This window comes from Mesoplodon densirostris, chromosome 4, assembly GCF_025265405.1.
Source record: "Mesoplodon densirostris isolate mMesDen1 chromosome 4, mMesDen1 primary haplotype, whole genome shotgun sequence".
Lineage (NCBI taxonomy): Eukaryota > Metazoa > Chordata > Mammalia > Artiodactyla > Ziphiidae > Mesoplodon > Mesoplodon densirostris.
In genome coordinates, this window is record NC_082664.1 from 147,404,084 (window position 1) to 147,548,262 (window position 144,179).

General features: G+C 42.5%; 1 protein-coding gene and 1 pseudogene across 6 annotated transcripts; both read right to left on the reverse strand.

Moving 5' to 3' along the window:
- Positions 1–1,366: 1,366 nt before the first annotated feature.
- Positions 1,367–104,084, reverse strand: BLM (BLM RecQ like helicase). 6 transcript variants are annotated; one of them, XM_060097434.1, is made up of 27 exons: positions 104,000–104,084; positions 81,107–81,226; positions 77,456–77,557; positions 75,842–76,542; positions 73,578–73,740; positions 70,374–70,495; positions 66,940–67,072; positions 65,592–66,295; positions 63,408–63,599; positions 61,876–61,994; positions 60,811–60,924; positions 57,330–57,428; positions 56,972–57,120; positions 45,077–45,183; positions 43,311–43,471; positions 35,913–36,108; positions 33,576–33,766; positions 29,669–29,816; positions 21,858–22,057; positions 21,219–21,411; positions 17,983–18,105; positions 15,643–15,844; positions 9,014–11,598; positions 7,687–7,761; positions 6,756–7,145; positions 4,398–4,543; positions 1,367–1,447 (listed from the first exon to the last, which is right to left on the reverse strand). In XM_060097434.1, the coding sequence occupies exons 3-23, from the start codon at positions 77,551–77,553 to the stop codon at positions 11,421–11,423; spliced, it is 4,293 nt and encodes a 1,430-aa protein (XP_059953417.1). In that variant the 5' UTR covers positions 77,554–77,557; positions 81,107–81,226; positions 104,000–104,084; the 3' UTR covers positions 1,367–1,447; positions 4,398–4,543; positions 6,756–7,145; positions 7,687–7,761; positions 9,014–11,420. The 6 variants fall into 6 exon arrangements, with proteins under 6 accessions (XP_059953417.1, XP_059953416.1, XP_059953414.1 ...); XM_060097433.1 differs by lacking the exon at positions 81,107–81,226 and having other exon boundaries at positions 9,128–11,598; XM_060097431.1 differs by lacking the exon at positions 81,107–81,226 and having other exon boundaries at positions 9,020–11,598.
- On the reverse strand, positions 1,913–6,898 carry LOC132488190 (EEF1A lysine methyltransferase 2-like; annotated as a pseudogene).
- Positions 104,085–144,179: the final 40,095 nt, after the last annotated feature.

Sequence of the window (144,179 nt, forward strand, 5' to 3'; positions counted from 1 at the left end):
GTTCAATCCCTGTCAGGGAAGATCCTGCATGCTGTGGGACTTGGTCAAAAAAACAAACAAACAAAAAAAAGGATGGGCCAGGAGCCTCTGGGCAGCTGGGTCGAGCTCTCAGCGTGTCCTGGGTGTTGTCAGCCCCTGGCCTGTTCTCGTCCTGCCCCACCAGCCTGGTGACATCAGGCAGCCTGAGGAGAATCCCGGGCCCAACACCTGCCTGGATTCAGGGCTCAGATGCCTCAGGGACTAGCAGGACCCTCTCACAGGTTGCGGTAAGGGTGGGTTCCTGTAAAGGCATGGGAAGCGCAGGCTCCCTGTAATGGAGCTGCTGAGCTTGGAACAGATCCATTCCACAGGGAAACAAGAAATACTTGATTGGAGTATTTTTGTGAGGAGACAGGAAAAGGAATCTCATCCTTCCCCATAATAAAGCTGTAACTGCTTTTCTCTCTGGGACATTTCTGCTCTTTCCTTGCTAAACGTCCCCTCCTCCTCCTCTCTCATCCCCACCTGGATTCCTCTCTATTGTTCAATCGCAGCCCTCTGTTTGCACAGCTCTTACCAAAACAGGGGGGGATGACAGTAGCCCCCGAGGGTGTCCCGCTGAGCGTGTGAATGAGGACGGTGGCCACGGCTTGCCCAGCACTCGCCATGCTCTGGGAAGTCCAGGAAGCGAGCCTGTGGCAGGACCACCCTGACCCCATTAGACACAGGAGCGCCCAGGGAGGAAGTGCCAACTTGGGATTCAGACTCAGGCCACCCAGGCCCCAGCTGCTGCTGCAGCCGACCTTGAACCCATCACAACATGCACAGGCTTCTTGGCTCTACAGCAAGCCCAGGAGGAGAGAGGGCAGGTATCTACCACCATCCCACCAAATCCCATTTTTCAGATGAGGAAGCGAGGCTAAGGGAAGCTAAGGGCTCACATGGCTGATACGCCCCAGAGCCTGCACTCACCCTGTTCTGCAACTCCTTCGGCTGTTTTAGTCTCAGCTGCACCATGGACTCTGCACACCTCTCCATGCCCGATCCTCCGGCTGTCCCGACCACCCCGCCGAGCACACCATCTGCTTGGTCTGTGATGGGGCAGCTCCCTCCCTCTTCCCCGAGGCTTGTCTCCCCCACCAGATTGCAGGCAGCTGGTCATTATGGCGAACTGTCATCAGACTTTTTTGCCTGGGGTTTACACTTTCTAATTTGTTCTCACCATTTCGTAGTGTTGAGTCCTCTCCTCACTTTGGAGAAGGCTTGGCTCTCAGGCAAGGAGGTGCAGAGCTAGCTCAGTCCTGGGTCTTGGTTTCAGGGAGCCCCTGTGTGTTCCTGGGAGGAGCTGTACTGTCCAGGGAGCCTGCTGAGGCCTTCCTCAGCCTCTGTGAGGCAGGGTCTCTTAACTTTTTAGGGGTGTTGGCCTCTTTGACCATCTGAAGAAAGTCATGGCCCTTCTCCCAGAAATCTGCACAGACATACAAAAAGAGTACATACAATTTAGAGGTTTACACACCCTCTGACATCCATCCCTGGGTCTTCCAGGGGTTCCTAGAGTCTGTATTGAGACCTCCTATGTTAGGAGGTGCTATCTGCCAATTTCCAGAACCCAGAATCTGGTTGCTTATGATGATTAGATAGTTGGACGTGTCCATGCCTGAAGGAGGGTTTTTTTTTTTTTTGCTTTCTGTAAATTCATTTACTGCTTTAAAGTTTTTAACTGTTCGGCAGTTACAGGAATCTTTTTAATCAGAAAGAAAAATATTTACATCTCAAATACAAAAGAAAATTTAAAATTATTCTTGGTTGATCTCTAAAACCCAACCACTTACATGCTCATGATTTTTTTTTACCAACCCACTTTATCTATTCAACATGTGCATCCTGTGTACTTACTAAACATTTACTTGCACTTGCATTTTCTGTGTCAGGTTTATTCTCTCACCCTGGAGAGAGATTTCACATGTTGCTTCCTCTTCTCAATTGCATTGTCAGGATTAAGGCTTATGGCATTCCTTTGTCAATACAAATATGAAATCCAGACAGCTTTGTGGAAGGATTCAAAAAGTCTTCTTTTTTTTATAACTTAAAAAAAAAATTAATTAATTAATTTTTGGTTCATCGGGTCTTCGTTGCTGCACGCGGGCTTTTCTCTAGTTGCGGCGAGCAGGGGCTACTCTTCACTGTGGTGTGCAGGCTTCTCATTGCAGTGGCTTCTCTTGTTGTGGAGCATGGGCTCTAGGTGCACGGGCTTCAGTAGTTGTGGCACGTGGATTCAGTAGTTGTGGCTCTCAGGCTCTAGAGCACAGGCTCAGTAGTTGTGGCACACGGGCTTAGTTGCTCAGCAGCATGTGGGATCTTACTGGACCAGGGCTCGAACCCATGTCTCCTGCATTGGCAGGTAGATTCTTAACCACTGCCCCACCAGGGAAGCCCCCAAAAGTCTTCTACGTTCAACATAATTTTAGATAAACCTTCTTTCTCTGTAATACTTCCAGAAAGCTGTATTGCAGAAGGAGAGTAATCAATTTCAGAAATATTAGAGAAACCAAATTTTGCCTCCTATTCTTTTAGTGATCTCAAGCCATATTCTTCAAGATCTTCATTTTCTCCCAGTTTCCCTCATTTCCTTCTCTATCAGACCAACAAGTTTAGCCAGTAAAACGCCATTCCCGTTCCAGTATCAAGCACTGGATGCATCCAATGGAATCTTGTGTATCTGCCTCCACTTTATAAGTCAAGCCATAACCAGATTTCTCCTGTATCTCCATGATCTTGGAAAGTTTGCAGCTCTCTCTCATAGACAGCATTTCAGTGCTCTCAGGTGCCCAGTGCAGACGGGGTAAAGTCATCCTCTCCAGGACTGCCCTCTCGGGTGGTGGCTTCTTTTTTTGAGAGAGCAATTTCAAAAAAAGGATCAGGTTGAGAATGGCTGAGCTGAGTGAGGACTATATCCAGTTTATTCGCCAGTCAATTTCTGCACAGATATATGCAACAGACAACACAAACATAGGGGGGTCTATGCTACAATAACAAAAGTTCATGTTCAGTGAGTGCCAGGCAGTGGCAACTTGCTGATCACGCATTATATCATTAAACCCTCATAACAATCAATCCCATAGGGTTATGCTATTATGATCACTCTCAGGCACAGAGCAGTTAAGTAACTTACTTAAGGTCACACAATAAATGGATTCAGTTGGCCTTTGACCTCAAGCACTCTGACTCCAGAGCCATTTGATAGTCTTCCTTGCTATGAACTGGTGAAACACAGCCCGCGGGGTGACTGGCCCCATCCTGTTCTGAGGTTTGGCTTTGGATGTTGTAGGGTCGAGGCAAAGGGACCAGGCTCAAGTGGATGCTGAAATGATGGTTTTCTGGAAAGCCTCTGTAGCACATTGGCGCCCCAAGCCCCCTATCTCAAATCCCCAACGGACTGTATCATGAAGTGGCATTTGCCTGGCTTGACAGGGAGACAGAACTCCGCTCTCCAGCAAATTTGGGGGGTCATGTGACTCCATTTGACTCCACAGGCTGGCAAGGACTGGGAAATCTCAACTTACACTCTTTCCACCACTTTTAAGGTTTCCTTTACCTCCAGCGCTCTCTGCAAAGCGCCTGCCGGAAACAGCGTTCCTGCTTCTGCTTCCCTGTTGCCGAGTCTGTTGAAGACGTACTTGGGTGCTGGAGGAGCTTTTCTGTGACACCAGACCCCTTCCTGCAAATAGCTCTCACCAAGCAAGGCTGTTCCACCCGCACATTCCTAAACACCCCCTGGAGGCTTCCGGCCCGCCCTAAAGGCTCGCTGACATTGTGGGGAAACCAAGGATGAAAGAGGTTGCCTTGCCCAAGGCCCAAAGCTAAATTCCCAGCAGCTAAGGTTTGTATTCACCCTGAGGGCTGACCCCTGGTGCCCTTTCCTCTGCCCTAGGCAAGTCTCAAAATGTGGGCCTGGGGACTTGCCCTGGTGGCGCAGTGGTTAAGAATCGGCACGGGTTCGATCCCTGGTCCAGGAAAATCCCACATGCCGAGAAGCAACTAAGCCCGTGTGCCACAGCTACTGAGCCTGCGCTCTAGAGTCCTCGAGCCACAACTACTGAGCCCACGTGCCACAACTACTGAAGCCTGCGTGCTTAGAGCCCGTGCTCCGCAACAAGAGAAGCCACCGCAATGAGAAGCCCGCACACGGCAAGAAGAGCAGCCCCCGCTCGCTGCCAACTAGAAAAAGCCCACGCATAGCAACGAAGACCCAAAGCAGTCAAAAAGAAAAAAAAAGTGTGCCCGGGGTGGCTGGTGGCCTCAGCATCACCAGGGACCACGTTAGAAATGCAGACCCTTAGGCCCCAGCCCAGATCTTCTGATCCAGAAACTGTTTTACCCAGCCCTCTAGAGATGCTGAAGCTTTGAGAACTACTGACCTAGGTTTCTGCCTTCTCAGCTGGGATGAAGCTCTGCACAGGTAGTAATGATTAAAGTTTGAATTCCAAGTCCTCCATGCATCCTGGTCTTCCCCACACGTGAGTGGACTCCAGAAAATCAGTAAATGGGGAAATCGGCCAGCTTTCTGAGAATGAGTAAGACACTAATAATCAAAAGCATCAATGCACACATACAAAAGGAAATCTAAGTGAATACTGAGGCCAACTGGAAGGCAACTTTCACTTGTCTTGGTGAAGCCAACAGAAGCAGTAAGGGGGGAGCCTCCCCACAGGCCTGGCAGTGCCAAGTGGGCAGCGGGATTTTAAGATCCAGCAGGCCCCAGGCCCCTGTCCCCATCCTCCTATCTCATCCTCTCATGGGGAGGGCCGTCTAGGCAGGTGCCTTCATAGTGGCCCCTTCACCCACTCATCCAACAAATGTTATTAGGCACCTGCTGTATGATAGGTCCTTCCAGCCAGAACCCCGGTCTGGGGCAAAGTGCAGACCTCAGCTAAGGACTGCTGAGGGAGTGGCAGGACTTGTAGGGTGGGGGTCCTTGCGGGCCACCTGGGGCCCCCTTCTCCTTTCCCCAGTGCAGCACCCTCTCCTTGAGCTGGAGTTCCTGCTGTGCTCCCCACTGGCACCTAGGCAGGTGACCCAGCACAGGGCACTCGTCCCCTGGAAGTGAGAAGGGTGGCCAGGTGGGGAAGTGTTGTCTTCTGCTCAGGAATGGGCAGGGTGGCCCCAGTGGCAATGGCCAGACCCTGGGCTCCCCAGCCTAGAGGCCACAGGGCCACTCCAGCCTCAGCACCCTGTGCAAGTTCAACTCCACTGACGCCTGCTGGCCTCGCTTGGTCCTGGCCCTGGGAGTGGGTGCTTGCTCCAGGCCCACAGCCTATTCCTAGTCCACTGGGGGCTCTGACCCCACAGCCCTTCTGGAGCAAAGCCAAACCCCAAGGTGGCCGAGTGGCTCTCCCTTGCTTTATTCTGATTATAAAAATGATAGAGTTCTTTTTGTAAAAAGTCAAGCAATTCAGAAAAGTAAAAATCATCTCAATTCCACTACTGTTAATATTTTGGTGAGCAACGCTATCTAAACACACACATACACATACACACACACACACACACACACACAGGTAAAGTGACAAATAAAATCTTTACTAGCCATGTTGTTCTGTAGCCTTTTAAAAAAGTGAGCTGAGCTGTCATTTAAGAGACATACAATGCCGAGTGCTGTGCCTTATGTCATGGCCCTTCCTGCAGCCCACGAGGGACCTGGGGTCCCAGGCTGGGCAGCAGGGCGGCATGGATCTACAGCAAAGGGGTAGGACTCTGTTCGGCTTCTCAAAAACATGCTGTGGATGACTTTCCAGGTCAATAAGCAGAGCATTCATCACATGCTCTTAAATATAAAAAATAAATTAGCACAGAGTTGGCATTTTTTTGTGGGGTGTTGGTGTGGCCTTTGCAGAATTACTTGCCAAGCTCGGAGGAGGCAGCGTGGGCTGGACAGAACCCTCACGTGCACACGCATGCATACCCCACACATTGCAGGAGATCCTGGGCCCCAGGAGGGCTGCACTGGGGCCTGGACCAGAGGCTCCCAAATTGACCCCTCTGGCAACAAAGCGTCCTCCTGCCTGGAAAGGGCCAGGACTGTCAGTCTCCCTGATGTGGGATCGCTATCTCTCGGGGATGCCTTCAAAGCATGTCAACAGCCCCTGTCCCTGCCCCATGTCCCCTCCTTGGCCAGTGGGATCTGTCGACTCCTGTCACCTTGCTACCCCGAGAGCTGCTACTTCTCTTGCTGGGTATGTAAGAGCCTCCTGCCTGTCTGCTGGCGTCCGGCCTCACCCACTCCAATCCTTTTCTGACCCTGGGGTCATTTTTCGAAGGCAAATCGGATCATGTCTCTCAGAGCCCCCCCTGGGGACAGATGCCACTCCTCAGCCAGGACCATCTGGGATGGCTTCTCCACCTCCCTCAGCCCGTCCTTAACCCCGGGGAGGTCCCCTCTCAGGCCAAGCTCCATCACACCTCCAGCCTTTACCCCTGCGGTTCCCTGGGGTGTCCTTCTCGTGTTCTGAATTCCTACTCATTCTCCAAGGCTCAAACTTCATTTCCTGTGCCCTCTGGACTGGACTAGGTCTCCCCTGGGGGCTCCCGCAGCACCCCCATACCCCAATGCTGCTTCTCCTCTCCTTCCCCCGGGGTGAGCGATCGCGTTTCCCTCCCTGACTGTGACCTCGCCGAGTGCCAGGGCCATGCCTGGGTTTCTGTTTGGCCCAACAAACATTTGTGGGACCTCTGACCAGAGGTGCTGGTAACCAGCTCGGGTGGCAGGGCCAGTTTACCGTGCAGATGAGAAGTTGAGGCTCAGAAAGGCCACAGAGCTTGCAAAGATCATCCAGCGAGTGCGAAGGGAGCAGGACCGCTGGGCTGGAAGCTGGCACCGGGCGGTGACAAGTGGATGGCGGTCCCCCGTGGCGGGGCACATGTGGCCTGCACGTGGCAGGCTCGTGGGGCTGGTGTGGGAGGCCTGCTCTCGCAGTAACTGTCAAACCACGGCTGCTGCAGAGGTTGATGCTTCCGTCTTGAGGTTAGCAGGGTTCCCTGCTCCCCAGGTCACGAGAGGCTTGGGGGCCCTCGCTGGGGAGGAGGCTCGGGGGTGCTAGCCTTGAGAGGGACTCCGGCCGCAGGTCTCGTTTCTCAAACACGCCTCCTTCCAGGCTGGGGTTTCAGACCTGTCCCGAGAGCAGTGAAGGTCACCGGGTCTGGACGTCCAGTCACCTGCCCTGCGGTGCCTGGCTCCCGCTCCTGCCCCACAGACGGGGACGCAAGGGCCTGTGCACTCTGCTCCCACACAGAGCTGGGCAGGGGCCAGGGCCCGACCTCTTTGGGAGCTTGAGGCTCCTGGAAGAGGCTGAATATGTGGGAACCAGGACAGGCCGTGTGTGTGGGACCCAGAGGGACAGACAGAGGCCCACTGGAGTGAGCTCCCGCATCCTGAGTAGGCTGAGGGGCCATCCAGGTTACTGATGCTCACCAAACTCTGTGGGATGTTGGAACCACGCAGTCAAGCAGTGATGACACCAAAACCCCATCCCCCACACCTGCAGGCAGTAGGGACACGGCCTCAGGCCCTCCTCCCTGGTTGGGAAATGCCTCCCTTCCTCAGAACCACTTGGTTGTGTGGACTCAAGTTCAGGCTTCCGGCTAGTCTCTTGTCCTATCCTCTGTCCTCTGCCCCGCAACCAGAACAGGGGCCCAGCAGCCCAATCTAACCTCTATGGGATTTTGTTTCCTTCTTCCTTCTTCTCTTGCCAACATGGAACATGGGTCTGGCTGAGGAAAGTCGGCCTGGGGGTGGGGAGAACAGGAGAGTGAGTGTTTTTTGAAAGGCAGGAGCTTTCTAAAGGCCAAGGGTACTTGTCTTAGCAGCTCTGGTGGTGTCTGGCACAACTGTGGGAATTGAGCCCTTGACTCCTAGCAAACAGGGGCTGGGCCCATGGCCTGGAGCACCTAGCAGGGGCCGGTAGAGGCTTGGGTCCCCAGAGCACGTCCCACCAGCCTGCTTCTCCAAATCCTGTCTGTGATGCCACATGGGGGACGCGACTTCTGCCTTGAGTGAGAAGTGACTGCTGGAGCCTCCTGGGGACTCCACCCTGGCTTCCGCTAAAGGCCTTAGGGGCCATTGTCCCTCTGCTCAGGGGCCTCTGTCAGGATGGGGGCCCAGGGTTGGGTGAGATTCACCCCTGCCACCAACCCAGGCTGCTGCTCAGAGCAGGAGAGCCAGGGTGGGGACGCTGGGAGCCTCCCAAGCACAGGGTGGGCCTTAGGGGCTCAGAGCAGCTCCAAGCCATAGGAGGAGAAGCAGTTTCTCAAGAAGAGCAAGAGGGCCTGGACCACAGCCTCCGCTTCCTCTTCTGGATAAAAAACCACAGCTTAGCTGTGCTGGCTGATAATTCTGCAGCTTCTGTCCCTGGGGCCTGCCCCAGGGGCCTGAAGTTTTGAGCAGGCAGCCCCTGGGGCTTTAGCTGGAAAAATGGGGTTGGGAGAGGAGGTTGGATTGTTCAGAGGAAGAGCATAGACCTGGATTCCTTATAATTTATCTTCTAAACTGGAGCACTTTCAAGAATGAAAGGGAGCTGTCTTAATTATTACACCTGGGCAGCAGATGCAAACTGAGACTCTTCAGGGCAAACTGAGATATATGTTACCCTAATTACCACCATTTCCTAGCTGTGTGGATCTGGGCAATTACATAACCTTTCTGAACTCTAGTTTCTGCATAAAAAAAGACTGATATCATGTGCCGTCTCCCAGGGCTGGTGGAAGGATTAAAGGAGTGAATTACTGTGTGTGAAAATGCCTGAACAGCCCTCAGCATAGACTGGGCTTTCCATGTTTGCTCTCTTCCAGTGAGCTAGTGGGTTCCCTGTCCCTGGAGATAAGCAAGGACTTGTCAGCTCTCTGGAGCAAGTTCTCATGGTGGGAGAGGGGCTGGGGAAGGTATGTATATAGCTGGAGAGTCAGATTCTAATCCTTCCTGTGCCCTCGAGAGGGGTGATGGCAAGGGTGGGAGAGCCCGAGCCCCCACCCTCAGGCCTACCTGTACCTGGGGAGGGCGGCCAGTGAAGGGTCCTAGGCTGGAGCTCCTTTGTGGATTTGTCCCCGCCCCTCCTCCCAGGTGGTGGTGATTTCGGCGCTCATGGAGGACCCCTACCAGCACCCAGCCTGGATTGGCTTCACTATCACCACCTGTCTTCAGCTGCCAGAGGTCCCAGTTTTGGTTTAGGGAAAGTCTGTGTACTTCTGTCCTCCTAAGATGGCGCTGTATGGACACGGTTGCATTCTCTGGGAGCCGGAGGCTGAACTGAAGGAGGCTGCTTGCATTTTCTGTGGCTGCTCCTGGGGACTGAGAAATTGAATAGACCCTGCTCCAACCCAACATTTTTTTTTTAATTAATTATTTTTGGGTCTGCATTGGGTCTTTGTTGCTGTGCGTGGGCTTTCTCTAGTTGCAGCGAGCGGGGGCTACTCTTCTGTTGCAGTGCGTGGGCTTCTCATTGCGGTGGCTTCTCTTGTTGTGGAGCACGGGCTCCAAGCACGTGGGCTCAGTAGCTGTGGCTCGCGGGCTCCAGAGCACAGGCTCAGTAGTTGTGGCGCACGGGCTTAGCTGCTCCGCTGCATGTGGGATATTCCCAGACCAGGGTTCGAACCCGTGTCCCCTGCATTGGCAGGCGGATTCTTAGCCACTGCGCCACCAGGGAAGCCCCGCAACCCAACATTTTTAAAGAGGTGGGTGTGGGGCCTGCCTGACCCTGGGCTACCCCAAGGTCTCTAGGCTTCAGGTTCCTGCAGCGAGTTCCTCTTCAGTGCTTGGTGAAAGGCGTAGGTGACAGGGGTGTGGGTGGTGCTGGCCCTGCTCACAGACTCTGCGTTCCACCCAGGGGCTCCCACTGCACTGCCTTCGCCTGTCCTCCCCATTGCTCCGGGAGCCCCTGGAGGCAGAGTGGGCACTGCCGAGGGCACAGCTAGCTCCAGAGTCCAGGCAGAAGAGGGGCTCAGTAAAGGAATGAACGAGTGAGGTCAGAGCCGGGAAGTGACCCGATGTCTGTGGCATCAGCTCTGTGCAGAGGCTACCCTCTCTGTCCCCAGAGCCAGAGCTGCTGAAGGTAGAAGGGTGTGACCTCCTGCCAGACACCCTTGTACACTGCCAGCTCTCCAAGGTGACCTTAGGCCAGCGACATTATCCCAGCAGCCTCGACTACTGGCTACTCTGCCTTCCATTTCCTCTCCTCACCCCAAGGAGGTTCTTCTGGCCACTTGAGTCAGAGCTTGCCGGAAAGATGGTTCCTGAAAATGTCAGCTCTTGAAGGCATCTGGAGGTTAACAGTGCATGACCCTCAGCAGACTCCCTGCGTTAAACGAGGGACCAAGGGCCCAGGTGGAGGTCGAGGAGGCAGGAGGTAGGTGTGCAGCTACAAGGGTGGCCCCTCGGGGTGGGTGCAGGGGCTGCCTCAGCACCGTCTCCAGGCCAAGGCCACAGACTTCCAGCCAACTCCATCTTCCAACACCTTTGGCCCAGGCAAGGTCTCTTCAGCTCTACCTTCTTGACAGAGGTCAAGGAGAGAAGTGGGACACCAAACAGGTGTCACCAAGGTTGCATGACAGCTAAGAAAAGATGTCTCCAAAAATGAGGGACTGGAAGTCCGAAAAGAGGTGCCAAAATCCCACTGTGAGACTTGCTGGCCCATTAGCTGATTCAGGGAGGGGTCTTGAAAAGTAAGGCTTCCCTGATGCTAAAGGACGTCACCAGCATTTAATACATTCTTAACATTTGACCCTGTTCTTGTGGACCCCAGATTCGGAATATCATCTAAGTGCTAACAATCTGCTAGGCAAGAGAATGGCATCTCATTGTTCTAATTGGTACTTTTAATGAGGGAGATGGAGCATTTTTCACATATTTGTGGGCTGTTTGCATTTCCTTTTCTGAGAACAGCCTAGTCACATCCTTTGTTCATTTTTCTACTAGGTTGTCTTTTTTTTCTTAATGATTTATAGATACTCTTTGTATATTATGGATATTAATCCTTTGCCATGTATTATTTTCCCTTTTTCCTCTGTCATTTATGTTTTAATTTTGTTTACGTTGTCTTCTACAAAAAGTTTTACAGTTTCATGCTGTCCCATGCGAGTCTTTTTCTTTGGCTTCTGTGTTTCATGATGTTGTACTTAAAATTTCTCTCACTGAGATGATTCAGCTGCTGCTTCAGATGTTCTGAGAAACGACGGCCACAACACTTGCAGTGGCAGCAAATCATGCATGCGTTTCAAAAGAAAATGTTTATTTTAAAAATAAGAACTGTCACTCCAAGCACTTATTTAAATATTAATAGATATGGATAAAAATTACAAATGGTATAATGAAACTAACAGCTTTATATTCACAGATGGTCAGATGCTGACAAACAACAACTAAGATCTATGTACACTGAGATGAGATTTGGTTGCTATGAAAATGCATACGAAGGCTTAAGAAACGGCCTATTTACAGGCTTTGGTGGAGCCATAATCCCCAATTTTCTACTGACTCCTGATGCCGCTTGAGAGCCATGCAAAGCTGAACTGGGTCCAAATATGCTGGAGGATTTAGTTTTAGAAGGTATCCTTCTGCATGTGCTGGACCCCCTAAAATGCGACAAAGAAAAGAAAATTAAAATGTCAAATAAAACCAAAAGTGAACAGTTTTCTTTCTCTTAACCTGCATGCAGCTATATAATCCATGATTTTCCTTGGTGTTCCATGTCTCTGTGCATTTTCTGCCTATAATGGCCCTGGATGGGGTCAGTTTCCTTTACAATTTAAGGAGTAAAGGACTGTCGCCCTTTACACCAATTTGTCCTACGTTTGTCCTCCTAAAACGTCAAGGATTCTGTGACTTGAGCCCAACCCCATGTGCCTTCTCTCTACCCTTTCACAGACCCCTCCCTCTCCCACGCCTCCCTCCAGGCATCTGAGCTGAGATCCACACTCCCCATCTACTCCGACCACAGAAGGGAAGTGAGAATACCTTGTTTTAAGGCCTCAATGCCCAGACAATAGACACTGTGGAATTACTGTGCTCCCACAGGCCAGAGGAAGGGGGCTTTGTGGGTGGGTGGAAACGGAGTGGAGCGGAGCAGAGCGAGCCTCCTCCTGCAGAGCGGAAGGCTGCAGATGTGGTTCTCTGGGCCTGTGGCAGCTGGGGCCTGGCACATCTCTGTCAGGGCCCCGCTGCCAGGGGCTTGCTCGCTCGTCTACATTCTAAGATCTGCCTGCTCTCACCTCCTACTCGCTGCCTTTAAAAAAGGGTGAGGGCTTCCCTGGTGGCGCAGTGGTTGAGATTCCACCTGCTGATGCAGGGGAAACGGGTTCGTGCCCGGGTCCGGGAGGATCCCACATGCCACGGAGTGGCTGGGCCCGTGAGCCATGGCCGCTGAGCCTGCGCGTCCGGAGCCTGTGCTCCGTAACGGGAGAGGCCACAACAGTGAGAGGCCCATGTACCACAAAATAAATAAATAAATAAATAAATAAAATAAAAAATAAGAAAGGGTGAGACGCCGCTGCCACAGCCTATTACAAAGTCCTTCCAGCACCTCACTTCCCCCACTGATCTGAAGATAACAGCTTTTTCTCTCCCCTGAAAATAAATGGTAAAAAAAAAAAAAAAAAAAATCACACGGTCAGCATGTTAGCCTTTCCCTAAACGAGTGTTTCCCGCCTCATTGTAACCAGGCTGAATTCATGCCTGGTGTTAATTCCCTAGCATCAAGGCACACAAGTGGCATCCGATCTGATCTCTGAATTTAGGGGCCTGGGTATCGGGGCCACCAGTCTGCTAATGACATTTTGGTGGGGCTGAGTGAAGAGTGGTTTTTTAAAAACTCTTGCTCGAGGGCAGTTTTACTGCAGAACTGGCAAAGATGTGCTAAACCAGCAGAGAAGCAGCCTTAAATTTCCCTATGCTGATTTCCTGCTGAGATATTAAGTCCCTAGCAAAAACCTGCTGTTTATGTTGAGTTGCAGAATGAATCTGCCATCAGCAGCCTCTATTTCACCAGAGCCATCCATTTTACTCCCACTCAGAGCCCAGAACACAACCAGTTCATTGCGTGTTCTTCTGAAGATGTGAAACTCTGAGGGTAGGGTGGGGTGTTAAGGGTTCTGGCAAAGAGCCACATTTATTTTGTGGCTGCGTGGATCCTCAGCCAGGTGAGCAGCCTGGACACGTGGGAAGCCACCTTGCAGAGTGGTTCAGTGGAAACGAGGATAACGGGGCACAGATACAAAGAGGCTGCTACAGGGTAAAGTAAATTTACACTACTTCCTGGTTTTAGCCAGTAGGGACTAGAAAATAATCCCACCTTAAACACACAGGCTAATTAAAAACTAGCATCAAAAGTGGTACTGGCTTTTGGACAAATATGAGTTTTACTACTTACTAGCTTAGGTTCTAGGCCATAGGGCAAAGTGCTTCCGTCTTATCTACAAAAGTTGTGAAAACAATAAGGGAGCCAATGGTTTACTATGTTCTAACTAGCAACAATGAGGAGATCACAATGGGTTTTCAGGAATCTCCGTAGACCACGTGCAGCAGTGAAAGTGCTCCAGGCAGGCCTCCTCGAGCCAGTGTCTAGTCCCACCTGTGAGACTGGTACCAGGCTGGGGACAGCTTCACGTAAACCTTCCCCAGGGGAAGCTTCAGGAAGCCTCAGCTTCCTCATGATAAATCCCAGGGAGTTGGATAGAGGCCTTTTAAGGTCTTCTACTCTGTGTGAGTGCCTGAGGAAATTAGTATTTCCCAAAATGGGGGAAATAAATGAAGAAAATAAGAAAATGTCCCTACTGAAGAGCGCCTGCAGGTCACTTGCACACTAAAAACCAAAAAATTATTATTTGGCCGTAAAAATGAATGAAATCCTGTCATTTGTGACAACACTGATGGACCTCGAGGGGACTACGCTAAGTGAAATAAGTCAAGGACAAATACTGTATGACCTTTCTTGAATGTGGAACCTAAATATAGATATATACATATATATAAACCAAGTTCATAGATGCGAGAACATATTGGTGGTTGCAAGGGCTGGAGTGGGGTAGGTGTAGGATAAACAGGTGAAGTTTTTTTTCTTTGCAAAGTTTAAATAGAATTAAAATAAATAAACAAAACACACAAAATTAAACTACTATTTACTAATGCCTATAATTTCTATACCCCAACAGAAGGATTAGCACATACAAGATGTTTGCTTATGGACTTAACAAGGAAATGACAATTTGGTAACATCTTCCTTCCTTTCTTTTCCCCCACTCAATTTTTAGGCTTTATTAGCCAGAAGGAAAAGAGATAGAAAAACTGAAAAAGAAAAACAGAACAGCTTGCACAAGTTTCCTGAGGACTTGTTCCCTTTTCCTGTAAGCATTTCTGTTATAATACATAGATGCCTGGGGCCACATTCTCCAGACTGACGGGGTGGTCACAATCCTACCAGACCTTACCTACAAGGAAAGGGCGGAGCATGTCCTTGCAGAAAACAGGAAAAAGGGGCCGTGAGAAGCAGTGTGATTATGAAGAAATAGGACGCTGCCCGAATCATCACCAGGACCTGACAGTAGTGCTAACTTTGTTCCACCTTGGTGAGCGGAGAGTACCCAGAGCGGGTGCAACCCAGCTCGGGAGCCAGGCAGATGTAGGAAAGGGAAGAAGGTGGGGCTGGACTGACCTCTTGGGGTTCCTGCTGTGGCCTCTTTTCTGCTACCCTGAAAAGCTTGGGAGGCTGGCTCTCCCAGGTGTTACTGAATGGCAGGCAGTGTGCAGAGCCTCCAGGTGGAGGCCCTGCAGATTCTGCAGCAATAGAAGCGGTGTGGCAAGTATTGGCGAAAGCATAAGAGTGATGAGAAAACAAAACCCTTTGTTGGGACTTCCCTGGTAGCACAGTGGTTAAGAATCACCTGCCAAGGCAGGGGACACAGGTTCGATCCCTGGTCCGGGAAGATCCCACATGCAACTAAGCCCATGCGCCACAACTACGGAGCCTGCGCCCTAGAGCCTATGGGCCATAACTACTGAGCCCACGTGCCACAACTACTGAAGCCTGCGTGCTCTAGGGCCCCCATGCCGTAACTCCTGAGCCCGCATGCTGCAATTCCTGAAGCCCGTGTGCCTAGAGCTTGTGCTCCACAACAAGAGAAGCCACTGCAATGAGAAGCCCGCGCACTGCAACAAAGAGTAGCCCCCGCTCGCCGCCAACTACAGAAAGCCCGTGCACAGAAACGAAGACCCAACGCAGCCAAAAATATAAATAAAAAGAAACTTAAAAAAAACAAAAACCAACCAAACAAAAACCCCTTTGTTTATTCAGCTAGTATATGATTTACAGTATTTTAGGTGGAAAATTCACTTAGGAGCAACTGGCAGAAAAAAAAATGTTTTTTCCTAAGGTAATGTCAAAATTGGAGAAGTTTTTGCAAACTAGAAAACTTTAGTGATCATCAACCTAGGAGCAGATATCTTAAAAATCTGAAACAAATGTTTTTGTTTGGGATCAGACCTTAATCCTCACTCCACAAATGGGAGAGGCAACATTTAACAATGGCTTATTTTAATAAATGCTTCAAAGCAAATCAGAGCAGCTGTACTTTTATAATTTTCTCCCTTCTACCCTACATTGCAGAAAAGGTGGCAGAACTTACCCTTTTGTCTTGGAACCACCGAAACCAGTTTTTCTCCTCTTAGACCTTTGGGAGGCTGGCATCCTTTTCCTCTTTCTTTCATTTTTGGTTTTATTTGCAAAGTAGTGAGAAGATATGGGTGTTTCCTCATCCAGCTCCTCAGGGGCATTTCTTCCAGGGCCTCTGCTGCTGGAGGGGCTTCTCCGTGAGGAATCGCCCTCAGCTACAAATGGACAATGCAGACATTTACCGGTGATGCCATGCTGATCCAAGTGTGGTTATAGTCTACGCGGAGATACACAGCACAGGGGTGCAGTTCAGCCAAAGCCCAGCTGCTTTCCTGCAGCATCTTGCCACTTGGATTCAAACACCCCACAAGAACTGAGCACTTCTTTTATTTCACAAAGCCCCAAAGTAGTCAATGGCAATTTATTTTTAAAGAAAGGGGTTCAGAGTTCATTAAGAAAACGTGTGATGCTCTTTAACTTAACCAGTGACGTCAGGTTTTATTAGCTCACATTCTGTAACCCACGTCCCTGTTATTGTTTGGGCAATTAATCCTGTTAAGTTCTTTGAAAAGTATAAAGTGCTAAACAAAAGGCAGTTTTATTTATAGTTTTACAGATGCTGAAAAAATAAGTCCAACATAAGGAAAACATAACTATGTCCTGCACCTCATCTTTGGGCGATAGTTACTTAGTAAATGGCTGTCAGAAAATTCTAGACCACATTTTACTCTTCTTTGCATAACAGTTGTGAACATTTCACATACTATGCAGGAAATGGGTCTGTATGAAAGCACACATTTGCAAAGAAGATGGTAATTTCCATAGGTATTTGCAACCCAAGGCACACCCAAAGCATGAAATCTCCCTCTAGGTTAACAGTGACCAGGTCTTCATTTTCTGAAGATATTTCTTGGCTGGTCTGGTTCACCCTCAGGCTACCCTACCTTACTGCATGGTAGGAAGGGCACACGGGCAGACAGTGCAGCTCGGGTGAAGAGTGCTGTCATCCCAGCTGGGGGACTTTTGAGGAAATGAAAAGGCCTCACCACTTTTCACCTCTAAAATGGGTGCTGGGGAATTCCAGGGAGGTCCAGTGGTTAGGACTGGGCTCTCTCACTGCAGTGGGCCTGGGTTCAATCCCTGGTCAGGGAACTAAGCTCCCGCAAGCCACGTGGCGTGGCCAAAAATAAAATTAAAAATAAATAAATATAAGAAAATAAAAATAAATAAAACAACAAAATAAAATCAGTGTTATAAGGATTGAATGACACAGAATAGGCAAAGCTCTTGGCTCTGTCCTCCCTCAGTAAGTGGGAGTGATCATGACCACACTGGGCTGTTTCCGCAGAGCAGCCCTACCTGACGTGGGCAAAAATCCCTATCCAAACAAGTTACTATACTAAACAAACATTAAGTTCCCACCAAGAGGTTAACGTATTTGAAGTAAGGATTTATGGAATAATTACCATACAGAGGAATTAACGAAAACCTGACTCTTCGGCGTTTTGTCAATGGATAAAACACGACTGTGGAGAGAGAGAACGTGAAATGCATGTTCACTCATGTCTCATCCTGCTACTCTGAGAAGGACCCCTCCCGTGGTCCGTTACAGAAACAGGGAAACATTTCATTTGGCTAGTCTGCATATGGCAATACACTGGAGGAGGGCGCCCAACTCCTGCACCTGTATCTCCCACAATGAAATCTTTCTTTGTTCTCGATTTTCCCTGCGTCCATGCTTTCTATAGCTCAGTGTTGAGCTTCATAATTAGAGGTGCTACATGACAGGCTTCCAGCAACCTTTGGGAACGTCTGCTAATGATGCACTCACTCGGGCAGATTCTTTCAGTGGCTAATAACAATAAGATTCTCCAGTAGTCCAATTACATGTTCATTTTCCCAAAACATTTAAACTCCACTCTTAAACTTTAGACATGCTTGCCAGATAACACTTCCCTTCCTCAGACATAGAAACTGAAAACCAAAGAGGCTATGTGTGGCCTGCCAAGGATTACAGAGTGAGATGGTGGCAGATATGTGATCTGCACCCAGGGCTCCAGATTCCTCAGGCACTTGCCTTAACAGAACGAGCAACTCCTGGGCCCAAAGGTCATCCTCTGGGTCCTGTTAGCAAGTTCAGTAACTGGTCTCCCCTGGGGGACCTGAGCACCGCTGTCCTCTAAGAGGTGCCTGGCACACCACTGGGGTCTGCTCTGAGAACCTGGATGTCAGTGTGACAAGGTGTAGGGACCATTAACACAAGCCAGAAACCACATGATTCTAATCCAGTGAGATGCATCGTTTAACATTAAAAGAGGCTTTCAGAAAACCCATATTTGGTTGTATACTGAACCTGGTAATGTCCACTCAGAATATTTCTGTAATATTGGAATCACTTCTGCACCATATTTTTCCAGTTTGTCTTCAGTAACACCATCAATTTGAAGCAAAACCTCAGGATCAGACGATAAAGATTCTGTGCATGGGCATAAAATTAGAAATTTAAATTACCACCCAGAGAAAACCCACTGAATTTATGCTCATTCACCCATTCAGCACGTTTGTTAAGTGCCAACTAACTGCAGAGCACCGGGTACATGGGTTGATTTTCTAAAAGGCAGTTAAATGCCGACAGAGGCAGCGCACAGGCCCAGAGGGCAGGAGCCCCTGGTCCAATCCCAGCAGCAAAGGTGCGTGGAGTCAGGGCCGAGAATGGGAGGGAGCATAGGACGTGGGGGGAAGCAGAGTGGGGGTTCCTGGGCAGTATGCCCCAGACGTAACTGGACTTTGCTCTTGGCCCACTGTTCTCACAACCAAGACTTGTCTAGCTACAAGTATGGTGATGCTTGTTTGCAGAAAAGGCCCACATCTGTATTTCCAGCTCTGCCTTCTCCCCTGTACTCCACATTTGTATACCCTACTCAGTAAGGCCTTAACTGAATTCTTACTTCCCCCCCAACCCAAACCTGTTCTTCAGGTCTTTCTGCATGTGGGTGAAGCAAGTACTCTGCCTTTAACAAGTAGGCCATTAAGAGTCTTCTGTGTATGGCTTCCCTGGTGGTGCAGTGGTTAAGAATCCGCCTGCCAATGCAGGGGACAAGGGTTCGAGCCCTGGTCCAGGAAGATCCCACATGCTGCGGAGCAACTAAGCCCGTGCCTCACAACTACTGAGCCTGCGCTCTACAGTCCGCGAGCCACAACTACTGAGCCCACATGCTACAACTACTGAAGCCTGTGCACCTAGAGCCCGTGCTCCTCAACAAGAGAAGCCACTGCAATGAGAAGCCCATGCGCAACTGAGTAGCCCCCCTTCGCCACAACTAGAGAAAGCCCATGCACAGAACGAAGACCCAACACAGCCAAAAATAAATAAATTAAATAAATTTTAAAAAAGAGTCTTCTGTGTAGAGAAGGCACAACAGTCTTATAGCTAGACAAGCCTGTTATTTTTAAGATCACTCTGGCTGCTATACATGGGAAATGGATTGTAAGGGAAAGAGGGGAAACCAGAGCCTGGTGGAAGCCACTACAGGTGTGAGAGAGGATGCTGAACTAGCGGGTAGTAGTGGAGACAGAGAAGAAATAGATTCGGACATGTTTTGGAGGCTGGGTCTGTAGGATTTATTGATGCACTGGCTATGGGCAGTGAGGGAGTAATAATTCCCACGTATCTGAGTTGAGCAAAGGGTGGATTTCAAATCTGTGATTGTAACATCATTTCTACGTTTAGAGAAAAAGAACAGACCTGTGGGACAGACCAGGAGGTTTATGGAAAGGGTTACTGTAAGATAAAGTGGGGGAGTCCCAGATCCCTGGGACTTCCCTGGCGGTCCAGTAATTAAGACCGCACGCTTCCACTGCAGGGGGTGTGGGTTCAATCCCTGGTCGGGGAACTAAGATCCTGTATGCTGTGAGGGTGTGGCCAAAAAATATAAATATATAAAATAAAAAGAAATGCAGATTCCTGATAGAATTTGTACTTTATCTGGAGAGCTATTGGAATTTTAGCCAAGTATTTAGAAGATTAAAATGAATATCATGTTCACATCTGGAGATAAGGAGACGAGTTAGGAAACTTCACTAATAGCCTAGGAACAAAATACTACATTTCACTGTTTCTAAGATATACTCTTTTTTTTTTTTTTGCGTTTTGGCATTCCTGAGGTCAAGAGGCGTCTTACAAGTGCTGACGGCCAAATGGCAGCTGTGCTGTCACTGCACGCACATGTGCGAACTCAGTCATAGCTCTCAGTGCTGCCGGCATGCCGACAGCGCCACTGCAGTGCTGGTTCCTCACATGTTGAATTGAACTGCACATGAAATGTGTTAGAAAAGACTAGACTGTGATTAGCACTGAGAAGATGATTGTGCACGCAGAAAAGCTCAGAAACGGAGTAACGGGGGATAAATTTGGCATTAACAAAGCAAATTGTATGTCCTGGAGGAAATGACAATTCCACAGTTTCTTGCAAGCAACAACCAAGTGCTTTACGTGACCTGAAGTAGATGAAGCAGTGTTACATTTGTGTTACTGAGAGACGTGCAGCCTCCCGCGGACACTTTCTGGTATCATCAAGAAAGTGTCACCATCAAATCAGAACGGGTGACAAGGATTTTGATTAAAATTTTGGGGAACAGAGTGGAGCATGCTAAAAAGGCTGTATCACTAACATTCCTGATGACATGAGGGAAAACAAAGACATGGACAACTGACTCAAAAAATAATTCAGAAGAGTCACGTTTTGAATGTGAATTTTTACAAGTACTTAAATCAATCTACTTTGATTGTATGCATTTTCCATATATGAACAGTTATATATGATAAAAATCTAAATAAAGTAAAAACAACTCTTTCAATAAAAGCACTGTGTCACAGTTTAATTAGTAGAATTTTTTCTTTCTCAATAGTCCATAAAATAACAATGTGGCATTTTAGAGTTGATGAAATACTGTAATGACCTATGGTGGCAGGAGTGGGAATGGAAGAGAGAGAAATGATGATTATGAGCTTTTATGAAGGAAGAGGGTGGAAGGAAATGTACACTAGTCAGTCAACCATGTGGCCAACTTATTTTCCAGGGACTCTACTATTAGAATTCTGGGTTGAGCTGTCTGAAGCCATGGAAATAACTCACGTCAGCAAGGATTTATCAAAAAATACTTAGACACAGCAGTGTGCTAGATCTGGATTCAGAGAAGCATAAAACAAAATCTCTTTTCAAAAGGAACTTAGCTCCACATTGCAAAGACGTGTACACACATAGTTAAACATCATAACGCAGGCAAATAATGCATACAAATTCATTAAGTAACATCTGGTGTTAGCGATTAGAATTATCCATATCCTAACATGCAGCATTAGACTGAAGTATAAGATTGAAATTATACCATATGTCTGAATAACAAAGTACTGTGTATATCTTAAAAAATATATTTTATCTCAAGAATGAGTTTAAACTGTTTTTCTGAGCTTTCAATTCAGAGATCAAAAAGACTGAGATATATTAATGCTCTTGATAAGTTCCTTAGCAAGATTAACTTTTAGCCTATTAATTTATGCCATGCAACAGAAGACTCACACACACCAACCTGCAAGCTTCTTGAGAGTGACAGTATTAAAAATATTAAAGTAATGGACACCGAAAACTTTTCCCAGAGATTTGCAGACTTCCGTAAGCTCTCCAAGACATTTCTTAACGATCTCTTCCCTCTGAGATACCTTTGTCACTAAAGCTTTTTGTTTTTTCACACTGCTGGAATTTTCCGTTTCCATAAAGTCTACCTTTGTGAGAGAAAATGAGAGCACAGGAATGAGTGTATTAAAGTGCATAGAGGCTTTATTTAATGCTTAATTACATTTTTTTGGGGGTACTTCTGTTATGCCAAGTAGATAGTAAGTCCCTTGGGAACAGGGCTGTATATTCTCCATCTTTATATTTCCTGTGCCAGCACAGACTAGCTTTCTGATAAATGTTTATTTAATGAATATACGATGATTTAATGATCTGACAACCAACCCATTCAATTCATTTTGACAGGTGTTACATTACTTGGGTTCAATTTTAAGGTCTCTTTCTAAATTAAGAAGAATAGAATATGTTCATATAGGACAGTATATATAAATTCAGTATCCATAAGCTTTGGAAAAGACACTTGAGTTTGCAGTAAAATAGTTCTGTCTACTCACTGTGAGATAATAAAATAAAATAAACATTTAAAATACCATACCTTTAAATGCCCATTTAGTACACGTTGGGCTTTATTTCCAGGCATCACATATGCAATTGGTTGATCATTGGCATTGATATATAAGTCTTCATCCAAAATCCTGTCAAGTATCAGCTTTTTAAAAAGTCTTTCAGCATTGTGTCTTGAATAAGCAGATCCCTTTCCAAATATTCCTGACTGAATTTTTGCACTCTTACTCCCTGGTAAGAAGGTAAGAGAAATTAGATTAGTAAATGTAGGTATATCATAATTCTAACAGAAGAGGCTAAAAAAGCCATTTATGGACAGGTCTGGGTAAATGAGATAGCTAAGCTCTTCTGCAGGAAAAGCCATGGCACAAATAGACACTTATTTTCATGAACTAAGAATATTTGAGTAGAACGCCAAAATAATTGTATGTACTTCTCTTCATCTTTTTATAACGTGCATTGGCCCAAAACGGCAGCAAAATTAAGTTTATCATTTTAGCATGTTGCATGTACAGCTTATAAAATTATATTAGAGCAAACAAATCAAAGACAGTTCATATAAACCTTAATAGCTTCATATCACTGTTGCAGAACACTCCACAAGGCTGTATACTTCCCTCCTCCTCCCACTAAGAGTCCCACCCCCAGCTGGATCCTTGGTTTTGCATCCACGCTGCACTAATGACTAATGTTTTCATCATAAACACAATTTAAAAATTTTTTTTATTTATTTGTTTATTTATTTTTTTGGCTGCATTGGGTCTTTGTTGCTGGGCGTGGGCTTTCTCTAGTTGTAGCAAGTGGGGGCTACTCTTCCTTGTGGTGTGCAGGCTTCTCATTGCAGTGACTTTTCTTGTTGCGGAGCACAGGTTCTAGGTGCGTGGGCTTCAGGAGTTGTGTGGCACGTGGGCTCAGCAGTTGTGGCTCGTGGGCTCTAGAGCGCAGGCTCAGTACTTGTGGAGCACGAGCTTAGCTGCTCCGCGGCATGTGGGATCCTCCTGGACCAGGGCTCGAACCTGTGTCCCCTGCCTTGGCAAGTGTATTCTTAACCACTGTGCCACCAGGGAAGCCTCACAATTTTATTGTAACAATCTACTTAAGAAGGCTTGTGACATTGATTATAATCAGAATTAACTATTACTTTGTAAAGCTTTAGCTCTATTTTAAGAGTTCCAAATAATTACATTATTGTAAATTTCAGATGGCTTCTGGTCATAGATGCTGAATGATTCAAGTTTTTCCTTCTTCAAGTGATTTGTATCCCTGAAATGTCACATTTCTGGGGCAGGACTACTGCTCTGATAACGGGCTGGCTGATGTGGACCAACCCTAGTGCTGAGGATAACTAAGAAATCTGGACGAAACATAAACAATTTTCTTAAAAAACACATAAGAGGGCTTCCCTGGTGGTGCAGTGGTTGAGAGTCCGCCTGCCGATGCAGGGGACACGGGTTTGTGCCTCGGTCCGGGAAGATCCCACGTGCCACAGAGCAGCTAGGCCCGTGAGCCATGGCTGCTGAGCCTGCACGTCCGGAGCCTGTGCTCCGCAACGGGAGAGGCCGCAACAGTGAGAGGCCCGCGTACTGCAAAAAAAAAAAAAAAAAAAAAAAAAAACCATATAAGAGCTAACGAGAAACTGAAGAATGTGTCAGAAAAATGTCTGACTTAGCAATCTACATGAAAGGTACAAACAGAGATGTAGATGAGGGTGTATTTAAAAGGCTATTTATCACATCACTATTTACAATAGAAAAATATGTCCTAAAATAAAACTATTTAAATACATTTCATCAATATGATAAAATAAATTAAAAACTACTTAAGAATAAAAAAATAAGAAAATGCTTATATCCTGTTATATAAAAATGACAGAAACTATACATACAATATGATAAAATATGTGATTATGAGCAAACACATTAAAACATTAGCAGTTTTTTGGGGAGTTATTTGTATTTTTAGGTTTTCTACATATTATAATGTAGAATGATCATGTATCATTCTTATAACAAATTATTTTATCTGCAACCCCTTGTACCCCCAAAAGAGTCCAAACTAGGAGAAGGCAAGAATCCAGAATGGGAAGACCAGCATTAAAAGTTGCTTTGCCCTGAGAAATATGCAGATCCAGGAGACACAGCTGAGAAACTGAACAAACCATCTTCCTACTCCAATCTAGGCTATTAATTTTTTAATTGCTTTATAGATTTTTAATTAAAGTAATACATGTACATAGGAAAAAAAATACAATATAGCACAGGAGGGTTTATAATTAAAAGCAACATTCCTCTGTTCCACTTTTCCCCTCCCTAGTCTCACTCTTCTCCAAGGCAATCACTTTTTTAAAAAATTTAATTTTTTTATTTTTAATTTTTTTTGGCTGCGCCTCGCAGCATGTGGGATCTTAGTTCCCTGATCCCTGGTCGAACCTGCGCCCCCTGCAGTGCAAGCACAGTCTTAACCACTGGATCGCCAGGGAAGTTCCGGCAATCACTTTTTAAATAGCTTGTTTTCAGCTCTTCTGGTGGTTACCTCTGCATGGAACCCATACTCTTGCTGTCATTCCACTGGCCAGAATCACCACCTGACATTTATTTATTGACCCTTCACAATGAAAGATGAGGCTTTATCTCATTTATACCACCCCCTTCACTTTACCCTGCCCTGAATTTTGCTAGTTACATAATACTGGTTCATCTATTGATTTTGGGGGTAACTTTAGAGTGTCTGACCACTCTCCCTCCCCACTATGTAGGAGGCTACCAGCACTCCAAGCTGTCCATATACTCCCTTTTTATTTTTATTTATTTATTTATTTTTGGCTGCATTGGGTCTTCATTGCTGCGCGTGGGCTTTCTCTAGGTGTGGCGAGCAGGGGTTACTCTTTGGTGCAGTGCGCGGGCTTCTCATTGCGGTGGCTTCTCTTGTTGTGGAGCACAGGCTCTAGGCACGTAGGCTTCAGCAGTTGTGGCATGTGGGCTCAGTAGTTGTGGCTCGGAGGCTCTAGAGTGCAGGCTCAGTAGTTGTGGCGCACAGGCTTAGTTGCTCCGCAGCATGTGGGATCTTCCTGGACCAGGGCTTGAACCCGTGTCCCCTGCACTGGCAGGCGGATTCTTAACCACTGTGCCACCAGGGAAGTCCCCCCTTTTATTTTTATTTATTGTACTTTTATTTTTACATCATCAAGATTAACATCTATATCCTGCCCTGTTCTCTAACCATGTTTAAGTCTATACATTGACTCTACTGTAGCTAATCAGCAACATCTATATTACAACAAGTTTCCTTCCCCACTTAGAACTCATGACTCTTGTGCAACTCTAAGGAGGATGTTCACTGTATTCAGACAAATGGATTATTTTTTTGCACATTTTATTAATTACTCAAAATCATGCAGCCATTTCCTTTGTTTTCTATTTGACCTTGCCTCTCTTTTATAATCTTTCCCTCGGAGTTTCTTTTTTTTTTAAAGATTTTTTTTTGCTGTGGGCCATTTTAAAAGTCTTTATTTAATTTGTTACAATATTGCTGCTGTTTTTTATGTTTCCGTTTTTTGGCCCCAAGGCATGTGGGATCTTAGGTCCCCGAACAGGGATTGAACCCGCACCCCCTGCATTGGAAGGCGAAGTCTTAACCACTGGACCACCAGGGAAGTCCCTCCCCAGGAGTTTCTAAGTGTCTTTCTCCTTTTGTTGTTGAGAAGTAGCATTTGTGTTCTTTACTGTCATCAATAAAAAAATTCATTTCTTGTTCTTTCTCTATATTGCTTGGGACTTATTTTTCCCGACTTTCTGTTACGATTTGTACAGACTGCTTACTGGACCTGCTGCATAGCTGTGACTCTGGGATTTCTTCTCACTGGACCCATGGGTCAGTTCCTCTGTTTATGGTATACATCATATCACCTTCTTTGCCTTCTAGTCTCCAGGGCTACTGACATTAATCTGATGTCAGTTTGGTTTTGGCTTGCTTTTTATTTCCAAAGCTTTCTGGAGTATCTCTGAAGGGGTCCAGAACATGCCACAGTGGCATAAAAATTATTTTGAGGGCCTCCCTGGTGGCGCAGTGGTTGAGAGTCCGCCTGCCGATGCAGGGGATACGGGTTCGTGCCCCGGTCTGGGAGGATCCCATATGCCGCGGAGCGGCTGGGCCCGTGAGCCATGGCCGCTGAGCCTGCGCGTCCAGAGCCTGTGCTCCGCAACGGGAGAGGCCACAACAGTGAGAGGCCCGCGTACCGCAAAAAAAAAAAAAAAAAAAAAAAATTATTTTGAGCAGAAGGTACCTGAATTTCTGAAATCCATCTGCCAAACAGCAGAGACTCCCAAAAGAACTCAGTTGTCTTAAATCCCCTCCCCAAGAGCAACCAGAGAAAACTGACTCTTATCATTAGAGATGAGAAGTCTCCACACAACACTTAAACAGACACTGTCACAAAAACTGCCATGTCTCCCTGCTATCTTTCTCCTAAGGGTCCATTTATCTTTCCCTCAAATCATCTGTTTCCTCCTAACCCTTCCCCCGCCTCTACTTCCCCTATTAAAATGGTATATAAGCCTCAAATTCTAACTGCCCCTTTGAGTCACATTTTCTAAGAGCTCCCACACATACGTGATTAAATCTGTCTTTTCTCTTGCTAATGTCCCCAACAACTAAATATAACAGAGTGGAGAAAAAGTTTTTCTTCCCTAACATCACGTTACTCTTGGTATTCTTTTTTTGCGGTACGCGGGCCTCTCACTGTTGTGGCCTCTCCCATTGTGGAGCACAGGCTCCGGACGCGCAGGCTCAGCGGCCATGGCTCACGGGCCCAGCCGCTCCATGGCATGTGGGATCCTCCCGGACCGGGGCATGAACCTGCATCCCCTGCATTAGCAGGCGGACTCTCAACCACTGCGCCACCAGGGAAGCCCTAAGTGGGCTTTTTTTTTTTTTTGCAGTATGTGGGCCTCTCACTGTTGTGGCCTCTCCCATTGTGGAGCACAGGCTCCGGACGCACAGGCCCAGCGGCCATGGCTCACGGGCCCAGCCGCTCCACGGCATGTGGGATCTTCCCAGACCGGGGCACAAACCCGTTTCCCCTGCATCGGCAGGCGGACTCTCAACCACTGCGCCACCAGGGAAGCCCCTAAGTGGGCATTTTTAAGAAAAATTTTGACCACGCCGTGTGGCTTGTGGGATCTCAGCTCCCTGACCAGGGACTGAACCCAGGCCACAGCAGTGAAAACACTGAATCCTAGCCACTAGACTACCACGGAACTCACCAAGTGGGCATTTTTTTTTTTTTTTTTTGGTGGTACGCGGGCCTCTCACTGTTGTGGCCTCTCCCGTTGAGGAGCAACAGGCTCCGGACGTGCAGGCTCAGTGTCCATGGCTCACGGGCCTAGCTGCTGCGCAGCATGCGGGATCTTCCCGGACCGGGGCACGAACCCATATCCCCTGCATCGGCAGGCGGACTCTCAACAACTGCGCCACCAGGGAAGCCCCCAAGTGGGCATTTTAATTAAGGTTTTTTTTTTTCTTTTCCATTCTGGGACATTTTCTTTTATCATTGGTTTGATAATTCCCTCTCTCTACTTTCTAATTCAAAATTTTATTTGTCAGATTTTACATCTCCTAAGAATTGATCTATATTTTGTCTCTCACATTTTCCATAAAGCCTTTTGCTCAGGTCTTAAGAAAATTTTCTTGACTTTATCTTCCAACCTTTCCACTAAATTTACTTGCGTCAATCATTAAACATTTTTAACAGCTCTTTCTCTATTTTCTGTAACATTCTATTATTATTTAAGTCTTTATGAAGATACTAATCAGGAGTTTCCCCTCCCATATCTCCAAAGCTATTGCTTATTTTCTAAATTATCTCTATCCCCAGGGTCAAATACACTACTTATTTGGTCTTTCGCTTTTTTCTTTTTGGCTGCAGCTCGCGGCTCACAGGATCTTAATTCCCAGACCAGGGATCAAACCCTCGCCCCCTGCAGTGGAAGTGCAGAGTCCTAACCACTGGACCGCCAGGGAAGTCCCTTGGTCTTTCTCGTCTTTTTTTAAAAAGATTATTTATTTATTTATTTATGGCCGCGTCAGGTCTTAGTTACAGTGCACGGGCTCTAGGTTCAGAGTATGGGTTTCTCTCTAGTCGTGGCACGTGGGCTCAGTAGTTGTGGTGTGTGGGCTTAGCTGCCCTGCAGCATGTGGGATCTTAGTTCCCTGACCAGGGATCGAACTGGCATCCCCTGCATTGCAAGATGGATTCTTAACCACTGGACCACCAGGGAAGTCCCCTTGATTGGCTATTTATATTTAGTCTTTAGGGACCAGGTTAAACTTTTTAGGTGGATTTCTTGTTATTTTATATCTAGGTCTATTTCCCCCTAAATTCCTCCCCTGAATGGGGATATCTAGTTACCAGGTTTGCTTTAGGGTAGGCCCCCAAATGCCACTTAGGGGAGGCCCCCAAATGCCACTTAGGGGCGCTGGCCCCCAGCTCAGCTGTCTCTCTACTCCTCAAGCAGTTTATCTTTGTTCTAGAATCAACTGCAGGCTGCTATTCCATGCAGTTCTTTTGTGAGCAGACTTTCTTTAACCGTCCCCTCCTATTTTTGGCTCCTCTGCTTTTACTCCCACCCCCCAGGCCTCTGAGCTTCCAAGTCTGAGTCAGCCTGGTGATAATGGGGTTCTACCTGGTTGACAGCCCCTCTGCTATAACTTTCTCTACATTTATTGTGCATTGTGATTTACTGCATTTCATTCCATTTTTCAATATGCTTCCATCCATTTCGTCAAAGATTTTTAAAACCTCTAATCTGATGATGGTCTCTTTCTGGTTTTCTATGCTGTTATGGATTTAATCCTCATTTTATTTCCTTGTTACTATTTTAATGGGGCCTCAAGCGAAAAAAGAAGACAGATACTTATGCTCATGCTGCCATCCGGAACTGGAAGTCAGTCAAGGGGTAATTCTCCAGGGAAGTTATATTCCATTCACTCAGATGAAATGGTATAAACTTTATTATTTTCTTTTTTGTTTGTGGAAACTCATCTTAGTGACTTACATAAATTCTATAAAAATAATTGGTGGGCCTCCCTGGTGGCGCAGTGGTTGAGAGTCCGCCTGCCGGTGCAGGGGATACGGGTTCGTGCCCAGGTCTGGGAGGATCCCATATGCCGCGGAGTGGCTGGGCCCGTGGGCCATGGCCGCTGGGCCTGCGCGTCCGGAGCCTGTGCTCCGCAGCGGGAGAGGCCACAGCAGTGAGAGGCCCGCATACAGCAAAAAGAAAAAAAAATAATAATAATAATTGGTAATAATTCATAAAAACTGATTTTCTTTTGTTACTCAAAAAGGTTTTGGGGCTTCCCTGGTGGCGCAGTGGTTGAGAGTCCGCCTGCCAATGCAGGGGACACGGGTTCGTGCCCCGGTCCGGTAGGATCCCGCATGCCGCCGAGCGGCTGGGCCCGTGAGCCATGGCCGCTGAGCCTGCGCGTCTGGAGCCTGTGCTCCGCAATGGGAGAGGCCGCAACAGTGAGAGGCCCGCGTACCACAAAAAATAAATAAATAAATAAATAAATAAATAAATAAATAAGGTTCTATTCTAAAACTCTTAGCTTCTATAAGAAAATAGAAGAGATTTTTTCTATGTACTTGTAATGAATTCTTTAGAGGTTCAACTTTTTTTTTTTTTTTGGCTGTGCTGTGCAACTTGTGGGATCTTAGTTCCCTGACCAGGGATTGAACCTGCACCCCCAGCAGTGGAAGTGCAGAGTTCTAACCACTGGACCACCAGGGAATTCCCTAGATGTTCCATTTTAATCGATGTAACTCAAACAATAAAACAGATGACTTACCCAAGAAAATGTCGACCAGCATATTCATAGTAAATCTCCCAGAAGGACCTACATGTTTTATATTTCTTGTTCCTTGTGATGAACTGTGTTCTTGAACAAATCTTACAATATGTTTTACATCATCTGTCACATCTCTTGTCTTATAATCCTATGAATAAAAAGAGATTACCTTTTGCTATAATTAAGATACCGATACCTAGATCGCTACGATTTAATACTAACTGTAACAGTCCCACAATAAACCATTTCTAGACTAAAACCAAGACCAAAAACCAAGGAAGTTTCAAATGTTCATTCTTTTCTAAGTTCTTATATTAACCTTGTGTCTAGAATAATTAGCACTCTACTATATCTATTTCATTTCTGTTTCACAGACAGTTACCTGAGAGCACTCTGTGGGTAGAAATATTCTTTTTCTTTCAAAACCCTTCATACGTCTTTTGGTCACTTACTGGATGGTGACCTTTAGGGATGAAAAACATTGTCCAACCATGCAGATGTATGAGTTCTGATCTCTTTTGGGTCTTTGGTGCCATAGTCAATCCTTTTTACCATCTCCGGTCAGTTCCCTTTCTCATTTCCCTCAGTTGTCTCCAAACTCTGCCTACCATTACTATGTGGTCTTTTGCTATCGTCTATCCTAGTTCTCTAACCTAGCAATACTAAGCACCTGCAGTTCTCAAAAGCTACATCGTGCTTTTGTGCCTCTGTATATGCAGTTCCTCTACCTTCTAATCCTTGTTCAACCACCACAGTCCTGGAGACAAATAGGTTTCTTATCCTATACTAACAATTGGTAGTGATTCCGAGGCTCTACCTGGCATCATCACAAAAGAGTGCCCCATCATTCTCTCCAACATGATTCTTGCCTTAATTCTTGGTGACTAGTGTACAGAGATGATCCTCCCACACCTTGGCCTTTGGCAACTTGATCTTCTGTACTCCAGTGATCCTGTCCTCCAGATATGTCAGCCCCTCACTCCCATGCTCACACCCACTACCTAGCCTTACTAGTATCAGCAACCCTTTTGTTCTCTGACCGCTACCTCCTGCCTTTCTAACTCACGCCATCTAGTTTCTGACTCTAGCAATCCACTGGGACAGTCTATCCATTGATCCTCGTCCTCAGATGTTCAGCTTCAATTCCAGATCTGATCATTATAACATAACCTTTCATATACCTTCAACTCCCCTGCCCTTGGGTCATATTGTTTGACAAAACACAAGAGATCCAGTTCTCCACCATTCCATGCCTACACCTGTGTAGCTGAACTTGGCAGGAGAAACACACACAACTATGCCGACTGTTTTCACTTTCAGTACAGGGCCACAAACCTCAAGTGGATCCTTAACGCTGCCAGGTAATCAATGACACATGCTTAGTCTATCTCTCCCCCATTCTCTTAGAATAGGAGTCAGCAAATTATGGCCCATGAGCTGTATACCTGTTTTTGTAAATCAAATTTTATTGGAACACAACTATAGAAAAATCGGTGTATTTATTGTAATTTATGTTTGCTTTTGGGCTAAAATAGCAGAATTGAGTAGTTGTGACAGAGACTGCCCACAAAGCCTGAAATGTTGGGTTGGCCAAAAAGTTCGTTTGGGTTTTTCCATGAGCGTATGGAAACCCGAATGAACTTTTTGGCCAAGCCAATATTTACCACCCTCTGGCCCTTTAAGATAGTTTGCTGACCCCGTCTTAGATGACAATTTCACACTTCCTCCTTTCTCTTCAATCCCCACTCTTGTCCTTTGAGCTGACTACCTTGCTTCCTACTTTGCTGAGGAAACAATCGGAAGAGAGCTTTCAAAACTTCCTTCACTACATCCATCCCCAGCACCTGCCCCGCATTTTCTTCTTTCTTCCTGTTATTATAGACGAACTATCCAAGCTCCTGTCTAAGCCAGTCTTTGTCCTTCTGCACTAGCTCCCAAGCCCCCTTGCTTACTCAGGAACACTGCTTCAGCAATTCTCTCTCCTCACACATCAATTTCCATCCTCCATAGGTACGTTCCTATGAGCACACAAATATATTATTTCTCCTGTCTCTTCTTGACTCCACTTCCCCTGGCAGCTACGGTTTCATTTCTCTGTTCATCCCTGAAGCAACACTTGAAAGAATTCTCCATAAGCACTGCCTCCAATTTTGCCCCTCTGCACTGAAACTGGTCAAGTCCAGGTCCCATATTTCTGCGGTGCTAAACCCAACGGTGACATCTCGGTCCTTATGGTACGTGGCTCAGCAGCAGCAGGCGACTAGGGAGCGCTCCCTCCTCCCTGATGCACTCCTACGCTTAGTTGCCTTGGTCTTCCTCCTACCTCACTTGTTCTCTTTCCTGGTCTCCTTTCCTAGTTCTTCCTCTTCTCCTCAACCTCTTCAAGTCTCAGGGCTCAGTCTTTGGTTTTCTTCTCTTCTGTCTAAACTTATACCAGTGAAGATTTCATCTGCTTTCATGACTTCAAATTCAACTATATGCCAACCACTCCCAGAGTTATGGTGCCACCAGCCTCTCTTCAGAATCGCTGGATCCAAGACATATCTAACTCACTACACCCCAGACCAAACCCCTGATCTTCCCTGCCAGCCTTCCCCGAACGCCTCGGCTGAGGGCTGCTCCACTCTTCCAGTTTCTCAGCCCTCCAGGCACCGTTCTGGCTGGCCTCACCTCTCCCCCTGGGCAGGCACGTGAGCTCCCTCACTACCCCTCAAAGGCACAGGCATGCCCCCCACGTCAGGGCCTCTGGCCAATATCCGTATTTGAGAGCTGCTCAGCTAACTCCTTTCTTCAAGTCTTCGCTCAGGTCTCATCTTTGCAGTAAGACTTCCCTGGGCCACTGCATCCTGCACCCCATTCATCATTCCTGACTCCTTACACCGCTGTACTTTTCATCAAAGTTCTTTCCTCTTAACATGTACTTATAATGTATGTTGTCTTTATTCAGCCTCCCTCTGCTAGAATGTAAGCTCCACAAGAGTAGGGATCTTTATATTTTGTTCAGTGATGTATCCCAAACTCCTAGAACATTGCCTATCACAGAGCAGGCATTCAACAAATATTTGTTGAATGAGTGAACTGTTAGCAATGTCTACAGAGTGGGGTGGGGTGGGTTGAGATGGCCATAAATCCACAGACTCCACCCCAAGAGAGAGTCAATCACCCTCTGCTTGGCTAGCATTGCCTACGGTATCACAGTGATATGAACACATACATGTCTGTCTCCCCTCCTGTCTGTGAACTGGCCTATATCATGTTCATATGTGAATCCCCAGCACCTTGAACAGATATTTCAAATAATATATCAACTGTGAAAATGCTCTGTAAACTGTGAAGTACAGTAGACATTAAAACATAGAATTACCATGATAGGTACAATACAGTACCTAACGATTGAATTTAACAACCTCCCAAAGTTATGTTTAGGACAGATGATAGCAAACTCATCCTGAAGCTACTGCCCTTACTCTTTACAGTTTTTTTAAAAACCAGTTTACAGCGTAATCTAATTGATCTGAATTCAAACACACAGTACACTAGTTATAACCCTTTTGAGAATGAAGATGTTTAAATATAATTAGAGTTGAATGTAAAATATTCTACCTGCCCATGTTGGATCTTTTTGGGTATTTACAGATTAATGATATTTCTTAAATATCCTATAACCACCAAAACAGGTCCAGTATATATTTTTAACAGGCTTCTAGTTCTACGGATATTCCATAGAAATACTATTAAAATGTTTCTATTCCCAATTAACATGGGGAGGAAGCCATCATCCCCTTGTTAAAATCCCTAGGGCCCACTTACTGCAATCTAACTTGTATCTAACTTTTCTAAACTGAGAAGAAAAAAAAAATCTTTGCAAGTTCCTTATCACAAAGAATTTAAAACTTTCTTATTTTACCTTTGTTTTACAGCAATTATCACAAGAAACATCTGGGTATTTCTTACAAAAATAAGGATTAAATCCATTTTCGCCAAAGTAAGCCAAAAGCTGTATTCTCCTGCATTCTGTTATATTTTCGCAGTAATGTACCATACTATACAAATTATTGATGTGAGTCTCTTTCGTATGATCGTTTCCATCTTTTTCCACTAAAAGAGATGAAGAACATAGTAAACATTCTTATTACAGTAGAAAAATAGAAAAGAATATCACAGAAATATTTAGAATAGGTTCATATAACTTTAAATATTAAATGAAATAAAATTATTCATAGCATTATATATCAACATGACATGAATCTACATAATTAACTGAATATTTATGTTAATCTTCAAGATTGTAGTTTTGCAGGAATAAACATAGGTTGTCAGGAGTAGCTGAAAAAATTGTGCAACTCTTCATTATTCCCAATGATAAATATCTGAATTATATTTACTATATTTATCAGACAAGGATATACTGAACCCAGCATTCAAAGTAAGCAGAGCATGGAGCCATGGCAGTGGGCTGTGCATCTCCCTGAGTATCTGAGATCAAAGTGGTTAAGCCAGTGGTTCTGAAACTATGTACCAAGGACCCCCCAGGGCTGGGGCGGGTGCTGCAATGAACTCACAGGGGTGCTGGCAGGTGTTTTAAATTTAAGGGAAACAGCAACACCTGACATCTGTTGAACACCACACAAGCAACTAGTTGGAGGTAGTTTATGATGTGCTACTTTCCTTCTAATGACATTGTGAAGCTGAAATTTTGGCAGTTGCTATGATAAAAATAAGTACCTCCAAAAAATCAATGTGAAACAGGAAATAAGGGTGGCAGTGTCCAATCTGATTCCAAGGTCTGAGAACAACATGTACATACTTTTCATTTGTAAGCAATTGTTGTTAGTTAAAAATGAAATAAAAATTTTTTTTTCTGGTTTATGAGTATTATTATTTTTTTAATGGTTGCTAAGTGTTTAGCACTTAAATACTAAATTATTTGGACCTAACTTAATATAGGTTGAGCTTAAAAACACAAATGGACACACTAAGTTTAAAAGTTTCATTTTTGCACTGAGAATTATCTTGGTATAGTGCAAGGGACATGGACTTTGCAATCAGATGAACCTGGATTCCATCAGGGCTCTGCCACTTACCTAGCTCTGTATCTCATTTTCCTCTTCTGTAAAATGAGGAGAATAATAGTAGTATCTTTTAGGGTTGTTGTGAAGATTAAATGAAGTGATACACGTAAAGCATTTAACATAGCAGCATATAATAAGTGCTAAGGAAACTTTATCATCATTATCACTACCCTTCCCCTTACTGCTGCTGCTCTTGGGGGCAAGTTACAAAACCTTTCTGAAGCTCACTTTTCTCATGGGACTATCTCAAAAGCTAGTGGTTACAAACAAATAAGGTAAACATTACTTGGCACAGAGCTTGGTAAGTGCCATTTCCCGTGCTCGGTATCTCTGCCAGAGTTCATTCAAAAGTGGTCTCAAAACAGGCAATTTTACTTATTTATCTATTAGAAGGGGACTGGTTCAATAAACATGGAATACCATACTATGGAGTTCTATGTAGTCAAGCTATGTGTACTAGTTGGAGTCATAATTACACCCTAGTGTTGACTGGAAAAAAAATCAGGTCAACATATATATATTAAAAAAGCACATTTATATAATAACTGTAAATAGAGTATAACCTTTAAAAATTGTGTATCACTATGTTGTACACCTGAAATTTATATAATACTGTAAATCAACTACATCTTAGGGAAAAAAAGCACATATAATGGAATCGCATTTATATTGTAAAAAATCTGCATTTGGGAAAGGTAAATATCAAATATAAGATATTGCATAACTCCAATGAAGAGGTAAAGGGATGAGATAGGAGAGGGCTATGTAGGGGTTTTATTTCCTAACCTGGACAGTGGTACGTGACAGTTCATTATTTTTTTCCATTTTACCTTTCTGCATGCTTGAAATATGTTATATACAAGGATGCATGCAGAAATTGGGCCTGGAAGGATACAAAGGAAATCAGTAACTGGAGTTATTTCTTAGGGCAGGACTGCATACGAGGCATGATTTGGAAATTTTTCAGTCTTCAACACATCTGTATCATTTGAATTTTACATAACAAGCATGTAATACTTTTATCGTAAACATGAACTAAAATAAAACTTCCATATCTATCTAAGTGCCTCTATTTTAAGGAAAACTGGACCCAAAACACCACAACTGCAGGGGTAGATGACAATCACGAGACCGAGGAGGACAGCATGTGTCCCCGATGGAGCTCAGCTTACTTAGTATAAGCCTCCTCAGTCTGGTCACATCGTGGTAGGTATAGAAGAGCAGGCAGTGAGAGATTTCCCCATCTCTTCCAGCTCTGCCAGATTCTTGGTAGTAACCCTCCATGGATTTAGGGAGGGATGCATGGATCACAAATCGCACATCAGGTTTGTCAATCCCCATTCCAAATGCAATCGTCGCACAGATAACCTGATGTAAAAGCAAAAGCCTATTAGGCTCATAATGCATTTAAAGGAACATTTTTTCAATCAATCAATCAATCAATCAATTAATTTTTGGCTGCATTAGGTCTTCGTTGCTGCGCGCGGGCTTTTTCTTTAGTTGCGTTGAGCAGGGGCTACTCTTCGTTGTGGTGCGTGGGCTTCTCGTTGTGGTGGCTTCTCTTGTTGTGGAGCACGGGCTCTAGGCACACAGGCTTCAGTAGTTGTGGCTCACGGGCTCTAGAGCACAGGCTCAATAGTTGTGGTGCACGGGCTTAGTTGCAACGCTGCATGTGGGATCTTTCCGGACCAGGGCTCGAACCCGTGTCCCCTGCACTGGCAGGCGGATTCTTAACCACTGCACCACCAGGGAAGCCCTAAAGGAACATTTTAATAATAGATGCTTCTAGAAGCTTTATCTTCTATTTTACTTTAAAATGTACTCTATATAAGAGTCTAATATCTTAACTTGGTTCCATTATTTAGCATGACTAATATGAGATTTTCATATTGATAATTTGCAGTTCTATTCAGACCCAAGAAAGTAAAGAGAAGCTCCGTGTGGCAGGCACTTGCTTGTGTGATTTGGTGCTATCACCAAGGGAGCCAGGATCAGCAGTAGTTGCCTCCTGATGTGTTACCACTGTTTGCTCTCGTATGTTTTTTTTTTTTTTTTTTTTTTTTTTTTTTTCTTTTTGCGGTATGCGGGCCTCTCACTGTCGTGGCCTCTCCCGTTGCGGAGCACAGGCTCCGGATGCGCAGGCCCAGCGGCCATGGCTCACGGGCCCAGCCGCTCCGCGGCATATGGGATCCTCCCAGATTGGGGCACGAACCCGTATCCCCTGCATCGGCAGGCGGACTCTCAACCACTGCGCCACCAGGGAGGCCCGCTCTCGTATGTTTTTGATATGGAGGTGTGGGGGTGTGGCTCACCCAGCCATGATATCCCTGTTGCCCTGGTAACTGTGTTTCTCAGGAGCTCTGGCTGTTCCCAGGGCTTGGGCTTTTAGAGGTCACTGCTGCTAGATTTTCCAATGATTCAGTAACAGTGGCATTCTCACCTGCTCCAGGTGAAAATTTACTATCCAGTTTTCCAGTGGGAGCAAGTGATCACACACCAGCTCCTTTTATTCATCAGCTAATTTCAGAGTCAAAACTTGTGAAAATTTTATTGGAACTCGTGGGCAAAAGTCTGAGAGTTGCTTATACTAGGGAAAAAAAAAGGCTGGAGACCGTGGATCTTGGCCTATGCAAATTACTCACTGGAAGCAAGGTGATAGCTAAATTTCAGGAGCTTGATATATCAGTTTTTAGTAAAAAATCTCTTTCAAGCCTATCCATTTCAGTGGCAAATTCAGGACCTATAACCCAGCCAAAAATATTATATCTCCAGGCAAAATTACATTATACAAATAAAGCTGCAAGCCTTTTTTTACCACCTAAAAAAATGAATTGCTACTTCAAAAATAGTATTTCAAAAGCAACTGGACGATCTGGCAGCCAGACTGAGGCTAACGACATGATTTCAGTAACTGTAAGTACCACAGCTAGGAACTGCACGCCATGGATGGCAGACGGGGGTGCTCATCAACGCTGGAGATGCTGGTGGCCTGTACTTTAGGTCAGCCATCCGTATAAATTTATGGCACTGCAATCAAAGGCGAATCTCCTTGGAAAGAGAAAGTCTACTGTAGTCTCTAGCGGTGGGAGAGCAGGTGGAGAGGCTGTAAAGCAAGGTGAGTCAGCCCACAGGCGTACAGGTTTCCAAGAAGCCTGGGTGCATCTCCCAAGGTCGGGTGAGCACAGGGCTGTGAGGGAGGCTGCAGGCTCATGAGGTGACTGGGACACCAGTGCCCTCTGAGACGCTTTACTTCTTATAACTGGGAACACTGGCTTTGTGCAGTTGTTGATTCCTTCTTTATTTCTGTGTTGCTTTTAAAACTTCAGGCTAGGGCTTCCCTGGTGGCGCAGTGGTTGGGAGTCCGCCTGCCGATGCAGGAGACACGGGTTCGTGCCCCGGTCCGGGAAGATCTCACGTGCCACGGAGCGGCTGGGCCCGTGAGCCATGGCCGCTGAGCCTGCGCGTAGGGAGCCTGTGCTCCGCAACGGGAGAGGCCACACAGCGAGAGGCCCGCGTACCGCAAAACAAAACAAAACAAACAAACAAAAACTTCAGGCTAGGGACTTCCCTGGTGGCACAGTGGTTAAGAACCCGCCTGTCAACGCAGGGGACATGGGTACGAGCCCTGGTCCGGGAAGATCCCACATGCCGCAGAGCAACTAAGCCCGTGCGCCACAACTACTGAGCCCACGCGCCACAACTACTGAAGCCTGCACACCTAGAGCCTGTGCTCCGCAACAAGAGAAGCCACTGCACCGCAACGAAGAGTAGCCCCTGCTTGCCGCAACTAGAGAAAGCCCACGCGCAGCAACGAAGACCCAATGCAGACAAAAAAGAAAAACCCAAAAAACAAAAAAACTTCAGGCTACCATCATATCTTTGTGAAGAAAAACAACCAAGTTTTATTCTATCCCACAAATCTAGTAAGATCAAGGCTGTCCAGTTGGTTATATTATTATACCTTGACTGTGAGGATTAGCTGCTCTGAGAGCAGAAACAATTAGATTAAAAGAAAAAAAAAAGCTCACCAATTGAAAAAACTATATATTTGATCAGTGTTTTATATATAAAAATATGTATACATGTATGTATGTATGTTATAGAATACACTATATATAAAGAATTAAAGAACTTTAAAAAATTGGCTTTCTTTTTAGTTTTCTATTCAATTTTTTTATGGTTGAGATTACACACTTTTTAAAAAAAAATTTATTTATTTATCATTTTTGGCTCTTTTGGGTCTTTGTTGCTGCAATCGGGCTTTCTCTAATTGCGGCGAGAGGGGACTACTCTTTGTTGCAGTGCGCTGGCTTCTCTTGTTGTGGAAGCACAGGCTCTAGGCGCACGGGCTTCAGTGGTTGTGGCGCGTGGGCTCTAGAGCGCAGGGCTCGGTAGTTGTGGCGCACGGGCTTAGTTCCTCCGCGGCATGTGGGATCTTCCTGGACCAGGGCTCGAACCCGTGTCCCCTGCACTGGCAGGCGGATTCTTAACCACTGCACCACCAGGGAAGCCTGAGATTACACACTTTTGAATTATATTTTTCCTTACATTTATCCATCATTAACATTTGAACATTTTCATATCATTAAAAAATTCTTCATAAACCATTTTTTCATGGCAGGGATGTACCATAATGTAACCAATCATGCTCTCAGGACATTTAAGCTATTTACTATTAAAAATAACACTGATGTAAATTCCACACCCATGTTTCAGATTTGAGGCTCTTAAATATGGTCTACCACATTGTTTTCCAGAAAGGCTCTCATGAGTACTACAGGAAATCGTCTCTGACAACACTGTCCCCGACAGTTAATAAAAGTTTGCTAATACAAGAGGTAAACATGATCTCACTGTTTTAAATTTTAATTCCTTTGATTATTAGCAAAATTGCACTTAAAAAATTTGTATTTAGCCCTCTGTAGTTCCTCCTTTCCAACAGTTTCTTGATAGTCTTGCGTAATTTACTATTTGAGACTCATGTTTTTCATCTCACATTTTTACAAGCTCTTCATTATGTTTTATTTGAGGAAGCTATAGTTCCCATTTTGCTGTTGCCTTTAATTTTTGTTTTACAGATACAGAAGTGTTTAGTTGTTTAGGTTTTTAATCATTTCTAGCAATTACTTCCTTTTGGGCTGTTTTTAAGCTTAGGTTCTCTTTCACTCAGCGTGCATACATTTAAAAATATCTGTACCTTTATTTACCTATAATTAACTTTGATATGAGGACTCAGAACAATTCTCCCCATCAGGTAACCAGTACCACTAGTTGAATAATCTTCCTTTCCTAATTAATTTTAAATGCCTTCCTTATCATATTGTTTTTACCTGTTTTCCAGTCGATTTCTGAATTTCTGTTCCATTGATCTTTAACGTATTGCTAAGCCAGTGTTCGTGTGTTATTATTTTCTTGCCAAATTCTTTTGATTATTTTCACTTGAATATTCTTCCAGGCAAACTTTGGGAATGTTTATCAAAGGAAGAAAACACTGCAATTTTGATTAGCTACATATTAATTTGGGAAGAATGCCTTCTACAGTTATGTCAGTGAAAATAAACCAGCATTTTACATATCTGAAAAACCTTTCTATTGTTTCCGACATAAATGACAATGAGCTGGCGTGAAACTCTTCAGTCCCAGCCTTCCCTCTTCTGATTCTGGAGATAGTTCACTTCTGTTTTTTTAATTTAGTGTAACTGTCTCAGGCATGTCTATTACTCGTTCTTTTTTTTTAATTTTAATTTATTGATTGATTGATTTTTGGCTGCGTTGGGTCTTCGTTGCCGTGCATAGGCTTTCTCTAGTTGCAGCGAGCGAGGTCTACACTTCATTGCGGTGCGTGGGTTTCTCATTGCAGTGGCTTCTCTTGTTGTGGAGCATGGGCTCTAGGCACGCGGGCTTCAGTAGTTGCAGCACGTGGGCTCTGTAGTTGTGGCTCGCGGGCTCTAGAGCACAGGCTCGCTATTTGTGGCACACGGGCTTAGCTGCTCCGCGGCATGTGGCATATTCCTGGACCAGGGATCGAACCCGTGTCCCCTGCACTGGCAGGCGGATTCTTAACCACTGTGCCACCAGGGAAGTCCCTCTCGTTCTTTGTTGAGTAACCTATTTCTTTATCGTCATGAATACAATTTCTTATAACTGTAAATCAAACAAAATGTTCTGAACTATGTCTACATGTAAGTTTTTCCCCAGTGATCTTGAGATAACTCTTAAATTTGTTACATATTTGTTATGTATTTATTTATAATACATTTGACTACTCTATTGATCTCAACTATCCCTATTTCTTTTTTGGGTATACTTATTATTCTTAGGCTGAACCCCTACTCTCCCAGCTACCAATAATTTTTTTGTTTTTTTCCATTCAATTTTCATGTTTTTTTTCCCTTCACATTCTCAAGTTATTCACTACATCACTGATTCAAATGCCTGCATGGAATTGAACCGTTTGTGTTTTGATATATAATTCTATTTGTTTTGTTTTTCTTGTATTTTCTTATCTGGATAAACTGACTTTTTATTTATCCCTTCATCTCAGCCTCTTCATAACATCTTCTTATGGCAAACTGTTTCTAGTTCATATAAGTCAAGTCTTCTTAAATCTTTCTGAGGATATTAAGCCGATATCCTCTAAGATTTCCTTTTGTTTTCCCTCAGGAAATAATTTTGGGAGATACTTTTCCTTCTGAATCTTCACGGTAATGATTTCTTTTTTTGTGCGCTGAAAACTTCATAGGCTACAAAAAAATTATTAGTCATTCTCCTCAAATTCATCCTTGTATGTAGAGAGATCTATCTAAGTTTCATATTTGCCAGTATGGGATGCCCTAGAATGTTCTTGCTTCCTTCTTGATCTACATGGGTGATAAATTTATCCTCTCAGAAGCAGATGCTCAACATCATTAGTTATTAGGGAATGCAAACAAAAATCACGAGATACCACTTTACATACACTAGGATGGATATAGTAAAAAAAGACAGTAATAAGTGTTGGTGAGATGGAGACACTGGAAGCTCATACATTGCTGGTAGGAATGCAAAATTTTGTAGCTGCTTTGCAAAACAGTTTGGCAGTTCCTCAAAAAGTTAAACAGAGTTTCCATATGACTGAGCAATTCCAATCTTCCATCTACCCAAGAGAACTGAAAACAAGTTCACACAAAAACCTGTACAGAAATGTTCACAGACGCATTATGCACAATAGTCAAAAAGTGGATACAGGGACTTCCCTGGTGGCGCAGTGGTTTAGACTCCGTCTGCCAATGCAGGGGACACGGGTTCGAGCCCTGGTCTGGGAAGATCCCACATGCTGCAGAGCAACTAAGCCAGCGTGCTACAACTACTGAACCTGCACTCTAGAGCCCGTGAGCCACAGCTACTGAACCCGCGCGCCTAGAGCCTGTGCTCCACAGCAAGAGAAGCCACTGCAATAAGAAGCCCGCGCACTGCAATGAAGAGTAGCCCGCGCTCGCTGCAACTAGAGAAAGCTCGCATGCAGCAACAAAGACCCAAAGCAGCAAAAAAAAAAAAAAAAAAAAAAAAAGTGGATACAACCCAAATGTCTACCAACTGATGAATGGATAACAAACTGTGGTACTTCCATACAATGGAATATTATCCAGCCTCAAAAAAGAGTGACATACTGATACATGCTACAATATGGATAAATCTTGAAAACATGCTAATAAGTAAGAGAAATCAGTCACAGAAGAACACATATTGTATGATTCCATTTATATGAAATGTCCAGAATAGGAAACTCTATAGAGACAGATTAGTAGTAGTTAATAGATTAGTGGTTGCCAAGGACCGAGTGTTAGGGGAGTGAGAAGTGACTGCTAGTAGATATGGGGTTTCTTTCTGGGATGATGAAATGTTCTGGAATCAGACAGTGGTGATGGTTGCACGACCTTGTGAATGTACTAAACTCCACTGACTTGTAAACTTTGGAAGGGGGAATTGTATGGTATGTGAATTACATCTCAATAAAAAGTTTTTTTGATTTAAGAAAGAAAAAGCAGTTTCCCTGATGGCGCAGTGGTTAAGAATCCACCTGCCAATGCAGGGGACATGGGTCCGAGCCCTGGTCCAGGAAGATCCCACATGCCGCGGAGCAACTAAGCCCGTGCACCACAACTACTGAGCCTGCAGTCTACAGCCCACGAGCCACGACTACTGAGCCTGTGTGCCACAACTACTGAGCTCATGTGCCACAACTACTGAAGCCCGTGCACCTAGAGCCCATGCTCCACAACAAGAGAAGCCACTGCAGTGAGAAGCCCAAGCACCGCAACGAAGAGTAGCCTCTGCTCACCACAACTAGAGAAAGCCTGCATGCAGCAATGAAGACCCAATGCAGCCAGAAACAAACAAACAAATAAATAAATTTAAAAAAAAGAAAGAAAAAGCAATTTTAGATGTCTCAAAAAAACATCAGTTTTTAAATCTGCCTGATTTTGATGTTTACACTACCTTTACGGTGAAAACAATTTTCATCCTACGTGTACGAGGTGGCTTATATACTATAAAATATTGTTTCCTTTGTTTATTTTTTAAAATGTTACCTGGCAGCCATCCTGATTAATCCACTTGTGCTGTACTTCATCTCTGGCAGAGTCACTGAGGCCAGCATGATACGCCAGAGCAGCGAGACCATCGTTTTGTAATGTGTCAGCCACTGTGTCACATTCTCGCCTGGAGAGGCAGTAAATTATCCCTGAGTCATCTGCCAAGAAACCAGAACAGTATTGTGAAACGAGGATTTTTAACATAAATAACACAACCTACATTATGTTCTCAGAAGTATCTGAATTGTAAACAGAGGTATAGTTTTCTCACAGCAGAGGAAAACCACATAGGTAGAATAAGTCAAGCAACGGATCGCGTGCACTGGAAATGACAAGATTTAACCTTTAATCCTGTCCCTCCAAATAACTCCTTAGGTAGACTTGGAGGAACCCTGGGCTCTGTTTCACACTTGCTATAAAATGGAAAGGCACTCTTACACAAACTTTGTAGAAAGCATATGGCAATACCTATCAAGAGCCTTAGAAATGCTCCTACCTTTTGATTCAGTTTCTTTCTAGGAAATAAAGTGATCCAAGGACTTATTATATAAGAAGTTTTGTTTATAATTTTTAAAATTAGAAAAATCTTAAGGGCCAGCATTAGGACAATAATTAAGAAAGGAATTTATAAACTAAAACATATTGCAACTATTCAGTGTTTTGTAAGTTTTTAAAATGACATGAGAAAATGTTCAAAATATAAAACAGGGTAAGGTTAGAAACACGGTAGATACAGTATGCTAATGGAAAGAAAAATGCATACAAAACTTATTGGAAGGAAATAAACCAAAATGGTAACAGTGACTTGTCCTATGGTGAGCCTTGTCTTTTTTCTTTTTTGCGGTACGCGGGCCTCTCACTGTTGTGGCCTCTCCCGTTGCGGAGCACAGGCTCCGGGCGCGCAGGCTCAGCGGCCATGGCTCACGGGCCTAGCCGCTCCGTGGCATGTGGGATCTTCCCGGACCGGGGCACGAACCCGTGTCCCCTGAATCGGCAGGCGGAGTCTTAACCACTGCGCCACCTGGGAAGCCCGAGGCTTGTCTTTTGATTCTTTCTTTTTTTGTTGTTGCTTTCTAAATTCTCTTCACTATATTTATTGATGTTTGTATGTATGTTATTTTTAAAATCAAAAAATAGAAGGTATTAAGGAAAAAGTCATCTCTCTGTGGCAGAGCCAAAGATACAGATACACACACAAGCTATTATTTATATTAGGTGCCTGGGAGAGGGGGGACTGGAAAAGGAAATTACTGACTTCTTCTTGGTCTATCTCTGCATTGTTTGATTTATTCAAACAAATACGTATACTAATTAAAGAAAATGAAATAGAGATGTTTAACAAAAAAATTCTCCATGGAAAAGTAGAAAAGAGGTTACATGGAAAACTACCATGAATTTCAGAATCTCATTTTAGTTAACATAACTCAAAGGCAGACACACTTGGGAGAAGGCACTAAAACAGAGCTGTGTAATTCATTAACTGATAGAAGCCAGAGGAAAGACAGTGAAACCATGAATTACAATACAGGTGTGTAGGAGGGAGTACTTAATATACTTTTTGTTAGGGTTTATTGTTAACAAGCCAAATAAGATTTTATAATTTCCAGAATTGAGAGAGTTGCAATATTTTGCTCTATGAATAGCAAGTTAGTACTGTCATAATGAGAAAAGAAAAGTTTAATATGCAATTTTATATATTCAATTGTGGTACTAAAAAGACATTTATTACTTCTAGACATGATTTATCACATGGCTGTACTCACGTGGGTGATGCTTTCTGATCCATTCTAAGCAATCAAATGCCACCTTTTTTGGTTTTTTGGGTAACACGTAGTATTTTAGATTATGTCTGTTGAAGCTCATGCTAAACCTAAAAGAAGTCGCAAACATAAAATTTTGTTATTATGAGAAAATAGTTTTAGCCATCTTCAAAAATTAAATGCTGATTTTCCACCATGCAAACCTAATTATCAAGTTGTCTTAAATTGAATATAGCTACTGGCAGCTTACATGATAAAACACAGATGGAAGTTAGGTTAAGGATTAAGAATGGTGATAAGGAGGCAATGTCTACGGGACAAGTTAACAAAGAATCAGAAGGAATGCAGAAGAGAAAAACCTGTAGAAAAGACAGGACCCTAGTCTCTAAGATGAGGTGGATTAAAAGCAGAGATGGCTAAAACGTTATTTAAAAGATTAAGAAAATCATAGAGAAAACATACATAACTTTAGGCCACCAATGCCCCCAAATTTTGACTGTGTACAGAAGAGTGAGGAATTGGTTGCAGGGCTGCAGGAGCTCAAGCCTGCAGACCCTGATCACTGTACTTTGGCTGTGCGCCCAAGGGGAGCGTGGCTGACTCTGACACAGATGTGCTCCTCTTTCTCTGGCCTTTTGCTCTTGGTCCCACACTTCTTCCCACTTCTTTTTTTTTTTGCGGTATGCGGGCCTCTCACTGTTGTGGCCTCTTCCGTTGTGGAGCAACAGGCTCCAACGCGCAGGTTCAGCGGCCACGGCTCACGGGCCCAGCCGCTCCGCGGCATGTAGGATCCTCCCGGACCGGGGCACAAACCCGCGTCCCCTGCATTGGCAGGCGGACTCTCAACCACTGCGCCACCAGGGAAACCCCCTCCCACTTCTTTAGTGAGCTCTTCCTCTCCATTATCTCCTTTCTTTTTTTTTGTCTCTTTTTTTTTTTTTTTTTTTTTTGCGGTATGCGGGCCTCTCACTGCTGTGGCCTCTCCCGTTGCGGAGCACAGGCTCCGGATGCGCAGGCCCAGCGGCCATGGCTCACGGGCCCAGCCGCTCCGCGGCATATGGGATCCTCCCAGACCGGGGCACGAACCCGTATCCCCTGCATCGGCAGGCGGACTCTCAACCACTGCGCCACCAGGGAGGCCCCATTATCTCCTTTCTTGTGCTTCAGTCTCTTCTGTGAACTCTCCCCTTTTATCTCTGCATATGTTCTAGGACCCCCAATCCTAAAACCAACAAAAGCTTCTCTTGACCCTATGTACATTCCACCGTAGTTTGCATCCCTCCTTGTTCTTTCCCTCCAAAGGCAAGTTTCTAAAAAGACTCATGCCCCCAACCAACCAACCATACATCCAATTTCAACTCTCATCATTTCCATTCTGGCTTTTGCCATTACCATTCTACCAAAATTGTTTCAGCAAAGCTTTTATTTTATTTACTTATTTTGTGGCCGCACCATGCGGCACGCGGGATCCTAGTTCCCCGACCAGGGATGGAATCCGCCCCCCTCGCGGTGGAAGTGCACAGACTTAATCACTGGACCACCAGGGAAATCCTATCAAAGCTTTTAAAAACTGAAGGGTAAGGGAATTGTTACAGGTGACGACACCCTCCAGCTGCGCCAGGTTCCAACATTGCCACAGGAAGGAGAGAGAACACTATCTAATGAGTTAAAGTTACAGCACAAAGACATCTCAGTGCCTGGGTGGACGGAAGGAAACAAAGAGACCATGAACAGCAATAACCTGTGGTAAGGAGGTTGCCTCTAGACAGGGGGTGGGGATCAGAGGGAGGAAAGATGGAGAATAAAACCACTGCCTTTCTGTCTTTGTATCTAAGTCCAAGCTAGATGGGTCCAGGTTTTGTTGCCATTGATAAGACAAGCATTTCATTTTAGGACTAAAGAACGCAACACTTCACATATGGAGGGCAGTAGTCGTGTTCCTGAAGGGGCTGCAATACAGATAAGAAGGCCATGCAGTAGGCAGTGGTAATCTTTCAACTGCGTTTGGTGCGCGCACTTGTCTGTAAGTTAGTTACTTATTTATTTATTTATTTATGGCTGCGTTGGGTCTTTGTTGCTGCTCGTGGGCTTTCTCTAGTTGCGGCGAGCAGGGGCTACTCTTTGTTGCAGTACATGGGCTTCTCATTGTGGTGGCTTCTCTTGTTGTGGAGCACGGGCTCTAGGCATGTGGGCTTCAGTAGTTGTGGCACGTGGGCTCAGTAGTTGTGGCTCACGGGCTCTAGAGTGCAGGCTCAATAGCTGTGGCTCGCGGGCTTAGTTGCTCCGTGGCATGTGGGATCTTCCCGGACCAGGGCTCGAACCTGTGTCCCCTGCACTGGCAGGCGGATTCTTAACCACTGCGCCACCAGGGAAGCCCCACGCATGCTGGTCTTTTGTCAGACCTCATTCTCTTACCTCTCCACATTGTTGGCTATCCTTACCGAAAACTCTATTAGTGCTCACACCCGTGGGGTTTCTCCCCCTTACCTCTCTGATTTCTTCCTCTCCATCTCTCCTTTTCTTGCTTACTCCTTAAGTGAGGATCACCACCCAAAATGCTTGGCTCTTCTTTCTTCTTCCCCTATATTACCTTCTTCAGGGATCTCACTCTCACTGCTTTAAACAGCACCAAATATCATTCCTGTGAGTCCCAACTTGCACCCCCAGCTCAGGCCTCTTTTCAGAGTTCTAAACCACAGTCCAACTTCTTTCAGGTCAGTGGTCTAAAGTTGGGGTGTGCATACCCCTAGGGTTCACAAAGACTTTCCAAAGGTACATGAGCAAAGACAATTTTAAAGGAATCAATTTCCAGATCCTCTGTTTTCACTTATGAATTTCCCCCTAAAAGATGGATCTGAGAATGCCTGTAGTCAGGACTCCCAGCTTGTTACTCCTACCCCATTTTTTCCTTTTACAATTGTCTCTCACTTTTGGAAAACAAACAAATTTTACTTTTCACCCATTCTCAACTTTACCACTGTGCATTGTTTTGGACATAAAAACCTCCAGTACACCAAACAAAACAAATTGAAATATAGTATGGGTGTAGATGAAACTTTCTCTAATCCAAATACCAGAAACTCTTGGTAGGGCTTCATGTCTCTAACTGTTTTACATTATTTCTGTTAAGAGTAAAGTATAACATCAGGAATAAAGTATTTTGGCCTTTACTGGGGTGTTCTGATTTCAGATATAGTGAGAGTAAGGTGGTGGGAGAGAAGATGATTCTCACTTTATGAAGTTGCTTCTTTCATTCCTATTGTCATAGAACGCATTACTCTGAGAGTCTTGTGAGACTACTGTTAAACAATACTTTGAAACCAGCCTTCATTTAGGGCTTCCCTGGTGGTGCAGTGGTTAAGAATCGACCTGCCAGTGCAGGGGACACGGGTTCGAGTCCTAGTCTGGGAAGATCCCACATACCGCGGAGCAACTAAGCCCACGCATCACAACTACTGAGCCTGCACTCTAGAGCCTGCGAGCCACAACTACTGAGCCCGTGTACCACAACTACTGAAGCCCGCATGCCTAGAGCCTGTGCTCCGCAACAAGAGAAGCCACCACAGTGAGAACCCCGTACACTGCAACAAAGAGTAGCCCCTGCTCGCTGCAACTACAGAGAGCCCACACGCAGCAACGAAGACCCAACGCAGCCAAAAATAAAATAAATAAATAAATAAATAAATAAATGTTTAAAAAATGCTGAAAAATATCCTTTAAAAAAAAAAAAGATCGGGCTTCCCTGGTGGCGCAGTGGTTCAAAGTCCGCCTGCCGGTGCAGGGGACACGGGTTCGTGCCCTGGTCCGGGGGAATCCCACATGCCGTGGAGCGGCTGGGCCCGTGAGCCATGGCCGCTGGGTCTGCGTGTCCAGAGCCTGTGCTCTGCAGCGGGAGAGGCCACAGTGGTGAGAGGTCCGCGTACCGCAAAAAAAAAAAAAAAAAAAAGATATCATTTATATGTACAAAACACTCAGAGATCTTTTAGTGCTTGAAATGGCAGAAGAATGTGTAGCAGATTGTGGCAAAAAAGACGGTAGATAAAGGACTTGAAATGCCCATAGACTCTTTTGATTGCTCTGTTAATCATTTACAATCACTGCCACAGCAAAGGAAACTGCAGTCCTGATAAAATTAAGGCATAAAAAGAATTGCCCAGGAATACAAATGATGTAGATATTCTTGAAACTTATTTGCTTTGGTTTGGGCTTAAGTTGGGAATGGTGCATGAGTCTCCCTACCAATAGGAATGCTGAAATGATTATACACAAGAATGGCTTTACTGCTCTTCCCTACATTTTACACTACACTTTAATTTCAGAACCATGTTTTATACACTAAAAAAAAAAAAAGCTTTGGGTCAAAAAAAGAGAGACAACAGCAAGTGCTGGTGGAATCAGAACCCACTATACCACTGGTGGGAATGTAAAATGGTGCAGCCACTTTGGGAAATAGTCTGGCAGTTCCTCAAAGGGTTAAAAATAGTTACCATACGACCCAACAATTCCACTCCTGGGTATATACCCAAGCGAAATGAAAATACAGGTACACACAAAACCTTTTGTTTGTGAATGTTCATATGCAGTTCAAACCCATGTTGCTCAAGGGTCCACTGTATTCGCACAATTTGTTATAATGAGAAAGTTAACAGTCTCTTAGAGCTCATTACATATAATATATCTTACTTGGCCTGTTGGAAAATGGGATGTTTGGAATTAACAGATATTCTAGTTAGGGAGAGTTCACATCAATTGATGAATGGATAAATAAAATGTGGAATGCCTATTCAATGGAAGATTATTCAGCCATAAAAAGGAGTGAAGTTCTGATATGTGTTACAACACGGATGACCCTTGAACACAGGTTAAGTGAAAGAAGACGGGCACAAATGAGAGAATGGGGAGTGACTGCTGAGTACTAGGTTTCTTCTTGGGGTGATGAAAATGTTCTAAACTTAGATTCAGGGGATGGTTGCACAACTCTGAAAATACAAACAAATGCACTAAATTCTAACCTTTAAATGGGTGAATTTTGTGGTGTGTCAATTATATCTCAATATTTTATTTTCTAAAAAAGCTTTGGATTCCAAAATATCTTCACGAAGGGAGTACTGATGTTGCCATTAAAATGGTAAATATTATTAGGTCCAGGGTGTCAAACTCATGTCATTTTAAGTGATGTGTCAGGAAATGGAATCAATTTGCGCTCAGCTCTTGTTGCTCTTGGAACTGAGGCACTGTCATGAGGATACGCACTAAGTAGTTTATGTGAACTGAAAAACAAAGTTAGAATTTTTTTTTTTATATGTAAGAAAGTAAGTTTGGCCAATTGGTTTGGCAATGACAACTGGCTTTGCCAGTTAAGTTATATGGTAGTCATGTGCCATTGTTTGAATAGTTTTGACAAAACTCTTATTTAAAAGCATGTCAGGGGGACTTCCCTGGTGGTGCAGTGGTTGAGAATCCGCCTGCCAATGCAGGGGACACAGGTTCGTGCCCTGGTCTGGGAAGATCCCACATGCTGCAGAGCAACTAAGTCTGTGAGCCACAACTACTGAGCCTGCGCTCTAGACCCTGCGTGCCTAGAGCCTGTGCTCCGCAACAAGAGAAGACACCGCAATAGAAGCCTGCGAACCGCAACAAAGAGTATCCCGCGCTCACCGCAACTAGAGAAAACCGCACACAGCACTGAAGACCCAACACAGCCAAAAATAAATAAAAAATAAAATAAATAAAAAAAAAAAAGCATGTCAGGGACCTCCCTGGTGGTCTAGTGGTTAAGAATCCACCTTCCAATGCAGGGGACGCGGGTTCGATCCCTGGTTGGGGAACTAAGATCCCACATGCTGCCGGGCAACTAAACCCACGTGCTACAACTACTGAGCACGCGGGTCACAACTAGAGAGCCCATGTGCCACAACTACAGAGCCCACACGCCCTGGAGCCTGTGTGCCACAACTACTGAGCCCATGTGTCACAACTAGAGAGAAGCCCGCACCGTGCAACTATGAGCCTGCTCACTGCAGCGGAGGATCCAGCATGCCGTAACGAAGATCCAAGTAACAGAAACTAAGAACTGACGCAGCCAAAAATAAAAGAAATAAATATTAAAAAAAAAAAAAAGTTGAGGACTAGGAAAGCATATTAGGAGTCCCTCCACACAGCAGAGAAGACAGATAAGCTATTTGAGGGACTGGTATAAAGAAAGTTATTAAAAAAAAAAGAAAAGCATATCACTTGATTAAAAATATATGTCAAAAATATACTAGGAAAGGTGTACTGAAACTAATAGTATTTTGATTTCCCCAACTCCTTCAAATATACTGGACACAAGATTCATCTAAGTGAAAGAGTAACACAAATACTTAATAGTCATTAGAAAAGTTTTGGTAAAGCATTTTTATTAGTGTATGTTTCCCAGAAAAAGTAAAGTGAGTAACTAATTATCTGACTTATTTTGTCAGTCAGATGGTTTTCAATTCTTCGCTTTTCACAAAATTTGCAGGACTCAATTGAGATGTCAGCTGACAGATCATTAAAAATAATTTTTGATGACAAATCATCATATAATTTTGGCATTTACATCAGAAGGAATTCAAATAATTGAGAGTTAATACTGTAATAAAATGTTTTCCATTCCTATCTACATGTTTATGTGAGCAACATTTCTCAATGCTATAAAATATACCTATAAAAATAAGAAATATGAACAGACTTGATTCATCCATAGATATATGTACTAATTGGGAAAAAGTCCTATCTCATTAAGTTACACATTCCCCATCAAAATTTATACTTAAGAATTATTTTCAAAAATATTTAAGCTATTCTGATCAGTCAGGTACTACTAATGATTATATATAATTCAATTAGGACAAAAATTTTGGTATAGGAAATTTAAAAATAATTTATATACATATTTTTCTTGCAGGTAAATATGACAGAGTAAGCAACAGGCTTCATGCATAAAAATAGGATAAAATTAGGATAAAATTCTGTAGGGAAACTGAAAGAGAAATATGAGTTTGAAAAGAAAAGGGGAAATTTAAAAACCTGTTAAAGAGTTAAAATTTTTATTATGTCTTCTATAAGTGGGAGATAGTAGGTACAGAATTGCTATATTATGTTTATAGTCTACTGGATACATTTAAAAGAGCTAAGTAACAATTTTCTTTAAAAATGTTATTTACAACAGACCACTGTTCTCTTTATTTAAACTCATGTTGAGGAATTCCCTGGTGGTCCAGTGGTTAGGACTCTGTGCTTTCACTGCCGAGGGGCTGGGTTCAATCCCTGGTTGGGGAACTCCCTCAAAAAACCAAACCAAAACAACAAAAAACAAAAAAAGTCATGTTGAAAAATTTTAGATGTCAGGTTTAGAAATGTACAAGGGGCACAATTTTCCAAAATTCTTTTAAGTCTCATTGATTCAACTCTGCTTTCTCTCTGGATTCTGTCCCCTCCTTCCGCTTCTGGTGTTGCCAATCTCTCTCCTAGATGGCTACAACTGGGTTCCTAAAGGGCCACCCTACCTCTCATCTCTTGTTCCTCCACTCCACCTTCTGTTCCACTGTCAGGGTTATCATTCAACCATACAGTTCAGATCAAGCCACTTCCCAGGTCAAAATGCCTACATAAGAAAGTCCAAACACTTTACCATCATGATATGCAAGACCCTCCAGATCTGGCCTCAAGCCACCTTTCTAGGGTCATCCCTTTATATTTCTCTTCTTATCCAATGGATTATCCACCATTCCTTGGGCCTGACCTGTAATTTCATGCCAGAAACTTCAGCCCTGAATTCTCACTCTTCACCTGTTAAAATGCCATTCACCTTCCACTTCATACCCACTAGGATGAGTATAATCAAAAAGATACAGTAACAAGCGTTGGTGTGGATGTGGAGAAATTGCAACCCTCATATACTACAGAAAGTGAAATGGTGCAGCTGCTTTGGAAAATAATCGGGAAGCTCTTTAAAAGATTAAATGTAGAGTTACCATATGACCCAACAATTCTACTCCTAGGTATATGCCTAAGAGAAATAAAAACATACATCCACATGACAATTTGTATACAAATGCTCACAGAAGCATTATTAATAACAGCCAAAGAATGGAAGCAACTCAAATATCCATTACATGATGAATGGATAAATAAAACAGAATATACATACAATAAAAAAAGATGAAATACCAATATGTGTTACAACATGGATGGACCTTGAAAATGTTATGCTAAGTGAAAGAGGCCAATCACAAAAGGCCACATAATATATGATTCTATTTACATGAAATGTCCAGAATAGGCAAAAATCTATGGACACAGAAAGTAATTAGTGATTGCCTCGGGTTGGGGCGATAGGGAATAGTGGGAATTGACTGCTAATGGGTATGGAGTTTCTTTTCAGTGAGACGAAAATGTTCTAAAATTAGGTAGTGGTGGGGTTGCACAGCCCTGTGAATAAACGAAAAATAAAGCAAAGCATCAATCCATAGAACTGCATACTTTAAATAGGCGAATTTTAAGGTATGTAATTTATATCTCAGTACAGCCATTTAAAACTTTAAAAAGACCATTGTTCCTACAAAGTCCACTTCCTTTATAAAACCCTACCTGACCCGTCCTTGTAACAGTTAGTTGTTACTTTGGGTTACAGTCAATCTTGCCTTCCAAGTTCCAGCAGTCAATTTACATCTCTAATCACCACTTACTTCATTCTGCATTTGGTACAGTATTTAAAGGGTTCTGAAAGCAGACTGTTTGGGTTTAAGTCCTCCAATACTTGCTAGGTGTATGACTTTGTTCAAGCTGTTTAATTTCTCTGTGTTTCAGTTTCCTCATCTGTAAAGTGAGGGAAATAGGAATACTGACCTCATAAGACTTTTGTGTGGATAAATGAGTCAATACACATAAAATGCCAAGAACAGTGCATGGCACATGTATAGGCTAGACATGTAAATGTTAGTTATTATCGTCGTATTATAATATTATTGTTGTATTTACTGTCTAAATGTCTTATCTCTTTTCTCTTTCTCAGTTCGTATTTTAAGGCCCTAAGGAAAAGGAATAAAGTTAATCTATTTTATTTATTTCCATCCTCATATTTCCCAAAGATGAAGAATATTATCACAGACTGGCAGTAGGAGAGAAGCATGGGGGCCATGGCTTCAACCCTAGGGACACATGCCTTCCAGGGCCATGACATAGCAGCAGTTGGGAAATTTAATCCAAACAAGAGGCCTATGGGCAGAAAAGAAGATCAGGAAAAAAAATGTAACAGAAAGTGTTTGTTAAAATCTTTTACTTCCACTCAGGCATTTAAATTCTCCCAAATATAGAAGTAACAAATATATTAAGGAGTCAACAGACCTGCCCAAATTTTCATATTTTACCCACATTTACCAAAACTCCTCCATATGTTTCATTTATTCATTCTTACTGAGTGCCAAATATGCACAGGACACCACATGCTAGACTCAGGAAATGTACAATCTATTACTTTTCCAAGCAGGCCTCCCCCGCACATCACTAGGAAAAGATATTAAACCTGTATGTGCAATGTTTACTCAAACAAAAATGACAAATTCTACACTTTCAAAAGGTTATTCCAAAGGTGAATTGAATTTATATCACTTCTTTTTTAACTATGGGCATTTGGCAATTAATATTACTGATCTAAAAGAACAGTAGGGCCTCCCTGGTGGCGCAAGTGGTTGAGAGTCCGCCTGCCGATGCAGGGGATACGGGTTCGTGCCCCGGTCTGGGAGGATCCCATATGCCGCGGAGCGGCTGGGCCCGTGAGCCATGGCCGCTGAGCCTGCGCGTCCGGAGCCTGTGCTCCGCAACGGGGGAGGCCACAACAGTGAGAGGCCCGCATACCGCAAAAAAAAAAAAAAAAAAAAAAAAGAACAGTAGATTGCATCTGGCATAAACTGATGGAAAAAAGCTAAAAACACTGCCTATTTAAAAATAAGCTTTTATAGATCAATGGAGTACGTGTAGAAGCAAATTTCTAGCACGTGGGTTCTTCACTAGAACCTGAAGACACCTTAAATATAATATTGTAATGTAAATCAATTATGGAAGAAAATATCTTTTTCCCCCAAATTTTATACAAACACTCCTCTGCAAGGAAGATTAAATTAAAATTTTGCATTCTGGGGCTTCCCTGGTGGCGCAGTGGTTAAGAGTCCGCCTGCCAATGCAGGGGACACAGGTTCGAGCCCTGGTCCAGGAAGATCCCACATGCCACAGAGCAACTAAGCCCATGTGCCACAACTACTGAGCCTGCACTCTAGAGCCTGCAAGCCACAACCACTGAACCCATGTGCCACAGCTACTGAAGCCTGTGCACCTAGAGCCCGTGCTCCGCAACAACAGAAGCCACCACAATGAGAAGCCCACGCATCACAACAAAGAGTGGCCCCCACTCGCCACAACTAGAGAAAGCCGGCGCACAGCAATGAAGACCCGACACAGCCAAAAAAAAAAAAATTTGCATTCCAATTTTTTTGATTACACGCACAAAATTATGAGGACTCTAAAATCCTTGGGCTTAAGAATGTCAGTTTAATCTGCAAAGGTCTCTGAAGCTATCTTAATCTCAAACCCCCTCATGTCCCCTCATATGGCACTTAGAGTTCTTCTCATTACCCACTGACATGATGTTATTGTTCTTACTGGTTATAATATTTACAGAGCCAGCTTATTCTCTTTGTTTCCAAATGAACAAAGCTTTAAAAATTCACCCCAATACATTAATCATTATTCCTTCAGACCTTAAAACACCCACTAATTCCATTCCTCAAAGCATTCCATTCCTCAAAGCACCCACTAATAAATTAGAAGGAAAAAATATTTTAACCTTGGTAGACAACAGCTGTTAAGTAAATATTCGCTGAGTAAATTAACCTGTCAGAGAATGTACCTGTCTCTACAAAGTCATACAGAGGCACAAAATAATTCAGTGCAACCTATATTGGGGACATTTTTTATAGTAGTTTTTGCTATTGAATAATTATGGATTTGGTGGCAGTAAGAAGCACTTTGCTGTTCAGATGAAAACAAAGTTAAAAAAGCTGTATACATAGTTTCTGGACTGTTTTCAACATCCTGGATATAGCTGGGACGTCAGAGGAAAATGACAAAGCAGGTTCATCTGTTCATTTCATCATGTATACTCTAGGATATATGGGAGCCAAAACTGGATAAAGAAAAGCTAGTTTATTACTGGGACTACCCTAGGATTTAACAGGTATGGCATGCACTTTATCCCTATTTCCAAAACAGGTACTGGGATAGAGTTTTAATTTCAGTGAGTGAAGAAAATCCCTAGGGTCCTGGCTCCCAAATTTTGCTGCACATTGGAGTCACTTGGGAATTTAAAAAACAAACTGGCTGGGACTTCCCTGGTGGTGTAGTGGTTAAGAATCCGCCTGCCAATGCAGGGGACACCGGTTTGAGCCCTGGTCTGGGAAGATCCCACGTGCCATGGAGCAAATAAGTCTGTGTGCCGAAACTACTGAGCCTGAGCTCTAGAGCCTGCGAGCCACAACTACTGAGCCCACGTTCCACAACTACTGAAGCCGGCACGCCTAGAGCCCGTGCTCTGCAACAAGAGAAGCCATTGCAATGAGAAGCCCACGCACCACAACGAAGAGTACCCCCGCTTGTCGCAACCAGAGAAAGCCTGCGCACAGCAATGAAGACCCAATGCAGCCAAAACAAAAACAAAAAACAAAAACCATACTGGCTCCCAGCCCCCCAAATTCTGATATAATTGGCATTGGGTACAACCTGGGCATTGGGATTTTTAAGACTCCACAGATGATTCTAATGTGCAGCAATCTGGGAACCACTGCCCCAGGGTTTTAAAATTAATAACTTTCGACAACTTACACCTGAGGTCTAAGAATCTTCAGCTGAGTGAGGATGTCCTTCTGTACCCTGGGATTAGCTGTGGCAGTAAGAGCCATCACTGGAACAGAGGGAAACTTCTGGCGAAGCATATTCATTCTTTTGTAATCTGGACGAAAATCATGTCCCCACTAGTTGGAAAAAAAAAAAATACTGCTTTTCAGACTATTTGGATCTTCCTTATATAAAGCAAACACTGCTCACTATATTAAGAACCACCTTATTCTTCAGTGAAATAGCAGAATAATTCACTCAATACTTTTTCTCTTGGCTCTGAAAATATATATATTGTTGGTAGTACAATTTATTGGTATCTCAAGACATAGAGAACAGTATTTACCTGACTGACACAATGTGCTTCATCAATAACAAAACGTGCCAAGAGCTTCCTCTCATACAGATTCTCCAGAGTAGAAATCAGTCTGTTACTTGCACAGACCTAGACCAGAAATGCATTAATCAGACATTTAAAAACATTTAAACATATCACCTTAAGGATTTGGTTGTCTTTAAGTTCCACTACAACTTAAGTCATATTAAAACCTCCACATAAAATTGGTTCTGATTTCTATCTACGAATAGAATTAGAACAGGAAATAGCAAATGAGACATTTTAGAATGTTTACCCACATTTAGCAAACAGTTTTGTATTAGGTCAGTGGTTCTACAAGAATTTTTCTGCCTCAGTGTATTTGGGAGCCACCACATGTTTACACTGGTAGCAGGGTTACAGACGTGTGTTATGTGTGTGTGTTGTCTGGGGAAAATATATACATATATATGTACATATATACATATATATATGTACATATATTTATATTTTGTAGCTCTGTCCATAACTGGGCCTGGAAGCAATGACGTGCCAGTAGCAATGACCATCTCTGGCACCCACGTCTTGATAGACATGTCAAAAGGTCACAGAAGCCAGTCTGATGGAGCTTTCCCACTGGCCAAACCTAGGACAATTAGAACATCAAAATACATAACAGTAACTGATTATAACCTACTGAATAAATTAAGAATACATGATTTCAGGGCCTCCCTGGTGGCGCAGTGGTTAAGAGTCCGCCTGCCGATGCAGGGGATACGGGTTCGTGCCCCGGTCTGGGAGGATCCCATGTGCCGCGGAGCGGCTGGGCCCGTGAGCCATGGCCGCTGGGCCTGCGCATCCGGAGCCTGTGCTCCGCAACGGGAGAGGCCACAACAGTGAGAGGCCCGCATACCGCAAAAAGAAAAAGAAAAAAAAAAAAAAAAAAAGAATACATGATTTCATATTGATACAAATAAATATGTGGGTAAAGGGAAAACCCTGTCCTTACAGCAGAATGCCAACTAAATTAGAAAAAAATCATCATTTGGCACCCACTACAATAATAACTGATGGAGAATCATCAATGGATGATAAAACTCTTGGGTCAAAGTCTGATGAGTAATAGGATATTTACATAGTCTCAAGAGTATTCTACAACAGGATACCTACAATTACAAAAAAAATTACATTTTTATAATTAATAATCACAAAAAGAAGAGTAATTTTTCAGTGGAAGTCTGGCAGACAACACCTTAACCAAATGATCAAAGTTAACTAACATCACCAGTAATATTATAGAACGAATCAACACCAAATGCCTCCTGATAGGATACACTGAGAACATATCACCACTTCTGTGATATTCCCCTCAAAAACGACAAATACAAATCCAATCTGGAGGAAACATAAACTGAGGGACAGTCCTCAAAACAACTGGCCTTCACTCTTCAAAACTGTCAAAATCATGAAAGACAGAATGCAATGCATAATCTAGGATTTTCTTTTGCTAGAAAGGATATTATTGGGACAACTAGTGAAACTGGAATACGGTTTACAGATAAAGTAATAGTACCGCATCAATGAATATTTTCTAATTTTGATAACTGAACTGAGGTTATGCAAGAGAATTCCTTGTTTTTAGGAGATGTATTTAGGGTTAAAAAGATATGTCTGCAACTTACTCTCAAATGTTTGAGGGAAAAAGAGAGAGAGAAAGAATGATAGAGCAATTACAGTAAAATGTTACCATTTGGGGTTTCCTGGTGAAAATTATACAGGAATTCTTGCACTAAACTGTACATCAGAAATTATGTCAAAAAATTTAAAATAGGGGCTTCCCTGGTGGCACAGTGGTTGAGAATCTGCCTGTCAATGCAGGGGACATGGGTTCGAGCCCTGGTCTGGGAAGATCCCACATGCCGCGGAGCAACTAGGCCCGTGAGCCACAACTACTGAGCCTGCGCGTCTGGAGCCTGTGCTCCGCAACAAGAGAGGCTGCGACAGTGACAGGCCTGCGCACCGCGATGAAGAGTGGCCCCCGCTCGCCGCAACTAGAGAAAGCCCCTGCACAGAAACAAGACCCAACACACCCAAAAATAAATTAATTTAAAAAAAATTTTAATATACGTATTCTAATGGGCTTTTATGATATAATAGAAAAGATACACTGGTCTCTGCTCCCAGTTCCTGGGCACAGGGTTCCTGGAACTCTTGTAAATTCTTAAGTGATAAAGCAGTACGATCGAGACTCCCCCGGTGGCGCAGTGGTTAAGAATCCACCTGCCGATGCAGGGACACGGGTTCGAGCCCTGGTCTGGGAAGATCCCACGTGCCACGGAGCAACTGAGCCCGTGAGCCACAACTACTGAGCCTGCGCTCTAGAGACCATGCTCCGCAACAAGAGAAGCCAGCACACGGCAACAAAGAGTAGCCCCTGCTCGCCGCAACTAGAGAAAGCCCACACACAGCAACAAAGACCCAACGCAGCCAAAAAAAAAAAAAAGAGCACTAGGAGCACCTTTTGTCCTCTTGAGGCAACTGTGAGTGGGCTCCTGGGTGGGGGCTGGTCACCAGAAAGACCAAGCCATGATTAGAAATTTGGAATTTTCAGTCCTACCCCCATCCACCAGAGAAGGGAGTCAGTCTAGAAGTGGAGTCAGTAATTGTTCATGGGCCTCCCTGGTGGCGCAAGTGGTTGAGAGTCCGCCTGCCGATGCAGGGGATACGGGTTCGTGCCCCGGTCTGGGAGGATCCCATATGCCGCGGAGCGGCTGGGCCCGTGAGCCATGGCCGCTGAGCCTGCGCGTCCGGAGCCTGTGCTCCGCAACGGGGGAGGCCACAACAGTGAGAGGCCCGCATACCGCAAAAAAAAAAAAAAAAAAAAAAAAAATTGTTCATGCCTACGTGAGGAAGCCTCCATAAAATCCCAAAAGTATGGGGTTCAGAGAAGTTCTAGGTTGGCAAACACATCCACGTACTGGAGGCTGATGCACCCCAACTCCACAGGGACAGAAGCTCCTGTGCTCAGGACCTTCCCAGACCTTGCCCTGTGTATCTTTTCATCTGACTGTTTATCTGTGTCCTTTACCATAGCCTTTAATAAACTGGTAAATATAAGTAAGTGTCTCAAGGGGTTCTGTGAGCTGCTCTTGCAAGTCACTGAATTCAAGCAGGAGGAGGTCACGGGAACCTCTGATTTGTAGCCAAGTCAGACAGAAGTTGTGAGTACCCTGTGGATTGGCCCCTGAAGCAGAGTGGTAAGAATCTTGTGGGACTGAGCCCTTAACCTGTGGGACCTGACACTATCTCTGGATAGTTGACAGAGAACCACTTGATGTAAGGGAAACCTCCATACATTTGGTAACTAGAAGTGAAATATTCTATGTGAGTAGTAAAGGAGAGAAACACAGAAGGGAAAGACTGGGTTTTTCCTTACTCAGCAGGGAGAACTGGGTTGTTTTTCTAAAACACCTTTAATATAGTATTTTAAAATAATGATATAAATACAAACCTTCTCTGGAGTAACATAAAGAAGTTTTATAATCGGGTCTTTTTTTGATAACTGGAGGTAAATATTTGTAGCTTCTGAGTCAGTCTTATCACCTGTCAGATATGTAGCCGGAATCTAAGCATAAAAGTAGTAAACAATTTAAATTTTACCCATTAATCTGACTCAAGATTACATTTATCCGTAGGTTTCATAAATATTTTACAAGTCACATATCACACCTGTCAAAGGAAAGAGAATCTCAACATAATAAAAAGTAATCAGTACATATTTTTAAAAAACCCTTGTTAACCATAAGTCAAATATTCTTCCCATTGTTTACTTCCTTTTCTTTTCTTTTTTCCCATTTCTTTACTTCCTTAGCTTTTCATATCTGTAAGTAAGATAAATATGAATTCAGCATCCAGAAGGTTCCAGTCCTAGTGTATGACCACATTTTTTTTTTAAGGTAAATGCATCTTTTGGGTTTTAATGCATAACAACACTGAAAGGACCATAAGATCATGAATGGCTGAACAATAGCTACCAGCACTGTACTAAGACATCCTTGGGAAGAAAAATCAAACCAGTGGTCTTGTTGAGGGGTGGTGGTTCATAAAGCTGAAAACAGTTCTGTTTGATCACAGTATATAGGATTTAATAGACTGTATTCATATACTTTCTTAACCTCAGCCAGGAGGAAAAAGGACATATGTGTGTGGGCATGCACATGTGTATGCATTTTAAGATATTAAGGGAGTGAGAGAGAACTAAGCTGATCTGACAGGAGTAAAAAAAGAAATCTTTCCGTATTAGAAAAAAAAATTTACATCAGTAAAATACAGGTTAAAAGTTCTTACCAAAATACATTCTTCTAGAGTAAAATCAGACTGAACTCCAGAAGGTTATCTGTACCAGAATTATCAAAGACCTGTTCTTAAATGTACAACTTAATATAACTGCCGTGCTTTATTCTTATAATCTATGAACTATTTAATGAAAAAGGTTACCCAGAGTACTGAAATATAATTGTTTTTAAATTATGTTTTTATTAGCATTTTTATTATAACTGGTAGTGTTTTAACTTACATCCAAGGAAGTCAGCTTTTGGACTTGATCTACTATAAGTGATCTCAAGGGAGAAATGACAATAGTGACCCCGGGAGAAACACAGGCAGGGAGCTGGTAACACAAGCTTTTACCACCTCCTAAAAGAAATGACAGCAACAAAAAAATCTGTCAGATTCTATTTTGAGAGCATGAAGGCAAAAGTTACAATATAAATTACATATAATATTTAAAGTAATTAACTAATAGGACACTAAGTGATATTCTCCATGGTGCCAAAATATGCCATATTTGAATGAGCCAAAATACTTGGTCAATTTAAATGTGTAAAAACGATCTCTTGGGACATCTTATGTAGGTACATATCATAGCAAAAGCAAGAATAAGGGCAGGAAACTTAAATGCAACAGAATTACTTTAAAAGTCTACTTGAGAAAGACCCTGAAAAATGCCCCCTTGAAACCCTAGAGGATAGTGGAAAGCCATGAAAACCACTGGACGAGGGAGGCGAGAATTCTACCATTGAACCAACACCTCAAACCTCTGGACGAGATCAATGCCAGGGTCCTCTCCAGCTTTAGTTTTGGAGTACCAAATTGGAGTCAAATCAGAAGACACAGACTGAACAAGTTAATGAAGTATGAAATGCTGCTGATTAAACAAACCAACACTGTCTAAAATTTAAAATCAGTTTGAAAAAATTCAGATACCCAGGCAACATTATTTAAAGACGATGGCAACAACTGATTGAAGGTCACAACAAAGGTGAGTAAAAGGCAGAGGGAAGACTACATGTGAATAATGAAACTCCAAACTCCCCATGCTGCTGCTGTTTTTTTTTTTTTAATTGAAGTACAGTTGATTTACAATGTCCCCATGCCTCTTATCCTAATGGCTTAATATTCTTATTCGGATGACTATAAATCATTGAACAGCTGTTATAAACTTTAATAGTATGATGAAAAGTCCTGGATCTCTTCAAAACTGAGGACAAGAAAGAACTACACTCAATGCTTTTCACTTAATCCTCAAGACATTCTGTGAAGTGGGCACGTTGGTATTATCCCCACTGAGCACACGAAGAGACTGGGGTTCAGGGAGTGAAGTGCCTTGCTCAAGTCCACACTGTTAATAAGTGGCAGAGCTGTGCTTTAAGCCTAGGGCATCGCTCCAAAGCTGATGATTTTTAACCACCATACAACACTAGGTTGTACCAAATAAACTGCCAGAAATGGTCGTGGTCTCTGACAGTAATTTTTTGGCTCATGTTCCAGGCTAATTTCGACTAGAAAAAAGAAAAATTCCCAAAGGAAAATCCTAGATCAATTCAACACAATGAGCTTTGAGTTGAAAATCTTAAAGGGCAATAAATGCTATCATATCAACAACTAGAATAGAGGATTGAGGTGATACACTTTCCTAACTATGGCATGGGAGGTTTAGAGGTCCCTAAATGATAGAAATACTGTGTAGGTTCTTTTTATTTTTATTAAAGGGCTTTCATTTAACATCTGCCAATGGATTCCTGCCAATTCATATCTAAAAATACATACCAGTGGGCATTAAGATAAAACAGTCTTCACCAAGTAGTGCAGCATTGATCGCCTCTAGCTGATTAGTTCTAAAATTATGCAGGCCAAATTTTTTATGAAAAATCTTCATCATTTCTTTTGTATGAGGAAAATTAAGACTTCGGAAACGCTCGTGTTTCAGATCTCTGGATGCTAAACTCTGCTCCGACTTGTCTAAGAAAATAATCAATGTTAAGAGAAATCAGGGTATTACTGTAACAAATCAGTTTTAGCATTTTAACCCTTTGCCCTGCATAATCATTGGTGTACGTTTCCCTGCAGCACATCCTTCTTTACCTGTTTATCAGGGTTTCCTCACTGCCCAGTGTCAAAGCCACCAGAGACTTCCTAAGGGCCAAATTCAAGTCTTTCCTTGACTTTTCTGCAGCATCTACCACTACTGTTTATTCTCTCCTTCTTCTCTCTTGACCTTCAAGATAATCATGGGTTTTCTACTCGCTTTAAATTCCCTTTCCTGGCTCCATTTCCTCTACTTGCCCCTTAAATTTGGGAATCATTCAGACACTTGGGACTGGGCTCTTTAGACTGTTTTTTTTTGGAATTTTCCTAGTCCTATGACCTTAAACATCACTGATGTGCACACAACGCCTAGATCTCTTTCTTAAGACTTGACGGATGCCCTCCTAAGTTCTAGTCCTGCATGCACCTCCAACTGCCTGCCAGACATTTCTACCTGAATGACTTCCCAACACTTCATGCTCAACAAGCCTTAAAACAGCCCTCCTCAGCTTTGCTCCAAATCTGCCTGCCTCCTGACTTCCCTGTTTCTGCTAACAGTGTCACGGTTTTCCCAATCATTGGGTCTGAAACCGCAGAATCACCCCAACTTCCTCTGGTTCTTCTTCCATGGCGTCTCCCGCGCCCGCCCCCATGCTGCCTCCTCGATGTTGCAACTCTGGCTCCGCACAGAGAACAAGAGGTGCTCACGCCAGCGCTGGCGGTTACATCAACCCCGGCACTCAACCACCGCAAAGATAATTGCGAACACCAAGTATGACACGCCCAAACATGACACAAAAATAAATCCATTAATGGTTATTTTAAAGGTCAACAGAGGAACTGTAAGAACAACCTCCGTGGCATTAAGTCATCAATGGCAAAAACAGGGAGGACTGTACTTTACGAAAACTTACACGTATAAACTTGTTTCAGTTAAAAAAACCCCCACTTTTTGGTAACTTTATAGGATCGATGTAAGGTTTTTAAATTAATTTTGGGTTTTCTCTGCAGCCTTTACAACGGCTAATTTCACTCTTCCAAAAACTTCTCTCAGTAAACTATGAGCTCCAAGAGGGCAGGAACTCTTCATTACTCATCTATTACCAGGACTTGTGCACAGAACATGGCACACAGTGGGCACTCCATAAATATTTGCTGAATGAATTAAAATGATTCTAGACCAAAATAAATAACTTCACTGATTTAAGAAATTTCTGACTTATCTTTCTTAGGCTGCCCTAAACTTTAATATTTGAAGACATAAAACATGTTTCTCTACTTTATAAACTGATCAGTTCTCATCAATCCAGAATTCTAAAAATACACACAATTACTTTTTTTTTTTTTTTTTTTGCGGTACGCGGGCCTCTCACTGTCGTGGCCTCTCCCGTTGCGGAGAACAGGCTCCGGACGCGCAGGCCCAGCGGCCATGGCTCACGGGCCCAGCTGCTCCGCGGCATATGGGATCCTCCCAGACCGGGGCACGAACCCGTATCCCCTGCATCGGCAGGCGGACTCTCAACCACTGCGCCACCAGGGAGGCCCCACACAATTACATTTTTAACATAAATTCAGCTTTGCTTTTTATCCATCCCCTATAATCATTAAAAACTTGGCCCTCATGAGCTTTATTGTTTTAGGGACTAAAAAATGTTAATTTAAAGGCAAAGCACATTTGTAATGACTTTAGAGCTTTACTACAATAGGTTATAATTACACATTTTATAAAACTACAGCTGCTACAGAGACAAAAGAGCAACTTGCTTTCGAAATTGTGATTTGTAATTCATATTATCAGCAGAAATTTGCATAGAAACAATGTCGTTTTCAGGCCATGATGATTTGCTACGGTTTTTCTTATACGATTCCTATTTTGGAGTTTTGTTTTCATATAAAATATAAGCATTCAATTTATTTTAAACTTACCAGTGTAATTCTGAATTGACTCTGAGAAGTTTTCATTCTGAGCAGTAGATGCCAGAAGACAGTCTGTCTTGGCTGAAGAAGAAATTCTTTCTGATACTGATTTAACTGGCCGACCTTCCTTAATAGGTTGATAGGCAGCTGTGGAAGACTTGCTGGCTGCTAAATTATTCATCACATTTTCCCAGTCCTCATCATCATCATCAAAGTCATCTATGTCAAAATTGTCAATATCATAGGAAGCCTGGATTTCTCTTTCCAAGTCATTCATAGAGGTAGCGTGTTTATTCTGATCTTTCACAGCAGTGCTTGTGAGAACATTTCCTGGGAAATAAGAGCTTTCATTTCTTTTTCCTACCCTTGGTGTTTCAGCCCAGTTGCTATTTACAAAGGACTCCTGTAAATGGGAATTGAATAACGGTCCTTCAAAGAGATTCTTGGTGGTGGCTGAGAATCCTGTCTTTCCTGGGGTAGGAGTCAGTAAACACTCCCCAGTAGAAATGGAATCTGAGGGAAGTTTTGGAAAAGTGAACTCCTTAACAGAATTCCCTGTAGGACAGGAATCACCCTTTGGAAATGCACAAGGTGGGGAAACAGATGCCATATCCTCCACAGAGCTACCAAGTGAATCAGGCCTGCTTCTCCACAATGAGGCAAGAACACTGGCATCACTCGTATTAAAATCTGCTTCAGCTAGGAGCTTCCTTCTGGAGAGAGAGCACAGAACATCAAATTAATTATAAGTAGTCAGCTATGGTGGGCACACAAGTTTATCTTTAGTTTTCATGCCAAATTGTGGCAAAATATATCTTCTTTTTTCCAACCTTAAAAATTTGAATACAAATGCTAAAGGAACAGTTATTTTTTTTTTGTTTTTTTTGCAGCAACTCTATATAGACCTTTAATGACTGGGGTGTGGCTGAACCTAAACGTTGAATGGTTTAGGGCACTGGGGACTGAAGTCAAGCAATCAGTAGGACGTCTGAGACTGCTGCTGGCGGTAGCCACCCCGGCGCATGTAGCCCTCATTTGAAAAAGTCATAAATTTAAGACACAGTGTATAGCACAGGGAACTCTACTCAATACTCTGTAATAACCAATATGGGAAAAGAATCTGAAAAAGAATAGATATATGTACATGTATAGCTGAATCACTTTTTTTGTATACCTGAAACTAACACAACATTGTAAATCAACTACATTCCAATTTAAAAAAAAAAAGACAAAGTGATAATTATCCTATTCAATTTCCTGGCCAGAATGCCTAGAAATCTTGCCCTATAAATTTGTGACTTACAGTGGTGGTGGAAACACAATCAGATATATTCCAGAAGGAGAAAAATCAAGATACCTTATGTCCCGCTGCTGGAGCAGTTCGTTCCCACAATCCAAAGTTTTCAGCTTGTCATCAGGAATAGTGTCAACTAATTTACAGATATGGTCCATCACACGAATAAGTTGCTGCTGTAAACTTATCTGTCTAGCTATAAAGTATTTATGTTGTTAATATTTTTTGTCAACAACAAAAAAGACTTAAAAATTTGAAAGCCATGCATGTAAAACTTGAAGTAGTTTACAAACGAGATTAGAAACAACCATATATTCTCCCATTTTCTGCCTATGAAATAATTTGAAGTCATACTGTCTCTATTCTAGATCATAAGAGCTCATAACTATGTTATCCTTTCATTTCATGTTAATTCTTATTATTTCTCTTACGGTAACCAAAGTTGTTGTAAGATACAAAAGTTTATGATTTTTTTACTAACTTCAGGTGTAAATCTCACCATGCCCATACAAAGTACATCATAAAGTATGGACAGGTAAGAACCTCACCTGTTGCTCTGGTTTGCCTGCCAACCAGTGTTTCCTAACAGTACAGCACTTGGACTTGCTTTTTGGAGACTACTCCCATCCCCACTCCCACGTCCTCAGTGGGCATCTGATGTAAGGCAGCTCAATGAGAATTAGATCTAAGAGTTTTTCGACTGACGGGAAAAGAGGACCTCTCTCTTTAACAAGTTGGACAGGCTGCTGGTGGCCATCTCTGCCACCACAGAGCAAAACACAAGCTTGAAAATAAGATCAACACAAGGAAAAGCAGAAAACAGAGATGGAAGGAAATGGGAGACTGAGGGAGAGATGGGATGAAAGAGAAGAGAGAGAAGGCAGGTGTGAAAGAGAGAAATTCCTGATAACAATGTCTGGACATCTGAATCTGGCCAGCCCACTTCACACTTTTAAATTTCAGCTATGTAACTAAGAAACAATGTCAAAGGAGGGGTGGCTTTATATGACGGAAAGAAAAAACAATAGGAAGCAAGGAAGATGCCTACCTACCTCTGGGGCCTAAGGTGTGCAGGAGAAATAAACAGTTTAGGTGGGCTGCAGAGGCAACAGTATTCTCAGAAGACAATCAGAGAAGAGAATGAGGCCACTGGGAAATTGTTGACCAAGGGCAGCTGGCTGAAGGGTCTAAGGGGCAGGGAGGAGAGGAAGAGGGGGTGGTGGTGGGGACATAACACATGCATCTGTGTGAAAATGACCTGTGGGTGTGGACTTTTACTAGTTTTGGCTGACGTAAATAGGGTCATGAAGTATGAAATGGTAAAAGTGGACTTGCTGGGTTCCTGTTTCACATCTGTTTTCTCTGCAAGGAGAATGGGCATTGGATTGGAGAGAGGAGCATAAACAACAGTCCAAAGGAAATGAAAACCAAGACAGGCTCACAGAGATACAGCTATTGGAAAGGAGCTCAAGTCTCTTCGTCTAGACAGATTACACCTCAGAGTACAAAGGAAACCTGCAAAGAAAATTTCACTGATGCATGCGGCATCTAGTGAATAGGAGAGGTGATGTAAGAGTGAAGACAGGCAAACATTGTTCTAATTTTCAAAAAAATTCTAAAGGGATGCCAAAAGCTTCAGGCTGGTGATCTTAAAGCTAATTAAAGGCAAAATTCCAGAACATGTTATCAAATGGCTGCTTTGTGAGCTCTAAGAAAAAGAGGAAACAATTATAGAGTTAGCAAGAGTTCATAAAAATAAACCAGCCATCTCAACGTATTTCCTTCTTTGAAAGGATTACTAGACTAGCAGATAATGATAGCTATTTATTGAAGGCCTACAGTGTGCTGGGCACTTTACCTTGAATCCTGACAACTATTGGGCAAGGCAGACACTATTTTCCTCATTTAACAGAACAAGAAACTGAGGTCCAAAGAAACTTAATTAATTAGGCATAGTCACCCAGCCAGGAGTGGGAAGAGGCAGGCTTGTATACTAGGTCTGCATCATTCTAGAGCCAATGTCCCACCTGTTCCCTCTTGCTGCCTCAGACCTTGAACTTCTAGAGTCATATGACTGAGTCTTTTGCATCCCCGTGGACAAGGGAGAGAAACACAGTCTGAAGGCAGACGTGTAACAAGATGAACAAGAAGTGGTGATGAAGGGACTGATGTCAGCTGAGAGGGAGGCCGCTAATGACATTCTGTGGGACTCTCTCCTTGCTCTCGTCCTCACTAACCATTTTACCAGTGAAACTTAATGAGGCAGAAACAGTATACTGAAGTGGCTATCAATGTAAACTCAAGAGCCTCAAGACTGCTGGGTTCAAATCCTAGCTCTGCTGCTGTCTAACTCTATGACCGTGAGTAATTATTTAACTCTCCTGTACCTGGGTTTCCTTATTTGTAAAACAGGATAACAGAAACCACCTTAAAGGATCACTGTGAGGATTAAATTAGTTAATATTAAGGCACTTAGAAGAGTGCCTATAACATCAGGTTTTTCAGGAACATCTCTAACAATAAACTCAGAGACCAAAATAAACAAAAAGAAATTCAGAGGAAACAGGAACAACACACAGAGATCACTACACATGTGCGTGTGCCTGCACACACATACACCATAAGTACAGCACCCATCAAACAAGAATAGAAAACATTACAGAAATACTCAGAGAATACAACACAGCTCTTGGAAATTAATTTGATGAAAATGAAAAATTCCATCGAAGAGTTAATTTAAAAATTGAGGAAATCTCCCAGAAAGCAAAAAGGCAAGAGATGAAAAATAGGAAAGTTAATTAATGGAGATCTAATAGTCCAATAATTAAAGTTCCAAGAAGAGTGAAAGAAAAAAGAAAATAAAAAGTAATGATACCAGAAATAATTTCAGAATAGAAGGACACAAATCTCTAGCCTAAAAAAGCTTCTGGGAAGTAGGAATCAGGAGTGGGAAAGGAGACAGCTGTTTTTCAAAGCCTTGTAGTGCTACTGGATTATTTATACTAGATATTTAATAGAAAATTTAAAAATGAATTAGAGACAAATCAAACAAACAAAAAGTATTAAACTTCAAGCGGACACCAAGAATCAAACCCAGAGAACCAGGAGGATGAAAGGTCTAGAAACCAGTACCTATAAAGAAGAGGTAAAAGATCTAATATTATTTAGTGCTAGGCGCTTCAGGCTTATCTCACAAAGATTAAAGTTACAGGAAGGCAAAATTTTGGTTCAGTAGGAGAAATAATTCATTGTCTATTTTGAAAACGTTACTTGTTAGAAAGTCACCTTGTGAGAAACAAGCTTCTCGGTTTCTGAGCTGTTTGAGCAACAATGGTTAACCCATGGTGGTTGGTTATTACGGATGATTCACTGTTACAGGAAAAGGAACTATGAGCTCGCCATCGTCTACTATACCATCACAGGTTAAGAATACAATCTTACTTTGTTTTCAACAGTAAGCAGTTACAATACGGGTTATGTCCCAAACACTTTCATACCATCATAGCTTGTGCTGGTTTCTTGATTAGGCTGCTGTGTAGTCATTTCCTCAGATTTTGACAAGTCTTCTGACGTGCTAAGACCATCCTTGCTGTCAGAGGTGTCAAGATCCTTCAACACACTGCAAATTAAAAAATATTAAACCGATCACAGTGTACACTAGACCAAATGCATATTTTTTCCTCTAATATTTTCCACAACTGGTCAGATGATATGTAACAGAAAAGAGACACATGTCTTTTTGTCTCCTCTATTCTAAAACCTCTTTAGCTGGCCCTCAAAGTTTTCCATCTTTTGGCCCCAATATTATTTTTAATTAATTAATTTATTAATAATTTATTTCTGGCTGCATTGGGTCTTCGTTGCTGTGTGCGGGCCCTCTCTAGTTGTGGCTAGCGGGGGCTGCTCTTCGTTGCGGTGCGTGGGCTTCTCATTGTGGTGGCTTCTTTTGTTGCAGAGCACAGGCTCTAGGCGCGTGGGTTTCAGTGGTTGTGGTACGTGGACTCAATAACTGTAGCTCACAGGCTCTAGAGCACAGGCTCAGTAGTTGTGGTGCACGGGCTCAGTTGCTCCGTGGCAGGTGGGATCTTCCCGGACCAGGGATCAAACCCGTGTGCCCCGCATTGGCAGGTAGATTCTTAACCACTGTGCCACCAGGGAAGACCCTGGCCCCAATATTAACACATATAAACATGGTCAGTCTGATTGGATATAAAAAATACTTTAAAAGTAACAAAATAAATTAGTACTAAAGGAGTATTAAAGAGAGGGTACTATGGCAATCCAAAGAAAGATAACACTTTCTGGAACTTGAGAAGGCTTTGCCAAGAAGGTGGAATTTGAGGAAACCTTGAATGATGGGTATGGAAAAGTGACAGCTTACAAAGGAGAGATAAAAAAGACAATTCTATTTACTCGATATTCAGGAATCAACTGTACTTTTCTAAAGCAGGATTTTGGAATTCAATTTTCTAACTAAATCAAAGAATGATGAATAACTATGTTATAAGTCTCATTAGGCTATTGAGCTTAGGGTTACTGTAAGAGCATAACTGGAGATAAAGCTGTAAAGGTAATTTGGGGTCTGAAGATGGAGGATCTTGAGGCCCAGCTAAAGAGGTTTAGGAATACAGGAGTTACAAAAACATGCTTTCTTTTCTGTCATATGTTATCTGACCATTACACCTCTGAAATTAATTCAGAAGTCACAACCAGCACTTTAAAATGAAATAAAATATAACAGAAAATTTGTGTACACTGCACGTACAGTATCATTTGTGAAAATTCTATTTTAGTTTTATAATGTATACAAATACGTACACTAGGTTGCAATGAAAAAATATAGAGAATTTACCTTGGAAGCAACCATTTTCCAACTGCTGACGGTCTAGGTAAAATAAATTATGGTATGACAACTCATTAAATTATGTAGCCATTAAAAGGAATAAAAATAATGACTATGTAGCAATATGGAAAATGTTTTAAAAATAATGTTAAAAGAAAATCAGATTGAAAAATTATAGCTACATGTTGATTATGGCAATGTAAAAATCATATACACATAGAGAAGAAACAAAACAATGTGGCTAGGGAACGGGGGAGGAACAAATTAGGAGTACAGACACAAAATAGATAAGGAATAAGGATTTACTGTATAGCACAGAGCATTATACTCAATGTCTTGTAACAACCTATAATGGCATATAATTGAAAAACAAAACAAAACAAAACTGAATCACTAGGCTGCATACCTGAAACTAACACAATATTGTAAATCAACTATACTTCAATTAAAAAAATAATAAAAAAACTTAATGTGGATACAGAAAATGTTTGGTTTGTTGGACTGTAAGACTACCAGCAAGTATCCTGTTAATGTGGTTACAATGTTATCTGTGCAATACACACTTTTTTAATAAACAAAGAAAAAAGCCAGGCAGTCAACAGGGAATGGTATGGCCCAGGAAATAACCCTGCACTGGATCTTAGTCCATTTGCCGTTAATTATCACCCCAGACAATGCCCTGCTCCTCCTTAGGCCTCAACTGCTGCTCCTGTTAAAAGAGAATACTGATGAATGTTATATGAACTCTTGCTCAGTTTTTTTCCTACAATTCTGTCTCAATTTCTATTGGGAGGTGAAAGAGGGGAGCTCTTACAGTTTTTCTGTTTTGTTGTCTAACAGCAATCATGCTTCAACATTTCCCACCTCTTTAAACATCTCAACCCACCTGTTAAAACAAAAACCTAGAGAAAACTAGGTTATGCAGGCAAACACCTCCTTCCTGCCTTCAGGTGATATATTAGAGGGATTTGTTTCTCATCAAAATATGGTTAACAGCAAAGTATATACCAGACCACTCAACTGAACTGTGATTTAGACTGGGGTGAGGATGGAGGTAATAAAGACTACTAGTATTTTCAGCTATTAATGAACTATGTGGACTCTATTTTTCCCATAATACTACCACTTAACCACAATCATGTCACTACTTTACCAAAATTCAGTGAATGACAAATATAATGGTCAATTCTATTTGGATTTTTAAAAAAAATTAAAAAAGAAGACGAAGAAGAACACATTACTTACTAAGTCACTTCACAAATAAGGTGTTAGTTTTGGGTCATTTCAGGTACATGAGATTGGAAATACAGTATCTTTAGGACTATATTCCACATGCCAAGATCAATTACATAAAACTGTTTAGAGGTCCCATGTAATGAATCATAATGGAACTTTACAGCTTCAGAATACCAAAAATTAAATAAAATGTAGGGCCTCCCTGGTGGCGCAAGTGGTTGAGAGTCCGCCTGCCGATGCAGGGGATACGGGTTCGTGCCCCGGTCTGGGAGGATCCCATATGCCGCGGAGCGGCTGGGCCTGTGAGCCATGGCCGCTGAGCCTGCGCGTCCGGAGCCTGCGCGTCCGGAGCCTGCGCGTCCGGAGCCTGCGCGTCCGGAGCCTGTGCTCCGCAACGGGGGAGGCCACAACGGTGAGAGGCCCGCATACCGCAAAAAAAAAAAAAAAAAAAATAAAATAATAAAATAAAATGTAAATAAATAGGGACTTTTTGATACTTTCATTTGGATACAAAATAAATTGTGCAGAAGCATGAAATTAATCAATTTTGAGATGATACCACATAACTAAATTATTTCAGCTACCCCAGAATCAATGTTTATTAATTAATAAACTATTTTACCTAGAGCATTTTAAAGAGGATGAAGAGGTTGAAGTCATTCCTTCTTCTGGAGAAGGTGGAACAAAATCTATGTCATAATCATCTTCATCAAGCACAATACATGAAGATTTCTCAGTTGAATGTAATTCCATCTCTTCCAAGTTTTTCTTCTTTTCACAATTATCTAAAGTACAAAAAAACAGCTGATAAACATAGGTTATTTTGGGCTTCCCTGGTGGCGCAGTGGTTGAGAGTCCGCCTGCCGATGCAGGGGACTAGGGTTCGTGCCCCGATCCCGGAAGATCCCACATGCCGTGGAGCGGCTGGGCCCGCGAGCCATGGCCGCGGAGCCTGTGTGTCCGGAGCCTGTGCTCCGCAACGGGAGAGGCCACAGCAGTGAGAGGCCCGCGTACAGCAAAAAAAAAAAAAAAAACACAAAAACATAGGTTATTTTAATATTAATGAGACAGAAAGAACAGGGTGTGAGCACTTGTGAGTGCTCTGAGCAAGTCATAAGCACTAACACCACTCTGTGCAATACGAGTTCTCTCCTTTTACACATTAGTGTTGCCTTGTTTCTTCATAAACGATGATTGAGTCAACTGGATTAAGTCCAATGAGTGCTGGACTGAGGCTGATGATTTGCTTAAGGATTTTCATGACTGTCTCTGGTTAAATTATGAAACCATCCTTATTATCAGTACTTTCATTTCTCTGTTTTTCATTCACACTTAAATAAGGGTGAAGTATAAGCAAGCCTGATAATTGTACAAACATTGTTGTTTATACAGATAAACAATCTCTACTTTACCACAAAGGTGTCTTAGTTATTGAAGTCTCCCAGAGTGTCTCTCTCTTGACTATGTGGGAAAACACTGCCAAACTGTTGCTCTCTAGTTTACCTTTTACCAAATTTTCTCTTCATAAATAGCAACACGTTTGATTAGACTATAGTTTTGCTTATTATCAATCACTCTTCAGTCCTCTCTCACCCTATAGTAATCTTGATGGGATTCAGGTGTTTAAAAATATTAGTCTCATATTTACAACTGTTTCATAACGTGGGTACCTCCACATATGGCTAATGTCAGCTATTAAGTTCTAGACATCTAATAACTATGAGACCTAAACAGAAAACAATTTGCATGTAATTTATAATACTTTAATAGCATGATTAGATCATATTATACATCAACATTAGGTGGTACAAACCATAAAAGAATTATAACACAAAGGCTTAGCTTCACATCCCACTTCTACTACCAACCAGCCAGCAGACCATTAAGAAGCCATTTTAACTTCTATGGACCTTCGTTTCTTTTCTTTTTATTGAAGTATAGTTGATTTACAATATTGTGTTAGTTTCAGGTGTACAGCAAAGTGATTCAGTTTTTTTTTGCAGATTATATTCCATTATAGGATATTACTACATATTGGGTATAATTCCCTGTGCTATACAATAAATCCTTGTTGCTTATCTATTTTACACATAGTAGTTTGTATCTGTTAATCCCATATTCCTAATTTGTCCCTCCCCCTTCCCTCTCCCCTTTGGTAACCATAAGTTTGTTTTCTATGTCTGCAAGTCTGTTTCTGTTTTCTATATAGATTCATTTTTATTATTTTTTAGATTCCACATGTGATATCATATAGTATTTTTCTTTCTCTGACTTATTTCACTAAGCATTGTATTCTCTATTTTTAAAAATTAATTAATTAATTAAATTTATTTATTTGGCTGCGTTGGGTCTTTGTTGTTGCACATGGGCTTTCTCTAGTTGTGGCGAGAGGGGGCTACTCTTCATTGCAGTGCGCGGGCTTCTCACTGAGGTGGCTTTTCTTGTTACGGAGCATGGGCTCTAGGTGTGCGGGCTTTCGTAGTTGTGGCTCATTGGCTCTAGAGTGCAGGCTCAGTGATTGGGGCTCATGGGCTTAGTTGCTCCGCGGCATGTGGGATCTTCCCGGATGAGGGCTCGAACCCGTGTCCCCTGCACTGGCAGGCAGATTCTTAACCACTGCACCACCAGAGAAGTCCCTCTACATATTTCCTCATATATAAAATCACGGAGCTATCCTTGTTATTTATATAAATAGCAGAATAAAATCTTTCATTTCCTTAATATGCCCTGCCTCAAGAACGTGGCCAACAAATGGTGCTTAGGATGTATAAGCACCTCTGTACATCCTAAGGACAAAAGCTAAATCATATTTGCTGCTGTTCCCAATGCCTAGCTTTGAATAAACTAATACAACCTTTTGAAATGAAATAAAACAATAATTTTTACCTCTTTCCTCTCCCAAATGAGTTTTTAAAGGGTGATTTTCCTGAGTATCTTCATTTATAAGCTCTTCCGAATTGGGGTCATCATCAATGCAAATAACATCACTATTTAACCATTCTGAGTCATCCTTCTGTTTCTTAGTCAAATATGCCTGCTTGCTCTCAGAGGAGGAAGGAGTCAAATCAGTCTTTACTGTATTTGTTTTATCAAGGTGTGCTTTTAGAAAGTTCCTCTTAGACTTCTTTGATTTCTGAGCAGTGCTTACTCTTATGAAGTGGTTTTGGTGTGGTGTCACAAATGCTTTTGAATCTCCAGAAGTATCAAAGTCATCCATATCATCCCAATCATTGAAGGTAACAAGAGAATCTGATGAAGAACTAAATTCTAATTTCTTGAAAGTGGCATCGCAGGATTCCTTCACAACCAGTGTGTTCTGGTTAGTGCATAAAACTTCCTGAGGAACCTGTGACAAATTTGGCAATAATGGTTTTGAACCAACTCTCTTAGTTTGCTGTCCAGCTGAAGTATTTTTAAAGTCATTGATCTTTGTCTGCTGATTCGTGGTGTGGGGAGAAGGTTCACTGAAGGAAAAGGCCTCAGTAATATTAACAACTTTATCATTCAACACAGGAGCTTTTGCTACTGACACACAAGTTACAGATACATCGTTGGCTGAAGATACTTTCTTTTTAAAAGTGAAACCTCTGAAAAATAATCGAAAAATTGAATTAGATGGATTAATTTCAACAAACCCAGCAAGTATACAAAACTCTAATTTATATAACAACTTATTTCCTTGCATCACAAATGAGCGAGCGAAGAATCTATTTCCCTCTCTGATTTTAAAATGTGTAAGTTAACTTAAATTATGCTTTGTATGCTCTTATTCTTCCTATTCAGAAGCTAATTATTCAGCTTTGAGAGTATCGGGGCCATTCCTACTACTTTGTTTCTCAGGCTCATAGTCCTTAATTAATAGCCTCTCCAGAGGGAGGGGACGGAGTAAGCAAAAAACGTGGCTACTTGTTTCTACTCTGATAAAAGTTTTATGGGGAAAAGAGTCAAAAACTGCCAGCTATGCTGAACTCTGAAAGACAAGTGAGAGAGGCAAGAGTCCTGAACATCGGATGGATTGATTTAGTGACATGAAGGTCAATGGTGACTTTGAAGTCAAGCATACAGAATGGTGTCTAGAATCTGGTAAGGGCACAATAAAGATTATAAAATATTAGGTACTATTAGAAGGAGTTTGGAATATAGCTTGGAGGAAAGAACAGAACTGGAGAGTTATAGTTTCCTTAGAAACGGTTTTTGAAAAGGATATAAAATTATATTAAAATATTAAAAACACCAATCTGCCCAAATTTACAAGATTTGTATTCATTCATTCAATGAATATTTACTGAACAAAAACCATGTGCTAGAAACCATGCAAAGGTGCTGAACGATACATTACCTAGCATTGCTAAAACATGCTCTACCATTAATTTGCAAAGTAGGAAAATCACTGACCCTCTCAGCTTCATTTCCCCATCTCTACAATGAAAGAGTTGAAAGAGAAGGTATTTCACTTGTGTGTTAGTGCCTGTATGGAAGCAAACTAACCACAACACTTACGAAGATTTTGGTTTTGAAGGACTTAATTTATTATTAAGTTTTCTGGCTGAATGACGTTCCAGTTGCTCCTGTAGATTATTTTGAGGAACAGCAGCCATGATCCTAAAAAGTGAGGGAAAAAAATATCAGTGGAGTTATGCACTTTGCATTAATCACAATGTTTACTGGGGGGAAGAGCACTGTTCCAACTGTGTCCAGAGTAATGAGGTTTGGTTTTTTTTTTTTTGGTCAAAAAACTGTTTTGACATTTACAACCGGTAACATTTGAAATATATAATCTTTAACTAACTGAAGTCTCACTTAAATAGCAAATGACCGGTTCTTCCCCCAATGCTAAAATAAGCACAAAAGACATTAGGGAAGGGCTTATTAGGAAAAGGTTTGCAGAAAAATGGGACCTGGCCTAGGCTTGAAGCATAAATGGAAGCTGAATGGGGAGTGAGGTGGGAGAAAATGATCAAAGCACACTGAAAACCCAAAGAACAAAGGAATAACTGAATTCTCTGCCTAAGGGGAAAATCGGGAAAAGAAGGAAGAGCACCACCAATGACAGCAATGGTTTACCAGCAAGATACCGTGCTTCATAATTACCTAGTTTCAACCTGAAAGGACACTTCTACCAAGCATATTTATACCTCTTGTGTAACAAATTGTGACACTGCTGAGCTACTGCCTGGGATAATGTGTAGCTTAAGCCACCTTAAAATTACTGGGGCCAAAGGAAGATGGGATAGCAGAATATACGGCTAGTAAACAATTCTCATTCATTTGAGCTGAGAGTTATAACCCTCTTTCCTATTCTATGTTTACCAGAGATCTCCTTTTATTTTATACCATATATCTTAGAAGGATTAACAACACTAAATGATATTCACGGAAATATGAAGTTTTACATATATCATATACTCCACTCGCTAATTATTAAAATAATCTATGTTTAACAACTACTTTACTTTAGATAACAGTGAAAAAAGAAAAACTTGGTAGAAAGTTCAACTGGGAAATCTCCATGTGTTGAGCTTGATGAAGATGATTATGATATAGATTTTGTTCCACCTTCTCCAGAAGAAGGAATGATTTCTGCCTCTTCTTCCTCTTTAAAATGCTTTAGGTAAAATAGCTAATTAATAAACACTGAATAATTCACACTGATATGTGAATTATATCTTAATAAAGTTGTTACCAACCCACCACCCACTGTCAACATTTATCAACTCATCAACTATTATCAGCTCATCCAATACTGTTTCATCTGTACACACATCCCAAGGTCCTCACTTCACCATTCTGGAAGTCAACCTCCCAAAATAGTGATATTTTAATTCTGTCATTCCTTCTTCATTCATTAGCTGGAATAGTTCTATCAAAAGAAATGTTCTCTGATCTATTATTTTGTTACCCAGTGGTACAGTTGGCATAGAAAAGACAGGATAAATGTTGGATTCTTTTCCTTTATTTATTAGTTTTCAAAATAATGAGTTAATTCTCTAGCAGCCTCTAATGGTGGTCAATCTTTTTTTCAGTATCATTATTAACTCATGAATTAACCATTAGGTATGTTTTAATCCAATATAATTATCATCCTTATCGATTCTCAAACTGTTTCACGTTTGCCCAGTGGGAGCCTTTCCAGGTTGACTCTTCAGTACTTTTGACATAAACTTAGTAGGTTTTGAGACCTTCCTTACTAACTGGAATGAAAAGACATCCCAGACTTATCTTGTGCATTTTTTTGCCCCAGACTTAGAATCAGCCATTTCCCCAAGGAGCCCTGATTTTTATTTTTAGTGGTGAATATTTTAAGACCACAGTCCCTGCACATCCAAAGGCACCTCTCCATTTTACATCCAGTTTAAAAGCACTGGCCTTTCACTGAAGTATGCTCTCTCTAAGGTCCTGTCCAATATGGAAGTTTTTCACAGAATAAATGATAAAGAGTGAAGTCACACTACTGCCCTTTCAAAATTTCAACCTCAAATGATTAGATGGCTGACATGGAGGGAGAGGCACACAGTCCTTCAGCCTTAAGACAAAGCAGGACATAATGGTCCATGGCATCATTACTTAACCTTTCCCCACATTCCTTCTAAGTTTTTATTGTTCCTGTCTCAACTTTCTACAATTTTTCATACCTTATTTATTTTTATATCAAAACTAGCCATGGTATTCTTTTTTTTTTTTTTTTAGAAAGAGGGTTTATTTATTTATTGGCTGTGCCATGCAGCATGCAGGATCTTGGTTCCCTGACCAGGGATCGAACCTGTGCCCCCGTGCAGTGAAAGCACTGCGTGCTAACCACTGGACCGCCAGGGGATTCCCCTAGCCATGGTATTCTAATAGTTTTCCAACATTATTCCACAGTACGATTTGATATGCATATTTAGTCATCTCAATAGTACATGTGTTTGATTCATAACTGTAGTGACACATTATGGATTCATAGTTGGCATGTAGTCAACCTTAACACTGGGGCACCCTTCCCTATTTTCAAGCTACACTGCTCTTTGGTTATTCCCACAGGGTAGCATCCTCTAGTCAGTCATATTCTGAAGCATGGTAGCAAGTACACAATTTTCCTTCTCAACAGCCTTCAGCAGTAATGCTTTTAAGGAGTTGGTGAGTACTGAGAAGCAAAAAATATCAATAAAATTGTTTGACATGCAAAAAAATTGTTCATCAACAGCAAAGATAAGTGATACAAAATTAAAAGAAGAAAATAAATGGAAAATAAATAGAGACTAGTGCAAAGTTTCACAACACTAAAGGGGATGAACAATGAGAGCCCAGAAACGGATAAGCCTTCTGAATTAGACTCACCACAAGTCACAAGTATAATTTGGAAAATGATTAAAAATTTCTATCATGTACATGAAGGAAGTTATCATGGCATTGTAAAACAACATAAATAAGTAAAAAGCTGATTGAACAGTGCAAAAAAATTACTGAATGAAACAAGTAAACTAGAAAACCATATCCATACATAGAAAGAATAAATAAATCAATGAAAAAAAAGGTATGAGAGAATGACAACAATCCAGGGCTGGAATATAAAAAATATATCCAGCGAATGAGACTTCTTGAAGTAGTAAAAGAAACCACTGGCAAATAATAAATGATTAAAGGAGTCCTATCTCAACAGTATCTTGAACAAATAAAAATAATTCAGGCCAGAAATTCAGAGGACCTTTATTGAACCAGATAAGACTAAGACATAGTCTCTTGAAATTAAACTAAAGGGAAACATTTTTTTAAAAACCCTACAAGTGGCTAAGCAAGAAACATATCACATTTACGTAACAAACAGAATTACTTCTAACTACTTCTCTGATCTTAAGTGTATGTCTCAATATAGTTTTACTTATGTATATAACTGCATGAACAACATTCAAATAGAGGTACAGAACATTTCTAGCATATCAGTATGCTTTCTTGTGCCTTTTCCCAGTTCATACACCCCAGATATAACCATTATCTGACTTATTCACCATAGGTTAGTTTTGCCTATTCCTGAACTTACATGGATATATGGAATCACACAGTATGTATTATCAATGCATATTTGAAATGGCATCTGTTAAACTCAAATCATTTCTAACAGATATATTAAAACATAAAATTAGAAGTACTTAAAATCAAGACCCAATACAATACCTTATATTTTACAACAGGGATGAATCCATTAAAAATAGGGGCTAAAATGAGACTGTTCTCTTATTTTCACTCTCATGTTAGACATTCTTACCAATGCAAAGATATTCAAAAAGGGAAATACTAGAAAAGAAGAGATGAGAATATCATACATGTAGACAATTCGATTATATACCAACACAATTCAAAGAAAATCAGTCATAACAATAGATAATTAAAACTTCAGTGAAGTGGGTAAATAAAAGATAAATATAAATCCACAAAAGTCAAATGCATTCTCATGTAGTAGTAATAACGAGTTAGAAAATATAATTTTTAAAAAGCATTCAATTAACAATAGCAACGAAAAACATTAAACTACCAATTAACCTAACAAAAGACATACATCTTCATGATATAAAGAAAATGACCAAATATTACTAGGATAAATAAAGATTTGGATAGAGAAATATTTCATGTTCTTAAATGAAAGGTTTAAATATCACAAAGGTAACAGTTTTTCATAAATTAATTTGTGAGTTTAACAAAATTCCAATTAAAACACCTCAAGAATATTTCACAAAACTCAACAAAAACAGTTCTAAAATTCATTTGACAAAAGCATGAAACAAGAATACTAAATAACAGTGGGGTGGGAACTAGCATTAGAAATATTATAATCATATTAAATGTAACGAATTTAAATGGCATGGTACTCAGCTTTTTTTTTTTTAACATTTATTTATTTATTTGGTTGCACTGGGTCTCAGTTGCAGCAGGCAGGCTCCTTAGTTGCGGCTTACGGGCTCTTTAGTTGCGGCACACAGGTTCCTTAGTTGTGGCATGCAAACTCCTAGTTGCAGCATGCATGTGGGATCTAGTTTCCGGACCAGGGATCAAACCCAGCCTCCTGCATTGGGAGCATGAAGTCTCAACCACTGCGCCACCAGGGAAGTCCCCAAATGGCATGGTACTCATCTTTGAAAAAGAAAATCCTAGGGCTTCCCTGGTGGTGCAGTGGTTATGAATCCGCCTGCCAATGCAGGGGACACGGGTTCGACTCCTGGTCCAGGAAGATCCCACATGCCGCGGAGCAACTAAGCCCGTGCGCCACAACTACTGAGACTGTGCTCTAAAGCCTGCGAGCCACAACTACTGAGCCCACGTGCCACAACTACTGAAGCCTGTGCACCTAGAGCCTGTGCTCCACAGCAAGAGAAGCCACTGCAATGAGAAGCCTGTGCACCGCAACGAAGAGTAGCCCCCGCTCGCTGCAACTAGAGAAAGCCCGTGCTCAGCAACGAAGACCCAACGTAGAAAGGGAAAGAGAGAGAGAGAGAGAGAGAGAGAGAGAGAGAAAATCCTAGTCTCCAAAATACAGTGTTTAATGTTTAATGTTTAATGAGAGAAACATAACAAAATAGGGTAATCAATATTTAACAAGTGTTATGGGCATAATCAGTACGCAATATATTCTACATCAGGAGTTGGCAAACCTATGATTCACAGGCCTGTTTGTTCACATACTGCCTAAGGCTACTTTAGCACCATATTTGGGAAGTTACAACAGAGAATGGTCTGCAAAGCCTAAAATATTTACTATCTGGTCCTTTACTGAAAAGGCTTATTGACAATTACTCTAGATTATTGCTGGATAAAATAAGAAATTATTAAATACAGGGTGAGGGTGAGGGATGGATTGGGAGTTTGAGCTGTGTACACACAGCTATATTTAAAATAGATAACCAGGGACTTCCCTGGTGGCACAGTGGTTAAGAATCCGCCTGCCAATGCAGGGGACATGGGTTTGATCCCTGGTCTGGGAAGATCCCACATTCCACGGAGCAACTAAGCCAGTGTGCCACAACTACTGAGCCTGTGCTCTAGAGCCCACGAGCCGCAACTATTGAGCCCATGTGCCACAACTACTGAAGCCCACGTGCCTAGAGCCTGTGCTCCACAACAAGCGAAGCGAACACAATAAGAAGCCCATGCACCGCAACAAAGAGTAGCCCCTGCTCGCCACAACCAGAGAAAGCCCACGTGCAGCAACAAAGATCCAATGCAGCCATAAATAGATAGATAGATAGATGGATAGATAGATAGATAACCAACAAGGGCCTACATTATAGCACAGGGAACTCTGCTCAATACTCTGTAATAACCTAAATGGGAAAAGAATTTGAAAAAGAATAGATACATGTATATATAGAACTGAATCACTTTGCTGTACACCTGAAACTAACACAACATTGTTAATCTACTATACTCCAATATAAAATAAAAATTAAAAATAGAGGGCTTCCCTGGTGGTGCAGTGGGGCTTCCCTGGTGGCACAGTGGTTGAGAGTCCACCTGCCGATGCAGGGGACACGGGTTCGTGCCTCGGTCCGGGAGGATCCCACATGCCGCAGAGCGGCTGGGCCCGTGAGCCATGGCCGCTGAGCCTGCGCGTCCGGAGCCTGTGCTCCGCAGCGGGAGAGGCCACAACAGTGAGAGGCCCGCGTACCACAAAAAAAAAAAAAAAAAAAAAAAAAAAAGAAATTATTAAATACAGGAAATCTCTGACAAGAAGTTAAAATGATCAGGCCAAAAGTGGGAACCCAGAGAGGTAAGGAGAGCACTGACAGTTGTTTTCGTCCTGAGGACAGCTGTCTAATCCTGAGAATATGAACATCAATTTTGCTAGCCTTGGAGGAAAAAGATGGACAGAATCAAAGTTAGGGCACAACCACGGTGGGAAATGTTCCCCTATAAAACCAGCACCCCAAAGGGCTATACCATCTGGGCAAAGGTAAACCAAAATTAAACCTCACTTCTGGGCCTCCCTGGTGGCGCAAGTGGTTGAGAGTCCGCCTGCCGATGCAGGGGATACGGGTTCGTGCCCCGGTCTGGGAGGATCCCATATGCCGCGGAGCGGCTGGGCCCGTGAGCCATGGCCGCTGAGCCTGTGCGTCCGGAGCCTGCGCGTCCGGAGCCTGTGCTCCGCAACGGGGGAGGCCACAACAGTGAGAGGCCCGCATACCGCAAAAAAAAAAAAAAAAAAAAAACACCTCACTTCTATTCCCAGGTATCTATAAGTAAAGTTATCAATTGCTGAGGGACTGAGTGGGAGAGACTCCGAAACCACAAACCTGAGAATCTTCTGAACCCAATTTTTATCACCCACATATTTTTTTAAAAATCCAAGTCATGAATTTAGATTAAAGTCATCTTAACTCCAAGGCATCTTCCAAATGCAAATGCAAAAATGTCTCTGGAGGACTATGCCTTTACCTTAGGCCTTAAACAGTTCCCACAACAAGACAATATATAGCAAATACAGACAAAAATTGTCAACCACACAAGTAAACAAGGCACCAGGAATGAGAACTAGTTGTAACAGAAAGAGTCAAACAGTATCAGACATACCAGTATAAAGCAATTAAACTTATGTTTACAAAAATAAAAGTCAAGCTTGAAAATATCTACAGTAAACAGAAAACTATAAAGTTGACCTTGCCAACAGAACTTCTAGGAATGAAAGATACAATAACCAAGATTCAGAATTCAACAGATAGATTTACCAGTAGACTACACACAGCTAAAGAGATAATTAGTAAAGTGGGGGGAAAACCAGAAGAAAGTATCCAGGACCTGGCTCCATGGATTTCTCACATTCTTACATGGTCCAAGCCTTCTGAGCAAAGGACATGAGAAGTAGCAGATGGTCTTGGTTGCTGTATTCCTCTGGTGAGATTTGGAGTCACACTTCCCCCAGAGACATCTCACAGTAGTAAAGATAAAGCCCTTTCTTTTCTCTCCCTGGAGACATTTCCCTACATTCAAGATAATAATCCTCAAGGCCCCTTCCCCTCTCACCCAGGGGAGATTTGCCTACATTCTAAGGTAAAAAGTGATCTCTCTGGAAGGGAGGATGTGCAGATGTGCCAGAAACCCTCGAGTGCTCAGTCTCTGAATTTTGGGGTTTCTTTCCTATGATGCACTCAACTGTATACACAGGTATCATCTAGCCCTTATCACATCACCCTGTGGGAATTAGGGTGTAGGGAATGGATGCAAGGTATTGCTGCAATAAACCATCTGTATCTGTGACCCAGGGGTCTTGTGCCTCCTCAGTACATGTGTAAACATTTATGTGCTTGTGTGTGTGTGTGTACACATATAAATAACTGTTAGAGGCTGTTAGCTTAAAAGTAGGGTAAATTTTAAGATTCCCACATAGTTTCTGACTTAATAGATGCATACATGGAAAACTAAAGAAAGAGATAGAAAATATGAGAAGTTAAAAGACATGGGAGATAGAGTAAGAAAGTCTAACATAAATCTAGCTAGAAATCTAGTTCCAGAAAAAGAGGAGAAACTGGGGCAGAATATTTTAAAAGATAATAGCTGGGATATTTCCAAGATGAAACACACAAATCCTCAGATTCAAGAAAGCAAACAGCGATTTCCCTGGTGGTGCAGTGGTTAAGAATCCACCTGGGGGAGGGGGAAGGGTAAGCTGTGACAAAGCGAGAGAGAGGCATGGACATATATACAGTACCAAACGTAAGTTAGATAGATAGTGGGAAGCAGCCACATAGCACAGGGAGATCAGCTCGGTGCTTTGTGACCGCCTGGAGGGGTGGGATAGGGAGGGTGGGAGGGAGGGAGACGCAAGAGGGAAGGGATGTGGGAACAGATGTATATGTATGACTGAGCCACACTGTTATAAAGCAGAAACTAAAAAAAAAAAAAAAAAAAAGAGAAGAAAAGAAGCACGTGCCTACATCATCTTTGGATCAAGAGGAAATAAAAAATTGAAATGGGGATTAATTAGGAAACCAGGCTAGCCTCAGATAATACCTATCTGTTAATAGGCTAGATAGCTGGTCTATTATTGGGATAGATACCAAGTGTGCTAAGAAAGAGCTAGATTAGCTCAGGTTTACAGCCTTAAATTAAGGTTTATTTAAATCACCAAATAAAACTTTTAATTGGAATTTCTATAGGAAAACTATCTTTGTTATTGCAAGGGTGAAATCCTGTAGGCCTATTTTCCCCCATTTATACAATTATTTTAATGTTGCTGTTCTTAATAAATAAAGGTTTCTGAGATATTAAAAAAATAAAAAAAAATAAATGCAGATAACAAACAAACAAACAAAACAAAACAAACAAAAAAAAGAATCCACCTGCCAATGCAAGGGACATAGGTTTGAGCCCTGGTCCGGGAAGATCCCACATGCCGCGGAGCAACTAAGCCCATGCACCACAACTTCTCTCGCTGCAACTAGAGAAAGCCCGCACGCAGCAACGAAGACCCAACACAGCCAAAAATTAATTAATTAATTAATTTTTTTTAAAAAAGAAAGCAAGCAAACAAATTCTGAACAGGACAGAGAAAAATAAATCCACACCAAAATACATCATTGTGCAAAACTTGGGGGTTTTTTTCGTTGTAACAAGCAGCTTGTTGGATCTTAGTTCCGCAACCAGGGATTGAACCTGGACCCTGGCACTGAAAGCACCAAGTCCTGGGACGTCCCTGGTGGTCCAGTGGTTAAGACTCCGTGCTTCCAATGCAGGGGGGTGTGGGTTCGATCCCTGGTTGAAGAACTAAGACTCCACATGCCATGCAGCACAGCCAAGGAAAAAAAAAAAAAAAAAGAAAGCATTGAGTCCTAACCACTGGACTTCCAGGGAATTCCCCTCATTGTGCAATATTTGGACAGATAATTGATTTCTCTTCAGCAAAATTGGAAATCATAAGACAGAGGAATATAACACATTGTAAATGACCTATACTTCAATTAAAAAAAAAGACAACGATGACAGTGGAATATCTTCAGTCTGCTGAGAGTAACCTAGAACTTTTCCCCCAGCAAAAATATCCTTCAACAATTGAGACTGAATTGCGTTAAGGGTGAATTTTATGGTATATAAATTATATCTCAATAAATCTTTTATTTTTAAAACTGGCTATAATAAAAGCAACAGATAAAGTGTTGGTGAGGATGTGGAGAAATTGGAACCCTTATCCATTGCTGCTGGGAATGCAAAATGGTGCAGCTGCTTTGGAAAACAGTCTGGCAGTTCCTCAAAAAGTTAAACACAGAGTTACCATACGATCCAGCAATTCTACTCCTAGATATATACTCAAAAAAACTGAAAACAGGTACTCCAACAAATACTTGTATCTGAATGTTCACAGGGGCATTATTCGTAATAGCCAAAAACTAGAAACAACCCAAAGTTCATCAACTGATGAATGAATGGATAAAGGAAATGTGTATATCCATATGGAATATTATTTGATCATACAAAAGAATGACCAAAGCATACTGATAAGCTCTACAGTAATGATGAACCTTGAAATATTATGCTAAGAGAAAAAAGCCAGGGCTTCCCTGGTGGCGCAGTGGTTGAGAGTCCGCCTGCCGATGCAGGGGACACGGGTTCGTGCCCCAGTCTGGGAAGATCCCGCATGCCGCGAAGTGGCTGGGCCCGTGAGCTATTGCCGCTGAGCCTCCGCATCTGGAGCCTGTGCTCCGCAACGGGAGAGGCCACGGCAGTGAGAGGCCCGCGTATCACAAAAAAAAAAAAAAAAAGCCGGTCACAAGGAACCACATATAGTATGATCCCATTTATATGACATGTCCAGAATGAGCAAACCTATGGAGAGTAATTAGTGACTGCCGGCCGGGGGTGGGGGTGGGGGGCGGTTGCTGGTTAGATTGGGGGTTAATGGCTAGGGGTGTGGGGTTTCTCTTCAGGCTGACAAAGCTGTTCTAAAATTGAGTGTGACAACTGCTGCACAAGCTTATGAACAGACTAAAAGCCTCTGAATTATACACCGAAAATGGGTGAATTTTATGGTATGTGAGTTATATCTCAAAAGAGTTGTAATTTAAAAAAATCAAGGCAAAATAAAGACATTTTCAGATCATCGAAAACAAATAGTTTGCCACTAGCAGACTCTCGTTAGATGAAATTCTAAAGGATGTACTTCGAGGTAGTAGAAAAGTGAGCCTGGGTGGAAACTCTCAGATGATAGCTGGACTGAAGGACAAAGAAAGTGGTAAATATTAGGTTAAATTTATGCAAACCTTGCCTGTGCAAAACAACAACAATAATGTCCTCTGGGGTTAAAAAAAATAGTTAAAATACCCAACAATAATGACCCATAAGTGAGGAGGGAGGTAAAGAGAGTGAATGTGTCCCAAGGCCTTTGTATTGCCTGGGAGGAGTGTAAGGTGTTGCTAAGCTTTAGACTTGGAGAGGATAAATATGCATGTTGTACTTTCTAGAGTAACTACTAAAGAACAAAAAGAGAGCATTTAACTTAAAATCTAGAAGGGGAAATGATTTAAAAAAAAAACTTCATCTGTAAGAAAGCTACATAAAAGGGGAAAAAAGGAAAAAAATAATACAAAGAAAAAAATAAGGTAGTAGATTTTAATCCAAAAATTTATGAATTATAATAAATGTAAACAGACTAATTGCCTTGATTAAAAGATTACAATCTGAATTTTTAAAATGATATCTAACTACTGTATTTGCTGTTTATTAGAGACACATCTAAAACACTAGGTGTATAGCAAGGTTAAAAGTAAGAAGATAGGGGCTTCCCTGGTGGCGCAGTGGTTGAGAGCCCGCCTGCCGATGCAGGGAACACGGGTTCGTGCCCTGGTCCGGGAAGATCCCACATGCCACAGAGCGGCTGAGCCCATGAGCCATGGCCGCTGAGCCAGCGCGTCCAGAGTCTGTGCTCTGCAACGGGAGAAGCCACAACAGTGAGAGGCCCGCGTACCACAAAAAAAAAAAAAAAAGTAACAAGATAGAAAAAATACACATGAAGTAAAACTGATAGAATGACAAGAAGAAACAGAAAAAAGATTTGTAATTATAGTATAAAATTAGCTCTCTCAGTAATCGATAGAACAAGTAACTAAACAATCAGTAACAACCCAGAGATTTGAATAACACAAATTTGACAACAGCAAAATGTACGTACACATTCTTTTCAAGAACAGACATTTACAAAAGGTGACCATGTACTGGGTCACAAGGCATGTCTCAACAAACTTCAAAGGACTGACAGCATAATGGCATGTTTCCAACCAAACGTAAGTTAGCTAGAAATCAATAATAAAAAAGATAACTAGAAAAAAACTGTTTTCATATCCACTGGAGATTCATACCTGAAGAAATAATGATTATATAATGATGGTCTTTCTAATCCCAGTCATTCTTTAGTAGCTGGCATCATCATTCAGTAATTGGCATTCCACTATAAAGAACTTCCCCTTCTTCCCTATTTGTTTTCTATCAGTAAAGATTCTTAATTTATTCAGTGGGTTGTAATCCATACTGTCATTATTTATGCTGATGCTCAAATTGTTTCATATAGGCAGTGGGAATAGAATTCCTTTAAGCTGGCTCCTTTGTCCTTTTTTATTTTTTATTTTATTTATTTTATTTTTTTTGCGGTACGCGGGCCTTTCACTGCTATGGCCTCTCCCGTTGCGGGGCACAGGCTCCGGACACGCAGGCTCAGCGGCCATGGCTCACGGGCCCAGCCGCTCCGCGGCATGCAGGATCTTCCCGGACCGGGGCACGAACCCGTGTCCCCTGCATCGGCAGGAGGACTCTCAACCACTGTGCCACCAGGGAAGCCCTGTCCTTTTTTATTTTTAATTGTGCTAAAACACACCTAACATTAAAAATTTACCATCTTAATCGTTTTTAAGTGTACAGTTCAGTGATGTAAAGTATATCCACATTGCTGTGCAACAAATCTCCAGAACTTTTCTGCCTTGCACAACTGAAACTGTGTGGCCATTAAACAACAGTTTCCCATTTCCCCTTTCCCCCAGCCTCTGACAATCACCATTCTACTTTCTGTTTCTATGAATTTGACTACTTGAGTAGACTCATACAGTATTTGTTTTCTTTGTGACTGGCTTATTTCACTTAGCATAATGTCCTCAAGGTTTATTCATGTTGCAGCATGTGTCAGAATTTCCTTCGTTAAAGGCTGACTAATATTCAGTTGTATGTACATACCACATTTTGTTTATCCATTCATCTGTCGATGGGCATTTGAGTTGCTCCCACCCTCTGGCTATTGTGAATAATGCTGAAATAAACACAGGTGTACAAATACCTCTTTGAAACCCTGATTCCAATTCTTTTGGGTATGCACCCAGAAGTGGAATTCCTGGATCATCCAGTAATTCTATTTTTAATTTTTTGAGGAACTGCCATACTATTTTCCACAGCAGCTGCACCATTTTACATTCCCACCAACAGTGTGCACGAGTTCCAATTTCTCCATAACGCTCATTTCTCTACATCCTTACCAACAGTTGTTATTTTCTGGTTTGTTTTTTTAAATAAATAAATATATATATATATATATATTTATGGCTGCTTTGGGTCTTCGTTGCTGCGCGTGGGCTTCCTCTAGTTGCATGAGTGGGGGCTGCTCTTTGCTGTGGTGTGCGGGCTGCTCATTGCAGTGGCTTCTCTTGTTGCAGAGCAAGGACTCTAGGCTCGCAGGCTTCAGTAGTTGTGGCTTGCAGGCTCTAGAGCGCAGCCTCAGTAGTTGTGGCGCACGGGCTTAGCTGCTCCGTAGCACGTGCGATCTTCCCAGACCAGGGCTCGAACCCTAGTCCCCTGCATTGCCAGGTGGATTCTTAACCACTGCACCACCACAGACGTCATTTCTGGGTTTTTTTTTTTTTTTTTTTTTTTGCGGTATGCGGCCCTCTCACTGCTGTGGCCTCTCCCGTTGCGGAGCACAGGCTCCAGACGCACAGGCTCAACGGCCACGGCTCACGGGCCCAACCGCTCCGCGGCATGTGGGATCCTCCCGGACCGGGGCACGAACCCATGTCCCCTGCATCGGCAGGCGGACTCTCAACCACTGCACCACCAGGGAAGCCCGTTTCTGGGGTTTTTTGATAGGAGCCGTCCTGAGTGTGAGGCGATATCTCATTGTGTTTTTGATTTGCATTTCTCTGATGATTAGTGATGCTAAGCATCTTTTCAAGTGTTTGTTGGACATTTGTGTATCTTCTTTGGAGAAACGTCTATTCAAATCCTTTGCCTCCTTTTTCATTGGGTTATTTGTTATTTGTTCGTTTTAAAGAACTGTAGGGGTTCTTTACAGATTCTGGACTTGGGGAAAGGGAGCAAGAGTGAGGCATTACACAGGGGCATGAAGAAACTTCTGGGAGAGATGGATATGTTCATTTATCTGATTGTGGTGATGGTATCTCCTATATATCAAAACTGATCAAATCATAACTTAAATATGTGCAGTTTATTGTAGGTCAATAAAGCTGCTTCAGAAAAAGTAAACTCAAAGAGCATCTAGAAGACTGAAAAGTGTTTTGGAAATTTTACTTCCCTTCAGCCCCTTGACAACAACTAGAGATAGATGACTAAATCAGTGACTATAATATGAAGTATCTAATTCAAAAAGAAAGAATTTCAAAGTTTTCCTTCCTTCATCTGAAGCAATTTATTAGCATTGTGATTATCTAGACTCCTGAAGTTTGGTAGAATTTCCCTATGAAACCATTTGGACCTAGTGTTTTTTTGTTTTCATTGGGATGGTTCTTTCAAAACTTTGTATATTCTATGGAAATTGAGGTATTTAACTTGTAATCTTTATGGGGATCCATTTTGTTAAATTGTATTTCCCTAAATAATTATCCATTTCATATAAATATTCAAATATGTTTAGAGGTATGCAAATTAATCTCGTATTTTAAAAAATTTCTTCTATATTAGTGGGTTTTCCCCCACTTGTCATTTGTTATTTTGCATTTGCAATTTCCTCCTATTTTCTTAAGTTAGCTATTAGTTTGCTGGCTTGTTAAATTTTTTAAGATACAAGATTTTGATTAATCACATGTTCTTCCGTTCTCTATCTCATTAATTTCTGTTTCTATCTTTATTATTTTTTAGCCTCTTGTGCTTTCGTTTGGTTTACTTTTTGTTCTTTTTCTAACTTTCCAAGTTTGGAATTTAGTTCATTTATTTTCCGTCCTTCATTTATAATGCCTTTAAAGCTATAAACTTCCCCCCTTCACCACTGCTTTATATGTGTCTTATAAAATCTGATTTGTTGTGTTTTCATTTCATTAATTTTCAGGAATCCTTTATTTCAGTTTGTATTTCCCTTGTATCCAATAGTTCTTTAATAGAAGGTTTTTAATCTTCCAGATGGAAGGGCCTTTTCCTTTTCTTTTAAATTCCATTTTAAATTTCTAGTTTTGTTGTACAATGATAAGGACTGTTCATAATCTTTCTACTTTTGGAAAATACTAATGTTTTCTTTCTGACCTAACATATTGTAAAAATTAATAAAGGGAAACCTCATTTAAAATGGAGTTGTGAAGTCTTAAAGGGGGAGCTCTCTACACATGTACCTTTCTTCACAGCTTACTTCACGTTCCTGGGCGGGAAGCTTACTTTATTACCCAATTCTCTCCTTGTTGAGCAACAGCCCAGTCAATGAGAACTCCAACAACTCAGCCACCCTGAACGTTCACATTCCTCCAACGGACTGCGGTTTGGAGCAGCCGTTCGCAACTTCTCCTTTTTCTATATAAAGTAAGGTTGCTCTCCTTTGTTCTCCAGACCTACCCGTGGTTTGCTATAGTTTTCATGTCCTAAATGGCAATTCCTCTGCCATTCCTGAATAAGCTCATTTTGCTAGTAAAATAACTAGCTATTTTATTTTTAAGTTGATAATGTGAACTATTTTTAGAATGCAAAATGCACACTTGAGAAGACATATTATTACTGGACTAACCCTGCAACTTTTTCACAGGTTTTTAATTTTTCAAAGAAAAAAAAAAAAAAGAGAGAGAGAGAAAGGAGAGAGATGGATCCAGAAAATCCTCATGCTTGGAAATAAAGAAATATACTTACTAAAAAAACCCATGGATCAAATAAGATAACAGAGTGGGCATTAGAATATATTTTTGAACTGGACAATAATGCAAGTCTACATATAAAAAAAACTTGTGATACGCAATTAAAGAAGTAATTACAGGGAAACGTACAGCCTTAATTGTTAGAAAGGACAAATGAAAATTAATGAGCAGAAGGCATCTATCTCGTATCTCTTTCATTTGTGAAAATGAAAAAACAAAATAAGCCCAATGAGAATACAAAGAAGAAAATTATAAAGATAAGAGCTAAAATAATAAACATAAAATAGAGAGAACCAATAAACCAAGTTTGTTCCGTGAAAAGACTTATCAAAGGGGCTTCCCTGGTGGCGCAGTGGTTAAGAATCTTCCCGCCAATGCAGGGGACATAGGTTCGATCCCTGGTCCGGGTAGATCCCACATGCCGCGGAGCAACTAAGCTCATGTGCCACAACTACTGAACCTGTGCTCTAGAGCCCGGCGAGCCACAACTACTGAGCCCACATACCACAACTACTGAAGCCCGCATGCCTAGAGTCCATGCTCCGCAACAAGACAAGCCACCACAATGAGAAGCCCACACAACGCAAAGAAGAGTAGCCCCCGCTCGCCACAACTAGAGAAAGCCCACACGCAGCAATGAAGACCCAACGCAGCCAAAATTAATTAATTAATTAATTAAAAAGACATCAAAAAGAGAAAAGGCATAAATAAACCAATATCGGGACTAAAAGAAGAAACTCAACCACATATAATATAGATATTAAAATACAGTAATAGGTTGTTATGAACAACTTTGGGCCAATAAAATTTAAAATTTAGATGAAAGGGACAAATTTCTTCACAAACTTACTTATCAAAACTCACTCAAAAAGAAACAGAAAGCCTAATAGCCTATAGCTATTTTAAAGAAATATCTGTGGCTAAAAATCTACCCATAAAGACAGCATCAACACCTGAGAGCTGGTGGATTCTTCTGAGCATTTACGACAATATTCCAATTTTTAAATGAAAAATTTATTTAAAATTCCAGGGTTTTTTTTGTTTTTTTGTTTTTTTTTTGTGGTACGCGGGCCTCTCACTGTTGTGGCCTCTCCCATTGCGGAGCACAGGCTCCGGACGCGCAGGCTCAGCGGCCATGGCTCACGGGCCCAGCTGCTCCACGGCATGTGGGATCTTCCCAGACCGGGGCACGAACCCATGTCCCCTGCATCGGCAGGCGGATTCTCAACCACTGCGCCACCAGGGAAGCCCTAAAATTCCAGTTTTATGAACGATTCCAAAGTACAGAAAGACTGAACCTTGGAACTCACTCTATGAGGCTAGCATAATTTTGGTATAGAATTCTGCAAGGGCAGTTCAACGTGAAAAATTACAGGCTAATTCTTATGCATAAATGTAGCTGCAAAAAATCCCAAACAATATGTTAGCAAACCAAATCTAGTCATGTATAAAATATACTATGACCAAGTTGTATTGTCTCAGGAATGTATGATTGGCAACATTAAAAAAATCAATTAATATAGTTTACCAAATTATTAAAGAAGAAAAATCGTATGACTTTTCTCAAGAGCTGCAGAATAAGCATACGATAAAATCAAATATCCATTCACAATGAAATCCATTCATTATGAAAACTCTTATCAAACAAGGAATAAAAGGGAACTTCCTTAACCCTACAGAGGGGATATATAATTAAAATATAAACAAACCTCCAATAAGGTGATATTTAGAAAGTTTTTCCTTTTAGATCAGGAACAGTACAAGGATGCCCACTCTCACCACTTCCAAATGATGTGCACTGGAAATTTAAGCCAGAGCAATAAAGCAAGAACAGTAAATAAACTGGAAAGAAGCAAGAACCTTAACGTTCACAAATGATACAACCGTGTATATACAACAACTAAAAGAATCTTCAGATTAATGGAGGAGGAAAGCCTCAAGAAGCTGTAAAGGGCAAGGAAGCAGATTCTTCCCTAGAGCTTCCAGAAAGGAACACAGACTTGCCAACACCTTGATTTTTATCCCAATGAGACTCATTCAACTTCAGAACTACAGAACCGTAAGATAATAAATCTGTGTTGTTTTAAGCCACTGAATTTGCGGTAATTTATTTATTAAAAAAATTTTTTAATTGGAGTATAATTGCTTTACAATGTTGTGTTAGTTTCTGCTGTACAATGAAGTGAATCAGCTATATGTATACCTATATCCCCTCCCTCTTGGACCTCCCTCCCAACACCCCCCCACCCCCCCCATCTAGGTGGTCACAGAGCACCAAGCTGAGCTCCCTGTGCTATACAGCAGGTTCCCACTAGCTATCTATTTTACACATGGTAGTGTATTTATGTCAAATCTAATCTCCCAATTCATCCCACCCTCCCCTTCCCCCACTGTGTCCACATGTCCGTTCTCTACATCTGTCTCTATTACTGCCTTGTAAATACATTCATCTGTACCATTTTTCTAGATTCCACACATATGCATTAATATATGATATTTGTTTTTCTCTTTCTGGCTTAATTCACTCTGTATGACAGACTCTAGGTCCATCCACGTCTCTACAATTTCATTCCTTTTTATGGCTGAGTAATATTCCATTGTATATATGTACCACATATTCTTTATTCATTCATCTGTCACTGGACATTTAGGTTGTTTCCATGTCCTGGCTATTGTAAACAGTGCTGCAATGAACAATGGGGTACATGTGTTCTTTTGAATTATGTTTTTCTCCAGATATATGCCCACTAATGGGATTGCTGGGTCACACAGCAGTTCTATTTTTAGTTTTTTAAGGAACCTCCAAACTGTTCTCCACAGTGGCTGTATCAGTTTACATCCCCACCAACAGTGCAAAAGGGTTCCCTTTTCTCCACACCCGCTCCGGCATTTATTGTTTGTAGATTTTTTGATGATGCTCATCCTGACAGGTGTGAGGTGATACCTCATTGTAGTTTTGATTTTCATTGCTCTAATAATTAGTGATGTTGAGCATCTTTTCATTTGCCTCTTGGCCACCTGTATGTCTTCTTTGGAGAAATGTCTATTTAGGTCTTCTGCCCATTTTTTAATTGTTTTTTTTTTTAATATTGAGCTGTTTGTATATTTTGGAGATTAAACCTTTGTCCATTGCTTTGTTTGTAAATATTTTCCCCCATTCTGAGGGCTGTCTTTTCATCTTGTTTATGGTTTCCTTTGCTGTGCAAAAGCTTTTAAGTTTCATTAGGTCCCATTTGCTTATTTTTGTTTTTATTTTCATTACTCTAGGAGGTGGGTCAAATAAGATCTTGCTGTGGTTTATGTCAAAGAGTGTTTTTCCTATGTTTTCCTCTAAGAGTTTTATAGTGTCTGGTCCTACATTTAGGTCTTTAAACCAATTTGAGTCTATTTTTGTGAATGGTGTTAGGTAGTGTTCTAATTTCATTCTTTTACATATAGCTGTCCAGTTTTCCCAGCACTTACTGAAGAGGCTGTCTTTTCTCCATCGTATGTGCTTGCCTTCTTTGTCATAAATTAGGTGGCCATATGTGCATGCATTTTATCTCTGGGCTTTCTATCCTGTACCATTGATCTATATTTCTGTTTTTGCACCCGTACCATACTGTCTTGATTACTGTACCTTTGTAGTATAGTTTGATGTTGGGGAGCCTGATTCCTCCAGCTCTGTTTTTCTTTCTCAAGACTGCTTTGGCTATTTGGGGTCTTTGGTGTTTCCACACAAATTGTAAAATGTTTTGTTCTAATTCTGTGAAGAATGCCATTGCTAGCACCTTGATTTTTAGCCCAATGAGACTCATTCAACTTTGGAACTACAAACTGTAAGATAATAAATCTATGTTGATTTAAGCCACTGAATTTGTAGTAATCTGTTACAGCAGAAAACTAATGCAGTGACTTTAGGTAGACTGCTGATATGAGGTCAATATACAAAAGTTAATTCTATTTTTATGTACCACTAATAAACTGTTAGACAATGAAATTTCAGAAAACTTACCATTCACAATGGCATAAAAATTTAAATATCAAAAAAATAAATCTACCAAACTATGTCTATGATTCTATTCAGAAAATTATAAATAATTATTAAGAGAAATTAAGGAGTAACCAAACAAATATTTGTACCATAATCATGACTGGAAGACAACAATACTGTCAAGATGCCAATTCTCTCCAAATTGATCTATAACTTCATGCAATTCTAATCAAAATTCTATTTTCCCCCCCTGGAGGAACTTAATAGCTGAGTGTAAAATTTATATGGAGATGCAAAATTCCAAAAATAGCCAAGATACTCTTGAATACCTATAGGATGAGAAGACTTGCTCTGGCAGACATATAAAGACTTATTAAAAAAATACTTTAAAAACAGTGAGATATTGAGGCTAGGATAGGCAAACACCAGTGGAAGAGAATAAATAACCCATAAGCAAGCCAATATAAAGACACTTAATTTATGACAAAAGTAGCATTGCAGAACACAATGGAAGGAGTCTTTTCAGTAAATTGTGCTAGAACGTCGGATATATACGTGGGAAGAAATGAAATTTAAATCCTACTTCACTCCATACACATCAATCATTTTCAAGTGAACTGCAGATCTAAATGTAAAGGGCAAAACAATAAAGTTTCTGGAAAATAATACAGAAGAATAATTTTATAACCTCCAAGAGATTTCTCAAACAAGATACAAACAGCACTAACAAAAAAGAAAAAGATTAGAAAAACTGAATTGCATTTTAACTGAGAATCTTTCATGTGCCAACTAGCTAAAACAGCACTAAGACTTGAGACACTGGAATATAAAGAAAAGCAATGTATTGATTAGCACAAAAATCAGGATAATAGTTATCTTTGGGGTAGAGGATAAGACAGGGGCAGACAGGAGGCTTCCTGCTTTTTTATTTTTATTGAATTATAGTTGCTTTACAATGTTGTATTAGTTTCTACTGTACAGCAAAGTGGATCAGCTATACATATACATTTATCCCCTCTTTTTTGGATTTCCTTCCCATTTAGGTCACCACAGAGCACTGAGTTCCCTGTGCTATACAGTAGGTTCTCATTAGTTATCATTTTATACATAGTATCAATAGTGTATATATGTCAATCCCAATCTCCCAATTCATTCCACCCCCCCCTTTCCCCTTGGTATCCATACGTTTGTTTACATCTGTGTCTCTATTTCTGCTTTGTAAATAAGATCGTCTATACCAATTTCTTCAGATTCCACATATATGTGTTAACAGACAGGAGGCTTCTGAGGGTGTTAGCAATGTTCTATTTCTTACTTGGGACATAGGTACAGAGGTGTTTGCTTTGATATATGCCATTAAACTGCTGTTTCCGGGGTCCCCAAAGACCATTCCCTCATGTTCAGTGATGAACGACCGCAGGCATACCGTCTTAACTCACAGCTAAGTTTTATTACAGCAACAGACAGTAAGGACACACCAACAGAGCAACAAGAGGAAAAGACACATCAGTCTGTAGGAATCCATGTGCTGGCTTCTACGTGCTCTCTACCTCCCAGAGAGGACATTCTCTCTCAAGAAAACTGCAGCTACACGTGCACTATGTTTTTGCCCTAGGAAACACACCAGAGATGCATTGTCTAGGGTTTTTATCCGGGGCTGGTCACAGAGGAACACTTTAACACCAAAATTTCAGATTCTCAGAATGAAAGCAAGTGTTAGTGCCACAGGTGGGCAATAGAACCTTATCAGCTTAGGAAAGGTTTCAAAACCCAAGTTCCCAGGCCTATTATGTTAACCCATTTCTGCACAGCTTATATAGATGTTTTCTGAACTTTTCTCTATGAAATATATAATATTTCACAACAGGGTGGGGGGAAGGGATAGTTAGGGAGTTTGGGATTGACATGTACACACTGCTATATTTAAAATGGATAACCAACAAGGACCTAGTGTATAACACAGGTAACTCTGCTCAGTATTATGTAAGAACCTAAATGGGAAAAGAATTTGAAAAAGAACAGATACACGCATATGTATAACTGAATCACTTTGGCATACACATGAAAACCATCACGACATTGTTAATCAACTATATTCCAATATAAAATAAAAAGTTAAAAAAAATTTCACAATAAGTGCTTAAAAAGTTGACTAAAATTATATTACATCCACTTTTAAAAGCCAGAGAGTAGATATTTGCAATATATATAACTAACAAATAAATAACCACTATGTGGAATGAAAAAATAACTCCTACAAAATAAGAAAAAGACAGACAACTCCATGGAAAAGACAGAAAACTTGAAGAGACACTTTTAAAAAGAGGAAACAGTCCATAAATACAAGGTGCTCAACTTCATTAATAATCCAGGGAATTAAAACCGTAAGAAAATACATACACCTACCTGATAGGCAAAAATTAAATACACAATATCAAATATTAGAAAGGATGTGGAGCAATGGAAAGTCTAATAACACTGGTAAGGGACTTCCCTGGTGGAGCAGTGGTTAAGAATCCACCTGCCAATGCAGGGGACACGGGTTCGATCCCCGATCTGGGAAGATCGCAGAGCAACTAAGCCTGTGTGCCACAACTACTGAGCCTGCACTCTAGAGTCCACGAGCCACAATTACTGAGCCCATGTGCCACAACTACTGAAGCCTGTGTACCCTAGAGACCATGCGCCACAACTATTGAGCCCACGCGCTGCAACTACTGAAGCCTGCGTGTTCTAGGTCCTGCATGCCGCAACTACTGAGCCCGTGCTCCGCAACAAGAGAAGCCACCGCAATGAGAAGCCCGGGCACCTGAATGTAGAGGAGCCCTTGCTCACTGCAACTAGAAAGCCCATGCAGCAATGAAGACCCAACGCAGCCAAAAAATAAAAATAAAATAAAGAAACAAACAAACACTGGTAGGAGTGCAACCACTTTTGAAGACAATTTGGCATTAGATCGAAAAGTAAAACCTATACATATCCTTAGACTCAATAGTTCTACTCTTAGTTATATACAAACTTATGAACATGTGCAGCAGGGAATATGAACAAGAACATTCACAGCAACATTAATAGCTCAAATCTGAAACCAACCTAAATGTCATCAAAAGCAGGATGGATAAACTGTGGCACAATCATACAATGGAATATTCTATGGCAACAAAATAAACTTTTATTAACAATTATAAAATTATTTAAAAATTTTAAAAACCTGTATCTACAATATGGAAGAATCTCACAAACGTAATGTTGAACTAAATGAGAAAGACAAAGTAGAATACACAAACTACCATCCCATTTATAGAGTTCAAAACCAAGCAAAACTGCACTACATTACTTACAGGTTGCATATATGGGTAAATTAAGAAGACAAGAGAATTATTATCACAAAAAACAGGAAAACAGTTATCTCTAGTGTAGGGAGGAGGTTATGATGAGGGAAGCATACTTCTGGGGTACTAGTAAGTACCCCAGATTTCTTGATTTGGATGACAGTTACATGTAATTATAATTTTATAATTATTCTTTATATTTATATAATTTTAATGTAAAATTAAACTTTATAATTTTTCTTTATAATTATTTATATATACACACACACACTACGTAGTTTTAAAAATGTATCTACTTTCACATATGAAATTTTTTTAAAAAGAAAATTAGCAACAAATAACAAATAAAGGATTAATATTAAAAACACATAAAGCTCCTGTGAACAAATGATCAGGGAGTATAAACACGTAGTTCACCAGAATATACAAAGACAAAATAATCTCATGGAAAAATGTTCAATTCTTCTAATAATTAATAGCATGAAGCAACATTTCACACCTATTAAACCACGAAGGAGAGTGGAATAATGTGATAATTTATAAGATAAATGACTACCATGGAGACTGAGAAGCTACATGGATTAATTTAAAACTAAAAAAAACTGTAAATTATGAGTATATTAGGCTTACAGTAAGAAATTTGCATAGTTAAAATTTAGAAAATTTAAAATTTTAATTTCATGAAAAAATAAAAATAGCTGAAGTGTTTGGAAGACAGGATTATGACTGCAATATTTTTCTTGACATTGAGAATATGGTTCATTAAGATATAGGACTTTTGGGGGGCTTCCCTGGTGGTGCAGTGGTTGAGAGTCCGCCTGCCGATGCAGGGGACACGGGTTTGTGCCCCGGTCCGGGAAGATCCCACATGCCGCGGAGCGGCTGGGCCTGTGAGCCATGGCCTCTGGGCCTGCGCGTCCGGAGCCTGTGCTTCGCAACGGGAGAGGCCACAACAGTGAGAGGCCCGCATACCGCAAAAAAAAAAAAAAGATATAGGACTTTTTAGACAAAGTAAACTCAGTAGTTCCTTGCCATTCTAGAGAACAAAGTCTATATGTCATAACACCAAGAACTTCCATTAGTTGATTTCGACTTGTATTTTCACTGTGCCAGGGATCGTAGGAGGCACTAGAGGACAGAGATAAGCAAGAAATAATTACTTCCTTCAATGAGCTTCTAGACTAGCAGGAAACAGACATGTCAATAAAAAATTACAATGAAATGGGTAAGTCCTATAATAAAGTCTTTTCTTAAAAGTCTTATGGCTTCCCAGATGAAGGTAAAACTCAGGAAAATCATAGAGCAGTTTTCCAAAGAACACTGAATTGGATCTTGAAGGACAACTGGAACCTTCCAAACAGGGTGGAGGTTGTGAAGGGTAGTCTACACACTAGTCATGCAAAGACTGAGGTAGACTAGCAGGTGGTTAGAGGAGACTGCTCAAAGGCCTCATGTATCATGCTACAGGCAATGGAGACCCACAGGGGCTTGTGGCATTTAGCTCCCCCAAATATTCTAGAATTACACTGGACCTCTTTTTCTACCCTTCCTTCCCTTAAAAGGAATATATATAGAATATAACCCAAAGCAATATACAGATGTAATGCAATCCCACAACATTTTTCACAGAATTGAAACAAATAATCCTGAAATTCACGTGGAATCATGAAAGACCCCGAAGTGCCAAAGCAATCTTGAGAAAAAAGAACAAAGCTGGAGGTACTGCCCTCCCAGACGTCAGACTATACTACAAAGCTACAGTAATCAAAACAGCATGGTACTGGCACAAGAACAGACACATAGATCAATGCAACAGAATAGAGAGCCCAGAAATAAAACCCACACACCTATAGTCAATTAATCTACAATAAAGAAGGCAAGAATATACAATGGAGAAAGGACAGTCTCTTCAACAAGTGGTGCTGGTAAACAAAAAACCCAATCAAACAATGAGCAGAAGATCTAAATAGACATTTTTCCGAAGAAGACATACAGATGGCTAACAGGTACATGAAAAGATGCTTAACACTGCTAATTATTAGAGAAATGCAAATCAAAACAACAATGAGATATCACCTCACATCTGTCAGAATGGCTGTCATCAAAAAGCCTACAATAACAAATAACAAATAACAAATGCTGGGGAATTCCCTGGGGGTGTCCAGTGGTTAGGACTCCACGCTTCCATTGCAGGGGGCACAGGTTTGATCCCTGGTCAGGGAACTAAGATCCCACAAGCTGTGGGGTGCAGCCAAAAGAAAAAAAAAAACCAAAAAACAAATAACAAATGTTGGAGAGAAAGTGGAGAAAAGGGAACCCTTGTACACTCTTAATGGGAATGGTGCAGCCACTATGGAAAACCATATGGAAGTTCCTCAAAAACTGACAATTGAACTACCATTTGATCCAGAAATTGCACTTCTGGGTATATAACCAGAAAAAATGAAAACACGAATTCAAAAAGATACATGCACCATATTTCTCCTACTAGACTACAAGCTACTTTCTGACAGCAGCCTGGCTAACTAAACGTTGGCTCAATTTAATACTATTTACTATTCCTCACACAGAATACTCTATCTCCCGCCTTCTCCAATTTCTGGTCGCTCACCCACTCTCTCTCATTACTGCCCCTTCATCTTGACAGGGGCACAGGGGTGCTATTTATCCACGTTGGTGGCACCAGGAGCTGTCAGGTACCTGCTCCACCTCAGGCCACTAGGTGTCCAAAGTGCCAAGTAACCGAAGGGCAGGTGAGGGGTACGGGTGAAATCCCCATGTTGTGCAAGATGTTTTGGGGTCAGGCAGTTCTCAGTTCAAATCCTATTTCTAGCATTTAATCACCAAATGCCCTTTCATCACAGAGACAATTGTTTGTGCCTCAGAGTCTCCATGAATAAAATGAGGACAATCTTATCCAGTTCTCTGGGTGGTTATAATAGAACCCTTACTATGTTGTCAAGTACTCTTTGAAGCATTTATTGCATATATTAAGTCGTTCAATAATAACAAAAACTCCAGGAGGCAGAGTAGGTCATTTCCCTCATATGATAAAAGGAAACTGAGGCACTTTAAGTAACAGTTGGATAGTCACATAGCTAGTACATGCAGGAGCCGGCTTCCGAACTCAGGCAATCTGATAGTCTGTGTCCTTAACCATTTCCCTTTGCTGGGGTATTGCGAAGCTACAACTGTAAGGTAAAGGGGTGCCGGGCACGTGGCACACAGTAGATACTAAGAATACACGCAGACTGGCTCATGATTGTGGAAAGCCATAGACAAAGTACAGAGTTTTGGTTATCCCTCGGGAGGGAAATGGGGGTAGTGCCAGAAATCTGGGAAGTAACTGTTCTGTGCCAGGCATCTTGGTAGGCACTGGAGTACACGAACAAGAACATACTGGGTGCTAGGCCGGTTCTGCCACCAAGGTCCTGGGACAGCCTGGCAAAGCTCGCCCCCGCCCCCAGGCCTCTGTTTCCCCATCTGAGTATCTATGTGCGTCTGTGCTCTCCTTCCATGCTGTTCGCCTGACGAGAGGACTCAGCGGGCCTAGCCGAACCGGGGAGGGCAACGGGAGGAACCGGAGAGGCCTTCCTCTCCGGCCCCGGGCCGCGTGGCCAGGAGTGGGGCTGGGACAGGCGGACAGGTCCATGAGTCAGCGTGCGCCGGCACTCACCTCTCCCACAGTCTCGAAGCGGGCGGAACCACGATCCAAACTCCCCGCGCCGCAGCCGCGCCCCGACGCCGCGCGCCAGCTCACTTCACGCCGGAAGTCGGCAGATTCCGATTGGCTGCGTCCTGAAGAAGCCGACCAATACCGTCGCCCCGTGGCACCTTTCCCCGCCCCCGTGGGCTGCTGGGACGGGGTCCCGGAAGGGTCTGAGGAGGAAGGGCACGTATTCCCAAAGCCCAATCAGAGCCTGGAATGCAAGGTCAGATGACTACGGTTGAACCCAGGGCTTCCGGGGCTGGTGGAGTTCTTTGTTTTCAGGATGTTACGTGGTGTCGATAAAGACTTAAGTAAAGCACGCACCTGGAATTGGACCGTGGCGGGATTGAAAACCCCGGAGTTTAAGCGAGCCTGAGATTTACTAGTTCCCACAGACCAGGCCAAGGCTCTACACCCCGATCTCTTTGGTTCTGACCGTCTGTCTCTGAGGCTTTGGCTGTCCTCTCCACCCTCCTGGTAACGCTGGCCTCTGCCCCACCCATTCTCTTCTAAATGAGCAACTGGAAATTGTCATTGACGGAGAAAGCGGTATCAAACTCAGATGCCTCTAGGGACGTGTGCAGTACCTGAGGTTCCAGCTGCTTGTTTCCACGAGGCACTGTGGGCCCTGTGATGCCAGATCTTTCTTTTCTTCCTTCATTTATTTCTCTTTTAAGAAAAACTTAAAATCTGCTTCTGTCCTGTTTTGTGTGTGATATCTGCCGTTTTTTTAAAAGTTACAAAAACAAAACCGAACGGTGCAGCCAATCAAAACGCATCGCTGTTAAATTACTCTCTGTAGGAAAAAGCAAAAGCAGAGTAAGTTAAGCAGACTTTTAATAGCAAAAAAGGCCACATAGGAAACAGAATAGGGATAAAGCCCAGGTGTGAATAATTTACCAAAAGAATAAAGCCTCTAACATTTAGAGTAAAAGGGTACACAAGCTATAAGAATGCTGACCCATGTTATGGAGGCACCTAGGATGGCAGATTTGCACACACACAATGAAAGGTATGGAGCCCAAAAGAATCAGATATTCCAGAAGGGTGTGCTAGACAGCACCTTGTTTTTCACTGGATACTCAGCAATGTTTTTTAGACCATTTCAAAGTTTTTCACAGTTTTCTTCTACATTACACAGTAATAAAAGAGAATGAACTACTGGTACACAAACAGATAAAGCTCACAGATACTATGTTCAGGGTAAAAAAAAGGCAGACATAAAAGAGTATATAGAGAATGGACTTGAGGATATGGGGAGGGGGAAGGGTAAGCTGTGACAAAGTGAGAGAGTGGCATGGACATATATACACTACCAAACGTAAAATAGATAGCTAGTGGGAAGCAGCCGCATAGCACAGGGAGATCAGCCCGGTGCTTTGTGACCACCTAGAGGGGTGGGATAGGGAGGGTGGGAGGGAGGGAGACGCAAGAGGGAAGAGATATGGGAACATATGTATACGTATAACTGATTCACTTTGTTATAAAGCAGAAACTAACACACCATTGTAAAGCAATTATACTCCAATAAAGATGTAAAAAAAAAAAAAAAGAGTATATACTGTATGATACCAGGTTACTCTGGGGGTAGAGATAGACTAGATAGACTTAGTAAGGTAAGGCTTTCAGAAGGTGTCCTGCGAGATAAATAACGGGTATGATTTGAAGGCAAAGGCCATGAAACTGGAAAGACTAAGTAAGGTACTTTTGAGAAATTGTCAGGAAAAGGGGAAATAGAGAGAAATGGTACACGAGAGGAAACAGACAACAGACCTCAAGTTTGGACTTAACTCTGAAGGTAAATGGCAATTGTTGGATTTGGGGGCAAGTGGGATAGGGAGAGTCTTAGGTACTAATCTTAAGTAAAATCAATGATTTTACATATATATATATATATATATATATATATATATATATATATATATGCCATATATATATATGTATCTCCACCACCCAAATCAAGTTATGTACCATTTCCAGCAACCAATAAGATTCTCTTGGGGAGCTTCCTTTGTGGAGTCTACCTCTGACCCCAGAGTAAGCTGGTATCATACAGTATATAATCTTTTTTGTCTGCCTTTTTTTTATCCTGAACATAGTATCTGCAAGTTTCATCTGTTTGTGTACCAGTAGTTCATTCTCTTTTATTACTGTGTAATGTAGAGGAAAACTGTGAAAAACTTTGAAATGGTCTAAAAAACATTACTGAGTATCCAGTGAAAAACAAGGTGCTGTCTAGCACACCCTTCTGGGATATCTGATTCTATGAGGGCTCCATACCTTTCATTGTCTTTGAGATAAAGAATAACTCTGTTAGTTTTTTAAAAGACCTATTCTTGTGTATAGAAATACAAATTGTGTTCAAGGGGATGTATTTTATTATTGCACTGTGGGTCTGATCAGTTCTGCCAGGTTTTGCATCTATTTGTAAAGCATTTCATTATTCCTCATTTGAATATATATGTGCGTGCGGTATTTTGAATTTTCCTCTGAACTTTGTAATATCTTTCTGGGTCTCTCATTAATTAATGACTTAAATAAAACCTTTGACACATTCATTTTATATCTGTGTGAGTCATGATTATACGAGATTTTAAAAATTATTATTTAACAAGTGTATGCAATTGTATAAACACACCACAGTTTATTAATCCATTCATCTGCTGATGGGCATTTGAGTTTTTTTCCTTTGCCTATTATAAAGCCACTATGGACGTTTTTGTATAGGTCTTTTTGTGAATATATACATTAATTTTTCTTGGGTAAGTATCTAAGAATGGGATTTCTGGGTCACAGGGTAAGTGGTAAAAATGGACTTGTTTTCAAAGTGATTACACCATTTTACACTCCCACCAACACTGTATGAGTTTCTTATTTTCTGCATCCTTGCCAACACTTGGAATTATCAATCTTTTCCATTTTAGCTATCTGTAGATATTCTATGGTATCTCATTGTGGTTTAATTTACCATAGGCTTTTATGAGGGAAGGGACTGAACAGAAAGCTCTTTCTGGCTGTTATGTAGAGAATGATATTTGTACACCAAAGCTCATAGCAGCATTATTCACAATAGTCAAAATGTGGAGAGAAACCAGGTGCAGATGAGTGGATAAACAAATGTGGTATATACATGCAATGGAATATTATTTGGTCTTAAAAAGGAATGAAATATATGCCACAACATGAATTAACTTCGAAGACATTATGCTAAATGAAATAAGCCAGTCACAAAAAGACAAATATTTTATGATTCTACTTATATGAGGTACCTAGAATTCAGAGAGAGAACGCAGAATAATGTTTACTAGGATTTGGGGGTGAGGGGGTGTCATAAGGAGCTACTGTTTAATAGGTAGTGTTTCTGTTTGGGGTGATTAAAAGGTTCTTGAGATGGACAGTGATTATGGTTGCATAACAATGCAAATGTAATTAATGCCACTGAACCGTACATTTAGCAATGGTTAAAATGGTAAAATTTATATCACATACACTTTAATGCACACACACAGATGCACATACATGCACAAACCTGGTGTTCCAGTTCTGAGAACTCAGCAGTGGCAGCTCCTGTCTCAACTGTAACTGCAGAATTTTAATTTATGGAAGTGACTGACAGCACGGAGAGAAGTGATGCCATTGAAAGAAGAATTTATTACTTATGTTTCCCAAGAAGAGGAGGCACACCACATGTGGCCACATGGGGAAGCATCAGGTTTGGTCGAGAGGCAGAAAGGAGCAAGGGGAAAGCCAAAGTCAGAGCCTTTACTGGGGTTTCTGCAGGAAAGGCAAGCTATAGCAGGGAAAATAGCTTAGGATCGGCTAGTTTAAATAATTCTTTTGAACTGTGGGGGACAGGAACTCTTCCTAGATGTCTGGTACCTGGCCTTGGGTTGATTTAGGGCAGGGGAAATATTGACATGTTGTGTGGGATTAGATAAAGGAGGTGGCTGTGGATATGAACTCAAGATTGGTTGGAGAGTTTGTAATATGACTTGCATGCTCACAAAAGCAGGATTGCAGGGGAGATGTAAACAACTTTGGTTATTAATTTGGCCCTGTGGTTAATAGATGTCAAAAGGCTAAATACAGAATCTAAGAAAACACAAAACAATTGGCCCTGTGGTTATCTGGCATTACTTTAAGAAACTTTGGGGTGATTATAAGGAGACTTTTAGGGAGTAAGGCATAGGATGTCCTAAACAATACAGGAAACATTTTATTATGAAAGTAGAAAGGAGGAACACAGGTAGAAGTATAAGGAGTGCTTCTAGGTCAGTCCATAACTGATTGGAAAAACTGGTTTTCCATTTATATGGCATTAGGCAAGAAAATAGATCTGAAATTTCAGGAGTCTCTAATAATATTTTGGTGGAGTTGTACAGTATGTTAAAAGTATGAGTGACAATAACATCTTGGTGTATCTCTTGGGTCAGGCAGTTATGTTGTGGGAGGGTATGAGCTGATAATTTAGCAAAGTATATGTAAAGATTAGTGGTATTGTGTGTAACCAAGGGGAAGGAGAGGTCATGTTCGAGATGCAGAGCACAAGTAGGACACAGCACTGGGGAGTGAGTGGTCCTCTCCCCAAGGGGTCAGCGGGTTGACTGACATGAGGGAGGTGTCCTCTGGGGAAAGTAATAATCTCTATCATTTTTAGAATGGCACAGATAGTAATAATCTCCACCAAATTTCCCTTTAGTCACGGGAGTTTAGGGATGTATGTTTTGGCAGAGAACAAGGGATATACCAGAGTCACAAGCTAAGCAGACAGCAAGCTCAGAAACAGAATATCTAATATCAAAGGAAGAAAAGCAAAACTGCCCTGTGTCCAATTTTTACCTTAGGAGAGGCCATCCATGGGCATCACTGGGGTGGAGGTTTCAGTGTCCAGGTGAAGTCATCTCTGGCATAGAAGGGCAAATCATTTCCAAAGGTGAGGTCTTGAGTTGGGGTGATGGCATCTCCAGTGGTGAACTCCTGGGCCAGGCCAATGTCATCTGGGATATGTGACTTGGGATATCCTTTTTTTTTTTTTTTTTTTTTTTTGCTGTACGCGGGCCTCTCACTCCTGTGGCCTCTCCCGTTGCGGAGCACAGGCTCCGGACGCGCAGGCTCAGCGGCCATGGCTCACGGGCCCAGCCGCTCCGCAACATGTGGGATCTTCCCGGACCGGGGCACGAACCCGTGTCCCCTGCATCGGCAGGCGGACTCTCAACCACTGCGCCACCAGGGAAGCCCCGGGATATCCTTTTTAAGTGGACATCCACTCAGGTTAGCGTGGATCTTAGCATTTGCCACACTTGGTTGAGACAATGGAGCTTGGAGAATTTGGCCCGTGCATTGTAAACGAATGAAAGTGTCCCAACTTTCAGTAATCAACAGAAAGTGTACAGCTGCACTTGTTTTTTTAGCTTTGTTTATTATGGTGGAAGTTTAGGTTCAGCTGGGTCCCATATCAGGCAAGCAGCTGCCTGGCCCATGGGACAATCTACAGTTAATGGGTCTCAGCGGAGTATGAGCCTAGATCTGGCCTCCAGCCCTTATGGAATGGAGACAGGATTGAAAATCTGCAGATAGGTTAAAGGCCAGGGGCAACATAGAGACACATTTTTTTTTAATTTTATTTATTTATTTATGGCTGTGTTGGGTCTTCGTTTCTGTGCGAGGGCTTTCTCTAGTTGTGGCAAGTGGGGGCCACTCCTCATCGCGGTGAGCGAGCCTCTCACTATCGCGGCCTCTCTTGTTGCGGAGCACAGGCTCCAGACGCGCAGGCTCAGTAATTGTGGCTCACGGGGCCAGCCGCTCCGTGGCATGCGGGATCCTCCCAGACCAGGGCTCGAACCCATGTGTCCTGCATTGGCAGGCGGACTCTCAACCACTGCGCCACCAGGGAAGCCCCTAGAGACACATTTAGAGGTTTATTTCCTGGGCTGGAATCTTAAAAGGAGTTATTTTAAGAGACCATTAGTTCTCTCAGTTAAACTGGCTATTTAGGTCCTATTAAGGACATGCAGTTCTATTGAATGCCTTGTCCAAGAGCCAAGCATTGTGTATTTTGAAAAGTGAAATGTGTGTCTTGGTTACTGCCAGTAACGTCTGTAACCCCAAAGGGAATGAGGAGGGTCCTGACAAGGCCTTGTATTGCGGCCTCAATGCATGTAGAGACATGTGTGATTTTGATTTATATTTTGGCTATCTATTAGGTAAGAGATTCCCAGTCTTTTACCTTGGAAGGGACAGTTTTTACGTAATAGCCAAATAGTTTATAATAAATGTGAAGGTGGGCCCATTTGTTGGCCAGAGCATCCAGTGTGAAGATGACTGCCTAAAGTTTGGCCAACTGTGTTGACCTTTGGGTCCCATCCTTCATCAGGGACATCCAGGTTAAGGGATGGAAAGCAGCAATATTCCATGGAGCTCCATCACATATGATGGTTAGCAGTGCCATTCGCATTGTCTACAAACTCGCATTGCTGTTCACTCAGCTAATGCCAATGGGCTTCTCAGGAAGCCAAGGGGTCTCAGAGTGGGGAGACTTCCTTCAGCACCATGGCATCTGGCAAGGGACTGAAGACAGGGGAAGCTACCCTCAACCCCCTGGAGGTGGAATATGCCAGAGGGCCCACGTTTGGTTCCATCCTGTCCTAGGGAGGACTCTGTAGCTGTGCTGAGCTTGTGGGATGCAGTGTCCATGACCCAAAGCATAATGGGTAGCTGCGTACAGAGGGTCACGGTCTTGGGGGTCTGTGATAGCCTCTAGTTCCAGGAGAGCCCAGTATGTAGCCTGCTATTTGTTGTTTTAATAGTGTACAGCATGAGGCTAAGACGGGTAGTTTCTTGCATTACAAACTCTCGGGCAACTGACGGCCATCAAAAGTGGTGTAGATACAGATGAACCTATTTGCAAAGCAGAAATAGAGACACAGACGTAGAGAACAAACGTATGGACACCAAGGGAGGAAGCAGGGATGGGATGAATTGGGAGACTGGCATTGACATATATATACAACTACGTATAAAATAGATAACTAATGAGAACCTACTGTATAGCACAGGGAACTCTACTCATTGCTCTGTAGTGACCTAAATGGGAAGGAAATCCAAAAAAGAGGTGATATATGTATACATAGAGCTGATTCACTTTGCTGTACAGTAGAAACTGACACAGCAAAGTTTACAGCATCGTAAAGCAAATATACTCCAATTTAAAAAAAAAGTGGTGTAGAGACACCAGGAGACATGAGAAGAGGTTGCCAAAGACTACAGTGAAGGAGTTTCTGAGGGCACTAATGGAAGTGTCTGCTGATTTGGAAGTAAAATTTGTAAATACACTGCCACCGGATGCAAAAAGGACTAAAAAATGTTGGACTTATACGTCCGTAAAGAGTGTGTTAAATGAGTCTCATTGGAGGAGGATGTCATCAACATAATGTCATACCTGTGCTCCTGGAGAAAGGTGAACACAGTGAAGATCTTGTTGCAAAGACTGTATGTGGTGGCAAAACTGTTGAGGTACCCCATGCCTGGAAAAGGTATCTTGTGTCTTTTCAGAAGTGAAGGCAAACTGCAGCTGAAAGGCTGTTGAAACAGGCATGCAAGAGAATGTTTTTAACCAAATTTATAAGAGCAAAATATTTATTAGTTGGATAGAGTCCGTAATTTTAATAATATCGGATATTGGGTATGGGGGCCCTAATGGCTGCGACCAGAGCATTAATGCTGTAGTAATCCACCATGAGGCAACTTTTATGGACTGAATGTTTGTGTCCTCCCCAGATTTACATGTTGAAGCCACAACCGTCAATATGACTGTACTTGGAGATAGGGCCTTTATGAAGGTAACTAAGGTTAAATGAGGGCGTAAGGGTGGGCCCCTAATCCAAAAGGACTGGTGACTTTAGAAGAAAAGGAAGAGAAATACCTCTTCCTCTGTCTACCATGTGCAGCCATGGCAAGAAGGCTGCTATCTACAAGTCAGAAAGAGAGGCCTCACCAGAAATTGAATCAGCCAGCATCTTAACGCTTGACTTCCCAGCCTCTAGAATTTATTTATTTATTTATTTATTTTTGGCTGGGTTGGGTCTTGCTGCGCGTGGGCTTTCTCTAGCTGCGGCGAGCAGGGGCTACTTTTTCTTGTGGTACATGGGGTTCTCATTGTGGTGGCTTCTCTTGTTGCAGAGCATGGGCTCTAGGCACGCAGGCTTGAGTAGTTGTGGCACATGGGCTCAGTAGTTGTGACTCACGGGCTTAGTTGCTCCACGGCATGTGGTATCTTCTTGGACCAGGGCTCAAACCCGTGTCCCCTGCATTGGCACCAGCCTCTAGAATTTTGAGAAAATAATTTTCTGTTGTTTAAGTCACCCAGTCTGTGGTATTTTGTCTTGACAACCCAAGCTAACTAGTACAGCATCCTTTATTTTTTCCCAGCAGAAACAGGCAAAGTTGGGCTATCAAACGGAAAAGCAGTGGGAACAATCACATCTTTATTAATTAGGTTTTATATAAAAAGTTTTAATCCTTGAAGGCCCTCTTTTAACTTACAATGGGCCATATTAACTATTTTAACTAAGGGGTCTGTGGAGTCCCATTGTATCAAGCCAATTTGTAATGGCCAAAGATTTAATTTTAATTCAGTATTCATTGTGTTAGAGTGTGTGTGCCCAATGTGAGATATTTTTAGAGCAATAGGTATTATGACTATGGGAAACTTGGGTAAGGCTGTAGTTAAAGGCTATTTTTTTCTCTATTTTATGTTTAGCTCCTTTTCTAAGATTATAGGGGGTACAGTGTTTAAATTTAGTGGGATCCCCAGGTATAACTATAATTTGAGTCCCAGTATTGATTAAGTCTATAAAGTTTTCTCAGTTGATACCTTTTAGCAAATGCTAAAGTTAATTTAGAACCAAGGCTGCAGATGCACAAAAGCCAATCAGCACCCTTTTTTATATTTTTGTGATAAATTCTTTTAGTATATACATTTTTACATATAAATTTTGGAATTCCAACTGAGCCAAATTAAAGACCTGTTTTAATTTAGTTAGATATCATATATACATATATATCTATTATGTATTAGTTAAAATATTTTATATGTATATATATATACAAAAATTTTTTAGTAATCTTTAATTTTCTCCTCCTGTTGTCTAGGGTTTTGTTTTCTTTTCTCTATTCCCTGCTCACCCTGTTTTCTCCTGTTTTAGGCTTTTAGCTCCTTGAAGCCAGTGGGTTTTAGTTTCTGCTTTAAGGGGAAAGAGGGAGGGAAAGGGCCCAGTGCCTCTAGACAGCAGCCTCCTCTGTCCCCTTCTCAACATCCCCTACTTTTTTCCCCTCTTAAACAAAATCTTTTAGAACAGCTGAACAGCTGTATCTTTAGGTGGATAAAGTCCCACTCGCCACGTTTTTCTTTGTCTCCTGTCTCTGACCATTTCCCCCACTTTTTTTGAGTGTTTACCTGATAAACTCCTGGTTTGAATAATTCCAGCAGGATTTGGGGTGTAGGGGCTGTCCCTAGATGTCTGGTAACTGGCCCTGGGTTGACTCAAGGAAGGGGAAATATTGACATGGTGTGTGGGATTACATAAAGGACGTAGCTGTGGGAATGGATCCGGGACTGGTTGGAGGATTTGTTATACAACTTTACCTGCTCGCGAAAGCAGGATCCCAGGGCAGATGTAAAGAACTTGGGCTGTCAGTTTGGCCCTGTGGTTAATAGACATTAAATAGACAAATACAGAATCTAAGAAAACAGAGTAGCCCCTCTTCACCTTGCGGCATTTTCCAATTGGCCAGTGCTAGGAGCCATGTGCGGCCTCAGCTATACACGTGTTAGGCATAAAATAGCTTCCAGGCATGAAAGAGCCAAAAAACCAAAAACAACAAAAGAGTACCTTTTGCAGTAGACATCTGCTGCTTTCAGCTGTGACGGACCTTCCACTCATAGCACCTTGATATCCCTTTGGAGAACCACCCTGCTTCCCAACTCCTGGTCCAGGTGACTCACGCCATTGTCAGACTGACTTCTCTCAGCCTAGGGCGCCAGATGCGGTCATGTGACTTGGGCCTGGCCAATCAGCATCACCCTCCCAGCCTGGCCTCAGTGATTGGCTCAGAGATGGGTCTGTGATTCCAGCTAGTCAAATGGCAGCTCTCCCTAAGACTTCTGCTAGGGTTCACTGGGAACATGGCCGGTGTGCCTTATTTGGTGGGGTTATCGAACTGTCAGGATGTCATCCTGAAGCTGGGACTGGGAGGGAAGCACCATGTGGAAGAGTGGGGGATGCTAGCCTGAGAGTGAAGCCACCACAGAGGAGAGTGCAGGCAAGACTGGGAAAGAAGCTGGGTTGTGATATGATTGTGTGAGGCCCTGGATACTGCCGTGCTATCAGCCATGGACTTTTCAGTTACACGAGCTGACAAATTCCCTTTCATGTTTGAAAAAAAAAAAAATTGCAGAGTATAAAATAGCAGGCATAGTATACTACTGTTTGTGTAGAAAAGGAGGGGGAAATTGTGTTTATATGTACCTGCTTGTGTATGCATTTGAACTTTTCTGATAAGTAAGAAACTAATAATCATGGATACCTGTTGGGGAATGGAAACCGGTGGAAGGGGGAAGAAGTCATGGGAATGACTTCACTATATATCCTTTTATATCTTTTTACATTTGCACATTTGGGATCGTTACTATTCATAGTATTAACTACATAATTATTTATTTATTTGTTTATTTATTTTTGGCTACATTGGGTCTGTTTCTGCATGCGGGCTTTCTCTAGTTGCGGCGAGCGGGGGCTACTCTTCGTTGCAGTGCACGGACTGGACTTCTTATCGCAGTGGCTTCTCTTGTTGCGGAGCACGGGTTCTAGGCGCCTGGGCTTCAGTAGTTGTGGCACGTGGGCTCAGTAGTTGCGGCGTGTGGGATCTTCCTGGACCAGGACACGAACCCATGTCCCCTGCATTGGCAGGCAGATTCTTAACCACTGCGCCACCAGGGAAGTCCCACATAATTTTAAAAATACAAAAAACTAGAGGTTGCAATGGTATTTTATAAGCCTTAATAAGAACAAATCCTATTATACCAAATACATTAAATTTTCAAAGTATGTAAGATAAGTATATTTACACTCCTAACCACTCAGGAGCAAAGTAAACAGAACACAGTCAAGAGACCAGGTAGATGGGAAAAGATCTTAATTAAATTTAAAGTTATGCATAGTCTGTCTTTTGTTATGTTTGCTAAGAAGATGTAAGAAGCTTTCTTAGATATCCAGTGTTAACTACAAAGTTCTTTCTAGAATATTCAATGTTATCCATAAAGAACTTCTGCTTCTGGGTAGGATGTAGTCAGTATCAGTAGGTCTTCATTTGTGCTGCAACAATTGGGGAAAAAAAAGGATAAACTACAAAAACCATATTTTAAAGGACATCAGGGAGCAGTGGGAGCAGAGAAGGAAGAGCTCATTCAAGGTGAGCTGAGATTGTTGGTCATTTTTTCCTTGGGTCATTTGTGAAGTCTGGGCATAGGCTGAAGATTGAGCTTAGTTTACAGAAACTACTGAGGCCACTCAAACTGCCATTATAGACTAGAATCTAGATGCGAGGCTCATTTTTCCTATGGGATACTTGCTAAGTGCTGGGGTAGACTGAGGGGTGGTGATGGAGGGGGGTTGGGCCTGTCTGGGGGCCTGGGCTGGAAAGGCAGCACAAGATCTAAATCTTTTGGTGTTTGGAGGATGGAGTCTCACTGGGGAGAAGGGCCTGCAAAAACACAAGATAGATCTCACTCTCAAGATAACTAAAAACAGAGGTGTACTGAATCCAACTAAATCCATCCAACTAAAGCTGCAACTCACCCCAACTCAGCTCAATTCCTGATTGGATTGAGGCATTATCCCTTTAAGATATATGTCTGGGGGCTTCCCTGGTGGCGCAGTGGTTGAGAGTCCGCCTACCGATGCAGAGGACACAGGTTCGTGCCCTGGTCCGGGAAGATCCCACATGCCGCGGAGCGGCTGGGCCCGTGAGCCATGGCCGCTGAGCCTGCACATCTGGAGCCAGTGCTCCGCAACGGGAGAGGCCACAACAGTGAGAGGCCCGTGTACTGCAAAAAAAAAAAAAAAAAAAAAAAAGATATATGTCTAACAGAGGATAAGTAAACCCTATAGGGGAAAATATGATTAACCTCAACATCTGTGATTCTTTTATACACAATATTTGGCATATGATAAAAAATTACAAGTCAAAGAAAAAGCAGGTATGGTAGCCTGAACAATGTCCTCCCAAAGATGTGTCTGTCCTAATTCCTGGAACCTGTGAATGTAGTGACTTTGCAGATGTGATTAAGGATTTGAGATGGAGACAGTATCCTGGCTTATCCAGGTGGGCCCAATAAAATCACAAGGGTCCTTATGAAAGGGAGGCAGGAAGGTCAGAGTTAGTAGTAGATGTAAGGATGGAAATGAGAGGTAGGAGTTATGTGAAGAAGGGGTCACAAGCTAAAGAATGCCGGTGGCCTTTAGAGCTGAAAAGGACAAGGAAAAGGATTCTTCCCTACAGCTTTCAGAAGGAACCCACCCTGCTGACACCTTGACTTTAGCCCAGTGAGACTGATTTTGGACTTCTGACCTCCAGAACTGTAAGATAATAAATCAGTGTTGTCTGAGACCCCTAAATTTGTGGTAATTTATTATAGCAGTAGTAGGAAACTAATACAACAGGACAATGTGACTGATAATCAAGAGAAAAAAATGAGACAATAGAAGCAGACCCATACCTGATCTGGATGTCAAGGACTTTAAAATAACCATTTAAGGGAATGTAAACTGGTGCAGCCACTATGGAAAACAGTATGGAAGTTCCTCCAAAAACTAAAAATAGAGTTGCCATATGATTCTGCAATCACTCTCTTGGGAATATATCCAGAAAAAATATGTAACTGAAAAATATATATGTACCTCAACGTTAATTGCAGCACTATTTACAATAGCCAAGACATGGAAGCAACCTAAATGTCCATCGACAGATGAATGGATAAAGAAGATGTGGTATATATATACAATGGAATATTACTCAGCCATAAAAAAGAATGAAATGATGCAATTTGCAGAAACATGGATGGACCTGGAGATTATCATACTAAGTGAAGTAAGTCAGAAAGAGAAAGACAAATACCATATGATATCACTTATATGTGGAACGTCAAATATGATACAAATGAACTTTTATTAAATAGAAACAGGCTCACAGACATAGAGGGCAAACGTGTGGTTGTCATGAGTGAGGGGAGGGTAGGAGAGGGATGGATTGGGAGTTTGGGGTTAGCAGATGCAAACTATTATATAGAATGGATAAACATCAAGATCCTACTGTGTACCACAGGGAACTATATTCAATATCCTTGATAAACCATGATGGAAGAGAATATGAAAAAGAATATATATATATGTATGACAGAATCACTTTGCTGTACAGTAGAAATTAACACATAAGTCAACTATACTTCAATAAAATAAAATTTAAAAATAAAATAACCATTTAAATATGTTAAAGAGGGCTTCCCTGGTGGCGCAGTGGTTGAGAGTCTGCCTGCCGATGCAGGGGACACGGGTTCGTGCCCCAGTCCAGGAAGATCCCACATGCCGTGGAGCGGCTGGGCCTGTGAGCCATGGCCGCTGAGCCTGCGCATCCAGAGCCTGTGCTCTGCAACAGGAGAGGCCACAACAGTGAGAGGCCCGCATACCGCAAAAAATAAAAAAATAAATAAAAATAATAAATAAATAAATAAAGATGTTAAAGACAGTACTAGGAACAATGAACAAATGGTGACAAAATGTGGAATTTCAACAGAGAATTAGAATATATAAAAGCCAAATGAACATTCTAGGATGAACAGATAGAATATCTGAAAGGAAGCATTCAGATGGGCTGAGCAGCAGACTAGACACAGCAGAGGCAAGAGATTAGTAAACTTGAAGATGGGCCAATAGAAAATACCCAAACTAAAGTACAGAAAGATAAAGGAATAGAAAGAACAATGTTAACTACAAAGTTTTTGTTTGATGTCTCCCCAGAATACAATATTTAGCCAAGAAGATTATTCATTTCATCTTAGAATGTTTGTTGTAGCAGATATAAGGAAATTTGTTTATTTAAATTGTAAGTAAGCTCACTTTGTAAATCATATTGCTGATGCTCCTATTAGACTCTTGGATCTAGTTTTCTCCCACGGATTGCAAGTAATACAAAGTAAAGCTTCTAGTGGGTTTGAATCTAAAAACCACAATCATTGTCTACCTCTGAAATTCAGCTTCCACGTTTGTAAAATGGAGGTAATAATATATATCGCATAGCTCTAGTATGAGGATTAAGTGACATAAGGCCCTTAGCATAATAATCCCTGGCACAGAGTAAATGTACATTTTTATTATCATTTTTTCCTCAGGCAGGTACATCTGTAAGTCAGAAGAATCATCAGAGGGAGTATGAGGTAGTGGACTTTCATTCAATGAGATGAGCTTAAATGAGATAATGGATGTAAAGCTCTCCATAAAGAGATATAATGGTGCCCTTTACTATTATAGCAGGAATCTCAGTTTACTAACTCAGATGTACCATAAATAGCATTTTATTTTTATATAATAATTTATTTTTTGAGCTCCCAATCTGCTAGAGTGGCAGCAAGTTAATCTTGGTAATTTGAGGTTTCTTTCCTTTCTGCTAGATGGCGTCTAAGTTCTAGGGGCTCACATTGTGCAAGGTATGGGTTGGATCTTTCCTCATCAGTCACAGAGGAGTACCTTGTTCCTGCACCTACTTCAGGTCAGTTGACTCTGTCCTCAACTTCCATTCCCAGTTTGAGGGCCATGGGAATCTTTCTGCTGCTTCATTGCCAAACAAGGGCATGGAAATATTGGAGAGGCTGGGACATGGCTTGCCTGGACACCCTAGACAGTAGTGCCATCTCTACAATCACGTTCCCAGGGATGCTGCCCAGGAAGCAGAGCCCGAGGCCTTCCTTTCTTGAACCCACTTCATCACTGCTATTAGAAATCAATCTTTCATTTCTCTTTCTCTCTGCTTAAGGGGTTTTTATCCAGTCTCCTTAGAGAACGCTACCTTCTTAATAGGCTAAGGTTTTTGGAATTATTTTTTTGGAACTATTGTTTTTCTACTTTCATTACCACTTCATCTCTCCTCTGAACCAATAAACACAGAACTGGCTTAAGTGGATGAAGAGGAGGGGAAGGGAGGATAACAGAAAGAAATAAAAGTATATCAGGTAAGGAAGGGGTCCAGCTATGATGTAATCCTTGGGACCAGATTATCCTTCTTGCCATAAACAACCATAAAACTGGACAAAAAAATGTGAGCAACCATTCTCAGGCACTGGATAATAGGCAGTACATGACAGTCATCCTTGAGAGAAGGGGAACTCATGAGATGTGCCCCAAATCATTTTGGCTTTCTGCTGGGGAACAGTTTTCCAACCATAGCACAGCAAGCTGGAGTTCTAGCAGAGTAGGGCTGACTTGCTGTGTGGAAGAGGCAGAGATCAGAGCTCAGGGCTGCTGAAGCAGCTGCAATCTACAGGTCTTGGCACTGGAGAGGATGCAGCTGCATGTGTGGGAGGCAAAAATCTATGTGGGAGGTCCCCTGTGAATCTCTGGCTCAGGGCCGGGATGCACATATATAGGGGAAGACCACCCAAGGCTTTCCACAGAGAGGCTGCTACAGAGTTGAGGGTAAAATAGATACCAGAAGTCAAGCAGATAACAGAATCTAGAGCCTCTACAATGTATCATCCATAGTGTTCATTAAACAATCTAAAATTCTTACATATGTAAAAACAACAACAACAACAACAACAACAAGGAAATGTGACCCATAGTAAAGACACCCACAACAAAGTGTCAAGCGTCAACAGAAACTGACCTCAAGATGGTCCAGATGTTGGATTTAGCAAAGACTTTAAGGAAATTATTATAAATATGTTCAAAAATCTAAAAGAATATGTGTTCAAAGAATTAAGAGCAAATATGGTCATAATGAGTGAAGTAATGGGAAATGAAGCCCAAAAGTAGGCAGCGGGTAAGGGGATCTAGGGATATTTCAAACTGCTTTTGCCCAATCCTCGTTATTTTATGACATCACTCCTTTACTCCCAACTCCAGAGATACCTGGTTCTGTCAGTGGTTGTGCCTTTTAAAGATTCTGTGGTATAAACTGGGATGGTTGTCACTTTTGCCCACTACTGGCTCAGGAAATGTCTCCTCTTGGATCTGCTCAAGGTCAACACTCTCCTCTTCTGCTGTCTGGCTTCCAAACTTTTGTTACTGCTGTCTCCTCTGTTCTCTCATGTTTGTAGCTTTATTGTAGTTTTTAAAAAATCACTTTACTATGGTTTTAGTAGGGGTTTTAGAGGGAATGAATCTAGATGTGCATGTTTAATCCACATTTTCAGCCCAGAACTCCTGTACTAATTCTTAAAAGTGAGTTAAATAACATAACATTTCCTGGAAACTGTTCTCATCCAATATATGAACAGCCTCTGTTGGCCTCCTCACTAAAAGGCCCAAATGAGATTTCTTAATCTCCCTTTCTTCATGTGCCCTCAAGGGCCACAAAGCCTCTAAAATAAATTACAATTATGCCTGTCGCAAGCCCATTAGTTGGACATGACAAATCAGTAAAAAAGAGATACTCATTTTCTTCTATGGAAGTAGCTTTCCTCAAGGGACCTGGGCTCACCACAATCTCACAAATGCATACCTTCTTGGACGTGTCTGGCTTTTGCCGACAGTAAATATTAAATTATACCTCAAATATAAAACCTCTACTGAATCTAATTCAAGCTAACCCCATTCAATGATTACCTAGGTCTTAAAATCTAAAAGGCTTTTTCTTCCCTTAAACAAGTCCTGTCAGCCCCAACATTATGTACCCTTGCTTCTAGTAAGCACGTCACTCTTTTTTGCCGTTAAAAAGCAATATTTACCTTTGCTATACAAAGACTAGTGGAGACAACTCCCCGTTGCCTATTATAATTCTCTTTGCAGTTGGTAGCACCAGATGTGCCTCCACCCTGTGTTCTGTGGCTAGAACATCTATCTCATTACAGCCTTCTTCTGTTTTTGTCTTGGCTGCCCTCTGAGTGGGGAGGGGGCTGCTCCTCTTCAGGTATAGCACTCTTTCTAAAAGCCAAAATACAATTCCTATCTACAGTCCAAGTATATTAGTATTAAATTTTACTCATCTTGGATGGTCATATTACCTTTACACATTGTCCCCAGGTAAACCCAGCATCTTCACTTTCAACTCCAACATACTAAAAACCTCTTATCTGTCTTCCCGTTTTTGCACACACCCTTGTTTGCCTTCATACAACCTTTCTCCAACTCTTTTTGTTAACAGAATCTTGATTTCTTGCAGATGTCTATACACATCTCTCCTCCCCTAGAAGCTGACACTGTCCCTGGTTCAGGGGCAAATCTTGATTAACTGTGTACCATTCCCCTGAGCAGAGATTGGTCCAGTATGGATACAGTTCTGCCAGTGAGTCATGGGGAAAAATCTCCTGGGGAAGCTTCTGAGAAAAGTTTCCTCATTCCCCAAAATAGACCCCCCACAGAGTCTTTCTCTTTTGCTGATCACGTTGGGCCTGAGTGTGGCACCTGGAGCTGCAGCCAACTTCTTGTGACTGTGACAGAATCTAGCCTGAGGAGGGCAGAGGAGAAAGATGGAGGGACTTTGGGTCCTCCATGACATCTCTGAATACACCAACCATGGAGCTGCCCACCTCAGGAAATCTTGTTAAATAAAACACTCTTAATTTTTTAAAGACAAATTGAAGTTGTGTACTAGATTTTTTTCCATTTCGCCCTCCAGATTCACTCTCCACACCTCTCTGTGAACCAGGAGGTTGGATTTAGTCAATGACATGCATCAGCAGTAGATCAAAGGGTGGGAGTAGAGAGCCAGGTCATGGTTCAATAGTGGCTGCATCCTTTTACCAAGGCCATATTTCTGAGGTTCTAATAGCCACTCCTTCCCTTTGCCCTCTCAAGCATGGGGGTAGCTTTCCTCTGTTGCCAGTTAGTTCCATGAACCCTGCCCATACTTTTGTAAATAATCCCTTCATTAACCTCTGTGAAATGTCCCTTTTTTTTCCCCTTCCAGTTTCATTGAGATATAATTGACATATGGCACTGTATAAGTTTAAAGTGTACAGCATAGTGACTTGATTTACATACATCATGAAGTGATTATCACAATAAGTTTAGGGAACATCCATCCTCTCACATAGGTACAAAATTAAAGAAATTAAAAAAAATTGTTTTCCCTGTGATGAGAACACATAGAATTTACTCCCTTAACAACTTTCATAGATAACATACAGCAGTGTTCATTATATTTCTTGTGTTGTACATTATATCCCTAATACTTATTTATCTTTTAACTGAAAGTTTGGACATTTTGACTGCCTTCATTTTCCCCTCCCCCCACACCTTGCCTCTGGTAACCACAAATCTGATCCCTTTTTCTATGAGTTTGTTTGTTTTTGAAATATAATTGATCTACAACACTGTGTTAGCTCCTGGTACACAACATAGTGATTCAATATGAAATGTCCCCTTTTGAGTGTGCCATCTCTCTTCTGCCAAAACGCTGACTGATACATTGGGTTTTCAACTGATGTGGTTGGTTACTGTCCACTTGACTGAACCTGTCTTGGTCTCAGACATCTTACTGTCATCTTTTACACAGATGGATCTGTTCATTGGTTTCAGTGTGTGTGAGGTAAAGTAATGTTCCTCTTTGGTGTCCGACATCTGCATATGTGATGAATTGATTGCTTTCTTCAAAACACATACCCTTCAAATAGATCTGCCAGTATTTTTATTGGTTCCAGATGGCTTTTGGGTTGTTCATATTTATGGCCAACTGGAAAACAGTGAAGTGAAATAAGTCTCTAAATGTCTTTAGATTAATGACTTTTCATGTCTTATAACTATCTTCTAAAGAAGCCTTATGAGATACTCCAGCTAAAAATGCTTTGGCTACTGCAATCATTTTCTCTCTTCTCAGGCCACGGCTTTATCTTCCTCACCCATCAACTAGGCTCCTCTGACAACTTTACCTTTCTTGAATGTTGCTGTGCTCCAAAACCAGGCCCCAAATTTAGGGGGAAATCTGTAGTGGCCAAATGGTCTTCAGCCAGATCACCTTAGGTATTCCCCAGATGGCCACTTGAGGGCGCCGAAGGATCTTCTTCACTTTACTCACATGATGGGTGGGATGGCTCATGTGAAATTAAGCTGGGTATGATAAAGGAAGTCTGATAAAAGTTATCGATGTGTTCCAACATGTTCCACTGTGGGTCATAGTACTGTCATGCCGGCCACTTTTTAAGCATATAATGGGAGGGCACAATCCACAACAGGATTATTTTGTTTAATTTCATCCAGATGAAGAAATACTGATCACATAAATAGAAATGTATGTTCACAAGATATATAGAAATATCACCAAATGCAAAATATAATATACTACCATCATCAAAGAGCTGTGAAAAGTTTTCACACTCAGATTTGAAATACTGCTACCCTTTAATATAATGCGACACACTTTATAGGTCAAACTGGAAGTCTCTCAGAAACAGCAAGAATTTCACAGTTGACTTTCACTGTAGCTTCATCAATCGGGTAAAATGACAAAATAGAATTTTGAAAACTAAGTTGGCCAAGATATATGCAGAAACCTGAATCAAATGGCCTAGATCTTGCCCTTGGTTCTTGCAAGTATAAGTTATCAAAGAGACAAGACTTTCTCATCTTGAAATATTAATGGATTGGCCCATGAAATTTCCCACTATGCTCCCAGAGGCACCGACTTAAAAGAAATCGTGTATTAACTGACACTCTACTAAAGTAGTACAAAGCACTTTTTTTTAAGTATGTCAAGGCCTTCCATTCATAACTGTCCTACCATAGCAAATGCCGTTGATGCTTCACCTATATCCCCTTTGATCCCTCTGATTTGGATTCAAATTCTGATGTGTTTTTTTCCTACACACCAAGAAATTCTCCCACACCAGCTGTGTGTCCTATAATTCAACTCAATTTTGATACTACCTACCTGGACATAGATAACCACAGGTTAAGGTTTAATCCTACAAGACTGCTCCCCACCCCAGATGCCAATCACAATTTCAGGTTGTCACCAACCGCGATAGATTGGAGGTTCCTATGACCCCCTCCTTGGATGTCATTAATTTGCTAGAGCAGCTCACAGAACACAGAGAAACATTTTACTTAGTAGATTACCAGTTTATTATAAAAGGGTATAACTCAGGAACAGCCAGATAGAAGAGATGCACAGGGAAAAATATTTGGGAAGGGTGCAGAGCTTCCATGCCCTCTCTGAGCACCTCTGTCTCCGAATTTCAACATGTTCAACCAACCTGGACGCTCTCCAAACCCTGTACTTTGGGGTTTTTATGGAGGCTTCATTACCTAGGCATGATTGATTAAATTATTAACGATTGGTGATTGAACTCAATCACCAGTCCCTCTACCCTCCTTGGAGGTCAGGGGGTGGGACTGAAAGTTCCAACCCTCTAATGACATGGCTTGTTCCCCTGGCAACTAGCTCATCCTTAGGTGACCCAGCAGCTTCCCAAGTCACCTCATTAACATAACCTTATTTTTTTACTATTACTTTTTATAAATTTATTTATTTTTGGCTGCGTTGGGTTTTCATTGCTGTGCGTGGGCTTTCTCTAGTTGCGGAGAGTGGGGGCTACTCTTCGTTGTGGCGCGCGGGCTTCTCATTGTGGTGGCTTCTTTTTGTTGCGGATCACGGGCTCTAGGCACGTGGGCTTCAATAGTTGTGGCATGCGGGCTCAGTAGTTGTGGCTCGCAGGCTCTAGAGCACAGGCTCAGTAGCTATGGCACACGGACTTAGTTGCTCTGAGGCATGTGGGATCTTCCCGGACCAGGGCTCGAACCCGTGCCCCCTGCATTGGCAGGTGGATTCTTAACCACTGTGCCACCAGGGAAGTCCCATTAACATAACTTTAAAAGGCACCTTTATTGCTTTCATCACATAGGAAATCCCAAGGATTTGTCATTATAAATCACAATAACACAATCCCTTTTGCCGTTTCCATTTTGTCATCCTCCAGCTTCTGTGCCCTGGGTTTCCAGTGGTTTATAACTGTGACTTTGTTCAGAGGCTCTCCCTTGGGCTGCTGGGGCTACTTTGCACACCAGCACACAAAGGGAACTGGAATTGCCTGAGAGTTTGTGTGCCCCTCCTCCCTGGATCTGTGGCTACTGACTGGTTCAGGAGTATGGAAGCCCAGGTCCCTTGTTTAAGGAGGGATGAAATACAAGGTGTAATTTACCCTTCAGAACTCCCCTCTGGATCAGGCTGAGGTTGGGGCTTGGCCAACATCATACTCTTCCTGGCTCCTTACCTTTCTATACTTCTTTTCCCCATTCCTTTCCTTATTTCTCCCTAGGTCACTTCCTTAATAAATCATTTGCACATGATTCCTGTTTCAACATGTGCTTTTAGGAACCCAACTTAAGAAAGCAACCATCCCTGATAAACCATGCTGCCATGTAAGGCTGGGATACACATCAAAGTTTACCAGAAAAAAGGCACGGAAACATTGCTAAAAGGCTTTGAATTCATTACTGCAAAACGAATTCTCCTTCAATTAGGCAGGGAGGGGAGTGTAGAGGCAGAGTAATGGTTCTTACAGCTTTGCTCCTAACAAAGATACAGGAACTGCCTGGGAAATGCGCTCTCTGCAGCCATTTGTGTTTTGGGAGCAGTCACAGGGGCTGTTGGTTGTGACTGTCCTTCCTGATTCCTATGGAATGGTCCTGGGTCTCTGTTTTAACTTCCTACTCAGTAAAAGATTTGCAACCCCAAAACAGAGATATTTTGCCCATCTAAACAGGTTTTTAAAAACCCAGTGTCTCCTGAACTATTGGCCATTCATAATAACTATAATTTTCTCACTCATCATCTCACCAGAAAGAGAAAACAATGCTTTTCTTTGACTGACATACCAACATACTAAGGACTTGTGCATCTTTTCTTGTTGGTTCCCCACAGTTCCTCCTGGAAGCCATGACATGAAATATAGACATTTGCAGATAAGCAAAAACTGAGAGTATTCATCCTTAGCAGACTTGTACTACAAGTACTAAAGGTTGTTCATCAGGCTAAAGGGCAAGGATATCAGATAGAAACTTGGGCCTTCAAGTAGGAATGAAAAGCATCATACATGAGTGACAATAAAAGATGATTTTTTTCTTATAATTCCTTTAAAAGACAACTATTTAAAGCAATAATAATAATTTATTATAGGGTTTAAAACATGTGAAAGTAAAATATATGACTATAATAGTACAAGGACAGGGAGGGTAATAGAATTATTCTCTTTTTAGGTAATGAGTTTTATGGGAATTGGTATAAATTAATTATAAGCAGAATGTAATGAATTAAGAACGTATATTGTAATCCCCTAGAGCTAAACTGATAATATTATACAAAAAGGTGGAGCTAAAAAGCAAATAGCGGAAATAAAATAAACTACTAAAAATATCTGATTAATTAAAGACAGAAAAGAACCGAAGAACAAAAAACAGGTAGGACAAATATAAAACAAATAGCAAGATGGTAGATTTAAGCCAAAGCATGTTAACAATTACATTATATGTAAATGAACTAAACACTTCAACTAAAAGGCAGAGATTATCAAATTGGATAAAAATGACCCGAATCTCTGCTGTCTTAAGAGATACTCTTTAAACATATGGACACTGATAAAGCAAAAGTAAAAGGATGGAAAAATATATTATGCATATATAATACAGGTAATAAGATGAAATATAAACAAAAATAAGAACACACAGAAAACTGGTGGGGTCATGTTAATATCAGACAAAGTAGGCTTCAAGATGTGGCATACTACTAGACATAAAGAGAGAAAAAATTTCATATTGATTAAAGGGTCAGTCCATCAGGAAGATTTAACAATCCTAAATACATGCGCTTAGTAACTATGTTAATTTGCTAGCACTGCCGTAGCAAAGTACCTCAGACTGGGTGGCTTAAACAATAAAATTTATTTTCTCACAGGTCTGGAGGCTGGGTGTGTGATATCCTGGTGTTGGCAGTGTTGGTTCCCTCTGAGGGCTGTATTCCCCGTGTCTCCACATTGTCTTCCTTCTGTCCATGTCTGTGTCTAGAACATTATGCCCAATAACTGCAGAATACAGATGTTTCTTTTCAAGGACACATGGAACATTCCCCAAGATAGACCATATGCTGGACCATAACATACATAAATATTAAAGGACTGACATCTTATGGAGTATATTCTAAAAGAAATCTAGAAAAACCCCAAGTATTGTATTTGGAAATTAAACAACACACTACTAAACAACTCATGAGTCAAAGAAAATATCATAAGAGAAATTTTAAGATATCTTAAACTGAAAGATAATGATAGCACAACATATCAAAATATGTGGGTTGTAGGTAAAGCTATGTCTAGAGGGAAATTTATAGCTTTAAATGCTTATATTACAGAAGAAGAAAAGTTTTGAACAATAATCTAACTTTCCACCTTAAGTAGCTAGAAAAAGAAGAACAAATTAAATCCAAAGTAACAGGAAGAGATTGACATATACACACTACTATATATATGAAATAGATAACTAATACAGACCTACTGTATGGTACAGAAAACTCTTCTCAGTACTCTATAATGGCCTATATGGGAAAAGAATCTAAAAAAGAGTAGATAAAAAAATACATAAATAAAAAAGAGTGGATATATGTATATGTATAACTGATTCACTTCGCTACACACCTGAAACTAACACATTGTAAATCAACTATACTCCAATAAAAAGAAAAAGAAAAAAGAAAAAAACAAAGTAACAGGAAGAAAAGAAATAATAAAAACAAGAGCAGAAATCAGTGAAAGAGAAAGCCAACAAAAAAATAGAGAAAACCTAAAGTTGGTTCTTTGAAAAGATTAATAAAACCGATAAAATTAGCAAGACTTAGAAATAAAGAGAATGAGAGGGAAAATAAAAGTGAGACCAGGGTAAGGGCTATATGGTGGTTCCTTAACATTGTTCTTACAGGTTTTCTGTACGTTTGAAATTATATCAAAATAAAAATTTAAATAAAGTGAGTGAAATGTGCAAATTGATAATATTGAATGATTCAGATTTTGGTGAAGAGAGATTGTCTTTTTCTGCTGAAATGAAGATAGGAGTGGGGAAGGTGTGGGAAGGAATAAAAGTTATGGTTGAAGACATGGGAGGGCTGAGTTCTTAGATGCATCAATGATGCCCTTAACTGATTAGGCTCTAGTGCACTGCTGTTCTAACCTAGATACCCGTAGAGGCTGTTCAGTGTCTTTGTCATATGCAGTTTTCTGAGCTGCATCAGGTTTCCAGCCAGTTTGCATTCTCTCCTGATGTTACTTACACTCAACACCTAAACTCCTCTTGTATCTTTAACCTAAACACTATTGTGAAGCCAAGGTTTTTTTCTACAGTGTTATGGGGAAGAGGATTAAGTTTTACAGAGGGAGAAGACAGGCGTTTAAATTTAGACGTGGATGAAAGCAAATTTCATACTGCATCTGAATCAGAAACGAGGCAGTCACTTCTTTATTCTAAAAGCCAACAGCTGCTCAGAGACAAACAGATTGAACCACTTCCTCCTTGCTCAGAAATTCTCAGAGAGCACACACACACACATTTATATACACATATGGTTAGAAGAACAAAGAAAAGGAGCACAAGGAAAAATAATTCATTGATGATGTCATTTGCAACTTCAGCGCACAGTTATATGTTTCATATCACATGATTTCCTGCAAAAAGCATGTTCATGAGTCCAGGTAATTCTCTCAAACCAGGAGGTTAAGGATTACATTCAGATAAGCACTAACCAAACAATTAAGACAGACTAGTTTTTTTTTAAGAAAGAGATACAATTTCTTTTTTAGATTTTTATTATGAAAAATTTCAAAAATACACAGAAGAATAGTGTATTTCTCATACCCTCATATACTCATCACCCAGACTGAACAATCCAATTACACTGAGTTGGAAGAAATCATAAAAGAGGAAATCTGCAGTTTGGGATACAGAGCAGGGCACAGTTAAATTTAGCTTTACTGGGAGTTTGCTCCAACTTGATTAATCAGCTAATCAAAGCTCTTTGTTTAATTTCAGTTTCCTTATCGTCATAAAGAAAGGCTATTCACAACTCACCAGGTGCACCAAGTTTCTGTAGATCTGGGTCGAATACTCAAGCTCTGTTAGTTAATTAATTAATTAATTATAATTAATTTATTTATTTTTTGGCTGCGTTAGGTCCTCGCTGCTACGGGTGGGCTTTCTCTAGCTGCGGCGAGCGGTGGCTTCTCTCGTTGCGGAGCACAGGCTCTTGGCATGCAGGCTTCAATAGTTGTGGCACGCGGGCTCAGTAGTTGTGGCTCGCGGGCTCTAGAGTGCAGACTCAGTAGTTGCAGTGCACGGGCTTAGTTGCTCCGTGGTATGTGGGATGCTCCCGGACCAGGGCTCGAACCCTTGTCCCCTGCATTGACAGGCAGACTCTTAACCACTGTGCCACCACGGAAGTCCAGAGACTTACATTTTTTAACTACAATCTGCCGTGTTTGAGATGGTGGCAGGGTGTCTGCATGGAGATGACCATTGGGCAAATGGAACTATAAACCTGGGAGTCGGGAGAGAGTTCTGGGACTGGAGATCTGTTGGAAGTGGGAGGCCATAAAACCGGGAGCCGATGTCAAAGAAGAAGTGGGTGGGGAAGAGAGTAAGGCCTGGGTAGAACTCTGTGGAGTGCTCCCACTCAGGTTACAGGAGGGACAGGCAGGAGCTAGGCCATGAAGCACACAGCCCTGGGAGAAAAGGAAATAAAAGGGGTTAACCATACAGGGTGGCCGAGTCCCTCGGAAAGAGGCAGGAGGCCACGGCACAAAGACTATGAGGCAGAGATAAATATCTAATTTCTATTCAGCACGTCTCACCCCTCTCCCCCCAACCCCTCTCAGTCTCTTCCACTTCTGGAACGCCTGGTCTCTGGGGGGAACATTGCCCTTACTCCTTTCCCCCAATGCTTTTATTCCCTTCTTCTTCCTCCTTCCTCCTGGACTAGCTAATTCCTACCCCATCAATCAGACGTCAGCCTCAAAAATCTCTTTTCAGACCTTCCAGTGAGATCAGATCCCACCATCACACACTGTGTACTTTTCCTCTATAAGACATCTAGATTGTCATTGGGTACTTTCATGGCTCTTTGACTAATTCCTACTTCCCCAAGTAGATAGGTAGCTCCATGAGGGCAGAGACCATGCCTGGGTCCTTCAAAGTGTAACACAAGTGTCCACCTCCGGGCCTGGCTCAAGTTGTACTCAATCAAGACTGAATGAATGAATGAGGGCAAGGAGGTGGGGGCACATTCCCAGGACTCAAGGCCAGATGTTCTTTCTGATACAGCTCAGAAGTTCCATTCTACCATCTGCGGTTCCCACTCACAACTCCGGGTAACGCCAGCTGTCACCATCCCCTGCCGCTGCTCCCGTGGCCAGTGTCCTGAGTGGGGTCAGGCTAGCCTCCTGCCCTCCAGCCTCAGCTCAGCTCTGCAGAGATCGCTGACCATGTCAGTGAGAGCTGATTCGGGGGACTGATAAGGGTGGAAGCCAGACTGGAAAGAGTGGGAGGTGAGGAAAGGGAGACGGTGGGTGTAGAGAGCTTTCTCACTAGTTTGGCTTTGAAGGGGAGGAGAGAATTAGAGTGGTAGCTGCGAGGAGCTCTGTGGTCAAAGCAGTTTTATTTTATTTATTTATTTATTTAAATGGGAGCAATTTAAACATGTTTAAATGTCGGTGGGAAAGCTTCAATCAGGAAGGAGAGGTTGAATAAATCGAAGTGAGAAAGGATCCTGAGAGGAAGAGAGAAGGCAGTTCTAAGGGGCACACGGATGTGAATACAAGCTCTTTCTGCCTCACAGTTGGCTGAGGCCCCCGCCAAGAGAGGCAGCCGCTCCCCGATTCCAACGTGGGATGCTAGACCACCTAAGCAGGACTGGGAAGGGAAATGTCTGAGAACTAGTTCTGAGTCATTGTATTGACCGCCCACCTCCAGCTTATAAAGAGGATGGATGGAAAGCCCAAGAGAGGACCAGAAACTATAAAGGAGATTTCTGGAGGAGAGGCTTGTACCATGGAAAGAAGGGGCGTGGGGTGTGCTTCCTATTTTCTCAAATCAACTAGGGGGGCCAAATAGGGAACTCAAAGGGTGGTCCCTAGAGCCAGGGGAGGAAATCTACAGGGGAGGCGTGGCTGTCTGTCAGTGGCTGGGCTTTTACAAAGTGCTCTGTTTGAGAGGTAGGTGAAGGTTGGTCCCATGTGTGCACTTCCCATGGATCAGATGTGGGCTACAAGTTTGAGACGGAGCGGCCAGAGGTTGGTCTGGGTCAAGAGTTCTCACCGGTAGGGACTTCCCTCATGGTCCAGTGGTTAAGACTCTGTGCTCCCAATGCAGGGGGCCTGGGTTCGATCCCTGGTCAGGGAACTAGATTCCACATGCCGCAACTAAAGATCCCACGTGCCACAACTACGACCTGCACAGCCAAATAAATTAATTAATTAAATTAAATTAAATTAAAAGGAGTTCTCACCGGTGACTTTATACCCCGAGGGACATTTGGCAATGTCTGGAGACATGTTTGATTATCACGTCTAGGGGGCATTACTAGTGGGGTTCGTCTAGTGGACAGAGGCCAGGGATGCTGCTCCACATCCTACAGTGCATAGGTTGAGGCAGGTTAGAGGGCAGGATGGTATAGGTTTGGTGTTGGGAAGTTGAAGGGGTCCCCATATGATGGTCTGAACTTTTTCTGTGGCATAAGAAATTCACCTTCTGGGACTTCCCTGGTGGCACAGTGGTTAAGACTCCATGCTCCCAATGCAGGGGGCCTGGGTTCGATCCCTGGTCAGGGAACTAGATCCCACATGCATGACGCAACTAAGGAGCCAGGCAAGCCGCAACTAAGACCCGGCGCAACCAAATAAATTAAATAAATAAATATTTTAAAAAAAGAAATTCACCTTCTGCTGGAAGTGAGGGGGATGGGGGGCCACGGAGATTTGAAAGAATGAAGAATTGAAATAGTCATTGTAGGAGTCGGGGAGCTAGGCCACACAGAGTAGGGTTGCCAAATAACATGTAAGAGTATGGAGGGGTCCAGAGGCACAGCCCAGACAGATTCCTGGGGCCACCCAGGGGTCCCGCAGCAGAGCCTGCATGCCCAGGCCCCTCCACAGAGCACTGCTGAAACCTGGAGTAGCACCGAGGGGCTCTCTGTTAACAGCTCTATCTTCTTTTGGTGACGTAGGGCTTAGCTGTCCATTAGTCCAACTTCAGCATCCCTCACTGGATCCACATTGATGATTCAGTTCCTTTTTTTTTTTTTTAAGATGTTGTTGGTAGGAGTTTATTAATTAATTTAATTATTTTTGCTGTGTTGGGTCTTCGTTTCTGTGCGAGGGCTTTCTCTAGTTGTGGCAAGCGGGGGCCACTCTTCATCGCGGTGCGCGGCCCTATCACTATCACGGCCTCTCTTGTTACAGAGCACAGGCTCCAGACGTGCAGTCTTAGTAATTGTGGCTCACGGGCCTAGTTGCTCCGCGGCATGTGGGATCCTCCCAGACCAGGGCTCGAACCCGTGTCCCCTGTATTAGCAGGCAGATTCTCAACCACTGTGCCACCAGGGAAGCCCCCCCCCCATTTCTTAAGGTAGAAAAATCTTGACTTTTTTTTAAATTTATTTATTTTATTGAAGTAAGTTGATTTACAATGTTGTACCATTCTCTGCTGTACAGCAGAGTGACTCGGTTATACACATACATTCTTTTTAAATATTCTTTTCCATTACGGTTTATCACAGGATATTGAATATAGTTCCCCGTGTGATACATTAGGACCCTGCTGTTTATCCATTCTAAATGTAATAGTTTGCATCTACCAACTCCAAACTCCCAGTGCATCCCTCTCCCTCCCCTCCCCACCTTGGCAACCACAAGTCTGTTCTCTATGTCTATGAGTCTGTTTCTGTTTTGTAGATAGGTTCATTTGTGCCATATTTTATCTTTATTTTTTAAAGCATTTTAAAATTAATTAATTAATTTATTTATTTATCTTTGGCTGCGTTGGGTCTTTGTTGCTGTGCGCGGGATTTCTCTAGTTGCCGCGAGTGGGGGCTACTCTTCGTTGTGGTGCGTGGGCTTCTCATTGCGGTGGCTTCTCTTGGTGCAGAGCACAGCTTCTAGGCACGTGGGCTTCAGCAGTTGTGGCACATGGGCTTAGTTGCTCCGCGGCATGTGGGATCTTCCCGGACAAGGGCTTGAACCCCTGTCCCCTGCATTGGCAGGCGGATTCTTAACCACTGCACCACCACGGAAGTCCCTGTGCCATATTTTAGATTCCACATATAAGTGATATCATAGGATGATTCAGTTCCTTGATCAGTGTTGACACAGTAACTGCGGGGAGCTCTCGGCCTCCATTGCTCCCATTTTACCTTTACTGAGGGGAGACCTTCTGACTCGTACCTTGTGAATATCATCGAGCAGGGCTCTGCAGCCCGTGTTCCCGGGCTCCTGCAGTAGTCTGTGAGGTATGGAATGGGACACGCAGTTCTCAGTGCCTCTGACAGCAATGACTTGGTGCTGCTGTGGGAAAACAGACACTGACCTTGTCGCAAAGGAAATCCATTGGAAGGATAGGGAGTCCCTCACACAATAAAGGGGAAACTGGAAGAACCTTGTCTGCAAAGGACAGGAACCTGGGAGGCCTTGGGGACCCAGAAGCAGGAACCAACTGAGAGACTCATCCAGCCACTACAGGGATGTGTCAGCCGCCATCTCTTCTCTGCTTTTGCTTCCCTCCATTCAAGGGTCAGAGGCCAGGAGAGAGTGCCTAGGTGGGTCCACCCCCTCCCACCCCAGGGAGGACATACACCATTTCTCACTTCCATAGGTAATCGGAGTGCTGTTCCCAGCAGCCGGGGAGCAGAGGCAGGACTGAGAAACAAGTCTTGGGGATCTCCCCGGCTCTATCGGGAGAAGATTCTGGATGCTTATTTCCTGGAAGAGCCTCCACAGTTCCCAAGAGCCCCTCCTCCACGGTAGAGATTCCTAAACTCTGAGTCTCAGATACCCTTGCCACTCGCATGGAGGAGGATTGCATAACAGTTTCAGGTCATCGCTGGACTCCCAGTCTAGGGCCCCTAATGTCCAAGTCTCACCTCCTCTCGCCAGCCGCCGTCTGGCTCAGCTGTAGGCCTCATACACTGTCTTGCTGAGGACACGCAGTTTAACCACTTCACAACCACAGACACGTGTGTTACACAAGCAGGGCCTGAAGCCTCGTCTTAACCTTGTAACTTTTTTTTTCTAAAAGGGCAAAACACTATTTTAGTCACTGTTTTGCTGGGAGAAAAAGTCCTGTTTGTCCTTATGATTCATTTTGGTGGTTTTTGGATGATGTTGTATTGATTCATGATGACTCAGCATCTGGTATGAATTGAGTGGGACTTTCTCTTGGTGACAGTAAAATGAAAGCTTTTAAACAAGGCTGACACTAAAAAGAGGCCTGGTGGGAACACAAGAGTTTGAGTAATCTACAGGGCTTGAGTCAGTTCGATCAGAAGCTGTACCATCTCAGCAGAGTTAGCAAAAACCGACATGTGGCTTCGGTGTGGTGCTGTCTATGATGTAATGTCTGCTCCTCACTTTCACGCCGATGAGCCTTTGCAGGTCAAACTGCTTCCCACAATGTGTTGTTTTATCCTGTAGCCATTGTCCCAATAGACACACAGGGAAATAGAGGCAGGAAGCTGTCAAGGATGTTGCATCAGGGCCAGAGTCTCTCTGGTTTGTTCCAGGATGTTTTCCACAGAAGCCACAGGCCATCCAGTGGTTCTTAATGGGGGATGATTTTGCCACCCCAAGGGGCATTTGGCAATGTCTGGAGACATTTTTGGTTGTCACAGCTGGGAGGGTACTACTGGCATCTAGTGTGTAGAGGCCAGGGATGCTGCTAAACACCCTACAAGGTGCAGGGCAGTCTCCACAACAAAGCATTTCCCAGCCCCAAATGTCAATAGTGCTGAGGTTGAGAAACTGCTTTAATCCCAAACCACCCTAAATCCCAAGTGACCTGATGATTTCAGGTCATTAACTGACTTAATGAAAAGGCCACTGGTTATGGTAAAAACAGATCTTTTGAAAACTCATGTAATTTCTGTGTTTAAAAAGTGTATCTATCTTGCCTAGATCTTACTCTCTAAATATCATTCTCTGCTGAAAGGAACCAGGGCTCCTGAGAAACGGCCGTTCCAGGGCTGGGACAGATGAACAAGGAAGGTATCAAAGTCCATGGGGTCAGATTAAAAAGACACAGGAGCCGACCTGAAGAGGCTCCCTGTGGTCAAATATGGGATGATTCGAATATCAAAAAGAACAATGCAAATATGCAAAAATTCATATCGGCAGTTGTGTAGCTTTTAGAGGTTTTCTTTATTTAAAAAATAGTATTTCCATTGCTTATTAAACCTAGGTGTCCTCATTTTTCTTGAGCGTTATCAACAATGGAGGAAAGGAAGTTTGTATCATCTTGGTTAAGGTCCTGTAGTAAAGGGAGCCACAGTGAGAGTACAGAGTGATCACACAGTCATCATCAAACAAACCATGGCCCTTGTCTGGGATGGCTGTAGCTTTTGTGTGGGAAAGAGAGTGAGAAAGAGAGGAAAATGTGTCAACAAGTGATTGCAGAATGGATGGATACATCTATGGTAGGGTACTTCAGTTGGAATCATCCTCTTATAACTGGAAACCCAACTCAAGTAGGTTTAAACAATAAAAAGAAGTTATTGACGCATACGCAAGAGGTCTAGACAGTGCAACATCACTAAAATACAACATCATCCAAAAACTTGAATGGTCCACAGTGAGACAGAACTACACTGCTGAAGCAACTACACGCATGATCATCTGTTTGGCTGCATCCCACAGGCCTGAAAGTCTTGTAATTGGCCAGCTGCAAGACTGAAGAAAGACCCCAGAGACAGTGACAGAGACATCGGCGATAGGTTGGACAGGGGATCTTACATGTCCGAAGCAACGTCCTGGAGTGACACTCCACCGTGTACAGCAGACGGCAAGCAGGACACAGCAGCAGTCTTCGCAACTCTATGGGGAGAAAGACGTTACCAGTTATAGGGGGAACTGACATCAGGTTGGCTCATCAGTTACCAGGGAAACCAGCGGCTGGGGCAGGTGGGGGCGAGCACGTAAGCAGTTACTATTAAAGCCCTATGATTAAGAGGATTGGACAGTCATGTGAGTAGGGTGTAGGTGAAGCAGGGACTGGTCAACAGGGGATGTACAGAGAGCAAGAGAACAGCCATCTTGAAAGGCCTGACCCTACATCATCTTTCTACAAACTTCCTTTACTCCACAGTTGATAATGATAAAGAATAATGAGAACACCTGAGTTTATGAGGCAATGGAAACACCACTTTTTATAAGGGAAACTTCTAGAAACCATATGGTTCATTTTCACTGTATTTTACAAAATGTTACGGTCAATGGGATAATAGAACTATAAAACTGGAAATGAAAACCAAAACTGTCTTTATCAGTTTGAGAAACACTGCCCTAGTGTGGTGATTGAAAATCCTGGCTACTCCTTAGACTCACCTGGTGAGTTTTGACAACTAGTCATACTGGAGCTCATTCCCAGAGATTTTGATTTAATTGGCCTAGGGTGGGGTCCAGGCACAGGTATTTTTAGAAGCCCTCCAGGTGGTTCTAATGTTGAGAGAGTTGAGAACCAGTGGTCTGCATTTAGGCTGGCCTCAAATGAGACTTGAACAGGAATGTCATCAAGGACCTGTGTTCTCATAGCACTAAATGCTTATATTAGAAAAGAAGGAAGATCTCACATCACTGATCTCAAGCTTCTACTCTAACAAACTAGAAAAAGATGAATAAATTAAGTCCAAAGTAAGGAAATAAAAGGAAATAACAAAGATCAAAGAGGAAATCAATGAATAGAAAACAGCAGAACAACAGAGGAAATCAATGCAACCAAAAGCTGGTTCTTTGAGAAAATGAATAAAACTGATAAACCTCTAGCCAGAGTGACTCGGAAAAAAATAGAGAAAACACAAATTACCAATGTCAAGAATAAGAGAGTGGACAACACTACAGATTGTATAGCTATTAAAAGGATAATAAGGGAATATTATGAACAACTTTATATCAAGAAATTCTATAACTTAGATGATATGGATAATTTCCTTGAAAGACTCAAACTATTAAAGCTCACTCAATAAGAAATAGATAACTTGAATAGCCCTATATTTATCAAAGAAATTGAATTTGCAGCTAAAAAAACCTTCTCACAAAGAATACTCCAGGCCCAAATGGCTTTACTGGTGAACTCTACCAAACACTTAAGGAAGAAACAATGCCACTTCTATACAAACTCTTCCAGAAAATTGAAGAGGAGGGAATACTTCCCAGCTCATTGTTTGAGACCAGCATTACCACAATACCAAAAGCAAAGACACTACAAGAAAACATATAAAAATCCTGAAAATCCCAACATCTACTAAATAGACACCCATTCCTGAGATATTCATCACTTGTTGCCTGCCCCTCCACAGCTCTTTTGAAAAGAAGTTATCCTAACTCAGGACTTAGCTCTTAAATGACCTTGAACAGTACTATGGCCTCCTTCTTCCTGGTTCCAGATGTTTGGACCCAACGTTAGCCATTTAACTTGCACCTGAAGACTGGCTTAAAGAGGTGTGCTGGAACCCAACCAAATGCCCTTCTCAGGAGGCTGACCTAAGAGACACAAAGGGAAGGAATAGTTCATGGTGGAAGCTGAGGATGGAGACTCATATTGACTAAGCAGCTGTGGCAGCCATATTAGAACCATGAGGAAAAAGGAGAGGAAATGGATCCAAAGAGTGGAATGGGGCAGATGCATAGGCACAGGCAGAAACTGCAAGAGAGAGAGAGAGAGAGTGAGAGAGAGAGAGAGAGAGCTAGTAATGAGGGAATACCCCAAGTTTCTGTCCCTTGTGAGGCCTAGCTCTTCAGATTCTTTGGGATTCATATAAGACACTTTATACTTGACATATGAGTGAACTTCTGTTTCTTATATCCAGAACCACCCTGACTAACCAAAATGCTCAATAAAAGTTAAGTTTCTTCCCTTCCTACAGGTTAAGTCCTCAGTGTCACTTAGCCTAAAGACATCAGAGGCTACCTTCTTCATTCCCAAAGGCCTCAGAGCCTTAATTGGATTCTCTTTTTTGTGTGTGCTCATTAAACAAAAAATGTTTTTATTGAGGCATAACACAGTAAAGCACACAAATCTTACGTATATACATCAAAGAATTTTTACACACACACACACACACACACACACACACACACACACACCCCTTTATATAACTACCACCGAGACACAGAACATTTCCAATGCTTATAGAAGGTTTACTTTTTCTACTCTCTGTGGAGTCGCAGATCAGATTATGAGCAGTTGGTTGGGTGTCCATGTGCTACGAACTGATTCGGGCTCTCCCATAATTCATATGTTGAAGTCCTAACCTCCAATGTATATATTTGGAGATGGGGTCTTTAAAATGTAATTAAGGTTAAATGAAGTCATAGGGTGGGGCCCTAATCTGATAGAATTGGTGTCTTTATAAGAAGAAGAGACAGCAGAGCTCTCTCTTCCCCCTCCCCCTCCCCTGCACACATAAAGAAGAGATCATGTGAGGGACGTGGTGGCCATCTATAAGCCAAGAAAAGAGGCCTTAGAATGAAACCTACATTGTTGGAATCTGGATCTTGGACTTCTAGCCTCCAGAACTGTGAGAAAGAAGTTTCTGTTGTTTAAGGCACCCAGTCTATAGCATTTTGTTATGGCAGCTCAAGCTGTCATACCATGTGACCTATACCAAGAATGAAGAGAGGAGAAAGAAGTTTTGAAAAGAAAACTACCCTTGGTAGGAGCTTGGGCAGTTGAACCTAAAATGCAAGCAGGCGGCCTGTGCCCAGCATGGGACAGGGTTGAGGGGGAGAGTGATGGCAGCACAGCCTGGAAAACAGGCAGCCCCTCGGGCCTCCAAGTCCAGTCTAGTTCCAGGCTGATGTGGACATATTGCAAGGAGACGTTGACAAATTTGGAACTACAGTTAAATGTCAACCAACAGCCTCTCGTTCATCTGTCCCTTAGGAAGTGCTCCAAGACAGCCCAACAATCCATTTTATTTTCCTGATCCAAATGTGAGCCTGGTGGGTAGAACCATCTGAGCACTGACTTAACAGGAAAAACTAACCCCTCAGCACAGAATAGACTTAGCGCAATTCAGCAGCCAGATCATCCTGGACCACCTCTGAAAAGCCAAGCTGTGCTGCCACTTCCTTCTGCTATTAAACGGTCACTACTCCTCACCTGGATATTGGGGAACCCTTGGCCAGGAGTAGCTGGGAGGGGTCAGTCCTGGTCCAAGCTCCCTAACTTTGTCATTGCCCTGTGGGTTGTCCACTCATAGGCTTCTGTGTCCTAAGATGGCCACTCACTAAACTTGTCACTCCTTGTGTCAGAGCTTTTGTATCAGTGACTGAGAGCTTTTGGTCTCTGCTTCTGAAACTGCTCTATTTCTATCTCTAAAGGAGAGTTTTCTTGCTTCCATAATTTCTCTTCCTATTTGTTATGGCAACGCCACAATGCAGCCCCTTCACCCACCCGCAACGTGACCCACCACAGACGGCTGTCCTCTCTGGGCTCCCATGGTGGGGAGCAAGGGAAGGATACACCCCAAACTCGAGGTAGCGGGTGCCTCGAGGCAGGGGGAGGGGATGCAGTCAGAGAGGGACACTGGGGGATTCACCTCTATTAGTACTTGTTTTTTTAATGAAATTATCTCATTTATTTGATTTGTTTCTTTATTTCTGTCTTCCCTGCTCTATGAGAACAGTGACCCCAGTGAAGAGTGTTTACTGGTGTATCCTTGCCATCTAAAACCGTGTCTGGTAAGTGGTAGTAGGTATGTGATATTTGTTGAATGATCTTGTTAATCCAGGAGCAAGGCTGGTTCTCAGCTCTGAAGGGGAACACGATCTTTGATAATAATCATGAAAACAAATTCAAACACAAGGAAAGACATGTATTCCAATGGAGATATCTCTGAAATCAAACCTGACAAGCAATCTCCTTTTCCCATGATTATCTTTATAGCTCAAATACCATAAAGTCTCTGCAGCAACTGCCACCCCGTGAAGTGCATTTAAAGAGGGATAACACAGAGGGATACATCTATTTCTGCAGACGACGGAAAGTCTGTTTAGTCTCTGCCAGACTGAAAGGTGGAAAAGGCACCAAGGATATACCTCCACTTTCTCACCTCTTTGTCTAGCTCCGACTTGGCTTCCAGGAGTCAAGGGAGCCTCCCCCAACCTCACATTCAGCTACATCTCCCCTGAGCTCTCACATCTCCCGGGCTTCGCTACCCCAGGGTAAATCCAGCTTATATTTGTGGGGTTACCTGGCTGTCTCCCTTGACACGCTCCGGGCTCTAGGAAGGCAAGGGCCTGGTGTTGGTCATGGCCATGTCCTTGGCCCAATTCATGGCACAAAAGAAGCTGCCGGAATGTTTGCTGACTGCATGAGGGCGGCAGCCGCACACTGCCTGCCCCGGAGCGCCTAGAAGCCCACCGCCTGTGACCCTGACGCGCAACACGGCACAGAGGCCAGAGAGCCAGTTGGAACCCACAGGCCCAGGTTTCCCAGAACAGTTTCTCTCCGGAACGTGGGTCTTCCACCTCGCTCAGAGTAACGGGGCAGGGCCTAAGCTTCTGAGATAGACGCCGGCCTTAAGAGAGAGGCAGCGCGAATCCTCTGTTGGCCTCTTTTCGGGAGGCCTGAGTCTGTGAAGGCGCCAGTGGAGCCGCCGGCAGCCTCGAGGGAGACTCCCCGGGTGGGAGCTCTCTCCAACTGGTGCGAAGGGGCGGGCGAGGGCCTGTCCTCCTCTCGGAGGGCATTCCCTTTCTCTGGACCATGGGTACTGGGGTACTCCCCTCTAAATTCTGGGGGTCAATAATGTTTAGGGGTGTTCCTCAGTGGGGGACACTCCGGGGGTTCCCCCCACCCAGGGCCCCGAGACCCCGGGGCCAGCCGTTACCCTCGGACGCTCCCCGCGGCCGCCCTTACCTGCAGCCCGAGGAGGAGGGGCCGCTGCCCACGCCCCGCCCTGGCCCGGCCCGGCCCGCCCCGCCAGCTCAGCGCGCCCGCCGCCCGGCCGCCCGCGTCCCCCGCACTCCGGACCCAGCCCGCCCACTCGCTCCGCGGCCGCCGCGCGCGTTCCCGCAGCCCCCCGCCCGTCCTGTTAGTATGTTTGTGTTGTTCTCCTTACTCCGGGTGATAGGGCCGTGGGTGTTTTGTATTTTTATGCCTTGTTGTATGTCCTGTTTCAGAAAAGCTGTGTAAAAAAGATTAACACAAAGAAAAGTCGACATACATGAATATTACCAACAGAGTGTAGAGCAAAACTCGCCCAACGGAGCTGAGCGGCCTCCTTCCCTCCCAGCCGAGCCCCGAGTGGCGCCTCGCAGGCTGGGCTGTTGATGGTGCTGGAACCCCTGTGCAAGTGGGTGCAGGGTCCCCGGAAAGCCTGGATCGGTATTTGATGCGCACTGCTCGGGCTGCAGACACCAGTCTCTCTCGGAATGTGTTTTGGGGCTACTCCAGGCTCTGGAAAGGAGGTGCGTGGTGGACATGGTCGGGCTAGGGAAAAAACAAACAAGCAAACACACAGAAACAAAATCCCAACCCTTGTTTCTGGCCCTTGGGTGACCATTAAATCTTCTACCACCGTGAAAGAAGGGGGAGTGGTTGCTGGGGGGCCTCCAACTTCCTATCCCGACACCCCAACCTATCTCCCTGGTCAGCGCTTTTCTCCCTTTGCCCACATCGGCTTTTCCAAACTCCACCTCCACCCCCATCTCCCCGCGGTGGCTCTGAACACACACCCTCCCTGCCTGCTGCACAGAGCAGAGAGCACTCCTGCCTCCGACGGGACTTCTTTCAACCTCCTGCCCTCCTTCCCCCCGCCCTCACCAAACTTCGCTACCGCTACGCCCACGCCCACCTTTTTCTCTCTGTCTAAGGCCAGACCTCCCGAGCTCTCAAGCCATCCCCTCCCATTGGTTCTGCAACCTCAAAACCTTTCATTGTCTTCAGCCTCTTTCCTCTCAACCGTGTGCTTCTCATCAGCCTTTAAACAAGCTCAAGTCCTTCCCATCGAAGTCTCCCCCTTGCCTCCCCTTCCCCCTCCGGCTACTTCCAATCGCTCTGCTCCGCTTCCACATAAGCAGGAAGGACCCTCCTTGTCTATGCTCAGCCTAATTTTTAGTTCTGTTAAAATGAGAAATGAGGTGAAAATATCTAGACACCAAGAAACCTAGAGACCCGTCCAGAAGGTTTATTCTACATTCCCTTTTCTCTCTAAACAACATCATGCAGGTTTGGTTGTGACCACACTGGTCTCCGTCTTCTCCTTGGTGTATTTAAAAAATAATCCGGGGAGAATTGGATCCCCTAACTTTTAGGGGAGCTGCCCCAGAGTGTCCACAACCAATCAACATGTTTCAAAGGGAAGGGGGAGGTCACCTTCAGATCAAAGCTCCATTTTCTCCTCGAGGCAGGCCCCTCTGTTCAGTCATTGGCACAATTTTGGGACGAGAATTTCCCTCGGAACTTTTGAAAACGCTGCATATTCATTTTGTACCAATGATGTAAAATACGTCTTCGTGCGAAAGGGGAACACAGATTCTGGTGAGACTTTGAATCATAAACCGTCACAATTTGCTTTGTTTATCTTTTTTTTCCAGAAAGAGAAGAAAGCAATATAGCTCAATGGTGGTATTACAGGGTTTTCAGGGCTTTGGAAGAGAATTCAACCAGGGGGCTCCTGGAGCCTCTTTGAAGCCAAGATTCTGGAAAGCATCGTCTACCTATGTGCTTTACTTTCTCGTCTCCTGGTCGGTCCGCCTCTGTTCTGTGGGGCCTCGGCCCCCACTGAGGCAGTGCTCCCTGGGGCCTCCCCACCTCCCTTGTCACTCCATCGCTGGAACCCCTTCAGTCCTCAGCATTCTGGCTGCTTATTTGGTTCCCTGACATTTAATTACACCACACTGTGGGGTCCTTGGGCTTTGCCAAAGGGTTCGGTGGGGGTGTTGTACTAAGTCAGGATCACGTTAGCCTTGCCTGGCCTCCCGCCATCTTGCTTTCTTGCCATCAGCTCCTTATCCCCTTTACCTTTCATTTTGCCATGGCACCTGCGAAACCTACCTCCCCGTCATCTGAAGCATCTCCCCCTCCTTTGAATCTTGAGATCTACTGACACCCAGGCCCTCCCGGGAGGGAGTGGCTGTTTCACCTTCTGAAACAAGCCCTCAGGGCTTCCCTGGTGGTGCAGTGGTTGAGAGGCCGCCTGCCGATGCAGGGGACACGGGTTCGTGCCCCGGTCCGGGAAGATCCCACATGCCGTGGAGCGGCTGGGCCCGTGAGCCATGGCCGCTGAGCCTTCGCGTCCGGAGCCTGTGCTCCGCAACGGGAGAGGCCACAACAGTGAGAGGCCCGCATACCACAAAAAAACAAACAAACAAAAGAAGCCCTCAGCACGATTTGTAACAGAAATGCTGGAGCCAGCTGTTAATTAAAAAGTATTTATCCACCTGTTCCAGCGCTGCTTTTTTCTCCTAGCTCCAGACTCACGCAGCCCGTAGGCACCTTGAACTCAGAATGCCCAAACGAGAGAGAACGCATCACCCTCCCTTCTAAGCAAGCTTCTCCTTTTCTCTGCTCTCATGATCGGCGTCCACATCCAAACAGGTGTCTGTGTTTTTCCAGACTGCTTCCTCCAGGCCAGTGCCAGCTCTTGCCCAGATAAACTGCTTCTGGGCACACCCCTTCCATCTGTCCTCACAGGGCAG

What these genes read in the sequence shown, in the direction of transcription:
- BLM (XM_060097433.1), bottom strand. Translation starts at nt 77,553, where the DNA reads ATGGCTGCTGTTCCTCAAAATAATCTACAGGAGCAACTGGAACGTCAT. An exon ending in ACTGAGGAGGCTTATACTAA is followed by an intron (nt 33,767 to 35,912) that starts GTAAGCTGAGCT and finishes CATCTCTTTTAG; the next exon opens with TGGAAAAAGATGGAAACGAT. An exon ending in TTCTGAGTGGACATTACCAG is followed by an intron (nt 15,845 to 17,982) that starts GTTCAGTATACA and finishes GTCCATTTGTAG; the next exon opens with CTGAGGGCGATTCCTCACGG.